Genomic DNA, 144,179 nt, shown 5'->3' on the forward strand with positions numbered 1-144,179 from the left:
CTTCTCCTTCCCCCTCCTTTCTCCCTCTCTCCCTCCCTCCCCCCTCTCTCAAACAAACACAAACACAGAAGTTGGATTGGATATATTTTCCAATGGCTTGAAAGCAGCTCCTCTGCCATACCCCTCCACCCCATTCCCCTGCTGCCTTCCGATCCGAGCCTTTGATTGCAGGTAGAGCCACATTGCCTTTTCAAACTTGTAATCAGTGAAGCTGGGCTTATATTCTTTTATCCAGGTGTGTGTGTGTGTGTGTGTGTGCTTGAAAAGGCAATGTGGCTCTGCATGCAATCAAACTTTTTGAATTCCTCCCCCTCCCTCCGACTCACACACGTATCTTTTCCAGCTGTTTCAGAGATGATTTCAACTCTGCTCTTGGCTGCCATCATGAAAAGGAAAAAAAATGTAAAAGGAAAAAAGCAAGAGTTGAGATCAGGCTGAGCTAGTTGCTCCCAGAGCCTCTAAAGAGCCTCTAAAAAAATGCCCTCTACAGGAGGCAGGAGAATGACCTGCCTCATCTACGTCAAGAATTTTTCGGCTTTTAACCCTGGCTTAGCTCTGCTCGTGTGATCATAAAGTCAGACTAGATGAGGCACCTCGTTCTCCTGCCACCTCCTGTAGAGGGCATTTTTTTAGAGGCTTTTTTAAACAGTTAAGCACTAAGCAGAATCATCCACTGTGACTCTGGCAGCAACTAGTTCAGCCTTTTTCCTTTTACATTTTTTTTTCTTTTCATGATGACAGTGGTGAGGCTCTGCCTTCTCTGCCTCCCCTAACTGCACGTCCCTGGCTTGAAACATAGCTGCAAGGACAGGTAGGTTTTGGAAGCAATGTATTAGGGATGTTTGTTAGTTTTCACCTGAAATTAACTAGGAAAGCCAAAACACAGGTTTTTACCATATCCTGTCTCAAAAAACAAGACGACAAATATTTTAAGGTGAGGACAATAAAAGCATTGTTGGATGTTTCTGAAAAAGTTAAGATAGGAAACAAAATTCTATTTAAATAATGTGGGTAGATCTTTCAAAGCAAGTTCACATATCTAAAGATATGGATATAGAAAACCTCCTGTCATGTTGTCCTTGATAGTAGGATACCCAACAAAGGTTACTTATTGGCACATCAGGTTGACTAAGACAGGGCTTTCCTACCTCTCCTGGTCCTATCCCACTCAAAATAATGCACCGGGATCAAGTTAGACATGCCATGGCTCTGAGACTATACATACATTTGTGTTCTGACCCCCTCCTCCATCCAGTAACGAATGCCGAGACAAGCTTAACTGGAATGTACTTTATTAACAAGCATCCAAAACCTCGGTGGCTGAAAGCCAAGCATAACAAACAGATAAGGACCTTGGCAGCAACTCAGACAATCCTTGGCAGCAATCCAGCCTGCCAAGCTAGTTACAAAAGTTCTCCAACTTTTAGTCAATGCGTTGACTTCTGCAAGAGGGGCGTGTGCACAAGCAGTCTTTTTATAGTCTGGAGAGGAGCCTAAAGACCACCAGCTGAGTGCAATTACCTCCTGTACTTCCACAACGGTTCCTGACGCCTATTAGCTCTTCGGTGCCGTGCATCCAGGAACAACTCACTACTGGCGTCCGGATCACTCTCCCTTGTCTCCTCCCCACTGGTCCAAGGCTCAGGCGCCTCCTGGTGGCCAACCAGCCTCTTTGCGCCCTGCTCGGAGTTTATTTTTATCTAAAAAAACAGGCAAACATAGGAGACAGGAATCAGATGGGGTCAGCTTGTAGGAAGGACATGGCCAAAGACAAAACTATCATGTGCCATTACAATGGAAGGTCTCTACATGTGTCCAAAAGGGGCAATACTAGCGCCACATGCTAATGATGGTTGTTTTGTCATTTAAGTCCTTGGAATAGGAGATTAATACACTTCACTCACAAATGGTATGTACTTTGGCTATATGCTGTTTGTTTTGGAAGCTCCAGCCCTTTGCTGTCTCACTAACACCTTTATACATTTCATGTCATATTCTATATAGTATAACCAAGAATTTAAGAAGGTAAAAGAGGCAGAGAACAGAATGTGAGAGAGATAATGTCAGAAAACAAGAAGCGGATTTTATTTAAGTTCAAACACCCCATAAATAAGCTGTGCCTTGCATTCTCGGGTGCTGCTTTGATTTGAAAGAGAGATAAAATGTTATAATATTCAGCATGCTGTCTCAACTGCTTATAAATTGCCAAAGTGGCATAGCAAGGAGAAAAAAACAAGTCAGGATGATCAACAGTTCTGAAGCTAATACCACCTTATCAGATCAGTTCAGAGGAATGAGGTTATGTTTTTCATTACTTCTTTATGAAATTCCTTCTTTAGATAACTGAAGTCGTTATAACTTCCAAAGTACTGTCTAACATTTAAAAGGAAGCTGGATTTTTTTAAAGTAATGGGCAAGATGAATGAAATAAAGAGAGTATTACATGTGCTAATTATAGTTTGTTATTGTATCTGTACCACTTATGATATAAAGATCTGTAACCTCAATAAATTCAGTATAAATTTGTCAGTGTTTTCAGGGATGGGACAAAAGCTTGTTAGAGAAAAGTTACATTTTCTGTTTTCTTAAGAATTTCCTGCCAAATATACATATATTATAAGCATTCTCCTTCTCCAAGTTAGGAAAAAGGTGCTAAAGGTTATTTAAAATGGATACCTATTTAGAATGGAATGTGTAGAAGAGACAGAAGGACAAGCAGGGAGGGTCTCATTTTTTACTTTTGCCATAAACATGAAAAAATTCATGTTAGATAATAAGGATCTATACCGCTGAACTATGTATCACACCCAAGTGTTGTGGCCCAGCAGGAGCCATTGGAGCTGCCATCAGACTCCAACAGCGAGGGGCCCTACGAGTCAGCTCGGGAAGATGTGGAGGACCCTGGACAGGGTTCTGACTTCGAGCAGGGCGCAGAGAGGCTGGTTGGCCATCAGGAGGCACCTGAGGCATGGAGCAGCGGTGAGCGCCAAAGGGAACGGGCTCCTGAAGTCAAGCCTGGGAGTAGTGGGGAGGAGACAAGGGAGTGTGATCCTGATGTCATGCATTGGAGCAGTGGGGAGGAGACAAGGGAGTTGATCCTGGATGCCCGGCAACGGAGGGCTAATAGGCGTAAAGAACAGTTACGCAGTTACAGGAGATAATTGAACTCAGCTGGTGGTAATTAGGCTCCTCTCAAGACTATAAAAGGAATGACTTTCCACACGCTTGTTGCAGGAATCAACGTATTTACTAGAGCTGGAGAAGTTATTGTGGCTCTCTTGGCAGGCTGGATTGCTGCCAAGGCCTTGTCTGTGTGTTAATAAATCCTTGAAGTATCTTTGTCTCGGCGTGCTTTGGTGTAGGAAGAGGGGGGTCAGAACACCCAACCTAGTATGACCAGTGGTGAGGAAGTCTTGGAACTGGTCAGCAATAACCTGTTGTGGCCCGCCAGCTGCCAGCAGAGCTGGCCGCAGGCTTGGACAATGAGAAGTTTGAGGAGGAACTTGGGCCAGCTCTGGAGTCTGGAGAAGGCTCTGATGGATGGTCTGCATTGGACACAGAGATAGAGCCAGGGCTGTCCGACATTTCCCAGCCAGCAAAGAGGCAGCTGCCTTTGGAGGCTGAGATAAGTGGGGAGGAAGAACAGCTGGGGCCTGTTCCAGATGTGCATATGCACAGAGCTGTTAGAAGAGGAGAACAACTGAGAACAAGGAGTTGATTTGGGAAGCAGGGCACACATTGACACTGAATGGCCTCTCCCTGGCTGGAGAATAAATAGAAGCGAAGGGGAGTGGTGGTCATAGGAGACAACAGTTTGGATTTCTGAAGATTTGGCTCATCGGGGCTGGGAGCTCATGGCCTGGCAATTATCGCAAGGAACTAATGAGGTCTGTTACTGCAGTTAACTCTTTGAAAGACTATTGCTGGACTTTTTGGTGTGTAAATGCCATTAATTCCCAGGAGATAAATAAAGAGGGTTTTTTTTGTGATAAGGAGTCTGTTTCTTGTTTCTGCTAAGACTGGGTCAGAACATAACCAGAAGACCTACTGTCTCTTTTGCTACAATTTCAGAAAAGGTTCAAAGGTCTTTGAAAATGGGAAAGGAGTTTATACTCTTGAAAAATCAAAACCCTCAGCTTTAATTGATCGAATCATAAGGCTACAATATTGTAAACTTTAATCCTATTGGTAGCAGAATACAATTTCTTATGAGTATATTGCAAAGGGACTAATGCTACCCTGGTCTCAAATGAACAAATTGTGTGGTCACATAGCATTTTTAAAGAGCATTGGATACAATTATGCATGATAGCTGCAAACATACAATAAATCAAAATAATATCTGTACATATGGAAATCAAGATTTGCACTCAAATCAAGAATGCAATTTTTCGCACTAGCATCTTTCTGTGGCCACCAGATATATTTAAGTGATAACATTTACATATTCAAAATATGCAACCAAAATATTCAATTCCAGAAAATCACATGCACCATTAGAGTAAGTATACCACAGCAAATAGGCATATTTAGCCCTTCTTGGTTAATCTTGGAAGTTAAGCATGTTTGAACCTAATTAAGTGCATGGAATTTCCGGGCTGCTGGCTAAATTGAGAAAATGAAAGCAAGAAAGAAATTTCAGAAGGTGATTGGAAATTATTCCCATAAAAAAATGTGCATTGAGACATTAAAATATGTCTTAGCCTCAATAGCAATAGCAATAGCAGTTAGACTTATATACCGCTTCATAGGGCTTTCAGCCCTCTCTAAGCGGTTTACAGAGTCAGCATATTGCCCCCACAGTCTGGGTCCTCATTTCACCCACCTCGGAGGGAGGGAAGGCTGAGTCAACCTTGAGCCGGTGAGATTAGAACCGCTGAACTGCAGATAACAGTCAGCTGAAGTGGCCTGCAGTACTGCACCCTAACCACTGTGCCATCTCGGCTCCTCAAAAAGAAAGCGCAAGCACAAAGATCAGATTCTTGTCTTGAGAACCTTTGGAAAAATGTTTTAGGTGCGGGATGTAACAGACAAATATTTTTTCTGTTTATTATTGTTTTTATTGTTAGAGACACGGAGTCACATGTTAGCTGGGTGACCATATAACATGGGGCAGTTATTTGGCTTGGTTAGGCCACATTGAGTGAAGAGAAACTGTATGTATGTATGTATGTATGTATGTATGTATGTATGTATGTATGTATGTATGTATGTATCAGTGGTAGGTTTCAAAATTTTTTAGAACCTCTTCTGTAGGTGTGGCCTGCTTTATGGGAGTGGCTTGTCAGCCATGTGACTGAGTGGGAGTGGCTTGGCAATCACGTGACTGGGTGGGCATGGCCAACTTGTAAAATGTGCTGAAACTCATTTAACAACGCTCTTGCATAGCAACCAAAATGTTGGCTCAGAAACTAGCATTTGAAGCACGCAAGTCTCAAAGTTGTCAAGTTACAAGACCCTTGCACCCCTAACCCTTTAGAAAAAAAATGCCCAGGGCTGTTCAAACTTGACAGCTTTAAGACTTGTGGACTTCAACTCCCAGAATTCCTCTTCTTGCTCTTCATCTTTATTATGTGCGGATGGGCGGGGGGAGGGAGCTGGAACCGGTTCTAAACGGCACTGTAGATTTGTGGAACCTCTTCAGTAGAAGAGGTTAGAACTGGCAGGAACCCACCCCTGGTATGTATGTATGTATGTATGTATGTATGTATGTATGTATGTATGTATCAGTGGTGGGATACAACTGGTATGCCCTGGTATGGGCATACCGGTGCCTGCTGGGAGCACAGGTACCGTACAAGTATGGTGCTCCTGAGGCCACACCCTCCTGCCTGCCCACCCTCCTTACCTGTATTTGAGCTGATCCGGGCCTACGCGCATGGAGCATATGGTGCCTGCGCGGCACTCAGCTGAGCAGCTGGAGCATTACAGGCAGTAAGTATGCATGCTCACGCTGCGCATGTGTTGTGTGCGTGCACGTGGTGGACGCCCGGCCCCATTGCACTGTACCAATTGCAACGGGATCTGGAACCCACCACTGGTATGTATGTATGTACCGTATGTATGTGTATACACAAACACACACACAAACACACACACACCATTTGTTATATATAAGTCACACAATAATGTTAAATAATGTCATAATGTTATAATGTGTGGGCCAGAGGTGGGTTCCTACCAGTTCACACCTATTCGGTAGAACCGGTTCGTCAAATCTACCGAACCGGTTAGAAGAGGTTCTACCAGTGGACCTGGAAAGCAGGCCACACCTACAGAAGAGGTTCCAAAAGTTTTTGAAACCCACCACTGGTCCTTGGATATGATTATTCTACACTATCATGCTCATATTTATAAAACTCAGTGCCTCTGTGAAAGGTAAGGATGACGACTGCGTTTGTGGTGCAATCGGAACATTGCGTGTGTTGAAGTTGTTTTAACGCAAACCAAAGATGCCTTTTAAAAAACAAGTTTACATCATATTCTTATGCATGCCAGTGCTGTGTGTGAGGTAATTTAAGGTGGTTCTGACAAGTGTCGTCGGCATCTTCATATCCGGTCACATGGGCGGCAAGCCACTCCCACAAAGGAGGCCACACCCACAGAGTAGGTTCGAACAATTTTTGAAACCCACCACTGGTGTGGGCCTATATTATTAGCTGTCCAAAACCATACCTACCCATGGACCACAGGTTGGACATGCGTGGTGTAGACCATAAATCATAAATATCAGCAAACATAATAAACAAAAAATATATAGCGAATAGAGATTTATATAAAGGCAAGGATAATTCTCCACAAGAATAGTTTCCTTAATGTCTTACTTTACAGCCATCCTAATTATTTCATTCTATTGCTTTGCTCAGTCTTAAATATTGAGAATGATCTTATGTGTCTTAAATGGGAGGAAGAAGAAGCATTTGATTATCAAATTAAAATTGGTAATCTGATAGTTAATGGATGCTGGGATATAAAACTCCACAGAATGAAGCATTGCTGACATTAATTAACGAGATGCTTCCTAGCTATTCCTGCCATCATAAAACATCCCATCCATTCTAATATATATAAAAGGGCTATAATCTGGCTAAAGAAATTAAAATTTGCCATATTGAAGTTTTTTTAAAACATTTGTTAACATTTAACAAATAATATTAATAATTAATGCTAAATTAATCATGCTAAATTATTCATTTAGTATTCAAGGTTATTCTGTAACATCTTGAGTTTTGGCTCAATATAGCACACTTAACACATGTTAAGTCTCTTAAGGAAATTGTATAGAAAGAAGTGTTTGGTTACAGAAGCAGCTAACAATAGTCTAAACTTGTTGACTAAGTGGCATGTTCTATTCCAGGAAAGTAATCTGTGTCTTGCCAGCACGAGAGATTGAGTGCATGTTTTAACACACTGCAGGCAACCATAATTAGCAAGTGATCACTTTCTGTATTTGTCGGATATCGACTTTGAAAAACCATCAAGAGTGTGGCATAGAATGCTTGACCTGGTTTCCTGTTGGTCTCCTGCCAGTGTGCATAGCAGAGGAGATACTAGCAAATTAGATTCTCCTAATTCCATGAGCAAAGTGAACAGGGGCAATGATATAATGATACAAAGGCATGCAGAAAAATATAACAAATCCTGCTAATGGGCATATATTTGAAGAGATTAGCGATGGAGTTCCTTTTCCCTGTCCATATCTTTTAAAACACGAACATAGTTTACAGACAGTGGTTTTAAACATTTGAATTTGTAGAAAGGAACTCACAATGAAAGGTTTTTTAACAGATGGGTTTAAGTTACCTTCAATATTTAATTTGCATGAAATGATGTCTGTTGTGGCCCAGTAGGAGCCATTGGAGCTGCCACCAGACTCCAACAGCGAGGGGCCCTATGAGTCGGCTCTGGAGGATGTGGAGGACCCTGGACAGGGTTCCGACACCGAGCAGGGCGCAGAGAGATTGGTTGGCCACCAGGAGGCGCCTGAGCCTGGGACCAGTGGGGAGGAGACAAGGGAGTGTGATCCGGACGCCAGCAGTGAGTTGTTCCTGGATGCTCGGCACCGAAGAGCTAATAGGCGTCAGGAACAGTTGCGTAAGTACAGGAGGTAATTGCACTCAGCTGGTGGTCATTAGGTTCCTCTCCAGACTATAAAAGGACTGCTTGTGCACACGCCCTTTTGCAGAAGTCAACGCAGGAACTAATGTTGGAGAACATTATTGTGAGCTTGGCAGGCTGGATTGCTGCCACGGCTTATCTGTGCTGGATTGCTGCCCAAGCTTCTCTGTGCCGGTTTGCTGCCAAGGACCTGTCTGTCTGTTAATTAAATGCCATAACTTATCTTTGGCTCGGAGTGTGTTGGTGTGGGACGAGGGGGGTCAGAACAGATGTCTATGCCATAATATATAGGGCCTGTTCTTGTACCACTAATTCCAATGAAATTTCCCCTGGCATAAGTGATAAAAAGTTCCATCTGCCAATTCTCTGGGTATCCTGCTACAATTAAATACTTAGGAACAGGCCAGCAGAAAAAGCTGGCAATTTTACTTGGATAGAATTCTCCAGAAATGCTTCTAACTCATTTGAGTAAAATGGTGGTTATCAATAATATGCATGCTCCTAAAATTGGATTTGCATTCTTCTTAGAATGTGTTAAGATTTCTCCCTATTCTGCTTTACAGACGTCATTCTCATTCACCATAACACTATTTCTGTATCCTGTCATGTCTTTCAACCAGAACAGAAACCGTTGCTTAGCAATATCTGTTGCTTAGATCCCACTCAAGTCTACTACCACAAATCAGTGGAATTTACAACAATAAGCTGCTGTTAATGGCTCAACTCCATATTAGAAAGTCTCTGAAAACCCACAGTTCCAAATATTTTTACTGTAGGAAGAGTGCATTCTTTCAAATAAAAAGGGCAGGACTGGAAACATAGCTTGTTTTTTGTTTTTTTTTAAAGAAAATGATGCCATCTCTCAAAAAAGTTGCTTTGTTTTCTGGAGGAACCTGTGTCTGTTGGATTGTTGCTGAAAACATGGGAAAAATTATGTAGAAGTTAACAATTGACTCTCATCATGAATAATTAAGTGTTATTTATTTCTAACAAGAGTGAAGCAGAAGAACAAAACAGCATTTGTCAACCTTTTCTTTAAATATTCTTTTTGAGTTAGCAAATAACCAGTTGAGGTAGGAAATGGGGATTTTACCTATCTATATCCATACTACTAAAACGCTATAGTCATGACCTTTGGTTCCACCACAAAACCGTGGTCAACTAAAGCGCGCTCGACGAAACTGCGTACCTGACGTCATCACAGCACAACGAAAAAAGCACGCTGTGAGCGCTAAAGCTAAAATTAACCCCTAAACCTAACCCCCCGAAACCTAACCCTAAACCTAACCCTAAACCTAACCCTAAACCTAACCCTTAACCTAACGCTAAACCTAACCCTTAACCTAACGCTAAACCTAACGCTAACCCTTAACCTAACCCTAAACCTAACCCTAACGCTTAACCTAACCCTAAACCTAACCCTAACCCTTAACCTAATCCTAACCCTTAACCTAACCCTAACCCTAACCCTAACCCTAACCCTAACCCTAACCCTAACCCTAACTCTTACCTTAACTTGAATCGGCTTGCTTTCAAAGCGCTTTTTAAAGCGCCCTTTTTTCTCCGTGGTCGCTGTTGTTGCGCTGCTGATGACGTCAGCGACGCGCTTTAATCGGGCGCGCTTTAGTGGACCGCAGTTTTGTCGTGCCACGATGACCTTTAACTGCTTGAAATGGTGCATCACAGGGCAATCATTTTTGAACTAGTATACTTTAAATGGGCTTCCAGAATGTGTCCAAAATCTGGATCTCATGACTCCAGAAGAAAAGAAAGTTAGGAAAGAAATGCTTTAGTGCTTCTGAAGCTGTTATGGTCACATCAGGCCAACTGATTTCTAAGAAGATGAGGTTAGAATGATGTGTTTAGGGTGAGTTAAAATGTTTTATCGTTGGCATTTACTACCAACGAGATTGGCTAAAATGTACCCAAACATGAATCCGACCTGCTAGAAGTGTAAAAAAATACAACGGACTTTCTATCACATATGGTGGACCTGTCCGGAAAGTTAAAAATATTGGACAAAAATTTGAAAATGGGTGCAAGAAATTACAGGAGAACAAATAAAATACAAACCCGAACTCTTTCTGCTGGGAATAATCAAAGGGAAATAAATATACAAAGAAAATTAAGTACATATTAACACATCTGCTGACCACAGCTAGAATAGCATTGTGCCCAATGCTGGAAACAAAATAATATCCCCTCGGATTAATTAGTGATACAAAATTTTTTTGGATTGTGCAGAGATGGACAAATTAACACTAAAATTAAAAGACAAGGAAGAGTCGGAATATTATGAAATTTGGAACAATTGGTACAAATGGCTGCAAAACAAGAATAAAATTAATTAAGCCAAACACACACACACGTTTTTGACTCAATCAATTATATATATATATATATATATATATATATATATATATATATATATATATATATATATATATGTATGTATATATGTATATGTATATGTGTATGTATGTATATATGTGTATATATATAAAGTCTGCCTTTATTTATTTATCAACACAAATACAACTATATATATATATATATATATATATATATATATATATATATATATATATATGTTTATGTATATGCATATGTATATGTGTGTGTGTGTGTGTGTGTTTGTGTTTTATTTGTGCTGATAAATAAATAAAGGGAGACTAGTATAGATCTATTTCAAGCTATTTAGCTCTCATCAGCTAGCCATACCCTTACTGGGATTCGAACCTGGGCTAAAAACTTATATATATGTTTTTGGCTTAATTAACTTTATTCCTGCTTTGCAGCCATTTGTACCAATTGTTCCAAATTTCATAATATATAATTAATATAATATAATATAATATAATATAATATAATATAATATAATATAATATATATAATATAATATATAATATAATATATAATATAATATATATATGTGGTATTTGTGCTGATAAATAAATAAATATAATATATATTATATATATTTATTTATTTATCAGCACAAATACCACACACACACACACACACACACACATATATATGTTTTTGGTTTTTGGCTTAATTAATTTTATTCTTGTTTTGCAGCCATTTATACCAATTGTTCCAAATTTCATAATATCCCGACTCTTCTTTGTCTTTTAATTTTTAGTGTTAATTTGTCCATCTCTGCACAATCCAAAAGAGAGAGATAGAGAAAGAGAGAGAGAGAGAGAACTGTGTATAAAGGTGTATAAACATAGAAGCGAAATAACATTTACATGTACAGGTATGATGACATAATAATGATGATATAATGACTGTAAGGTGCTGTAGAACGAAATAATAATAATAATAAAAAATTCACTCACACACACCAACCCGTTTTTTTAAACCTATTGCCAGATTTTATCCTAGTGTTTCCCAACCTTGGCAACTTGGAAGATGCCCGGACTTCAACTCCCAGAATCCTCCAGCCAGCATGAATTCTGGGAGTTGAAGTCCGGGCATCGTCAAGTTACCAAGGTTGGGAAACTACTGGTCTCATCGCTTCCGCTTTACTGACGAGCCTTTCGACGGCGGCCGCTTGGAGTCAACTTCATTGGAACGCGCGGGGGAAAATGGCAGCCTCCTTAGAAGTGTGCCATGTCGCTTGCTCCGCTAACCGCGCCGGCCCCGGAGTGATCTCTTGGGGGAGAGGAACTCTATTGGCGTTCGGGTCTTGTCGCTCCGTCATTCTCTATGACCCACAGGTGAGGCGCGAGCGGAGGCCGAGGATTTTAGTGCAGAGGGGCTTCTTCGTGTTTAGCTAGCGAGCTCCCTGGGGTAGAGGCGCGGGGTGGGTGGGTGGGTGGGTGGGGCGCTTTGATTCCTGCTTCTTCTTGGGGCGTCTTGATGCAACTTAGTCGGTTGTCTTCCCAGTAATGGGGAAAAGTGAATCGCTTTGTTTCTGCGCCTGGTGTTCTTATAGGTACAGAAAGTGGATTTGTGGACTTCAACTCCCAGAGTTCCTCAGTCAGCTTTGCTAGCTGAGGAATTCTGGGAATTGAAGTCCACAGGTCTTAAACTTGCCAAGGTTGGAGAGATGAAACCGTGGAAGAGATCTGGGACAACTTCTGAAGTTTATGAAACAGAGGGATATAATAAAAAAAAACATAAAAAAAACGATTGCAGAATTTTCTTGGGATATGCATAAATGCCATAAATGTAGCAGAACATTGCCTTTATTGTGGCCAATGACACTCCCATAACATTTTGATGCATAAAATTAATCCTCTTTTATTTATTTATTACATTACATTCATATAAGCTGCCAATCTCACAGCCAAGTCACTCTTAGCGGCATACAGCAAAGCGAACAACAAATAATTGTTAAAAAAAAAATTAAAACTATTGATGAAATAAATGTCCTTCTGGGTTCGTCTCCAAGTGGGGAAGAAGACACAGGAGACATGGAGGCTGCTTGGAAAGATGGTTTATTGGTGGACAGGGCCACATGGCTTGAGCCCTGGACAGAAAAGGGGATCACATCCTTCAATGTTGGTGGAGAAGAGAACAGAAGGGAAAGCAAGGGAGGAAGAGAAGCTGAGTCCCTGGTTTTATGCCTCCTCTGGCCTTTGATCTTGAGCTTGAGCTTGTATTCTGATTGGTTGTCAGACTCCCTTGGGCCATGCAGGGGCAACTCTCTAGGGTGTGTTTTGAATCCAGGTTTGGTTGAGTTCTCAGATGCCGTGTGGTCAGTTGGGGCCAATATTATCATGCTTTAATCCCATCTCCCTGGAGCTGAAGTGGAGAAGCCTTTATTATGTAAAGTGGACGAGCTTGGCCTTCTTAATGGCCCATTGACAGTGGGGATGGGCAGGAAGCTACAGACAGCTATTATGTCTTTTAAAACATGTTTCTTTCTTTTCACATCCAGAGAAATATTCTGCCTTTTCAATATTTCCTAGGATATTTCATTTTTCTGGGAGAGGGCTGGGTGATAACTTCCTACAATGGCATACAGCAAAGCGAACAACAAATAATTATTTTAAAAAATTAAAACGATAAAAAGCCCAAGAAAGTCATTGCCCAGAATTTCATTGCCTTCCTGCTCTGAAGTTTATAGGCTGATCAAGTTCACAAACTGATTAAAAACAGAAGAGATTATTTCTATGGCAAGCGGCTTCTAGAAAAAAGAGGTTAAAACATGTACGGTGTTTAATAACTTCAGTTGTCCTTAACATCAGCATTTGATGAAGAGCGGCAGTAGGGGTAATAAGCTAAATATACACTTTCTTGTGAAAAGGCAGAATTTCTCTGCGTGTGAAAAGAAAGAAACATGTTTTAAAAGACAGAATAGCTGCCTGTAGCTTCCTGCCCATCCCCACTTTGTCAATGGACCATTAAGAAGGCCAAGCTAGTCCCTTTACGTAATAAAGGCTTCACCACTTCAGCTGCAGGGGGGATGGGATTAAAGCATGATAATATTGGCCCTTTACTCAACTGACCACATGGCATCTGAGAACCCAACCAAACCTGGATTCAAAACACAGCCCAGAGAGTTGCCCCTGCATGGCCCCATGGGAGTCTGACAACCAATCAGAATACATTTCTTACACAGGAACAGGAAACAGAGAGGTGGAACTGAACAGGTTATAAAAAGCCTAGCAAGCCCCTCCTTCAGCCCTTCTCTTCTTCTCCACCAACATTGAAGCATGTGATCACCTTTTCTGTTCAGGGCTCAAGCCACATGGCCCTGTCCACCAATAAACCATCTTTCCAAACATCCTCCATGTCTCCAGTGTCTTTTTCCCCACTTGGAGCTGAACCCAGAAGGACATTTCTTCCAACAGTACTACACTGTATACACAGATGAAAAAGATCTGTTTCCAATACATTTTCATGCTATTCGTTGGTTAACTGAACACAATTGTCAGTCATCATGCTGCATAGCACTGTAGCGTAGGTACTGGATCAGAAAAAGCAAAATTGTTCTGCTGCTGATTTTTGCTTGTATTCAGTGTCCGATGCATTTCGCTGCAATGTCCATCAATAGTCACCTAGCACCAGGGCTGGGTTCCTGCCAGTTCTAAGCTCTTCTATAGAAGAGGTTCCACAAATCTACAGTGTCGTTTAGAACCGGTTCCAGCTCCCTCCCCCCGCCCGTCCGCACATCATCAAGATGAAGAACGAGAGGAGGAATTCTGGGAGTTGAAGTCCACAAGTCTTAAAGCTGTCAAGTTTGAACACCTCTGGGTTTTTTTTTTCTAAAGGGTTAGGGGTGCAAGGGTCTTGTAACTTGACAGCTTTAAGACTTGCGTGCTTCAAATGCCAGAGTTTCTGAGCCAACATTTTGGTTGCTAAGCAAGAGCGTTGTCAAGTGAGTTTCACCACAATTTACAAGTTGGCCACGCCCACCAGGTCACATGGCTAGCAAGCCACTCCCACCCGGTCACATGGCCAGCAAGCCACTCCCACAAAGGCCACACCTACAGAAGAGGTTCTAAAAAAATTTGAAACCCACCACTGCCTAGCACTGATGGATTCCAGTTGCCCTGATACTGGTTTTGCATTGTGACAGTGTCCTAGTGAAATCTTTCTCCATGTTTGTTCACTGACTGCACCTAGATTTTTCAGGAAAGAAAGTCCATGTGTGAATGCAGGAAAGGAATCTTCAAGGATATGTTGCACTTCATGGCCCCGTCTGCTGTAAGTTTGTCAAAACAGCCGAATGTAGTTTGGTGCTATGTAGATGTCAAGAAAATTCTCAATAATATCCTTGAATGTTTTCCAGGCAATTTTGTCTAGCCCATGGGCCATCAACCTGGTCCCTACCACCCACTAGTGGGCGTTTCGGGATTCCAGGTGGGCGCTAGGGACTTCGGAGGTTAAAACCTCCTTTTGAGCGAGTGGGAATGCGCCAGCGCACACATCTATAAACCAAAGTGCGCGTGCACACAAACACGTGGGAAGAGGAAGGGGAGGAGTGGAAACTGATAGCAGGGACAGGCAGAAGCTACCACATATCTTGTAGAATCAGGCTTTAGTGCGGTTAATCATATTATGAGCAAACAGAGAAACCGTCTGAATATCACCGAAAGAGGAGACCTTCGTTTGTTCCTTACGAAAATCGAGCCAGATCTCAAATATTTAGTCTCGCAGCATCAGCCTCAAAGATGTCATTAATCACTAGTAAAGCTAATTTCAATTTACTTTATTGTTTTCTAATTAAACGTTATAAAGTTAAAAAACATTATAAACGTGCATAAAGTAGAAATAAAAAGATAAATGTTATATTTATGCTGATAAATAAATAAAGGGAGACTAGTATAGATCTATTTCAAGCTATTTAGCTCTCATCAGCTAGCCATACCCATGTTGGGAATCGAACCCAACATGGGTATGACTAGCTGATGAGAGCTAAATAGCTTGAAATAGATCTATACTAGTCTCCCTTTATTTATTTATCAGCATAAATATAACAAATATAACAAAAAGGCAACAGTAAAAAAAAAATAAAAAAAAATATTGGGTTTCTGTCTGGATGGTCTCTTGTGACAAGCCGAAGACAGAGAGTGGAAGTGTGACCTTCCTCCCATATTTGGGCATACCAGGGGTTGTGACTTTAAAAAAAAAGATAAATGTACGTACATTTCTTTTTTTTAAAAAAACACTCCTTTCTAAAAAATATTCAGTACTTGCGCAAAAACTGGTGGGCGGTAAGGAAATTTTTCCATCAAGAAAGATCCATTTAGTGGCCGGTAGGTAGAAAAAGGTTGACTACCACTGGTTTAGCCCCACTAACAGATCTTCAAGCCACTTGTCATTGATGACGTGTCTGATCTGTGCACCAATAAAAATACCTCCCCTTAATCTTGTCATCAGTTATTCTTGAAAACATCGATCTCAAATAAGATACTATTTCAGCGTCTCTGCAGTTAACTTTTTTTTTTGAAGAACAATATTTTCCTAATTCCTTTTTATGATTGGCTTGTATGTGTTTTTTTTCCCCCTCTAGAAAAGAAAAGTAGTTGGAACACTGAATGGTCATACTGGGAGAATTAATTGTGTTAAGTGGATTCACAGAAATGATGGATGTAAGTACAGTGCACAGAATTTGCCTGTTTATAATGCCGTGACCCGTCAAAACCGCGCTTGACTAAGCTGCGCCCGATTAAACCACGTCGCTGACGTCCTCAACAGGGCGACAACAGCCAGCGCAGAGAAAGAAGGGTGCTTTAAATAGCGCTTTGAAAGCAAGCCGATTCAACTTAAGGTAAGGGTTAGCTTTAGGGTTAGCTTTAGGGTTAGCTTTAGGGTTAGGTTAAAGGTTAGGATTAGGTTTAGGGTTAGGTTAAGGGTTAGGGTTAGGTTTAGGGTTAGGTTAAGGGTTAGGATTAGGGTTAGGTTAAGGGTTAGATTAAGGGTTAGGTTTAGGGTTAGGTTTAGGATTAGGTTTAGGGGGGTTAGGTTTAGGGGTTAATTTTAGGTTTAGCGTTTACAGTGTGCTTCTGTCTCCGCACTGTTGTTGCCCTCTTGATGATGTCAGCTACGCGGTTTCGTCGAGCGCGGTTTAGTCGAACGCGGTTTTGTGGTGGAACCTATGATGCCTCTACTTTGTACCTAGAATAATAGAAAATGCTGATGTAGAATTTAAAATTTGTGTTCATTTATAAAGTGAAGGCACTGTAAATAGGAACACTGAAAAAAAAACACCGTGATAGCCTCGATACATTGCAATTAGCCAAATTTCCATTGATTTAAAAGCCATTCCAAGCTTTGGATTTTTCGGGTAAATGCTACACTCCAAAAAGAACAAAGACAGGTATATATATATATGTATGTATGTATGTATGTATGTATGTATGTATGTATATATGCATATTTTATTTTATTGATTTTCGATATTTTATTATTTCATTTCAAAATTTAAGTTTATTACTTTGGCAGGATATGTGATAATAAAAAAAGAAAAAAATGTATTTTTCTTATCAGTAGAGGGAGCTATGATACAGAGACTGTCGTAGCCTTCTCTGCTAATGTAAGTGGCATTTTTGCTCATTTTGTCCCAGCGTAGTAGAAAATGTGGTGCATTTTGCCCCATAAGCCAACAAGATCTTGTTTTTAAAGGATCGAAAGAGCTGTATGTAGCCTTTTAGCAAGTGAAAGACTGGGTAAGGGTGGAAAAACAGCACATGGAAATTAGAAGAACGTCAAAGCTTGGGGAAAGCAGTGGGAAATTCTAGAAAGATTTATTTCATGTTATTTTATTCAGACAATTTCTATGAGTGCTCAATTCACAGACTGCAATTCTGAGAGGCTAACATACAATTTAAATATAGAAGAAAATATGTAATAAACATGAAGAGCTGAAAGACCCAGAGCAGAGACAGATCATCATGGAGAAAATCTGTTTGAGGTTTGAGACAAACCCCAACTTGATGGTCCATAGTGAAAATTAGCAATAGCAATAGCAGTTAGACTTCTATACCGCTTCATAGGGCTTTCAGCCCTCTCTAAGCAGTTTACAGAGTCAGCATATCGCCCCCACAGTCTGGGTCCTCATTTCACCCACCTCGGAAGGATGGAAGGCTGAGTCAACCTTGAGCCGGTGAGATTTGAACCGCTGAACTGCAGATAACAGTCAGCTGAAGTGGCCTGCAGTACTGCACCCTAACCACTGCGCCACCTTGGCTCATTAACAAGTAACAACAGACTGGGTTATCCAATGTCCTGGTCCAACATATTATGGGATTTATGTAACTCTCAATATTTTAAACATGCATAAGTTTGGGGTACAGAGTGGAGATCCCCCCCTCCCCCCCCGTTCTGCAAGTTCTCTGAAGTACTATTTGGGTTATAATAACAAGAAAGCCTTAATTCGACCATGGACTGCCACATCATGCACGTTGAATACACCCTGAAATAATAGTCAAAGTTTATTTTTCCCCCCTAAAACGTTTATTTATCAGTTAATCTAAAATTTACATTAACTGCTTTAACTGATCTCTTTCCACTCCCTTGGTCCATAAAAATCAGTGTTATTTTATTGTTGTGTGAGTGCCCTCTGGTGGACATTTGTACATTCAAAATGCATCTCTGAAGGGTATTTCTAGGCCAATCATGCTTGAAACATTTTAGGAATTTAGAAGTTGGAATGATACTTTTCTATATGTGAAGTGGCTTCTCTACTATGTCCAGTGGCTTCATTAATAAATCAAATTGATGACCTGGCATGATTCTAGATCACTGTTTCTCCACCTTGGCAACTTGAAGATGTCCTGACTTCAACTCCCAGAATTCCCCAGCCAGCGAATGCTGGCTGGGGAATTCTGGGAGTTGAAGTCCGGACATCTTCAAGTTGCCAAGGTGGAGAAGCACTGTTCTAGATGAATTAAACACGAACCCCATATTTCTATTTTAGTGCTTTTAATCAAGCTACTTGGTAATCCTCCTGTTTTATGTTGAGGAAGTCTGGAATCTGCATTGTGACCTACCAAGGTTCCTGCCCACATGATTTTTTTTCATTAAAAAAGAGTGATGAAATATGGGTAAACAAACTGCCAGTGATATTTTTATTTCTAGTAGTGCGTCTTGACCTCAACATGGTCTTTTGATCATTCAAGTTAATTGAACCCCAAATACTTCAACTGGAAATGTATAGACCTTCCTGGAAATATGGCAAAATAACCAGAAATTAGAAAATAATCTCTAGTTAACCAGTTTGGTCTAGTGGATAAGGCAAGAAAGTGCGCTAGGCAGGAATTTGAAGTTGAATAGATTTGTATGCCGCTCAATCCTGAAGGACTCCGGGCGGCTTACGTAAAAGCAATTAAAATATTAAAAAGATTAAAAACACAAAACAATAAAGTTTAAAACAGAAAAAAAAAACCACAACATGCACTCAGTTATAATGGGGCTGAAGTTGAATCAAGCTCAACAGCCCCAGGCCTGCCGGAACAGCCAGGTCTTAACAGACTTACGGAAAGCCAAGAGAGTGGGGAGGGTCCGGATCTCAGGGGGTAGCTCGTTCCAGAGGGCCGGGGCAGCAACAGAGAAGGCTCTCCCCCGGGGAACCGCCAGGCAGCATTGTGTGGCTGACGGCACCCGGAGAAGGCCCGCCCCGTGCGATCTTATTGGACGCCGGGAGGTATGTTGCAGGAGGCGGTCACGGAGATATCCAGGTCCTAGGCCATGTAGGGCTTTATCGCTAATGACCAGCACCTTGAAGCGTGTCCGGAGACAGATGGGAAGCCAGTGCAGCTCACGGAGGATAGGTGTAACATGGGTGTACCTAGATACATCCAGTATCGCTCGCGCGGCTGCATTCTGGACCAGAGATCATGAATTCTTAGGCATGAAAGCTGGCTGGGTGACTTTGGGTCAATCATTCTCCCTTAGCTCAACTCATCTTGCAGGGTTATTGTTACAGGGAAAATAGGAGAATGAAGAAGTATTAAGTATGTTCATTGCATTGAGTTATTTATAGTAAATAAATACACGTTTCTTTAAAAAATAGGAAATGTACATTATATGGAAGCAATGTTCTGGTAAAATAGTGCTTTGTAACTTGCTAAATTGTCCACAGCAGCCATTTTACGAATGTACGAGGTATAAGACCGCCACAAATTTTGCAAGAATTCCCCAAGTATACTCTCAATATTCTGTCAGGTAAAAAATATTAAGGAAATAGCTTAATATGCAGAGGAAATAGCTCTCAATTCACACGAATTCATACTCCACAATGGGTTAAAATGCTACACTTAATAACTTAATACTGAAGACTTATTTTGTGATTCTTGGGGTGCCAGGATGCTAGGAGTTAGGAATCTCTTAACCAATAGAACTAAGAATTTGTTCCTATTAATAGAATTCCTATGAATGGAAAATGAGGAAAAGATATAAGTTTGATTTGATTTAATGAATATAAATCTAATACATAATAAATAAATATCTGCTGAGAAGACTATATTCAATACGAAAATGCAGCCACACAAACACCCCCCACCCACACCTTAAATGAAAAGTAATGCCTCTACTGTTATAAATGACCAACAGGTGGCAGTATTGGTGCTGTAAAACGGGGCCCTATGAGCCTTGAGTCCTGTAAGCGAGTATGTAAAACTCCATTTGCACAAATGGATGCACAAGCCTGCCACTTGTGCAAATGGAGTTGCATCCATGCATACACATATGCTCCTACAACTAGAACCTTCCTCTCGCCCTCCCTCCGCCCCATGCCGATGTGGCGCAGTGGTTAGGGTGCAGTACTGCAGGCCACTTCAGCTGACTGTTATCTGCAGTTCAGCGGTTCAAATCTCACCGGCTCAAGGTTGACTCAGCCTTCCATCCTTCCGAGGTGGGTGAAATGAGGACCCAGACTGTGGGGGCGATATGCTGACTCTGTAAACCGCTTAGAGAGGGCTGAAAGCCCTATGAAGCGGTATATAGGTCTAACTGCTATTGCTATTGCTATGCCACCTCCCATGCAACCAGTCCACAGAACTGGAATGGTTGAGGCCAGCTGCTCTAGAAGCTCTGATGGGGTATTTGGTATCTCTTCTTTCACTTCATTTGGTAGGTTGCTGCTGTGAGAAAACAGCAACTTTTGTGTTGCTGTAGTTCATGAAAGGGAAGTCTGCCGTGAGTAATCACTGCACTTTAAGCAAAGCACTGTCAAAAAGTATGTAATAAACCTCTACATATTTTTCTGGATAAAGGAATGAAATCATCTGTTTAGTGAAAAGCAGAATGAATAAATTTTATTCTAGTAAATTTGTGAGATTCTGTTCAGGATTTACTGTCTTTTTCAATCTGTTAGACTCCAGATGTGTTGGAATCATTTTAAAATTACCAGGGAGCATGACTATAAAATATACTGGCTGTTTGCTATAGTCTTTTCAGAATTAATTTTCTGCAGAGAGTAAAGCTGGAGAATGTTGATTTATTATCCTTAGAGTGCAAGACTCCTATTTTTTTCCCCCCTTTGGAAGTGATAAGACAAAATAAAGTGAAAACTAACTCTGTTCTACCATTATGTACAAATACATTTTATTCTTAAAAAGAGCAGCTTGGATAAGTACATGAAAAACAATTTTGACCTGGATTATTCAATCTTTTTATATCCCTCTGTGTAATAGCTTATGAAACTGAATTAATATCTGGTGCTTCAGACAAAGTTCTTATTATTTGGGAAATTCAAAATGAGAAGGTATGTAGAAATATCATGGTAAGTGAAGACATAACCTTGTATATATGACTTTTTAAAAATAAGTTGAGCGAGAGAAGAAACCAGACCAGGATTTCTTAAATCATCAGTTGTTGACGTTATCTCCTTGTAGTATTATGAAAGATACAGCTCCAATTGTGTTGTGTTAAAACAGTGTATACACACAAAAATCTATTGCTATCATCCAAGTTCAAACTTTATTTAATCGTGAGAAACATTATGAAATGAAAAATAGTTATACAAGTTGTCCTCATTTAATTCCACAATGGGGACTGGCAACTTGGTTGTTAAGCGAAGAGGTCACGAAGTAAAACTACAGCTATACTGTATGACCTTACTTAAGCCTTACTTTGCTTTAAGGGCCTGCAAAAATCATAAACTGGAGGATTGGTTCTAAAGTTACTTTTTCATCACTGTTGTAACTGTGGGCAGTTGCTAAACGAGGCAGTCACTAAAATGAGGACCGCCTATGTATAAGAGTCTGAGCTATGACGAAGATGGCAAATTTTGTCCTTAATGTAAAAGGAAAAAAAAAAAAAATCTAATCAGAGCTCCTTAAAAGCCTGTGTTTACAGTACAAAGAACTTGAAACTTTTCTAAAATGATGCTCGAGATTCTTTGATATCTGAACTCTATAATTAGTGCCACATGCTGTGCTTACAAGAAATCTCAAAATATAGTTTGCCTAAGCTATAGTACAGAAATATGCTCATTCTTTGAAAAAGAATCATCCTCTGTAATCAGCCTTAATACTGCAGCCTTATTTACTTTGGAACCTGCTACAATGCTGTGTGTGTGTGTGTGTGTGTGTGTGTGTGTGTGAGAGAGGTTTTTTTACTGGGGTCTTTTTTTGGGCAACCTTAAATACTGCCAGCTGCTATAGCAGCAAGAGGAGATATAACTGTGTTGTGTAAGAGAACAACTTCCATCTCTTCCACAATAACAGGAATACTACTGTTGGATTATGAAATGTGACACGGCTTATTATGCTGAATAGAAGATAATATTTGTAGTTCAGGATTGAACTGTGAGCTTGATCGTCTTCTTGGAGACGTTTAATTACTAAACTAGGTAACATCGTGCTATAGGGAGTAGGGTTTACTATATTCTAATAGCTTGCGTGTCAGTGTTGATGGGAGTGGTCTTGGTGGTTCCTTGATTTGGGCCAGTGGTGGGTTCCTACCAGTTCGCACCTATTCGGTAGAACCGGTTCGTCAAATCTACGGAACCGGTTAGAAGAGGTTCCACCAGTGGACCCGGAAAGCAGGCCACACCTACAGAAGAGGTTCCAACATTTTTTTGAAACCCACCACTGGTCCTTGGATATGATTATTCTACACTATCATGCTCCTATTTATAACACTCAGTGCCTCTGTGAAAGGTAAGGATGACTACTGTGTTTGTGGTGCAATCAGAACATGTGTTTGGAAAAATATTATGCAATTGCAAAAATTTTTACATACATCGCTCATCTAAAAAAACCAATCCTGTTCATCATTAACTGATGAGCACTTAGTTTTTTTAAAAAAATAAGGTTTTATAAAAGGCATATTTTATCTAAATGTCACCTGGAAGCTCTTTGAAGATACATTAAATGACTGGTTCCACCACAAAACCGCGTTTGACTAAAGCGCGCTCGACGAAACCGCGTAGCTGACGTCATCAGCAGCGCGACAACAGCACGGAGACAGAAGCACGCTGTAAACGCTAAACCTAAAATTAACCCCTAAACCTAAACCTAACCCCCCTAAGCCTAACCCTAACCCTAAACCTAACCCTTAACCTAACCCTAAACCCAACCCTTAACCTAACCCTAACCCTAAACCTAATCCTAACCCTTAACCTAACCCTAAAGCTAACCCTAAAGCTAACCCTAAAGCTAACCCTTACTTTAAGTTGAATCGGCTTGCTTTCAAAGTGCTATTTAAAGCGCCCTTCTTTCTCCGCGCTCGCTGTTGTCGCCCTGTTGATGAAGTCAGCGACGCGGTTTAATCGTGCGCGGCTTAGTCGAGCGCGGTTTTGTCGTGCCACGAAATGACTTAGCCAACATTTAGCATGAGATTATTGTATTTAGGAAATCTGTGCTACTTTTCTCCTTTGCCTTAAAACTTTTTCTCAAATACGTTTTTGTTCAATTTATCTGAACCTTTTAGAATACTTGCAGAAAGGCATTGAAGCAAATGCTATATCTTTTTGTTTTTTTGAGCACTATAAAATTTTAGTTTTTACCCTGGCAAAGTCTAATGTAAAATCCAATATAAATTGCAAATAAAAGCTCTGTAGAGTGCATGACTTCTAATTGAGTGGGGAAAAAAATTGAACACAAAGTTCTAGAGGTACTTATTTTTCTCTGTTCAAACTCTATTGTTACGCTTGTATTACATTCCAGTTATTTCCATGGCTGCACAAAGTTGAAAATTGTACAATCGTATGACACTGTCATTTGAATTTCAGGGCTAGTCTTCTTTGTGATTTTATAATTTTCAATTTAGCTTGTGAAGGATGTGCACCTCGAAGGTCACACCGAAGCAATCTGCGCATTAGATGCTGTTTACATGAGAAATGAAAACGCCGTAGCATCAAGCCTACTAATAGCATCTGCAGCTTCAGATTCAACCGTCAAAATTTGGTCCAGACAAGGAACAGAAGGTAAAAATTCCCTTTCCTTTGCTCTGTGAAGGTACCATGTATCAAAGAATACCTTAAGTACCCCCCGCCCACCACCATATTCCAGATTGCTTCATTTCTTGTGTATGAGGGAAATGTATTCTACACAATGTACCTACACTGTTGTGGCCCAGCAGGAGCCGTTGGAGCTGCCACCAGACTCCGATAGCGAGGGGCCCTATGAGTCGGCTCTGGAGGATGTGGAGGACCCTGGACAGGGTTCTGACTCTGAGCAGGGCGCAGAGAGGCTGGTTGTCCACCAGGAGGCGCCGGAGTCTTAGACCAGTGGGGAGGAGACAAGGGAAAGTGAGCCAGACGACAGCAGTGAGTTGTTCCTGGATGCCCGGCACCGAAGAGCTCATAGGCGTCAGGAACAGTTGCGCAGTTACAGGAGTTAATTGCACTCAGCTGGTGGTCATTAGGCTCCTTTCCAGACTATAAAAGGACTGCTTGTGCACACGCCCCTTTTGTAGAAGTCAACGCAGGAACTAATGTTGGAGAACATTATTGTGAGCTTGGCAGGCTGGATTGCTGCCAGGGCTTATCTGTGCTGGATTGCTGCCAAGGACCTGTCTGTCTGTTAACAAATTGCGTAAAGTATCTTTGACTCGGAGTGTGCCTTGGTGTGGAACGAGGGGGGTCAGAACACTACACTAACCTTATTAGGCTAAGAGAAGGCTGTGGCACAGGGGTCCCCAACCTCTGGGCTGCAGCCCACCTCCACGCCTTGAGCCATTTGGAACCAGACCATGGAAATGGCGGGTGAGCATGTGCGCATCCCCACTCGCGTGAACAGGTGAGTGTGTGCGTGCGCTCTATTTGTGCAAACTGCTGGTGTTTGCCGCAAATGGAACTGCTCGTGTGCATGTTTGTGTGTCGCGCCAAGCCATCCCCTCTCTCCTCCCCCCCCCCCCCGGTCCACAAAGCCAAAAAGGCTGGGGAATTCTTGTCTACCCCAAAGACTTCCAATGCTTGTTTCACTTTGTGTGGACTTGAAGCAAGACAGCAGCTGGCAATTAATTATGGAGAGAAGAAAAGGTAAAATCCTTCCTTTCGCGCAATGACTCTCTCTGCATTGCTTCGCTATCAAGCCCCATCTCCAACCAGTTAGAAATGCATGAATATACGAGGTTAGCATTTTTAAATTGTGTTCCTTGCAAAAAAAAAAATAGAGATCATGTCTCGCAGAGATACTCCCTATTTTTTTGCAATAATCTTCGTTTTTACTGGTTGTAGCAGCTGGAATAGAACAGATGCTAGTGCTGCATCATACTTCATATTTTGACTGTATTTCAGAGTTGCTGACATGCATTCCATGTTTGTTTTATTCCTTTTTGTTGCTGACGTGGAACTGCAGCTTAATTATTACACAAAGAATAAACAAGTAGAGTTCATATGAACCAGTTTCAGATCTTGTTGTCTGGAAAGCTGTTTGCTATAGATGACTGAAAGAGCGACACACTTTTAATCTTTGTCATTATAAGACGGATAAATCATGGTGCATGAGAGTTGCAGGCATCTGTGGAAAATAAACTAGCAATTGCTGAAGATAGTCCAGTTGTTGCTCAAGAGCATTGCATCCCTTAAACATCAGGTACTGTGGATAAATAATGAAATATAATAATATAATCAATTGTTCTGACCCCCTTCGTTCCACACCAAAGCACACTCCGAGTCAAAGATACTTTCCAGAATTTATTAAAAGATAGACAGGTCCTTGGCAGCAAGCCGGCACAGATAAGTCGTGGCAGCAATCCAGCCTGCCAAGCTAGTTACAAAAGTTCTCCAACTTTTAGTCAATGCGTTGACTTCTGCAAGAGGGGCATGTGCACAAGCAGTCTTTTTATAGTCTGGAAAGGAGCCTAATGACCACCAGCTGAGTGCAATTACCTCTTGTACTTGCGCAACTGTTCCTGACGCCTATTAGCTCTTTGGTGCCGGGCATCCAGGAACAACTCACTGCTGGCTTCCGGATCAATCTCCCTTGTCTCCTCCCCACTGGTCCAAGGCTCAGGCGCCTACTGGTGGCCAACCAGTCTCTCTCCTCCAGAGCTGACTCATAGGGCCCCTCGCTGTCGGAGTCTGGTGGCAGCTCCAACGGCTCTTGCTGGGCCACAACATAAATATATTTGTATTATGATATTTATAGTAAGAATTATGACCACCGCTGTCATAAAGTCCTATGTTGCCTTCTGACTATCATCTTTCCTTGACTAAAACCAACTTCTCTGTTGTTGATTTTCTCTGGGCTTTATCACCGTTTACGTTACTCTTGGGTAAATTTTAAATTTCTTTATGACTACAGTTAGCCAAGCTGAGCAATACTTTGGATTCAAAGGCAAAGAGGTGCTTCAAAGCACAGGAAGACAGTTAAATGGGATCTGCCTGCAATTTCTGAAATCAAATGCATTTTTTTGAAGGATCAATATGGCAGCTTCGCAACCAGGAGTGGGTTTCAGGCGGTTCGCGGCAGTCCCCGCGAACTGGTTGGTTGGCGAACCCGTAAGTAAGTAACTTCCAGGAACGCCGAAGGGCCCACCCGCCCGCCTGCGTTTCTTACCCGATTTTGACGAGTTCTGCGCTTCCACGCATGCGCAGGACGCATACAGCGCCTGCGCGATCCTCCAGGAGCAGCTGGAGCATCGCACAGACGCTAGTACGCATCTGCGCGCGTGCACGAGGACGCTGCCGGCCCCGTTCCAACCGAACTGGTTGGAACGGGGCGAGAAACCCACCCCTGTTTGCAACCATGGGTTAAATCTGAACTGCTTTAAGGAGATGGAGGCAGGGTGTTACTTCTATGCTTTGAAGCTCATTTTTTGCCTTTGAAATGTAATAACTAATACATGATTTCTATATTTTTATTAAATATCTTAAGTGTTCCCTGTGAATAATAAACTTTATTTTTTTCTCTCTCTCCTTAGTTAAATGCCTTCAGACACTGATGTTTGGAAATGGATTTGTTATGGATGTTTCGTTGTCCTTCTTGCCTGGCAATGACAGTAAGAGTGGCTGTGTAATTTTTTTTTTAATCATTTCAAGAAATGCCTAGTGGTGCCACTGCATATACATGTTGTCCTATTAAGAGCTAGTTTTCTACTATCTGATCCTAGAACTTGCTAAGTGAGAAATCACTGATCATCACCAGTGGTGGGATTCAGCCAGTTCGCACCTATTCGGGAGAACCAGTTCAGAAGTGGGTTCCTACCAGTTCGCACCTATTCGGTAGAACCGGTTCGTCAAATCTACCGAACCGGTTAGAAGAGGTTCCACCAGTGGACCCGGAAAGCAGGCCACACCGACAGAAGAGGTTCCAAAATTTTTTGAAACCCACCACTGGTCCTTGGATATGATTATTCTACACTATCATGCTCATATTTATAAAACTCAGTGCCTCCGTGAAAGGTAAGGATGACTACTGTGTTTGTGGTGCAATCAGAACATTGCGTGTGTTGAAGTTGTTTTAACGCAAACCAAAGATGCCTTTTAAAAAACAAGTTTACATCATATTCTTATGCATGCCAGTGCTGTGTGTGAGGTAATTTAAGGTGGTTCTGACAAGTGTTGTCGGCATCTTCATATCCGGTCACGTGGGCGGCAAGCCACTCCCATCTGGTCACATGGGCGGCAAGACACTCCCACAAAGGAGGCCACACCCACAGAGCAGGTTCGAACAATTTTTGAAGCCCACCACTGAACCAGTTCTTAACTTTCTAAACAGTTTGGAGACCCGGTTGTTGGAAGAAATCTCATTTTGTGCCCCCCCCCCCCCCCGGCTTTACAGAGCTAATCCTGTAAAGAAGGCAGGAAGGAAACATTCTGGTGTTGTTTCTAGCCTAATCTTTATTACCCTGCTTACAGAAACTGCCTCTCTGGTTAACCCTTATGACATTGTAACAGCTAAGGCGAAGCGCTCATCGACCTGAGTGACGTTGAGTTGGCCACGCCCACCCAGTCACATGACCACCGAGCCCCGCCTACCCAGCTGATCATCAGGGCAGAGAACCGGTTGTTAAATTATTTGAATCCCACCACTGATCATCACATATTCTGATTTACTGGATAAGTAACCTGTCATCTCCTTTTTAAAAAGCCCGTTAAAAGTCCCACTAAAATCTTTAGAGCAAGATATTTTGATCTATTGTTGTTGCTGGGAGGGGTGGGGGGGATTCCTAAGAATTTGATTTTTAGTTTGTTAAGTTTATTATACCTTTTCTGTGAGTTGATTCTTATTTTTAAAGAGTGAGTTCCTTGAATCTGTTTAATAACAGTTTAATTTTTACTTTTTATTGGATTTGCATCTTGCCTGCCAAGATGTCAAAGCAGCATGCAGCATTTTCTGCCTCCCTATTATTATTCCATAGTTATTATTTCTATTAGTGTTGTGTAGTAGGAAAGAGAATGAGAGAGAATGATGGACCCAGAGTCACTCAGTAAGCTTTTCTACTTCATGGTGGAGTAGAACCAGTGGTGGGATTCAAATAATTTAACAACCGGTTCTCTGCCCTAATGACTATCTGGGTAGGCAGGGATCAGTGGTCATGTGACTGGGTGGGCTTGGCCAACTCAAGGTCACTCATGTCGATGGGTGCTTCGCCTTAGCTGTTACACTGTAATAAGGGTTAATCAGAGAGGCAGTTTCTGAAAGCAAGGCAATAAAGATTAGACTAGAAACAACACCAGAATGTTTCCTTCCTGCCTTCCTTACAGGATTAGCCCTGTAAAGTGGGGAAAAACAAAAGGAGATTTCTTCCAACAACCGGTTCTCTGAACTATTTAGAAAGTTACCAACCGGTTCTCCAGAATAGGTGCGAACTGGCTGAATCCCACCACTGATTTACTCCTAGCCAAGTGTGACAATGATTTCCTCTTCCATAAATGCTTTCTTTTGCTTCTATTTTCTTTTGCTTCATTAAATTTAATGAAGGCAACTTTTCAATGATCTTTTTATTTCAGTACCTGTACTCGCTTGTGGTGGTGATGACTGCAGAATTCACTTGTATGTGCAACAGGCTGGAGAGGTAGCTATCATTCCTGCTTCTTAGTCTATAGGATTTCCCTTGTGGTGTTTTGTTTCTTAACTTTTAACTTTTCAAGATATATACCCTGTTTAATTCCTGAAATATTAAGTTCAAAGTTTAAAATCCCTAGTTTGGAGACAATATTTCTGGAGGGTAACTGTCTTCGGTTCACTGACAAGTGCGCGCTCGACAAAACCGCGCCGACAAAACCGCGGCGAGAAAAGAGTGAAGTCGAAATCGTGCCCACAGAAGCGCGCTGATAAATGTGCGCCGCCGAAAGCGCGCTATCAACAAACCACGCGAAAACAAGGTAATAACCCTAACCCTAACCCTTAGGGTTATTACCTTGTTTTCGCGTGGTTTGTTGATAGCGGGCTTTCGTCGGCGTGCATTTATCGATGTGCTTCTGTGGGCGTGATTTCGACTTCGCTCTTTTCTCGCCGCGCTTTTGTCGGCGCGCTTTTGTCGGACGCGCATTTGACGGGTCACGACTGTCTTCAGCTGATTGAAGGTGTCATTTTGATAACCGACTAGCCATGTTCAAAGAAAGTTGTTTCAAAGCAGGCTCATTTATCAATGTCAGGTTAATCTATTGGGATTTCAGTGCTAAATAGTTAATTTGTTCTTCTCTAGCTGGGAAAAAGAAGGAAATTGGTCTAAAGGCCTTGTTAGATGTAATGAAACTAGAAAATGAAATTTATAGCCCTCTACTTCAGCCAAAGATTGTCCTGAGGAAATTGGGCAATTTTGATGCTTAAAATACTTCACAGCCTCCCTGCACTGGTTCAGGACTTTGATAGCAAACCTGGTGGAGCCCAGAGTGGCTGTGTGTACAGCAGGGTATCATCAGTACATTGATGATATATTACTTTACCTCAAATAATGTGTGATCTCCCTTAGAAATTTGATGTAAATATTAAATTGCATTCAAAGCCCGAGACTTTTATCACAAGATTTTAAAGGCGGGACTTCCTGAATTACCCGGACTTGGACAAATACAAGGAGAAGTACAAGAGAAATAACCAATCACACAACTACAAGGCGGGAGCTATTGTTTTTCCCCTTCGGAAGGGCAGCAGAGCGGAGAACAAGGATTTAGTTATGCTTTCAAAACATTTGCTTAATCTTAACTTGAATAACACTCGGTGACTATGTCTTGTAGAAAATGGCATAGCGCTATACCGATCAAGAGACATTAAGGCTGTAAGAAATGATGCTGATCGCCTCGGAAATTATATTGTATGGGACTTAAAAAAAAAAAAGACTTGATGGACAACTTGGAACTTTTACATAAACTGCTTATGTTTTATTCTCTAGGGTGAGGAAGGCGGAGATTGTGACGCTTTCGGATTGTGGTTTAGGTTGAATCGAGTTGGGAAGGGTGGCGCAGATGGGAGGGTAGTGAAGGTTTAATTAGAGATTATTTTGAGCCAGAAAGTAAGCTGACTTTTATAGTAATTTTTATTTGAACATAAGTTTGGAAGAATATATTCAGGGAGCTTGAAGGAAGGCGGAGCAAATAGGAGAGGTATACGGATGATAATAAAATATATATATGGACACGGGTAGAGGCAGGATGAGTGGAGTTGGAACAGAAACCGAGAGAAATATTTGAGGTGTTTAAGTTGCTTTATAGAGAAAGAGGTAAAAGGGATATATTAAAGGTTTGGAAATGGATACATATTTAGATAAAGAGATAAGGTCCCTAGCTCCCTTAGAAATTTGATGTAAATATTAAATTGCATTCAAAAGGGAGCTGAGCCCTCGGCGCCCCACATAGAAACAACCATGGGCGCAACTGTTTTCTCATGCACATTGACTGGAATTGCCTGCTCAATAAGGAACAGAACCAGTCATCTCTACTTTGCAGGGAAAGCACAAGGGCGTTGCAAAATTCCCCTGTGACCTCAGGAAATTCTTTGAAAGCTTTGGACATCTGAATTTGCCTTCACCTGGCAGAAGTCAATTGTGCCAATATGCTCCTTCCTTCACCTGATTTCTGTTCTTTAGTATTTTAAAATACTAAATTTCTGTTATTGTATTTTCATTTTGAATTGAGCTTGGATGCCTGTTCTGACCCCCCCTCGTTCCACACCAAAGCACGCCAAGCCAAAGATACTTTACGGAATTTATTAACAGACAGATAGGTCCTTGGCAGCAAACCAGCACAGACAAGCCTTGGCAGCAGTCCAGCACAGACAAGCCTTGGCAGCAATCCAGCACAGGCAAGCCTTGGCAGAAATCCAGCCTGCCAAGCTAACACTACAGTTCTCCAACATTAGTTAATGCGTTGACTCCTGCAAAAGGGGCGTGTGCACAAGCATTCCTTTTATAGTCTGGAGAGGAGCCTAATTACCACCAGCTGAGTGCAATTACCTCATGTAACTGCGTAATTGTTCCTTACGCCTAATAGCTCTCTGGTGCCGGGCATCTAGGAACAACTCCCTTGGCTCTACCCCACTGCTGACATCCGGATCGCACTCCCTTGTCTCCTCCCCACTGGTCCAAGGCTCAGGCGCCTCCTAGTGGCCAACCAGGCTCTCTGCGCCCTGCTCGGAGTCGGAACCCTGTCCAGGGTCCTCCACATCCTCCAGAGCTGACTCATAGGGCCCCTCGCTGTTGGAGTCTGGTGGCAGCTCCAATGGCTCCTGCTGGGCCCCAACAGATGCCTATGGGCAATTTTCCAAAAATTTAACAACACAAGATAGAAGTGAGTGCTAGTCAGAATTCAAGGCAGTTGCATTGGGTTCCAAAGGAAGCTTGCGCAAAACACATTGTGGTGGTTCCCAGCTTGATACCCTATATGAAGCTGGGCAGAATATATAGTAATGCTTTGAGTTCCAATCCTTACGAGGAATAAAAATCTTGGAGTTGTACTTGCAAAACATTTGAGAGACACTGAGATTGAAGAATCTTCAATGTTATAGTAACGAGTTTACTATGATAGAGATATCTATGGTCATAAACCAGGAAAGCAGCAAAAAGCACCAAAATTGCATGTTAGGGAACCGCCAAACTGCACAATGGAAATTTGCAATATAAGTTTAGACTGGGTTCACCGACAAAAGGGCGACTGACAAAAGCGCGCCCGACAAAACCGCGGTGACAAAACCGCGAGTTCTAAACCGCGCCGATGAATGAGCACTGAAGTGCGCTGACAACAGCGTGCCGACAGAAGCGCGCTCTAATCCTAAACCTAACCCTAACCCTAACCCTGACCCTAACCCTAACCCTAACCCTAAACCTGACCCTAAACCTAACCCTGACCCTAACCCTTACCTTAACTTAAATCGCGTTTGTGTCGGCGCGCTGTTGTTGGTGTGCTGTTGTCGGCACGTTGATGACATCGCGGTTTTAGCGCCGTAACCCAAATTGTCAGCACGCTTTTGTTGTGCGCGCATTTGTCGGGTCACGTTTATGCTGCATATTGAGGGTCCTTTTTCGTTTGTTTCAGTTTCAGAAATCTTTACTACTACATGGACATGAAGACTGGATTAGAGGAGTTGAATGGGCATTTTGTGGTAAATCTCATTGAATTTGGCTTTCGGGGGGATTTCTCATTTTTTGCAGTCATAGAAGCTCGGCACTGTTTTGTTTATTTAAATAACCATTGTAAATATTGTTTTTTGCGGGGCACTGAATTTCCCTTTTAAACTCTTTCTTTAATGACTGTTTTAAGCTTGTTTTTTCTTTTTTTTAAGATGGAGATCTTTATTTGGCAAGCTGTGCTCAGGATTGTCTGATAAGGATCTGGAAGATGCATGCAACTTCATTGTTTGGGGAAATCCAAGATGAGAACACTATTACGTTGAAAGAGAATGTTTTCACCATAAAAAATAGCAATGGTAAATCTGTTCTTTTATATTGGATTTTTTAAAAAAAATAAAAATGTTTCCAGGATGGTTTAATAAAATATAAAATATCACTTTTCTAATGCATTGTGAAAGAATGTGCTATTACTGTATATACTCGAGTATAAGCCTAGTTTTTCAGCCCACTTTTTGGGCTGAAAAAAGCCGCCTCGGCTTATACTCGAGTCAGTGAAAAATTTGCCCAAAATGGAGGAGAAAAAGGGGCGGGGCCATGCCGCTGGGTGACACTCGTGAATGGCCCAGTGCCCCTGTGAGTTTCCCCTCCCTCTGTGTCAGTTTGCCGCGCAGCGCGCACCGCACCATCCCCCCTCCTCACGTTCTAATGTAATGCAGGGCTGTCTTACGATTCCCCTTCCTCCCCCTCCTGCCGCTCTGCAACGATGTCCCACCTCCTCCTTGTTATGGCAAGCAGCCACATAGCGATGTCCCACCTCCTCTGGTACAGTGATCCAATGATAGGAATCACTGTGCCGTGTGTCATAGGAGGCGGGACATCGCTCCCGCGGCTGCACGGGACATCATCATCACAGCGGGACATCAGCATCATGAGGTGAGTGAAGTATTTCATTGAATACACCGCTAGTTTACTGTTTTTCTTTGAAATAAATATTCAAAAACATTATTGGTATCTATTTTTATTTTTGAAATTTACCGGTAGCTGCTGCATTTCCCACCCTAGGCTTATACTCGAGTCAATAACTTTTCCAGTTTTTTTGTGGTAAAATTAGGTGCCTCGGCTTATATTCGGGTCGGCCTATACTCGAGTATATACGGTAATTAGCTGAAACACAGGCTTCACTTTATTTTCTTTCAATTAATTTGATTGATGCCCCCATGACATCATAGATATCTGTTCTTGCGCATGAATTTAATGTTGTCTGTGCTGTATTATTAATATACATCTACATTCTTTACATTAATATATTCCATAAAGGGAATAGAAATTATTACATCCAACTGAATATAGTGAATGAATGTACAGTTTTTCCTTCCCATGTCATCTGTGTATTACGTTTTATCTATCTGTGAAATATGTATTTGCATCCTTGAATATACAGAAGTCTTCTGTTCTCTTCATATCTTTTTGCCACAGATGAATTCACAGACCCAGGATCATAAATTTTGTCATTGGGTTATTTGCAAGGCTGAGTCATTTATACAATGGCTAGATAAGTCTTGACAATTAATTTACTCTTTGACGTTTTGCTTTCAATTCTGATTGATTTCAACATGTGTAACAGAATTCACAGAGTTTTACTTGGTACATGTAGTTTCAAATGCAAAGAAGGTGAGCTTGGCTGTTGTAAAAACAGGCTGAAATATTATCATTATTTTTGCTCTCTTTTTCGCTTGTTTGTTTTGTGATAGGTGTAGATAAATCCTTTGCAGTTACCTTGGATTCAGTGCTAGCTGGCCATGAAAATTGGGTCTATGGAGTTCATTGGCAGCCACCATATTTCAAAGGTAAGAAGTATGTAATTCCCAATTTGGGTTACTGGTAGAGATTACAAGGACTGTGGACTTTGATGCCATGTTGAGCTATTCCTTCTATCTCAAAGAATAGAAAATTGAAAATATGTGACACAACAAATTATGGCTTTTCTCACCGTGAAGAGTCACAGTATCCAAGATTCAATTTACAAGATTTTAGTCCATGCACACCTTTGAGGACATTGTAAATTCCGACCTTCTGCCCAACACCTGCCATGTATAGTTTTTCCGTGTGGCATTCTTGTAGACTTCCTATTTAAGTTTTTCTTCAGGTGTGATTAAAAAAAAAACGGTGTATTTGACAAAAATGAATGAAAACATGTGGATATTTTTTCCCCCCGATACTGTAGATGGCAGGATGGAACAGCCAATGAGGTTACTATCTGCTTCAATGGACAAAACAGTGATCCTGTGGTCTCCAGATGATGAATCTGGAATGTGGTTGGAACAGGTAGATATGGTTTTTCATTTTCTCTGCTTGTGTCATCAGAGTAAAAGAAATATAGAGCTAAATACGCAGGCTTCATTTACTTTATTGTCATTGTACGTATATACACATTTTACACATACAGCGGAATTCATGTAACACCCAGAGACCAGACCCAACACACATAACAATCTGGATGTTGACATTCTGGAAAGCTTGTTTCACATCTGAGATCTGCAGTAGAAGTGTGTTCTGACCCCCTCCTCCGTCCAGTAACGAATGCCGAGACAAGCTTAACTGGAATGTCACGTCACTTTATTAGCAAGAAACCAAAACCTCGGTGGCTGAAAGCCAAGCATAACAAACAGATAAGAACCTTGGCAGCAACTCAGACTTTGACAGATAACAGCTTCTCCAGCGTTAGGAATGACGTTGACTCCTGCAAAAGGGGCAGGTGCACAAGCATTCCTTTTATAGTCTTGAGAGGAGCCTAATTACCACCAGCTGAGTGCAATTACCTCCTGTAACTGCGCAACTGTTCCTGACGCCTATTAGCTCTCCGGTGCTGGGCATCCAGGAACAACTCCCTTGTCTCCTCCCCACTGCTGACGTCCGGATCACACACCCTTGTCTCCTCCCCACTGGTCCAAGTCTCAGGCGCCTCCTGGTGGCCAACCAGCCTCTCTGCGCCCTGCTCGGAGTCGGAACCCTGTCCAAGGTCCCTCCACATCCTCCAAAGCCGACTCATAGGGCCCCTCGCTGTCAGTGGTAGATGCGGGAATGATGGGCGTTCCTGTTTCCACCTCAAAACGGCTAAAGAATTGATTTAGCTGTTCCGCCAAAGAGTCATTACTGCTGGACAAACTATTTTTATTGCTCTGCCCCGTGATTTGTCGCAGACCTTTCTTGGGATACCCGACGAGAGTTTGAGTTCTCAAAAATTTGCTTCCTTTCTAAAGTGATTTCTCTTTCGCCCGGCATTAGCCACAGGGTTGAGTTGCATGTTCCCATGTACAAATTAAGATACTTTTAAATTGGAGATTGGAACTTTCGTTGAAACTGGATTCGTCAAACCTCGTCACAAGGAAATCTGGCATGGTTTAAACATGGAAGCAGAGCCTACACTGGATAGTGGAAGGGTGAAACGGTCTTAGCACTTAACAACTATTTTGTAGGAAATCAGTTTTGGTTGACTAGGCGGTTGGAAAAAGCACTGGTTACGTTGCTCCTGCCTTTGAGTTTGGCAAATTAACCAAGCCTTTAAAAACAACTGCCTTCATACAAGAATATGTGAAATAATTTCTAGAGATTGATTATATTACTTTTTACATTGTAGCATTTAATCCCAGCCCCCAGGGAAATATCCCTCTATCAAGATAATTATTCATTTCATATAAACTGTCTTGCAAACCTGTTTTCAAAAGGCTTGATTTGATGTTTTTTTTTAAATTGTTCATGGTCTTTGAATACATCTAGAATGACATTGTTTTAACTTAATTTTTAATGCACTTCTAAATCATTTGTCTTTTACTCACCGTCCTTAATTAGCAGGAGGGAGGCACACGCGTTCATGCATATTGTATCTTACTTTTTCAAAAGGTCCGAATAGGAGAAGTGGGAGGAAATACGCTGGGATTCTTTGACTGTCAGTTCAGCCCAGACGGATCGATGATTCTTGCCCATGCTTTCCACGGAGCCCTTCATCTTTGGAAACAGACTTCTGCAAACAAGGCAAAAGAGAATTGATTTCTATCACCAAAGCATAGATGAAATATCTTTATATAGAAAGAAATGGCTCTTTGCTCATTCCATATAACCACACTGTATATCTTTAAACATCTTTTATAAATTGAGGCCCGTTGAGGAGGGTTCCCCTGCCCTCTTTCTGGTCTAATGAATTGAATAAGTTTAGATAATTAGGATGGACTTGTTGGCCTTTGTAGGAAAAAACAAATGGCTCTGTGAAGTAACTTTTGGATCCATTAGCTTTTATTTATTCAGCCCAGGATGATCTCTTCTTATATGATCTCTTCTATTCTCCTTATGAGCCATGGTGGTGCAGTGGTTAGAGTACTGTAGGCCGTGACAAATACACGCATGCCAAAAGCGCACCGACAAAACCGCAGTGCGAAAACCACAGCGTCATCAATGCGCTGACAACAGCGCAGTGACAGAAGCGCGATTTAAGTTAAGGGTTAGGGTCAGGGCTAGGGTTAGGGTTAGGGTTAGGGTTAAGTTAGGTTTAGAGCACGCTTCTGTTGGCGCGCTGTTGTTGGCGTGTTTCAGTGCTCATTTGTCGGCGCGGTTTAGAACTCGCGGTTTTGTCACCGCGGTTTTGTCGGGCGCCCTTTTGTCGGGCACCCTTTTGTCGGGCGCCCTTTTGTCGGGCGCCCTTTTGTCGGTGAACCCTGTAGGCTACTTCTGCTGACTACAATTTGGCAGTTCAAATCTCACCCGGCTCAAGGTTCTTAGTGGAGAGGATTACTGTACCCAACTTTTACCTCATTCATGGATTACAATATAAATGTTTTTGATTTAGAGCGAATGGACTCCAGAAGTGATGATTTCAGGACATTTTAATTGCGTCCAAGATGTGACGTGGGATCCAGAGGGAGACTTTATAATTTCTGTTGGTTCTGACCAAACCACAAGGATATTCGCTCCGTGGAAAAGAGAGAACAACCCAGAGGTATGTTTTTTCGAGCTTGTGAAATTGTGTGGATGGAATAGCTAGTTTCGGATCATCCATTTCCAGACAGAAATATGAGCATTTATTCTGGGCATGGAGTCAGTGTGTGGAGAGAATAAGGGAGGTGACGTTCTCAAAATAAGTAAGAACAATTACTGTACTTAGACATAAAAAAAGAGAGTAAAATGTTCTTTAAGCCTGGGAAGCAAGATAATAATCAGAAGCAGCTCAGGGAAACAGCTCCCTGATTCTCTGGAGGAAGGAATGGAAGGATAATGTAATCCGCCTTCCAGGATTCTTTTTTTTATAGCCTATCTCAATATACAGGTAGTCCTCAACTTACAACAGTTAATTTAGTGACTGTTCAAAGTTAAAATGGTATTGAAAAAAGTGAGTTATGACTGTTTTTCACACTTAATGACCACTGCAGCAGCCCCATGCTCATTGGATTAAAATTTAGGTGCTTGGCAACTGACTTGTACTTATGACAGTTGCAGGGTCCTGGGGTAATGTAACATGCAACCTTCTAACAAGCAAAGTCCATGAGAAAGCCAGATTTACTTAAGAACCATGCTACTAACTTAACGATTGTGGTGATTTGCTTAACAACGGTGGGAAGAAAGGTCATAAAATGGGGCAAAGTTCACTTAACTGCCTTGCTTAGCAACAGACATTTTGGGCTCAATTGTGGTTGTAAGTCGATATAGTTCTGTGACCCGATAAATGCGCGCACGTCAAAAGCGCGCCGACGAAACCGCGGCGACAAAAACTGCGATGTCATACACGCGCCCACAACAACGCGCCGACAAAACCACGCCCACAAAAGCGCAATTTCAGTTAAGGTAAGGGTTAGGTTCAAGGTTCTGTTTACGGTTAGGTTTAGGGTTAGGGTTAGGGTTATTCGGTTGTTATTACTTGTTCGTTGAAGGCGCGCTTTTGTTGGCGCGCTGTTGTCGGCGCGCTTCTGCGCTCATTCGTCGGCGTGATTTCAAAGTTGCAGTTTTTGTCGCCGCGGTTTCGTCGCCGCGGTTTCGTCGAGCGCGCATTTGTCGGTGAACCATATAGTTCTACTCTGACTGTGAAGTTGATTTTCTGCTCTGGTCTGCCTATTGAGACCAACAACATGTATATTTGATCTGAATGTTGACCTGAAATTCGACTTTTCAGGTAGAATGGGAAAAAGGCAAAGATAAGGAAAGATGGACTTTGGGAAAATTGGAGGAGGGGAGGGCACATGGCCAGTTGGCTATTCTATCTACTGTCACCATAAAGCAGGGGTGGGTTTCAACCGGTTCGCGGCGGTCCCTGCGAACCGGTTGGTCGGCGAACCCGGAAGTAAGTAACTTCCGGGAACGGCGAAGGGCCCACCCGCCCACCCGCGCTCCTTACCTGATTTTGACGAATTCTGTGCTTCCACGCATGCGCAGGACGCACACAGCGCCTGCGCGATCCTCCAGGAGCAGCTGGAGCATTGCACAGACGCTAGTACGCATATGTGCGCCGCGCGCGTGCACGAGGACGCCGCCAGCCCCGTTCCAACTGAACCGGTTGGAACGGGGCGAGAAACCCACCCCTGCCATAAAGTATTATGAGTAGTTCACTAGTTCAAATACAATATATCAGATTTGCTCCTCTGATCATTGCAGGGTCTTCCTTTTCCAGTTCTGCTTAGATTTATAGCTAAGATTGATATTAGAGAAGGAGTAGGTGGACTGTTTAGATATGTTGGACTTGAATTGAAGATTGGTAGGAAGCAAAAAAGGATTAAAGGCAGCTCAGCAAAAGGAAATGCCACGAAGTTTGGTGGCCAAACTGATGCATGGACCCCGCAGAAGAAGATGGGAGAGCTACTCTAAGCTTGCCCGACTTGTTCCATAAGAATCCTATCGAATTGGGCTGTGCCAAAACTCAGAACAATCAAGATGTTATTATTCCAAACTTACTAGCCGCAATGTTCTTGTTTTGGGTACAACTCCTGTATATGGATTAGAGCTAGCATATCTGAACTGCAAAACTCTGGATGACCCCTGAATGGCAGCAAACAGATAAACACGTTTTAAATTCTGAAAGCTGTTTGGATTTTTTACAACCAAGTTTTAAAACAAATATCTTTTTCCAACAGAATATGTCATCTGAACAATAGCTCTTCTTAACATTTCTTAAACTCTCCTAAAAATTTATGTGTATCTTATTTTTATTGTTTAGTAGTTAGCTACTATGGTATTATGACATCACATGAGTATAAACATTTGGAAGTTTATATTAAAATTAGTTGTTTAAAAATAAGACCTATAATTATACTTAATTATATCATACATGCAGCATAGTGTTGCTCATCTTTTTCGAGTGAGGAATAAAGTTAGTTAAAATAAAATTCAGAGGGAGGACAAACTGGGGCACAAAATTGTATTTTGAACCAGGATAGGATTTTGGTCCTTTTCTGTCAGATATTAGACAAGTCATCACTGTTTGTCAATTATTTGTTAAAGAAAGAAAATTCTTGGCATTTCGAATGAGATCTGAATAGAGGGGAGAATGCATTTTTGTGGGAAATGAACGGAATGTATTTTTTTTCAGCAAACTGGAATTCTAAAATCGATCATAGATTGCTAGAACTTAAAATGTTAAATTTTCCTATAGATTCTAAGATTGGTGCTTGTATAAATGCAATGGTCCTTTTTACTAGGTGTCATGGCATGAAATAGCGAGACCCCAAGTCCATGGGTACGACATGCAGTGTGTAGCATTGACAGCACGATTTCAGTTTATATCTGGAGCAGATGAGAAAGTGCTTCGCGTGTTTACCGCACCTAGAAATTTCATTGAGAACTTCAGCAGTATTTCTGGAACATCTCTGGAGAAATTATATTCCGGTGTAAGTTATCTATTCAGTTGCTTTAAAAGAATTTAAAATACTATTAGCTACTTTTTATGTTTGCATCTCCTCCTTTGAATTTGAGCACATTTTAAAACATATTACAGAAATGTAGAACGAACTCAGATATTCTTTACTTCAAGGGCGGGTTGAGGTTTGAATGGTCAGGCCCTTTAAGGAAGCCTCTTGACCTTCTGTAGGCCATTTGAGAATGTTATAATAAAATTGGAGAGGATAGGATTAACATTTTCCTGATTGCATTTTGGGGGGAACGGCCAGGGGAGTGGGGTACCTCCACTGTTTAGCCTATGGTAACCATTTCGGTGAACAATTCAGGTCTGATTGAAGGGTTATTGTCCATTTGTAAAAATAGTTTGCCTCCAAGTTCTCACTCCTAAAAACTAAAATTTCCCAGAATGACAAAAATGGAACAAAATCAGGCTGAAAACTACAGTTTTAGGTAATGGGGGGGGGGGGGGACTTGGAGATAAGAGTTTAAAGATAAGGAAGCAAAGAAGTAGCTCGTAGAGGCCTTTGACTCTTTCCCACTTTTAATTTTAACAGGAGACCAAAAAATGGGCTGGAGAGAATTAATGGCATTGCTAGTCTTTGTGAAATAGACCTCATCAAGAAACTAACTTCACAAGAAGGACTAGAATTATATTCTGGTCTTACTCTATGCTCTAGAAGTATATCCTAGTTCTAGTCTTCCTGTAGAGTCAGTTTCTTGATGTGTCTATTTTGTGGACATTAGTCTGCGAACTGTGGTTTCCCGAACACTAGTGATGCTGACGATTGAGTTTGAGTTAGTACGTAGTATTAAACTTGTTTTTTGTGGAGTTCTGAATATAATTTTAAATTTGAACATCTGCTTAGTTACAATCCAAAATTCTTAGAAAATGCTCGTAATCTGTGCTGTATGGTATAATTGTTACTTCTGAAGATGTTTTGTATTTGTGACTTAAAACCATGATTTTATTACTTATTACCTAATATGGGATATAGATAATTGTATTTTATTCATTGAACGTGGTTGAACAGTTAGCATGACGTATGAACTCAATAATACTTTGTCAAGCCAAATATACATCCCTCCCTCCCAAAATGAAAAATAAATAATACTTCGGAGTGACCTAGAAAATTAAAATCAAAGGAAAGATTTTAAATTAAGTTGAGATTTTTCTAGGAATTCCTTAGTATCATACACACTGCATTTTAGATTTGTGACTCATGGAAAGAAATGAGCAGATTCGGATAATCTTGAATAATATTTTCTTCTTCATAGCAAATGGTGGATCTTCCAGAAGGGGCTACTGTACCAGCCTTAGGGTTATCCAATAAGGCTGTCTTTGAAGGTAATATCTGCCTTTGTGTGTACTTAACTGTGTATTTGTGTATGTGAGTGTTTCTTTGATCATATTTGTGCTATGCAGGCTGATGAGAGAAATTAGCTGAGAGATGAGTGAGCCTTAGTTAATGTGGGGAGTTCTTAGTGCTATCCAGATGTTTGGGATGATAAATTTAGTAATGCAAATAAGCATCTCCAATAATTAAGAGATTTTGAAAATTGCAGCCTGAATATATATGCCTGGTAAAAAGTTTCTGTCACCTGGAAATTTAACCTTTTACTTTGCATGGGCAAATATCTGTAAATTTCTGTCTCCATTTTGTTGTTAAATTGGCAACAGATGGCTTTACATATCAATTTAAACCATAAGATTGTTTGATATATTGCTTATCAGTGCACAGGTACTCAGTCACTGAGAATTGTTCAATGGATGGTGGTTAAAGCACACTGTGCTTTAAATATAATATGTGAACACCGATTCAATGCAGTTACAGAACTATTCGACTTACCACCAGCCATTAAGTGACTGTTCAGAGTTATGGCAACCTCGTAAAAGGTGCTTTTATGGCTTGTAAAGCATTTCCAGCCATATTAAACATTACACTGCCCCTCCACAGTCACATCACTGCAATTTGGGGCGCTTGGCAATTAGCTCACATTTATAACTGGTTGCAGTCCTCCACAGTCACATGACTTCTATTATTTATGACCTTTTTTGCCATTTTCTAGAAAAAAATGCCCATTTGAGAGAACAAATTAGGACTTAAATGTTATATATGTTATGTTATTTTATGTTGATGTTTATTTCTTGATGCTTGGATAAAGTCAGATCGACTTATTTCATGAAATCATAGTTTAAAGTGACATAGTTTAGGCTCTGAGTGAAATGCTCATTTGGAATTGGTCAAACAAAGGAAGATTTGGTTCCTGTTCTTGAGGCTTCTCTCAAAAAAGAGAAAATCAGGAGGAAGGTATGAGCTAAGATTACTGGTGCTTGTTCCCATTATGTTAAACCATGGTTTATTGCAGCATTTAATCCCTTCCTTCCTTCCTTTTTTCCTTCCTTTTTTCCTTCCTTCCTTCCTTCCTTCCTTCCTTCCTTCCTTCCTTAGCAATAGCAATAGCAGTTAGACTTATATACCGCTTCATAGGGCTTTCAGCCCTCTCTAAGTGGTTTACAGAGTCAGCATATCGCCCCCACAGTCTGGGTCCTCATTTCACCCACCTCGGAAGGATGGAAGGCTGAGTCAACCCTGAGCCGGTGAGATTAGAACCGCTGAACTGCAGATAGCAGTCAGCTGAAGTGGCCTGCAGTACTGCACCCTAACCACTGCGCCACCTTGGCTCCTTCCTTCCTTCCTTCCTTCCTTCCTTCCTTCCTTCCTTCCTTCCTTCCTTCCTTCCTTCCTTCCTTCCTTCCTTCCTGTTAGATGTGTGTAGTTTGAAAATGATTTGAGAAATGTTTCTCATACGTAGTACTATTTATTAAAGTCACCTACCTTTTCCAAGCTTCTACCAAGCTTGGGGAAAAAAAATGAAGTTACTTTTGAGGAGTTGATTCATTGCACCTCCTAATGCAGCTGGGTCTGTTTTTTAAGCTTGCTCCCAAATTGAAAAATGTTGGTATGCTTTAATGAATAGTATAGGCTTATCCCAAGCATTTCTCCAAATCAATTTTGAAGCTTGTGCAACGCTATTATGGATATCCCAATTCATCATTTAGTTAGTTATTATGATTTTATATATGATTGGTTTTGTATATTTATCATCGTTATGTTCTAGTGATGGAATACCTTGTAAAAAATACAAAGTAATCGAAAAAATGAAGTAGCTTTTGCTTTTGCTGGTTACCATCTGGAGCAGGGAGGTCACTGAATGCAAAACATTTTGAATTTAGACCATATTAAATTTGAAATCCTTTCTTTTAAGCCCCAAGCACCTCATTTTGTCCACAAAACAGCTACCTCGTTAAATGGGTTGTCTTGACAGTTTTGGAGGCCTTTTGAGCTCAAAGCAGCTCTGTTTCAAACATAAGAAATACTTTCAAAATGATCAAAACAGAACCTTTCAGTTTCAAAATGGTCGGAATTCAAAATGTTTTGCATACTCCTACTGAACATCCATCACCAAAGTCTTAAGAAGAAAGGGTCGGTAGCCTTTCTCTAACACCGTAAGAGAAGCCATGTATTTGAATTGATGGAACAGAGCTTAGTAAGCAAAGATCCAACAAATGTTTCTGCCTCAAAACCTCTTGGTAATGCATATCTTTTCAGAACTAAACCTTACTGAGTTTAGTGGAAGTTACTCTCAGATTAGTATGAATGGGATCTTCTGCTGTGCCATATAGTGCTTGATTTTGTGAGTGTGTCAATCTGTCAGCAAATCTAGCAGAAAGAAATTCAAACTAGCCACAGAGGATCTCTTTTAATATATTCACTAATATCTTACAATATTCGTCATGCAGGTCCTAGTAGGTTATCATATTTTAATTTCTTTTGAGCAACTTATCTTGTTTAGTGGAGTTACTATAATTACACTGCATTGACTGAGCAAATGATGGCAGGTTAGACATGGGCCTTGAATTCTTGGTTTCCACATGTTGGTATATTGTTTGAGTTCAGTAATAATAGCCTATGTACTTTCAGAAAACTCTGATTCTTGAATAGAAGCAATTCATCATAATTCATGACTCACAATCTGGATCAAATTATTCTCTTCTGTATATTTTTAAGTGTTTCCTTTTTTGAATGGGCTTCCTTTTATTAATAATGTTAGCATAATTGTTATGAAACTGCAAGCTTTAACTGCTTCAGAAATAGGCCTGGACAGCTTAAATGCTTCTAAGTAATGGTAGTAGAGGGATAGAAATATTGATTCTCTTTGATTGCCCATTTCTGGATCAATGGGACAGTTAAAGATGGAGGCAGTTGACTCTACAGTCTTATAGTAACATAACAGAAGTTAGAAAGTTTCAGTCTTGAATAAAATAATGAATGAATATTTGAACATTACTTGAGGGAAAAGTAACCAAATAAATTGCAAAGCAATTTGTCCTAGGATTTTGACCAGATTGTAAAAATTACGTCATTTGGAATTTCAAAGGGGAATTTCAAAGAAAGAAATGTACGTCATAGCAGCCCAAGAAATTTAAGAATTTACATAAGTTCAGGAAAGTGTTTATTATTACAGGTGGGGGTGTACAGGAAAAAGCATGATTAGCAGAAAAATTTCCTCAAAGTGTAGCATTTCCCTCCCAAGAAAGAGTATATTGGGGGCATCAAATGCACATCAGCTAAACATCCTGTCTGTATTATCCTGTTGAAAACAGAGCTTGTATTTTCGGCATAGGAATATGCCATTATAATCCATTCCGGAATTCTTCGGCATTCTACTGTACAGGATACTACTACTACAGTTAGGTTGCGAGCGTCAAAGCGCTTCCGGGTTGAAGGACTTAACTAGTGGCATCACTATTGCCCAGGAGATGCTCTCTTGGGGACTACTTCCATGTCCCCATTAAGTTGCCCACTGAAGTGGTACCCATTTATCTACTCACGGTTAAGCTGCTGGATCGCCACAGTTGGGTCTTGAATGCAAGCCTGCCGATTATCGGCCTTGATTGTCCACTGTACAGGATAATGAAGCAATGCTACTTATAGGAGTACAATAGTTGCATTGTTTTCTGACATGAAAGGGCAGGCTGTCCTTTGGGCTTGCTTTAGGGATGCTCACATGGAAGTTGTTTGCAACTCTTTAAATGAAACCTTTTCCTGGATCAGCTTGCATTAGAAGAGGGTACCTGGGCGATCCTGTAAAAAGATATAGTTACTTTGAGGGGTAGAACAGAGCTGCATTGTGAGTGTGACACAGTGGTGGGTTTCAAAAATTGTTCGAACCTACTTGGTGGGTGTGGCCTCCTTTGTGGGAGTGGCTTGCCGCCCATGTGACCAGATGGGAGTGGCTTGCCGCCCATGTGACCAGATATGAAGATGCCGACGACACTTGTCAGAACCATCTTAAATTACCTCACACACAGCACTGGCATGCATAAGAATATGATGTAAACTTGTTTTTTAAAAGGCATCTTTGGTTTGCGTTAAAACAACTTCAACACACGCAATGTTCTGATTGCACCACAAACGCAGAAGTCATCCTCACCTTTCACAGAGGCATTGAGTTTTATAAATATGAGCATGATAGTGTAGAATAATCATATCCAAGGACCAGTGGTGGGTTTCAAAAATTTTTGGAACCTCTTCTGTAGGTGTGGCCTGCTTTCCGGGTCCACTGGTGGGACCTCTTCTAACCGGTTCGGTAGATTTGACAAACCGGTTCTACTGAATAGGTGCGAACTGATAGGAACCCACCTCTGGTGTGACACTTTCATCTTTGAATCCAAAGTGCTGCACAGGCCTAATATGTACTAATTAGATCTGTGTTTTTCATACAGCTTTACATATGCAGAAATGATATAGCAATTAGTATTATTATTTGGTACGTACCTATATTTAAGTATAAGTTCTATTATTCCACTCAACAACAGTTTTATATGTGTAGGGTGTATTTAGAAAAAGTGAATAACTCAGCATCACCTAGTAAACTTCTGCGCATGATGTAAAACTAAAATCTGGATTCCTCTCAGTTCAATGCCACGGTTTTGAAAAGTCCTTTTGAGTTCTGTGGATCATACTTTTGGACATTGGGATTTGATTCAGTTCAGTGGTGGGTTTCAAAAATTGTTGGAACCTACTCTGTGGGTGTGGCCTCCTTTGTGGGAGTGGCTTGCCACCCATGTGACCAGATGGGAGTGGCTTGCCGCCCATATGACCGGATATGAAATTATGAATTAGTACTTAGGTCGGTCCAAGTAGCTATTCAGAAACTCTGGCATTGAAGCATGCAAGTCTTAAAGCTGTCAAGTTACAAGATCCTTGCCAGTGGTGGGTTTCAAAAAATTTTGGAACCTCTTCTGTAGGTGTGGCCTGCTTTCCGGGTCCACTGGTGGAACCTCTTCTAACCGGTTCGGTAGATTTGACGAACCGGTTCTACCGAATAGGTGCGAACTGGTAAGAACCCATCTCTGATTCAGTTCCAAAAGGTGCTTGGGAATATGTGGGAGCATGACATGGTACCTAGCATCATATAGCTCTTTAAAGCAGCTCTGTCTTTTCCAAGAATTGAATGGCAGTCCTTCACAGAGGTTCTATGTCCCAGCCCCAAAGCACCTTTTTTGGAATTGAATTCAAACTCCTGCTTAACCCTGTAAGATATAGAATTACTGTCTTGTAGTGTAAACCTATATATGCCCATTGAAGAGTAAATAGTTGATTATCGTAATTCTGGATGACTGGCATTCCTCTTCTACAAATGATTTATCTCACCTCTTTTTTCTTTTGGTTCATTTTTCTTTTGCTGTCCCTGTTTCTAATCCAACAGTTTGAAGAACACATTATTAATGAATGAATGGTTCTAATTTATCTTATCTTTTCATACTGCATTTCCCCCGTCATGATCCCTTTTAAGAGCATAAGGAAGTCTGAATGCATTGTTATACCAGCTTCTTTCTTTCATCTTGTTATGAAAGTTTAACTTATTCTAGCTCCTGTCATGGTTTGCATCATGAGGCCTAATTATTTTACCACGCAGTGTAATATCTTCTGACTTTCCTCCTCATGCTGTGTAGATTATGGCTTAACTTGTCTTTAGATTCTTTTTATCTTCAAGCTGGAGTTGTCTCTTTCTGTTTAGTGCTTGGTAACAGATGCCATCTTTTTTGCAGATTCCATACTTGATGACTTTTAAAGCAATAACATTTGTACATTTACAGCTGCAGATACAACAGCTCAAACAATTGAAGAAGGAAATCTCAGCAATGCTTCCAGACAGTACCGTGAAAATTACTTTCAGCCGTGTAGTCTTTCAGGTATGCTATTATGTTAAATTCAGTACCTAATTCTGGAGCAAAGCTGGTTTTTCAAACAGCTGACAAGGTGACCAGTTCAAGATAAGGACAACAGTACTGAATTGAATTATTTTTTTCAGAACCTCCCACGGAAGATCACCTCTTGCAGAATACACTGTGGCCCGAAACTCAAAAGTTGTAAGTTACTTTGTTTATAGATGTAAAAACATACCTCCAAAATGGAAACCATTTAAAGTCCTCGGGTTTTGAGTAATTTCAATTTTGTAGGTAGTTCGCAACTTATGAATGCAATGGAAGTAATGGTGGGAAATGGCAAAACCCACCAAAAATCATGACTCACATGACTGTGGCATTGCAAACAGCTGTAAATGCACACTGGTTGTCAGCATCCAGAATGTGGAGGTGTGTATGGCTGTCAGAACTTCAAAATCACAACTACCATATTTTTCGGATTATAAGACGCATCTTTTTCCCTCAAAAAAGAGGCTGAAAATCTGGGTGCGTCTTACACTGAATACAGCACTTTTGGCCTCCCGAAACCCACTCACTTCACCAAAATGGCCGTGCATAGCCTTTAGGAGGCTTTCAGAGAGTTCCTAGAGGCTGGGGAGGTCTGTTTTTTGCTCAATTTTGCCCCCCCCCCCAGCGCCCAGGAGCATTCTATAAGCTTCCTAAAAGCTAGAAGAGCCGAGGTGGTGCAGTGGTTAAATGCAGCACTGCAGGCTACTTCAGCTGACTGCAGTTCTGCAGTTCGGCTGTTCAAATCTCACCGGCTCAAGGTTGACCCAGCCGACATGTGAATAGACCACCTCAGTGGTGGGTTGCAGGCGGTACACCCCAGTACGAGCGTACCGGAGCCTGCCCAGAGCACTGGGTACCATTCCAGTACAGTGCTCCGGAGGGCCAGCCCGAGCTCCGTATCTGTCCTTTAAAGCCTTCAGGGCTTCTGCGCACACGCATGGCACGTACAGTGCCTGCATGGCGTGTACAGCGCCTGCGCGACGCTCCGCCAAGCAGCTGGAGTGTTGCGGAGGCTTGTGGAGGCGTTGCTGGCAGGTACGACGCATGCGCTGCACACGTCCATGTGGACGACCCCAGGCCCGTTCCAACCGTACCGGTTGGAATGGGATCCGGAACCCACCACTAGACCACATGGATATCACACAACAGCTCACTGATATAAAACCCCTGAAATTGTCATACTTGGTTGTACTTGAATGATTGTGTTGTTATGCCTCATTTGGTACTTTTCTTGTACTAAGACCTTCAGCAAAGTGGCAGACCTTATCTTGCAGGAATTTAAGTTAGAAAATAATTCATTTCACCGGCATAGATAGGCCTTCCACATGCCATCTTCCTGCTGTTATCGGGAAACTGCAAGCGGTTATCTGCAAACAAGGCAATGAATACCGCTGCAGAGATTTATTTGTATAGCATCACTCCATTCAGAGAGTCTGTAGAAGAAAATCTCTCTTCCCAGGTAACACCACTTGTATCCAGCATAGGTTTCTGACAGTAAGAGAAATTGTTATTTGATTTTGGATTGATTTTTTTAAACACTAAGAAACATGGGGGCTGAGCATCAAGAGAGATTACCTCATGAATGTTGGTTATGTGAATAGACCACCTCAGCGTACTGAGGTGCGTACTGGAGCCTGCCCAGAGCACCGGGTACCGGTACGGTACGGTGCTCCGGGGGGGCCACCCCCCCCGCCCGAGATCTGTACCTGTCCTTTAAAGCCTCTTTTCTTTGCTAAGAAAATCATGAATTTAAAATTGTGCTTTTAAAGTGTGGATTTAAAATTGTGCCTTTTCCTGACCCACTTGTTTCAGAACAAATTCTGGAATCTGGTTAGCTAAAAGCAATTGAGAATTTCTGTTGGCACTATTGGTTTTTTTTAAAAAAAACTTTATTTAAAATTAACTCTTCCGTTTGAACTTTAATAAGAATATTGCAAACTAATTAGAAGTATCTGATATAGTATAAATCAGAAGAATCCATCCTGCTGATATTATAAAATTAGTAAAGAGAGGGAGTGAGTAGTGGTGACCAAAACTCCCTATGTAAGTTAGTATTTACTAAACCTTTTATCCTCTTGGATAGTTGTAACAATGGTACCCATTTCTCAACAATTTACAGTCCTTTGAATTGTTTTGTAAGCAATAGAAACCTCTCAGCTAATTCCTTGCAAGTGACGTTTGATGGGAGGGAGTTTAATTATTACCCTTAATTAGTCTACTTTCTATAACAACTCAAATGATTTTTAAAACTCAAGAGTTCTACTGCTCATGTTTGAAGTCACAAAGGTATTTTGACAAGCAAAAGGAAAATATTTTTTGTTCCTCATTGTATTCGTATCTTGAAAGAATCTTGAAAGCAGCTATGTGCAGTCATGTAAAAATGTAGGTTGAAAGTTGCCATAGCAGCAGAGAAATAGATAAGTTTGGAATAATTGTCCAAAAATAGACCATTTAGCAATTGCATGTCTGTAAGAGAATATTGAAGCCTCAGCATCAAGAGTTTAAAATCAATTTTTAATTTTGATAAGTATTTAAATATTTATTTATTTATTTATTTATTTATTTGGTTTATTTGTATGCCGCCCTTCTCCAGGGGGGACTCAGGGCGGTGAACAACTCAAAGGGGAAAGGGAACATAAACAACAGTACACATAATTAAAATACACGAAAATCACACAGCCATACCAGTCGAGAGGGGAGGGGAACTCATCAACCCCAGGCCTGCCGGCACAGCCAGGTTTTGACGGCTTTCCGGAAGGCCTGGAGAGAGGTGAGGGTCCGGATCTCCGCGGGGAGTTCATTCCAAAGGGCCGGAGCTGCTACAGAGAAGGCCCTCCCCCGGGTAGTAGCCAGATGGCATTGGGTGGTGGACGGAACCTGGAGGAGGCCAACCCTGTGCGATCTAATGGGTCTTTGGGAGGTTAAGAATATACTGAAAGATTGAAAAGATCAAATTGTAAAAATATGAATTTAGAAATACTTACAATAGAATACACATACACAGAACACACACACACAAACACACATGTGTATGTATTATATATATATTATATATTATATATTATATTCAATTGTATTGTTTATGCAGTAGTGTTTAACACTTATAATTAGATCGTCTTTATAGATTTTGGAGTTTTGTTTCGGGTATTCGCCATGTACACTTCCAGATATTTGATTACCATTGGTTACCTTAGCACAGTGTTTCCCAAACTTTTGACATATGTGTACCCCTTCTATAATTTTCGTAACGCTGAGTACCCCTCATAAAAAACGCTGAGTACCCCTCATAACTACGTAAAAAAATGTAGTTAAGGATTTTCACGCTTTCATCCAGAACTTTCTGTAGATCAGCGGGCATCTTACGTGTTGCCAAAGCCTCTCTGTGTATGCAACAATGTGTGGATATGACATTTGGAGCAACATTTTGAATTCTTGCAACGAGTCCTTTATTAATTCCATACTTTTTGCTCCATCTGTGCTTATTCCAACACATCTATTCCAATCAATTTTGTTCTCTTGCATAAATGTATTCATAACATTAAAGATATCTTCTCCTGTTGTGATATTCCCACGTGATCCCCACCAAACTCTGGTGCAACGCGTACCCCCACCAAACTCTTCCCGTACCCCTGGGGGTACGCGTACCCCACTTTGGGAAACACTGCCTTAGCACAGTGGTAGTCAACTTGGTCCCTACTGCCCACTAGTGGACGTTCCAGCTTTCATGGTGGGCAGTGGGGGGTTTGCTGTAACTCTGCTTTGTAAATTTTATAAAGTAAAGTTACTTTCCTACTTTATAAATCACCATTACTGTGGAACCGCTGGTCGGTTAGAAAATTTTACTACTAACAGAGATACAAAAGTGGGCGGTAGGTATAAAAAGGTTGACTACCCCTGCCTTAGCATGAATTAGGAGTAGTTCACACATCTATACTTTCTTATATCACTTGGTCACAACTCCTAGCTGCATGCATAATTGGTTGCTATTAAAAGATGTTATTTTGACATTAAGTGATTATGAAAGTACTGTTCCAGGTACTGTACATACAAATAAGTAATTCATTGTCATTTAGAGGCCCAATTAGTCTTACTGAGCAGCAGAGAATCTTGTATCAGTTCTGATTAATGTACCAACTGCACAGTTACACCAGAACAGAGAGAGTTTTGCTTCAGTTATTTTTGCCCTAGTAAATACTAGTTTGAATCATTAATGTAATATCTAATGCTGACTTTGAAAATGATTTTAAAAATTCATCGAGTGAAAAGAAGGCAATAAGATTCCTCAGTGGTCAGTAATCATACTATAACAATGCTTTATGAATCTGTTTTGAATTGCAGATCGAAGTCCAAGTTCTTTCCAGAAATCTCTAGAGGTCAAGTCCTTCGGAGTCCTTTGGGATTGGGTGGCCTATAAATTTATTAAATCAAATCAAATCAAATCAAGTCTTCTGAAGAGTATCTCCTTTTACATATTAAGCCAGTTGACCAATATTCATTGGTAGATTTCAAATCTTATTAATATATTTACTAATTTTTCTGTGGTTTGTGGCAGAGAGAAAAAACTCTGGGATAGTCATAGGTGACCAAATTACAATATAAAAAATGAGTGGTAGCTTATGCTCTTTGTAAATAGATGTTGAATCCCATAAATCCAGAAATCCAAACGGACTTCCATCTTTGGTTATCAAGGTGTTGCAGTTTAGTTACTGAATTGTTCTATGATGGAGATATGAGTTGTTAATATCATTAGTATGGGAAGTGTTCTTTTTCTACTTTTGAGTTTTGTATATAATAATATAGATGGTTAAGAATGTGGATGTTTTATTTCTTCCTCTTTTTTTTTTTTTTACAAGAGGTTGAATTACTTTTATATGAAAAATTCTTTGTTTATTTAAAGATACAAAGTTAATGTTTTATTTTAGGGTCATTTTTATAGAATCATGTGGTTGGAAGCCATTCAGGCCACTAAGTCCGACCCCTGTCAGTATATTTGTCACACTACAGTTGAATTGTAAAGAAAATGCAAAATGAAAATTTCAAAATAATGGTATTACATTCCTAAAAACTAACACTAATCTCTCTCTCTCTCTCTCCCTCTCTCTCTCTCCCTCTCTCTCTCTCTCTCTCTCCCTCTCTCTCTCTCTCTCTCTCTCACACACACACACACACACACACACACACACACACGATCCTTCATCTGAAATGCACAAAATTATGACTTCAGAAATGTATGGCCCTCACAATAAAACAAAAACTTAAATATTACAAAATTTGAAATACATAAACAGCCATGTACATTTTGGAAAGAAATCTTGACATAATATTTGAATTTTCTCCCCCAGGAGTTGAAATGCAATATAGTTAATCCATTTTTTTCCCCTCAGAACAATAACTCTCAGAAGTAATCTGAAAGAAAGTGAGTGTCTAAAGTTATTCCTGGTCAAAGTGGGCATGAACATATTCCTAGTCCTACTCCAACTCATCACTGTGTCCCCAAATGTGAAATCAGTAGTTTGGGAAGAATACTTCATGCTGCATCATTTACAAAACAAGGCTCTCAACATTGAACATATAAGAATTTTTCTAGAGATGCAGAAGATTCTGCATCAGATTCTATATCAAGGGCACCTTTCCATCATGAAGAATTTTACCATTGTCTTATGCGTGACCCGTCAAAACCGCGGTCCACAAAAGCGCGATCGACGAAAGTGCGCATTTGACGTCATCACAGCGCGATGAAAAAAATTAAAAATTCAAATAAAAATTAAATTAAAGCAAGCCGATTCACATAAAGGTAAGGGTTAGGTTTAGGTTTAGGGTTAGGGTTAGGTTAAGGGTTAGGGTTAGGTTTAGAGCGTTAGGGTTACATTTAGCGTTAGGTTAAGGGTTAGCGTTAGGTTTAGCATTACGTTAACGGTTAGGTTTAGGGTTAGATTTAGGGTTAGGTTAAGGGTTAGGTTTAGGGTTAGGTTTAGGGTTAGGTTTGGGGGGGTTAGGGTAAGGTTTTCGCTTTATTTTTACATTTTTCGATCACAGCGTGATGTTTTCGTCGCACTGTGATGACGTTAAATGCGCGCTTTCGTCGACCGCGATTTTGTCGTCCGCGGTTTTGTGGTGGAACCTGTTTTATGACCATTCTGTTTTTAGAATGTAACTTGACCATGGCTTATAACAACACGAAGCTTTCCCCCACAATGTTCATAAACTCTGGAACATAGATTTGTTTCATTTTTTTTCCAAATAATCTTTATTGGTTATACATTTTTTTTTTTAAAAAGACATACAAATACAAATACAACTTTAAACATACCCCCCCCCCCCCGGTGACAGTCATTCACAGCCCAACTTTTTTTTTCTTCCTCGTTTCGTCTCTAACCAGCATCTTCTCAATACAAAGTTCTCATTACAAAGGGATCTATTACAATACCCATGTTCACTTTTAGTTCCCATTGTTAACAACTGCTATTTAACATTCCCCATTTTAAGTCCCTGCTGTTCTCCTTGTCACCCACATATACCATAGGTTCCAGCTAAGATAATGTTCCGTTTCCCCTTTGTCCCTCAGCCAACCCGTCATTCTGTCCATTTCTGCACACTCATAAATCTTTTTAATTATGGCATCTTCCGATGGTATGGTAGTAGATTTCCAAAATTGCACATAGGTTATTCTTGTGGCCACAATTATATGTAGGCTCAAATGCCGTATAGAGGTGGTGCAGTGGCTAAATGCAGCACTGCAGGCTACTTCAGCTGACTGCAGTTCTGCAGTTCGGCTGTTCAAATCTCACCGGCTCAGGGTTGACTCAGCCTTCCATCCTTCCGTGGTGGGTAAAATGAGGACCCGGATTGTTGGGGGCAATATGCTGACTCTGTAAACCGCTTAGAGAGGGCTGAAAGCCCTATGAAGCGGTATACAAGTCTAACTGCTATTGCTATTTACTCATGTTTTCTGGTTTTATGCTTAGTAAAAAAGTCTCGGATTTCCATTCCATGCTTGCCCCGGTAACCTCTTTTAGCCAGTTTTGAATCCTTCTCCAGTATTTCGTGGCCTCAGTACAGGACCACCAAATATGGTAGAATGTGCCATCCCTTCTTCCACATTTCCAACACAGTGGAGATAACCCAGGAAACATTTTGGGTAACCTCGTTGGGGGAAGTGCCACCTATAAACCATCTTGTATATGTTTTCTTTAAATGCTGTAGATATTGTAAGTTTAATAGTCTTACTCCATAGATCCCACCATTTGCCCATTTCAATCTCATAGCCAGAATTTCTCTCCCATGCTATTAGAAGGCTTTTATTTTTATCCTCTTACTAGTCGATCAAATATATTTTGAGTCAATCAAAACTGGACAGGGAAACCTTTAAACTTTTAAGCTTTTCTCCCAATATTCTGCTTCCTTCCTGACATCACTAAAGAATCTTCAGTGTGTAACGCTGAGTGCTGTCATAGTTAGCTCCCAAAAATTAACAATGATTGTTAGCTTTTAGGCAAGAATCTATTTGTAACTATTCTTTCTTGTTGGCTTTTACAGCATCTTGGCTATTTTTATGATTAGTTTTTAATTTCTTTTTTGCCCAAACTACCTATCAAGAAAAAAAAAAGACAGCATGTAACAGTGGCTAGAAAATAAAAGATATCTAAGATTGAACTTTTTCTTTTGTGATAGAAAATTTCTTGAGGAGAGGGAGCACAAATTAAAAGAATAAGTAGCAGTAGTTCTATACCAGGGTTTCTCAACCTTGTCAACTTGAAGATGTCTGGACTTCAACTCCCAGAATTCCCCAGCCAGCGAATGCTGGGAGTTGAAGTCCAGACATCTTCAAGTTGACAAGGTTGAGAAACGCTGTTCTGTACTGTTCAGACATCAGACAGCTGAACTTATTAATTAGTTGAAATACATGTTTATATGCCTTTTATTTCAAGTGGTAGATCAAGAACTCTACCATTCTTTGGAGGGTTGTTAGCACTTGCTCAAAGATATGATCTGAGAAAGCAAATACATATTTCTGAAATATGGTTAATATATTCCACAATGCAACACTATAGAGTAATGCAAGATGTACTCTGGAGTATGTCTTCAATTCATGAATGATGTTAGTGATGCAATTAACAAACCTAACAAAATGATGCAACAACAGATATGCAAGAAATGAGGGTAAAAGGAGATGACCTTAACAGAGCTAGACCAGATTTGAAGAGAAAAACATGGCTTAAGTTCAAAACAATGAGAAACTATGAGTTAAATGGCTTAAACACCTCCCTAGTTCACATGTATATAAAAAGGGAAGGAGAGACAGCATAGTCACACTTGCAAGTTTCTATTATACATAATCCAAATAATAGTAGATTTGGCCTTCCTGTCGAGTGAATGTTACTTTGTAGGGCTGACAATGTGCATTCTAAGTTATGTCTAGGCTTCTTCTGGAATATGCAGGGTTTATGGTCTGGGATATTGTTTCACTGAATATTAGCAAGTTTCAAAACATTTGAATTGATTAATAATATATATGAATCTTGCACTTAAGATTACTTTTCCTTTTACAATCTCATTTTCTTTATTATTTTAGATATGGACATGGTTATGAAATATTTTGTGTTGCCTGCAATAATGCAGGCACTGTGATAGCCTCTGCGTGTAAGGTAAGGAAATACTTTCAAACAATAGCTTTGAAATTCACATGCAAAGTGATAAATATCTGAATGTTCACTGTATTGGATGGTTTTAGGAACAACAGAAGAATCATATCATTTTCAGCAGTCTAATTCTGCATCACACATGTTATATATTGTATAATATGTGACACACACACACACACAACATACACAATATTATATATGTGTGTGTGTGTGTGTGTGTGTGTGTGTGTGTGTCTGTGTGTGTCTGTGTGTGTGTCTGTGTGTCTGTGTGTGTCACATTTGTGCTGATAAATAAAGGGAGACTAGTATAGATCTATTTCAAGCTACTTAGGTCTCATCAGCTAGCCATACCCTTACTGGGATTCGAACCTGGGCTGTATTACATATTGAGCAGTTGTATTAGCCACTAGGCCACAGATTCTCCTCCTTTATCAGCTATCAGTGTATGTCTATGTATGTATGTATGTATGTATGTGTATATATATTATTAAAATATATTGGGTTTCTGTCTGGATGGACTCTTGTAAGACGAGCCTAATGACAGAGAGTGGAAGTGTGACCTTCCTCCCATACTTGGGCATACCAGGGGTTGTGACTTTAAGTATATACCTCCCACCCTGGCTGGCTGATAAATGAGTCGTTCTCTGTAGCTCAAATGGTTAACTCCCTGCCTGGGAGGCAATAGAGCACAGGTTCGATTCCCAAAAACTTGGGTATGGCTAGCTGATGAGAGCTAAATAGCTTGAAATAGATCTATACTAGTCTCCCTTTATTTATTTATCAGCAGAAATAAACCATATATATATATATATATATATATATATATATATATATATATATATATATATATATATATATATATATATATATATATATATATATAGTTATGTTTGTGCTGATAAATAAATGGAATGGAAGTGTGACCTTCCTCCCATATTTGGGCATACTAGGGGTTGTGACTTTAAATATATATATATATAATATATAATACATACATACATACATACATACATACATACATACATATTTAAAGCCACAACCCCTGGTATGCCCCAATTATGGGAGGAAGCTAACTGCTTCCATTCTCTGTCCATCGGCTCGTCACAAGAGACCATCCAGACAGAAAGCCCAATATTTTACTGTTGCCTTTTGTTACATTTGTGTAGTATTTGTGCTGATGAATAAATAAAGGGAGACTAGTGTAGATCTATTTCAAGCTATTTAGCTCTCATCAGCTAGCCATACCCTTATTGGGATTCGAACCTGGGCTGTATTGCATATTAGGCAGATGTATTAACCACTTGAGCCACAGACTGTCCTCCATTATCAGCTGAGCCAGGGAGAAAGGTATATCTAGACAGCCTGTGGCTCAAGTGGTTAATACATCTGCCTAATATGCAATACAGCCCAGGTTCGAATCCCAATAAGGGTATGGCTAGCTGATGAGAGCTAAATAGCTTGAAATAGATCTATACTAGTCTCCCTTTATTTATTTATCAGCACAAATACTACACACACACACACACACACACATATATATATACACACACACATACACACACACACATATCTATATCTATCTATCTATCTATCTATCTTATTTAATATTTAATATTAAGAATCCCTCCAGTCTTAAAGCAGTAGCCGCTGGATGCTAATGTTCTCAGCAGTTAAGAATGGGCTGCCCTGGATAATTGATTTCATGTTGAGACATTATTCATTTAAAAAAAACCCAGTGAAAATAAGAAACCACAGCTGTGATACATTTTTTAAAAAAAAATGTGATAAAAATGCCTAAATAAAAATGTTTCACAGAGGATTTCAGTTATTCCTCGTGAGTTGGAACAAGAGAGGATTGGGAAATGAGCATTCTTTGTAGGAACTCCTATAGATGTAAGAATCCCATACTCATTTTTTTTTTAATATTCAGAAAGCTTTTTAAAACATGTCCCTTTCGATGTGTTTTTTGAGGACAGGAATGAGAGTGGGTAGAAATACTTGAGTATGTGATGAATTTCTGTTATTTGATGACACACAATACTTTGATTTTATTTTTAGGTATGAGTGCCATTTCCCCCCCCCCCCCCCGATAATTATGTTTTTGGGTAACCTTATATGTTCTTGCTTATAAACTACTTAGAGTCAAATGTTTGAAGAGGCATAGAACATTTATAATAATAAACAAACATGCATTCACTTCCATAAAAATAGTTTAAAATAAACAAAAAAGTGTAGGTAGGATTCTTGCTAATAGACTGTTTTTTAGACAGAAGAAAATGGGTTATCCTTCTTTAACCTTTATCCATTGTAGTAACCTCCCATAACCTTTTTCAGGATTGTGTCTGCTTATTTTCAGTACTGCCTTTTTTGGTTTTACAGGCTTCTAAAAAAGAATATGCTGCCATTATTTTGTGGAGCACCACAACTTGGAAACAATTCCAGAGCTTACCTTTCCACAATCTGACCGTGACACAGATGTCTTTTTCCCCAAATGATAAATTCTTGCTAGCAGTGTCAAGAGACAGGAATTGGTCACTTTGGAAATCGAATCGTATCACTCCAACAGAATCAGGTAAGGTTGCTGGTTGAAAATTGATGCGGCTTTTGAAACTGTTTAAAGAAAAGGGGTCTAGATCTTTTTTTAAGAATGCCTTTTAATTCCTTCCAAAGGTTTTTTTTTTTTTTGGTGAGTGGTATTCCTAAAAAATTGGGGACCAAGATGTATCAAATGTGGAAGGGTTGTTTTAATTTGGTTTCAAAGCTTTGAAGTAATTCTGTTCTTCCATTTCTAAAAGTGAAACAATGCCATTTCTTTGGTTTGACAGCTCATCCCAGGAAAAGCTTTCTGTGTAATGTAGTAGCTGCGATAATTCACTGCCATATCTGGGGTTTTTTATAGTGTTTGCTCTCATTGATATTAATGCATGGGGAAAAATATATTGGCTTTAGGCTAATGTACTTTTTAAAAGCAGAAATATTAATTTGAATTCTGCAAATCCAAAGCTTTCCTTAATATGTTGGAAACCGCATCAGAAACTAGGCTTCATACGAAAAAGTGTGTTCGATCCAGGGAAGGTTGAGAGTTTTGTTTAACACATTGCATTTGTGTCTGTCAAAAAAAGGTGTAATTGTGAGGGAGTGGGTAAGGTTTTTGTGCAAATCTCTGGCCGTATCACGACATCCATTCTGCAGAGGGAATTAAGTGAAGGAACGGCAATGGCTTGCAACAAGGAAGAAATTGCAAGAATGGAAGGAAGATTTACCAGCACTGAGCATCCAGCTGAAAGTGGGGAGCAGGGAGGGAGGGGCTGTGATTGTTATCTCACCATAGCTGCATTGGGGAAAAATTGCCTGAAGCATCTTTCTTGCTAGTGCTTTGTAAGTAGTTTAAAAGAAGCTCTGTTAAGGCAAGAAAATTGTCTTTTTTTTTCTTGAAGTTGATGAATGAGAGAGGCTGTCTCATTTGAACGGTCCACTCCAGGCACCTGATGGAACCAATTACCTCCACTAGACCAATAAGATCCCACAGACTAGGCCTCCTCCGAATTCCATCAGTCGCCCAGTGTCGACTGGCGACTACCCGGAGGAGAGCCTTCTCTGTGGCTGCTCCGACCCTCTGGAACGAACTCCCCGTGGAGATTCGTACCCTCACCACCCTCCAGGCCTTCCGCATAGCCCTTAAAACCTGGCTGTTCTGACAGGCCTGGGGCTAAAGACTTGCAGCCCCATCTCGAATGGTATGATTGTTGTGTTTTTTAACTGTGTATGGTCTTTATATTTTGTAACTTTGTTTGTTTCCCCCTCCCTTGAATTGTGAGCCGCCCTGAGTCCCTTTCAGGGAAAAGGGCGGCATACAAATAAAGTAAATTCAATTCAATTCTGTTGGGTTCCAGAGGGAGCTTGGGGTTGTTCCTGGAGCTCTGGTGCAGATTTACTCATCACTTAAAATGAGAGGGTGACCTTTTCCCCCTAGTGTTTAGAGGTTATGGGAGTCTGAGTAGGGAAGAATAGGATTCAGCTTAACACCGACAAGACACAGTGACTGTGGGTTACTCCTCCCCACCCCCAGCTCTTGAGATTTTCCATCTTAACTCTGACTGGGAATCAGTGGTGGGTTTCAAAAATCGTTTGAACCTACTCTGTGGGTGTGGCCTCCTTTGTGGGAGTGGCTTGCTGCCCATGTGACCGGATATGAAGATGCCGACGACACTTGTCAGAACCACCTTAAATTACCTCACACACAGCACTGGCATGCATAAGAATATGATGTAAACTTGTTTTTTAAAAGGCATCTTTGGTTTGCGTTAAAACAACTTCAACACACGCAATGTTCTGATTGCGCCACAAATGCAGTAGTCATCCTTACCTTCCACAGAGGGACTGAGTTTTATAAATATGAGCATGATAGTGTAGAATAATCATATCCAAGGACCAGTGATGGGTTTCAAAAAATTTTGGAACCTCTTCTGTAGGTGTGGCCTGCTTTCCGGGTCCACTGGTGGAACCTCTTCTAACCGGTTCGGTAGATTTGACGAACCGGTTCTACCGAATAGGTGCGAACTGGTAGGAACCCACCTCTGCTGGGAATGCACTTCCCTAGATAGACCCGGTGTGTAATTTGGGACTTCTCCTGGACATATAATGCCTGCTTGAAGAGCAGGTGGCAGCTGTAGCGGGTGGGGGCATTTGTGTAGGTTTCTCTTGTGCACCACTTGAACCCATTCTTGGACCAGGACAATTTTCTTATGGTGATTTAGTGACCTCCTGTTTGAATGACTGTTATGCGCTCTGCATGGCTACTCCTGAAGAGCTGCGGCTGGTCCAGACTGGCCCTTTTGGTCTCTTTTGATATGCTTCTATAGCACCATGGTTCCCCAAGCTGCACTAGCTCTCAGTAGGCTTCTACGCCCAATTCAGAATATTGGTTATTGTTGTGGCCTGACAGGAGCCATTGGAGCTGCCGACAGCGAGGGGTCTTATGAGTCGGCCTTGGAGGAGGTGGAGGACCCTGGACAGGGTGTCGACTCCGAGCAGGGCGAGGAGAGACTGGTTGGCCACCAGGTGGCAGCAGAGCATTGGATCAAAGGGAATGTTCAGGAAAACATTTGGGAGTTGTTTCAGGATGCATGCAGGCGAAGGGCTACCCGACGGAAGGAACAACGGTGTAATTGTAGATGATTGTGATTAGCTGATGCTGATTAATATCCTCTCCTGATTATAAAAAAGACTGTGTCACGCCCTGTTTGCAGGAGTCAACGTTCTCGTTCACATTCATGATTCAGAGAAACCATCTTGGAGAAGTAGGTTTGCTATGAGAAGCTTGTTTGCATTGTCTAGGTTTGTAGTAATTGCTGTCAGAAAGCTTATCTCTTTGTTTATTTTGGGCTTGCAGCCAACAAGAGTCTGGACTGATTAAAACATTCTTTTGTGCGTCTGTTTTGGCTTTCGTTCCTGGACGGAGAAGGGGGGGGGTCAGAACAGCTTATGGTGCCTATAATACCTTATAGGCTTAAGACCAGGCTATTTGCAGGACCACTTGTCCCTCATTCCTTTTGCCCACCCCACCAGTTCTAACAAGGAGGGTATGCTGTGAGTCCCTTCTATCTAATACAGTACTGAAGTACCACCTTGTTGGACCCTTGAATTGTGCCTTCTCTGTTTGTGGCATCTCATAAAATGCTCCCTCTTCTATTTTTTTCTTGAAACCTCCATTTTGTGAAGGAGGTTGGGTCGAGAGAGAGAGTGCATGGCTCAAAGTTAGCCAATGAACTTCTGTGATGATGAGTCTCCCTCTTTCTTGACTCCTAGACCATTTTGTAGAGTATTAGTGTCACTGGATTTGGGAATTTCTGCCTTAAAATATTGCATTTTGCGTTAGGTGGCGAGATCAGTTCTGGCAATAGTTTGACTCTTAAGTGACACCACTGGAAACCTGGAATATTTTTATGCTAATGATGTCATTATGATGATGAGCGATTGCTAAACATAACGACAACTTTATTGATCCCCATTAGTGACACAGCTGCCACTTCATCCAGGTGTTTGATACTTGCTACTGTACATACATAATGAATTTCTTGGTTTCTGAGTAGAATGTCTATAAAAGAAGTATAACCACGAAACTTTGACTTCTTTAAAGGGAAGACAGAAATTGTAGACAAATGTGCTGAAAGGACAGAATATATATTGAGTGCTAGTGATTCTTTCATTGATCTGTAGGGTGTTTTCAAAAACAATAGCCCTTCTAAAGAAGACTGTCTGATTTTGAGACAAGCAGAGATGAGGACAAGCAGAGAAAGAGTACAAAGCAAAAGGACACACTGGCAAGTAAAGCAGAATACAAAGCCTGGCCTATCCACCAAACTCAAAGGAATAGTGAAGGATAAAATAGCATCTCTAGTCTGAAAGTAGGGTCAGAGTTGGTAGCGGGGGTCAAAAGCCAGAGTGTGAGAGTATGGCTGTATCAGAATGGATATAAGAACACTGGTTGTTCTGAGTTGTGGGTTCATAAATCTTCTTAAGACCACACTGATGCACTCGATAGGCTCCCAAACAGGAGGTCCTCCCATAAAATTTGGAATATAGTCCTGTGTTGTGGCCGAGCAGGAGCCGCTGGAGCTGCCCCCAGACTCCGACAGCGAGGGGCCCTATGAGTTGGCTCTGGAGGATGTGGAGGACCCTGGACAGGGTTCTGACTCCGAGCAGGGCGCAGAGAGGCTGGTTGGCCACTAGGAGGCGCCTGAGCCTTGGACCAATGGGGAGGAGACAAGGGAGAGTGATCCGGACGCCAACAGTGAGTTGTTCCTGGATGCCTGGCACCGAAGAGCTAATAGGCATCAGGAACAGTTGCGCAGTTACAGGAGGTAATTGCACTCAGCTGGTGGTCATTAGGCTCCTCTCCAGACTATAAAAGGACGGCTTGTGCGCACGCCCCTCTTGCAGAAGTCAACTCAGTAACTAATGTCGGAGAACATTATTGTGAGCTTGGCAGGCTCTTGTCTTGGTTTTTAAGTTTTGTCTGGCATGTCTCACAGTTTATCCTTATCTTCTCACTAGAATTCCTTAGAGGAGATATGAGAAAAACAGAGGTGGGTTCCTACCGGTTCGCACCTATTCGGTAGAACCAGTTCGTCAAATCCACCGAACCGGTTAGAAGAGGTTCCACCAGTGGACCCGGAAAGCAGGCCACACCTACAGAAGAAGTTCCAAAATTTTTGAAACTCACCACTGGAGAACAACCTGAACTAAATATATCAGCAGTGTCCAGTTGGCCGTAAATATTTTTCTGCTGCTGGCAAGCTTTGCTTTCCTTGGGTACATAATCTGCCTCAACACCTGGAAGCCTCTGCATCGTTGAAAAAGGAGGTGTCATCCATCCGAAGGGGAAGATGGGAGGGCACTCCAAGTTTAGATTTCTGATAACCTCTCATTATTTTTGAGGCGATCTTATTTTTTTTGGAAAGCTGCCTGCTTGCTGTGACAAGAAAGCTTATTCTATGTTGATGTGTCATTACAGAACCAGCTTTCAGCCTCTTTGCAGCCACAGGAAAGAACATTGCTGTGCATAGTCGTATCATTTGGACCTGTGATTGGACTCCAGATAGCAATTATTTTATTACTGGAAGCAGGGACAAAAAGGTAATGCATTTCAAAGGCTGCCTTTGGGGGTGGCTTTTTCTTCTAGTTTTATTTTGAAATTCTCATCGTGTAAGAAGAGCTGAGAGTGAACAGCTCAGAATGCATTTTATTTTCTCCTAACCTGAGTTCCCCAGGAAATCAAATCATTTTTTATAAGGCAAAAATGGATAATATGTAAATCAGCGCTCGGGCTGTAAATAGTTTAAAAGCTTATAGATACAACTGTTGTTTTTGAACATGTTCAAAATTATAGTATCATTTTGAAGAGCACACCCTAATTTTAAATATATTGTAAATGAAGAAACTGTGGTCAGACACTGCTTGCTTTCTGTGACTATGTCCTTTGGCTATCTTTCATTCCTTTTAACTATTTGAACAAATATCCACAGGTAATTGTGTTAAGCAGTGGTTGGTTTCAAAAATTGTTTGAACCTACTCTGTGGGTGTGGCCTCCTTTGTGGGAGTGGCTTGCCACCCATGTGACCGGATGGGAGTGGCTTGCAGCCCATGTGACCGGATATGAAGATGCCAACGACACTTGTCAGAACCACCTTAAATTACCTCACACACAGCACTGGCATGCATAAGAATATGATGTAAACTTGTTTTTTAAAAGGCATCTTTGGTTTGCGTTAAAACAACTTCAACACACGCAATGTTCTGATTGCACCACAAACGCAGTAGTCATCCTTACCTTTCACAGAGGCACTGAGTTTTATAAATAGGAGCATGATAGTGTAGAATAATCATATCCAAGGACCAGTGGTGGGTTTCAAAAATTTTGGAACCTCTTCTGTAGGTGTGGCCTGTTTTCCGGGTCCACTGGTGGAACCTCTTCTAACCGGTTCGGTAGATTTGACGAACCGGTTCTACCGAATAGGTGCGAACTGGTAGGAACTCACCTCTGGTGTTAAGCTGTAACAACAGTTTTTTAGAAAGACCTAAGGTTTAGGATTGGCTGAGATGTCTTCTTAGATATGATTGACTTTTCTTTGATTTTCAATTAATGGTTACACCTATTTTAGGGTTTATGCTGACAAATAGTAGGCTAGTGCTCCTCTGAATTTGTTCCCAGTCAGAAAAGGCCCAGACCATACTGGGTGTAAGCCCTCCGTATCTGATATTCTTGCCAATGAAAAGCTATGCTCTTTAGTTTCTTTTTTTTAATTGAAAATTTTTGAAAATAAAGGCTTTTACAAATATTTACCTCCCCTCCCCCACCCTCCCCACCCGGACCCCCCCCCCAATCTCCCCCCCCGACTTCCCAGAACTAATACAGGGTATAAATCTTTAACAAAGATGTTCTAAAATAAACTTTTAAAAAAGTTAGTATCATCTTTCATTTGAGCTTTAACTCCTCTTTGCTAGGCTAGCTCTAAACAGATTATATCATTCCTTGTTTCTTCAGTCATAAGTTATTTGGAATTTCTTAGTCTCATATTTATTTTGAATATAGTCAATCCATCTTCTCCACTCCAGTTTATATTTCTCATTGGAGTGGTCCTTGAGATATGCTGATATTTTAGCCATCTCTGCTAAGTTTGTTACTTTTAATGTCCATTCTTGAACAGTAGGCACATCTTCCTTCTTCCAGTATTGCTCCACCAGCAGTCTTGCTGCCGTTATTAAATACAAAATCAAGTTAGTCTCTATGAGACCAGTCAAGGTTAGCAGTGGGGTGGAACTTAGAAGGGTTAGTGAAACGAACAGTAATAATTTCTGGTAACCCACTACTTTCGGACCAGCGACTTTCTTGATACCACTGGACAATGTTAACCAACGTGACCGGACAAATGCGCGCACGACAAAAGCGCACTGACAAAAGCGCGGCGTTAAAACTGCGATGTCATCAATGCGGCGACAACAGCGAGCTGACAGAAGCACGATTTAAGTTAAAGTAAGGATTAGGTTTAGGGTTAGGGTTAGGTTTAGGGTTAGGGTTAGGTTTAGGTTTACAGAGCGCTTCTGTCACCGCACTGTTGTTGCCGCGCTTCAGCGCTCATTCGTTGGCGCGCTATAGAACTCTCGGTTTTGTCACCATGGTTTAGTCGGGCGCGCTTTTGTCGTTCGCCCTTTTGTCGGTGAACTGTTAACCAAAACTATTAATGCAGCATATTTTTCTTTCCAAGTGGTGATTCAGATGTAGATGTATTGACAAATTCTGACTTAGTTTGCTAAAAGACTGTTAATAGTAGTTACTATTGATTCCCCTTTCTTCTTTTCCTCTGCCCCCCCCCAAAATAGAGGAGGGTTAGCAGAAAGGTAGTGAAAAAAATTTCTAAGTGCAGGAAGAGAAGTTGTGCTTGAGGTGTGCAAGTGGATTTATGAAGTTCAGCATTGCATAGCTAAATAGAAAGACATTTGTTCAACATTTGCTCTCGATATTGAATTATACCAATGACTCATGTGTGATGTTTTTGTATAACCCGATGATGTACTTATATGTGAATTTTTAGTTTATTATAACTGTGATCATTGTTGCTTTTTATATAGAATCACCCAATTTAATCTAAAGACCTGGTTGAGTAACAGCACTGAACATGTACTTCATGTACTTCGAGGATTCATCATTAGTGGGCTCATGGAAACCACTCTTTTTAGGAGAACACTTAATTCCTCTCAATTTGCTTTATGATGGTAGTGCTGGTGTTTGAGTGTGTATGTATCAGAGGTGGGTTCCTACCAGTTCGCACCTATTTGGTAGAACCAGTTCGTCAAATCTACCAAACCAGTTAGAAGGGGTTCCACCAGTGGACCCGGAAAGCAGGCCACACCTACAGAAGAGCTTCCAAAATTTTTTGAAACCCACCACTGGCAAGGATCTTGTAACTTGACAGTTTTAAGACTTGCATGCTTCAATGCCAGAGTTTCTGAATAGCTACTTGGACCGACCTAAGTACTAATTCATAATTTCATATCCGGTCACATGGGCGGCAAGCCACTCCTACCCAGTCACATGGGTGGCAAGCCACTCCCACAAAGGAGGCCACACCCACAGAGTAGGTTCCAACAATTTTTGAGACCCACCACTGGTATGTATGTATGCATGTGCTTTATAACATCCCATTTTTAATGTGACTGGTTTTTGTATTTCAATCAGGCCGTCATCTGGGGTAAATGTTCAGCAGAGGAGAATAGAGATCAGGATTTGGCCCTGATCCAGCCTTGTTCAACAGTTCTGGATGTTGGTGATTCGGTCACTGCAATTGGTGCTAGTTACACACTAGCTTCTGATGGGAGGTATGTATATTTTGTATTCTTGAGATTTCCTTACACATTAAGTCAGAATATTCCATAGTGGTCAGCTTCCTAAAATAAAGCTAGAAATCTTCACCAATGTGCACTATGCACTATGAGTTTTATTAGCTTATTGTGCTTTTTTTTGAGTCCATAACGATTAAATGGCATATAATCTCTTGTTATCATAAGCCTTATAGGAAGAGGGAGGGGCTAGCATACGTTGAGAGGGGGGAAGTTTAATGCTACTTAGATGTAATACGACGTATATATCATTATGATGATAACTTTGTGCAAGTATTTATGTATGTACTTCTATAAGGTTTGAGGATTTTTTTCCCTATCACTAAAAATAATCCATAAATAGATGCAGACTTTTCTTTAGAATAGGCTGGATGACAGTCATGTTTCTCTCAATTTAATTACATGAGGCCTTTGATCTTATGTTAAAATCTTTGGAGACAAATCCAAACTTCTGTCACAGCTTTGTGTCTTGACAACTAATGGCTGAGAAATAACAATAGAGGATAGCAAAAAGAGACAGAAAAAAAAAAGGAAAAATGTCTGGAAAAAAATGGGTGGTGTCTCCCCCCCCCCATTCCCCCCTTATCCCTGAGATAATATAGACTTTGACATAAAAAGATTGCCCACACCTGTCTTGGGGTGACTGATGAATAATTTGATTAACTATATAATAAATTATGCATCAACTGCCATTTTTCTAGGTTAAGGTTTAACACAGGGGTATCCAACTGGCGGCCGACGTTCTGAATACGTCATACGCAGGTCACGCCCACTCCTGCTCCACGAAGGGAAAAACATCACAATATGTGACATGACGGCAGCCTGACACCACGGGTTTGATACCCATGGTTTAACAAAACATCATTTTTGGGCGGGGGCTCATAAGTGCAGCCAAACTGTGTCTTCCTCAATATTTATTAAGGATGATGCATGATCAAAGATGATGTCATATTTGGCAAGCAATACACTGGAAATGACTGAAGACTCAACGTGATCATGATACATAACACATTTTGTTGTCTGAGTTGGTTCACCAACAAATGCGCGCTCGACAAAAGCACGCCGACGAAACCGCGGCAAGAAAACCGCAAGTTCGAAATCACGCCGACCAATGAGCGCAGAAGCGCGCCAACAACAGCGCGCCGATAAAAGCGCGCCGACAAAAGCGCGCTCTAAACCTAACCCTAAACCTAACCCTAAACCTAACCCTGAACCTAACCCTAAACCTAACCCTAAACCTAATCCTTACCTTAACTTAAATCGTGCTTTTGTGGGCTCGGTTTTGTCGGCGCATTGTGGGCGTGTTTATGATGTCACGGTTGTCTCACTGCGGTTTTGTTGGCGCGCTTTTGTCATGCGCGCATTTGTCAGGTCACGGTCTGAGTTATGCCAAGGAAACAGTGATCATCCTTCTTATAACCATAACCCTATCTTTTTCTCCTAGCTTTTTTTTTTTATTTGCAGATTCTCAGGGAATGCTTTACCTAATTATATAGTCATATAAAAATTGATACCTCAGCAAAATGTATCTGTGTTTAATCAGATATACCTGCAGTATTTGCATTACGATGTACATACTTTGAATCAATAGACCCGGGGGTCCCAACCCCTGGTCTGTGGACTGATACCAATCCGCGGACACTGCCAGAAACTGGGGCACTCCAACAAACAAAACCCCATTCATGGGATGCAGGCAGCCCACAAAACCATCTCTTCTGATCCGCCGAAAAACCTCTCTCCACGGAACCAGTCCCTGGTGCCTGAAAGATTGGGGGCTGCTGTGATAGACCATTCCTCCTTTGCAAACCATGACAAGGAAGCTGTCAGATTCTGCTTCACTTAATAACCAAGAAAGAAACCACTCAACTCCATTTTGCAGAATTAAGAGTACTTTTACTGATTATAAGTAAATAGAAGCTAAGCAAAGCTGGATCTGAGCAAAAGCGCGCGAAAGCATTAGATATCAATACATGCCCCATTCCCCTCCCCTTGGTAACCCCAGTCCATAGTCCAATCGTATATCTCCACAGCTGTCAGGTGGGAGACATCTTCAAAAATCATCATCAGGTTGGTATGCCGGACAGTTGGCCTTGGCGGGAAACTCCCCTCCTTGCCACATGCGCAGTCGATGGTGAGAACGACTCCCAATTAACAGTCCTCCTGTACAGAATATTTCCCTCACCCAAATGCCGTGCCCTCCCTCCCCGTTTCAATGGCAGACGAAAAGCAAGCAGCAAAACAGAGGCTGACAGAAGCCATATACTGTCTATTCGTACAAGTCCAGTTTGAATCTCTGTAGGATTTGAAAATTCATCAAGAACAAATAACCTGCTTCCTTTGGGGATACTAATGTGCCACCGGAAGCCTTCCTTGACCCCCATCAAGTTCCGTGCTCCCCCTGACACAAAGAGCTCCGACTTAATCTCTTTTCCCCAGCATGCCTAAAATTGGATAGATATTCATAGAGAAGAATAGACATTGTGGCTGACTGCAGCCAGAATTTTGCTTAAAAGCTGTTCCCCTGCACAGATAATAAAAGATCATTTGAGGTGAGCGTTTCAGGAGACACAAATGTTTCAATAGAAAACAGGTTTTGCCTTTGATCAATGGTTTTCTTCTTTGGCTGACTATAACAGTTGTCTGTGGAAGTGTAAGCCAAAATCATAGGGGTTTCCTAGAGCAAAGTTGACTAATGCATAGGAGCAAGAAGTTTCTTGGGTAATTTCTGTTATGTCTCATGCTTCCTTGAGAAGCGTGACCCGTCAAAAGCACGGAGGACAAAATCGCGCTCGACGAAAGCGCGCATGTGATGTCATCACAGCGCGACAAAAAAAATTAAAAATTGAAATAAAATTAAAATTAAAGCAAGCCGATTCACATAAAGGTAAGGGTTAGGTTAAGGGTTAGGGTCAGGTTTAGAGCGTTAGCGTTAGGTTTAGCGTTAGGCTAAGGGTTAGCGTTAGGTTTTTCGTTACGTTAACGGTTAGGTTTAGGGTTAGATTTAGGGTTAGGTTAAGGGTTAGGTTTAGGGTTAGGTTTAGGGTTAGGTTTGGGGGGGTTAGGGGAAGGTTTTAGCTTTATTTTTACATTTTTCGATCACAGCGCGATGTTTTTGTCGCGCTGTGATGACGTCAAATGCGCGCTTTCGTCGAGCGCGATTTTGTCCTCCGCGATTTTGTGGTGGAACCCTTGAGAAGAAGTGGTGATTAAAACATCGGAGATCTTTCAAAATTTAAGCATGCTATATATGACAGAAGCAAAAAACAACAACTGACACACCTATTTCTTTCCTGTAGCTTCATAATTGCCATCGGGACAGAAAGTGGGAAGATTCATTTGTACAAATGGAAGCCAGGCAATAAAAAGTTGCTACTTTCCGATTGGTGCAAGTGTGTTGAGACGGATTACAGGTGAGCTACTACATTTGTCTTACGTTTATAAGTAGTATAAACAGACTCTATCGGTTTCACAGGAGGTAGAATAAATTAGGACAGGTAAGCACCCTGAAATCTTCTGGAAATTGTATTTCAGTTACCATAATCGCTTGGCACTGTCCGTGTTAACTACGAGTGATGGCGTGACCTGACAAATGCGCACCCGACAAATGCGCACTGACAAAACCGCGGTGGCAAAACCACGACGTCAAAAGCGCGCCAACAAAATTGCGCCCACAAAAGCGCGATTAGGGTTTTTAGGTTAGGGTTAGGGTTAGGGTTAGGGTTAGGGTTAGGGTTAGGGTTAGGGTTAGGGTTAGGGTTAGGGTTAGGGTTAGGTTAGGGTTGCTAACATTGTTTTCGCGTCCCACTGTTGTTTGCTAATGGCGCGCTTTTGTGGGCGTGCATTTGTCAACGCGCTTTAGTGGGTGCGCTTTTGACGTCACGATTTTGTCGCCGCGGTTTTGTCGCCGCGCATTTGTCAGGCGCGCATTTGTCGGTGAACCAAGTGATGGGATTTGGGCCAGAATATTCAAAGGGCTTTCTTATTTTTCAATGAGAAAGTTAGTGCATGTTCAAAAAGATACAAATATATAACAAATATTCAGAATGCTCTTAGTGCCATGCAATTGATAAACAGAGTATCGACTGAATTGTTATTTTGTATTGAAATATTGTGTGTCTGCATAAGATGAATTCTCCACCCACTGCAGCCCTTCCGTGCTCTCCTAAAGCCTCTCTGAGAAATTAGGGGTCTACAAGAAGGCTTTGAGGAAGGGTAAGGACTCCGAACAGGGCGCAGAGAGGCTGGTTGGCCACCAGGAGGTGCCTGAGCCTTGGACCAGTGGGAAGGAGACAAGGGAGTGTGATCCTGAAGTCATGCATTGGAGCAATTGGGAGGAGCCAAGGGAGTTGTTCCTGGACACCTGGCACCGGAGAGCTAATAGGCGTAAGAAACAGTTACGCAGTTACAGGAGATAATTGCACTCAGCTGGTGGTAATTAGGCTCCTCTCAAGACTATAAAAAGAATGCTTGTGCACACGCCCCTTTTGCAGGAGTCAACGCATTCACTAATGTTGGAGAACTAACTTGGCAGGCTGGATTGCTGCCAAGGCTTGTCTGTCTGTTAATAAATTCCGTAAAGTATCTTTGGCTCGGTGTGCTTTGGTGTGGGACGAGGGGGGTCACAACAGTATCCATGATTCTTGTATTACAGATGATGGGCAGAGAGGGAAGAAGAAGAGCAAAAAAACTAATTTTTATATTGCCCAACAGAAGATGGCAGAGATGAGATCTTAATTGAATCTAGAGGCTTCTTGAATTGTGACCCATTCTCTGAGTTAACTTCATTAGTCTGCGCCAAATACAAGAAATTCTGCTACAACTTGCCTTTATATATTCACAATTCTTTCAATCAGGTTTTTTTTTGAAAGCCTTACCTTTCTTTGAATAATCAGGATTTCTGTTCAGATTCTTGAAACTTTAAATTAAAAATAGAACTAGATTTGGTTCGGCTCTTACGCTGATTTTAAGTTATGTGCCTTTTGAGCTCTGGGCTGTAACTGGAGCTGTATAGCAGGGCTGTAAAAGCCTAATGGGACTTTAAATGTTTGAATTTCTCAGTATGCCATTAACATTTTCATTCATTTAAGTAGGCCAAATGGCTTACTTGGTGTACCAGAACAACTGTTCCCCCTTGTTCCTCCTTCAAGTTGTTTGCCTAGTTTCACGTACATACCATATCACAGTGAGTCCATTTGGGCATCTTCAAGATGAACAGCGATATAAAATAATAAAAATCCCAATAATTATTATTATAAAAATACAATAATAAACACTCCATACTGTAATAGCTCGGTTTTATATAGTTCTGTTGTCACAATGTAAATTCTCTCCATAAATACCAAGTCTCATTTACTGAATCAGCACTGCATTCTATAATAGTGCAAAGTTACAGGTTTTTTTTAAATTCTAGCCACCTAATTTTGGGGATACATTTAGCTACCCTAGAAGAGACTGAACTAAATTTAATACTTATTTTTTAGTTGTTTTTCTTCGAGAGAGTTCGTATGGGCGAGGAATTTGTGAATAAAATTATTGGTTATGTTTTTCATACAGGTTTCTGGTTACTGTTAATTTTATTTGTTCAAATTTTGTCTCCTGATCTGTGAGCCATTGGAAGAATTCCTAGAAAGTTGTGTGTAGAGTCCAGTGGTGGGATTCAAATAATTTACCAACCAGTTCTCTGCCCTAATAACCAGCTGGGTAGGCGGGGCTCGGTGGTCATGTGATCATGTGGGCGTGGCCAAGTCGATGTCACTCAGGTCGATGGGCGCCTCGCCTTAGTTGTTACAATGGTAATAAGGGTTAACCGGAGGGGCAATTTCTGTAAGCAGGTCAATAAAGATTAGGCTAGAAACAACACCAGAATATTTCCTTCCTGCCTTCCTTACAGGATTATCCCTGTAAAGTGGGAAAAAACAAAAGGAGATTTCTTCCAACATTCGGTTCTCCGAACTGCTTAGAAAGTTACCAACCAGTTCTCCCGAATAGGTGCGAACTGGCTGAATCCCACCACTGGTAGAGTCCCTCCTGATTTTTATCATTATTTGTAGTGGCATTTGGATGTGAAGCATGGGGCCAGCTTTCCTTCAGGACACAATTTGGAACTATGTTTTTAAAACACATTTAAAAGCAGTGGTTTAAAAGCAAGATAAAGTCTCCAGGCTTTTACAGCCATAAAAATCTATAGACCTAATGGCAAATTTGATCAATGAAAGCCATGGGGGAATGGGAAAGATAACCTTTGAATCGAGTCATAAAGAGCACGCACGCCTGCAAGGGAATTCCTGGCCATAATTTAGCATTGCATCTAAATCAGGCACTTACTTCAAGCTGCTTAAAGTCTGACTCCCTTTTCCTTTTTTTTTTTTAAATTTTCCGTATGATTCTTAGCTTCCTGGGTAGCAGCATCTTTCTTAATATTGATGCTTGACCTGAAATTGCAGTGAAAATAAGTAGATTGCTGCTTGAATTATTAATGGGATGAAGTGAAGAAATGTCACTTGCGCTGATAATAGCTCTGGCATCTTTAATACCTACAGGCAGTGACAGGTTTAGTTTTTTTCCATTCTGGCAGTGCGGCAAAGGAACACACTAATTAGATAAATGCTGAGGTTTTGAATTGACAAAGTCCAGCTGAGTTTGACATTTGGTGATTATGAGAGATGTGTTGAGTTTCCTTCTACTAATAGCTTCTGTCTTTGTTGCAGCCAAAGCCATACCCTTGCTGTCAAACGACTGCAGTGGAGAAAGCGTGTGGGCCGAGCGGGGCAGGACACAGCCGAGAGCAGCGAGTGGCTGCAGCTGGTGAGCTGCGGGGCGGATCACTGTGTGAAGATCTTCAATATCAACCGGCACAGCCTTTAAAGGATGACTTTGAGCCAGACATTCTCTACTTGCCTACCAGCCATTTCCAGAACTGATTTTCTTAAAAAGAAGCAAAAATTGGACTTCCAGCTCTTTGGGCAATGCAATCTTGACACAAGTGTAACCTGAACTTACATACTGAAGCAGTTTGAGAAGTGATATATCAGCATATTGGTTCTGTACAAACAAGTTTTTATTGCGTGCTTAGCAGTGGCTATTTGTCGTAGAAGGTCCCTCTGTAATCCATATACACCTAGAACGGAGGTCAAACTGGGAGAAAGAGAATTATGTCTCTGGCTTCCCTCTCGTTTGTAAAAACACAATGTGCATTTCTACTAAAAGAGCCGAGGTGGCACAGTGGTTAGGGTGCAGTACTGCAGGCCACTTCAGCTGACTGTTATCTGCAGTTCAGCGGTTCTAATCTCACCGGCTCAAGGTTGACTCAGCCTTCCACCCTTCCGAGGTGGGTGAAATGAGGATCCAGACTGTGGGGGCGATATGCTGACTCTGTAAACCGCTTAGAGAGGGCTGAAAGCCCTATGAAGCGGTATATAAGTCTAACTGCTATTGCTATTGCTATTACTTAAACGTGCAGAATGGTTGTTTTCACAATAGAGTGCAGGGACTCCATGTTGAAGTCCATTTTTGTATCTTCCAGAACGATTGATGGGTGGTTGCAATAAAGATCCTTGTTTTTGCAGCGTGCAGACTAGGGAAATTTGGGGATGGCGGTTAGGGAGAATTGGGGAGTGGATGCTAGCAGATTGCAACGTTTGTTTCCTTGGGTTGAAATGGGAGGGAGAAGAAGTGGGAGAATAAACACTTGATTCCTCCAAAGAAATCAGAAATGATACAAATGTGCAAGAATGTGCAAGCGGTATAGTTAGCGGCATAAATTTCTGATACCGTAAATGTCCTGAAAAACATTTTGTCCACAAAGAAGAATAAATGGTGGAATAAACAAAAGGAAGAAATGAGAGAGCCAGGTAAAACTGATGGGCCTGGAACAGTGGTGGGATTCAAATAATTTAACAACCGGTTCTCTGCCCTAATGACCAGCAGGGTAGGTGGGGCTCGGTGATCATGTGACCGTGTGGGCGTGGCCAACTCAACATCACTCACGTCAATGGGCGCTTTGCTTTAGCTGTTACAATGTAACAAGGGTTAACCGGAGAGGCAGTTTCTGTAAGCAGGGCAATAAAGATTAGGCTAGAAACAACACCAGAATGTTTCCTTCCTGCCTTCCTTACAGGATTAGCCCTGTAAAGTGGGGAAAAAAAGGAGATTTCTTCCAACAACCAATTCTCTGAGCTGCTTAGAAAGTTACCAACGGGTTCTCCCGAATAGGTGCGAACTGGCTGAATCCCACCACTGGCCTGGAATGAAGAGACTAGAGGATAGACATGACTGGAATTGGTACAGCAGGAACTTGAAACTGAAAGCCATCTATGGCTGCTCTAAAGGACCAGCTGAAGAGGGCAACATGAGGAAATGTGCAACTCTCTGTGGAAGAGGCGGAGAGGGCAGGAATAAGGCCTTGCCTTAAATCAGAATATATGTCTTCCTTCATCAAAGGGCCTTAGTGGGAGTAGGGTACTGAAGGGGGAAATCTCCAGGGTATACATTGGATAAAATGATAGAGGGCTGTTAAATAAATGTAATAGCCATTGGTTAACACAAAGAGTATATTGAATGGAAGCTTATTTGAGACAACATGGGAGGTTCTGGGAAGCCTCTGGGTATGTGGATGCTGTGGAGCAAATTCCCACAGTGCCAGAAGGATGTAAGATGGGTGGGGGATATTCTGGTTGTTCCAGAAGGGAAATCGGCAGTCTTTGATTCTAGCTGCTCTGCTTATGTAGGTCCAAAACATAAGAGGCCTATCCCAAAGTATTGTGGCCAAAACCTGGCTCACTTTAAACAACCAAATATTTGTATATTGTATTTGTATTTAATAGATTTATAGGCCACCCAATCCCGGGGGACTCCGGGCGGCTTACAGAAAGAAACAAATCTTAAAAAAATATAAAGAATGAAAAAAAGAACAGAGAAAATAGATTAAAACCACATCATACACCCAATCTGGTTGGGGCTGGACCTCAGTCATGAGGTCAACAGCCCCAGGCCTGCTGGAATAGCCAGGTTTTAATAGCGTTTCGGAAGGCCATGACAGTGGGTAGGGTCCGGATCTCAGGGGGTAGTTCGTTCCATAGGGTCGGAGCAGCTACAGAGAAGGCCCTCTTCTGGGGAGCCGCCAGCCAACATTGCCTGGCTGACGGCACCTGAAGAAGGCCCACCCTGTGCGATCTTATCGGCCGTTGGGAGGTATGCGGCAGTAGGTGGTCTCGCAGGTATCGAGGTCCTAAGCCATGTAGGGCTTTAAAGGTAATGACCAGCACCTTGAATTGTGTTCGGAGACCAATAGGAAGCCAGTGCAGCTCGCGGAGGATAGGTGTAACGTGGGTGTATCTTGGTACCCCCAGTATCGCTTGCGTGGCTGCATTCTGGACTAGTTGTAGTCTCTGAACACTTTTCAAATCCCTCTGGAGACAATTATTTTACTGAAGATGAATGTATGATGGGTTTTTTTTTAAATAGAAATTTTTATCAAACTAATACAATGAAAAAAAGCTGATGCAAACTAAAAACGGTGCAAACCAGAAAGTAGAAGAAAAACATTAAGAATATAGTGTATAAAGAGAAAAGACGTGTAAAAGAAACATTTTCCCTCTTCGTATTTGCTTTTTTTTAAAAAAAAAGCAGCCATTTGATTCAGATAAAAATCCCAGGGGTCTGGAGGAAAGGATTCAGATGTTTTGACATTTCTCTTGCTGTGGTAGAAGCCAGCGGTGTTCACTTTTTAAATGCTTGAGTCATTTTTACTTTTAAAAAAATAGCCTGCAGTCGTCGTCATCATCATCAGTAGTTATGGGTGGTGGCTGATGCTAGACTGCCTTAGTATCCCATGTACATGAGTTTAGTCTCAAATCATGGAAGAAATCAGCTAGTAATGTCTGTCTTGCCGACACTTGATCGCATGATTTTGGAGTCAGAGGATTTAGATTCAGATTCAGATTCAGATTTAGTTTATTTGTATGCCGCCCTTCTCCGGGAGGGACTCAGGACGGCGAACAACTCAAAGGGGGGAAAAGGGAACATAGAACACAATACACATAGCTAAAATAGCCAACAATCATACAACCACACAGGTCGAGCGGGGAGGGGAACTCATCAACCCCAGGCCTGCCAGCAAAGCCAGGTTTTGACGGCTTTTCGGAAGGCCTGGAGAGCGGTGAGGGTCCGAATCTCTGCGGGGAGTTCGTTCCAAAGGGCCGGAGCTGCCACAGAGAAGGCCCTCCCCCGGGTAGTAACTAGGTGGCATTAGCTGGTAGATGGAACCCGGAGGAGGCCGACCCTGTGTGATCTAATGGGTCTATGGGAGGTAATTGGCAGCAGGCAGTCTCTCAAGTACCCAGGTCCAATACCATGAAGGGCTTTATAAGTTACAACTAGCACTTTGAAGCGTATCCGGAGACTGATCAGTAGCCAGTGCAGCTCGCGGAGGATAGGTGAAACGTGGGTGTACCGAGGTGCACCCACAATCGCTCACGCGGCTGCGTTCTGGACGAGTTGAAGTTTGAAGTTTTAGTTGCCTTTCTATTGTGCTGGGACACTTCGTCCTTCTTAAAGAGAGTGTTTATGTGTCTATGTTTATTTGGAAAACGATGTTGAAATTGTTAAATTTGTTAATCGTAGAAAGGATACCTAATTTGATATCAATGTACAGTGTAGAATAAGTACTGCAGTAGGAATTCAGTCTAAATTATCATTATTTAGACCGCAGCAAACATATTTGGCTCCATGCTGGGTTTTTTCTGTGTAGAGGTGAAAATTTGATCAGCTTCAAGTACTTTTGGCATAGCTTTTTCAGTCTTATTTCTATTGCAAGCAAAGGTATGTTTTAAGAATGTTATCATATCAAACCAGAGGAATAAACTACTCCCTGAGAGAATATATATATATATATATATATATATATATATATATATATATATATATATATATATATATATATATATATATATATATATATATATATATATTTCTGTTCAAACCTCAGGGTCTCTAGTTAAATCTCTTCATGCAGACACCTTCGAGGTTCACAGTCAATCAAATAGGTTGCACCTGGCCAGAATTTATTAAGGTGTCATTCTCTGCCAGGTCCTTTATTAAACTGATTATAAAACAACAGACTCCATTTTTATGTGTTTGTGTTTGAAAAAAGAATAGAAGCCGGGGTGGAATATCATAGCCAATATGTCAGACAATTAATTAATTAGTATGTTTCAAGGCCTTTGATTTTTGTTCAGTACCTGTTATAAATTATTGACTTGTTCAGATTGTATTTAGGATCAGCATTCCTATTTATTCAATCTTTCTAGTTACCAATTATAATAAGTGATTAAGCAAACGACTCTTTCCAGTCTAGGACTAGCAAGTGCTAATTATTAAATCCATAAAATGCTGAAGGAGATTGGATAATACATACTTTTTATGTCAGTACTGGGGAAAATGATCAGTTGCCCTTTCCAAGAATCAATTCTGTTGTAAACATGCACTGGTACAGAAGTATTCTGTACTCTAGATATAATTTAAGAGTCCATTTGTGTATAATTTGACTTTATTCCCCCCGCCCCCCAGAGATTGACTCAATTCTCAACTAGACACTAAAGCTCAGATTAAATCTTCCCCAATAATGACTTAATATTGCATTAACCAAACAAAAAACATGTCTTTCAAATCCCAGCACCATTCCTCTCCAAGATCTCTTAATTTCTCTTGTTCAAAAGGCAAAGATAAAGAGAGTCCCTGGAGATTTTCCTTTGCTAGTCATTGTCGACTTAAGGGGGCAGTAGTCATCTGTGTTTCTTGTTCAAAGTGATGATCTAAATATGAATAGTGTTTATATCAAGTTCATTGCTTAGTGAGATTAGAGTTTCTTATATGAACAAACATATTTCAAAAAGCCATGTTCAAGGAAGCAGTAAAAATCTATTTATGAAATGGAGATGGATTGGATATTGAAGCAACGATTGCGAAAAGCTTTGAAAGGAAGCATTTTTAGAGGCTTCACTGATGTCACAGCTAACGTCTGAAATCCTATATGAGTGTTCTTTAAATAGTCCTTCCTTTCATCTTATATTGGAAATTTGAAATGTTGAATACGTAGCAGTGAATGTTGTTAGAGCTTCATGTGAACCTTACTGATATAGAAAGGGAATGTGACTGAACAAGTAATGCCAAAGCTTGCTATTTCTTTTATATATATATATATATATATATATATAAAAGCATTCAATATCTGAAAAAGTAATTGTCCCTCTGTCCAATCAAGTTAACTGAAGTGACAAGCAGGACCCGTTGTTTGAGTATTTTACTAAAAAGTGTAGATTTGCACATGCATCATCACTCTCGTGGGAGCTACATTTATTTCCAATCAGGTTTCAGGTCCAATTTGAGGTAATGGTTACTATCTTTAAACCCTATGCGGTTTGGATCCACATTATTTGAAGGACTGCCTTTTCAGTTACACCTACCCAACCCACCAGAGACGGGAGGTAGGATATATTATCACTACCCCCATTAAGTAACTCTAACTACCGGTAATGCTGTGATGCAGTGGTGGGATTCAGCCACTTCGCACCTATCCGGGAGAACTGGTTGTTAACTTTCTAAGCAGTTCGGAGAACCGGTTGTTGGAAGAAATCTCATTTTGTGTTTTTTTTACACTTTACAGGGCTAATCCTGTAAGGAAGGCAGGAAGGAAACATTCTGGTGTTGTTTCTAGCCTCATCGTTATTGACCTGCTTACAGAAACTGCCTCTCCAGTTAATCCTTATTACATTGTAACAGCTAAGGCGAAGCGCTCATTGACGTGAGTGACATTGAGTTGGCCCACCCAGTCACATGACCATTGAGCCACGCCTACCCAACTGGTCATTAGGAAGGCAGAGAACCGGTTGTTAAATTATTTGAATCCCACCACTGCTGTGATGGCAAGCCTTTTGGAGTTTGGAGGTCAAAATTTCAGAAAACACCTTGACTCTGATGGCTTATGAAATCCAGACAAGAGGTATCTCTGTATTTTCACTCCAGACTCTCGTGGAAGTCTTGTGTGAGACCCTGCTCTCATGAGGCCTGTGGAGCCTTTGAAAATCAACCAAGAATGCTTGTGTGAGTTTTGGATGCCTTGCAGGCTGCACAAGAGTAAGGCCGCCTTGTCCAGAGGCCTGGCGTGTCACCAAAAATGACATAGCAATAGCAATAATAGTTAGACTTATATACCGCTTCATAGGGCTTTCAGCCCTCTCTAAGCGGTTTACAGAGTCAGCATATCGCCCCCACAGTCTGGGTCCTCATTTCACCCATCTCGGAAGGATGGAAGGCTGAGTCAACCTTGAGCCGGTGAGATTTGAACCGCTGAACTGCAGATAACAGTCAGCTGAAGTGGCCTGCAGTACTGCACCCTAAGCACTGCTAAGCACATTGTCACCTGTCATAGGTTTGCCATCATCAATCTAATGGGACCAAGAAGGGATTTCTCAGTGGTGATTCCTTTCCTGGGAAACATTCCCACAGAGATAAAGACTGGCCCTCCCCTTGATATCCCTTTGAAAGGCCCTGAGTATAGTTTTGTCATTGGGCCTGGGGATGCAAAAGTGATACAGAATACATCAAGTGGCTTGTCTTGTCCCTGAGGAATAGAGGGTTTATTGGGTTTTTTATTTGGGGTTTTATTTCTGTAAGCTACCTGGAATCGCTATGAGTTGAGTGACCTTTTGTGGCCCAGCAGGAGCCGTTGGAGCTGCCACCAGACTCCGACAGCGAGGGGCCCTATGAGTTGGCTCTGGAGGATGTGGAGGACCCTGGACAGGGTTCCGACTCTGAACAGGGCACAGACAGGCTGGTTGGCCACCAGGAGGCGCCTGAGCCTTGGACCAGTGGGGTGGAGACAAGGGAGTGTGATCCAGATGTCATGAATTGGAGCAGTGGGGAGGAGCCAAGGGAGTTGTTCCTGGATGCTTGGCATCGAAGAGCTAATAGGTGTAAGGAGCAGTTACGCAGTTACAGGAGATAATTGTACTCAGCTGGTGGTCAGTAGGCTCCTCTCAAGACTATAAAAGGAATGCTTGTGCACACGCTCCTTTTGCAGGAGTCAACGCATTCACTAAAGTTGAAGAACAGTATTGTGAGCTTGGCAGGCTGGATTGCTGTCAATGCTTGTCTCTGCTGGATTGCTGCCAAGGACCTGTCTGTCTGTTAATAAATTCCTTGAAGTATCCTTGGCTCAGCGTGCTTTGGTGTGGGACGAGGGGGGGGGGGTCAGAACAGTGACCATATGCATTTTCTTAATAAACTAATTTGGGCTAGCCCTGCCTTGCATAAATCTCACAGATTTTTATCTCCCTTCATCATCAAACTAAGTCTACAGGTATGTTATGTCCCTCCTTAAATTTTTGACATCACTGTTGCCTAGCAGGGTGGAAAAAGATTACAAAGCCATTTCTAATTTGAAATGAAGATCTGGGGCAATACATGTAGTGCTGGCTTAAAGCCTGCCCTGTTTAGAACCATCCAAAGTTCCATTTGGATTGAAAAAGTAACATTGCGAGCAATCCTCACGCTTAAGACTATTTGCAGCATCCCTATGGCCACAGGATTAAAATCTGGGCATTTTGCAATCAACAGGTGTTTATAACTATTGCTGTGTCCCAGTCATATGATCACCATTTAAACACTTCATCGTCGGCTTACAACAGAGTCAATGGAGACATTGGCCAATCATGGTCATGGAACAACGGCAGTAGAATGGATGTAGTTAAGTTTGGCGTGGTCATGCGATGTTTCATGAGATCGGTGGAAACAAAACACTGCTTTTCACAGTAAGAACTTCATGTCATCTGTCAAGTACAGCTCGTCTCATGGTTTTGATGGTGCTTTGTTGAATCAGGATCAGTGGTGGGATTCAGCCGGTTCGCACCTATTCAGGAGAACCGGTTCTTAACTTTCTAAGAGGTTCGGAGAACCGGTTGTTGGAAGAAATCTCATTTTGTTTTTCCCCACTTTCCAGGGCTAATCCTGTAAGGAAGGCAGGAAGGAAACATTCTGGTGTTGTTTCTAGCTTAATCTTTATTGCCCTGCTTATAGAAACTGCCTCTCTGGTTAACCCTTATTACATTGTAACAGCTAAGGTGAAGCGCCCATCAACGTGAGTAATGTTGAGTTGGCCACGCCCACATGGTCACATGACCACTAAGCCCCACCTACCCACCTGGTCAGTAGGACAGAGAACCGGTTGTTAAATTATTTGAATCCCACCACTGATCAGGATCTGCCTCACTTGCCATTATTGGTCTAGGCAAGGAGTTGATTTTTCATCTACAGCAGAAACTGGGGCACAACTGAGTCATGCAACAAGAAATAATTTTACAGATATAAGCAAGTCCCTAAGAGAATGATGAACAAGATAATTGTTTTAGAATGGCCAAGTCAAAGATATAGAATATGGAACAAGCAATTCAAGTTAGAAACCTGTCAAAGTATTCTTGGATTGAAACAATTCACCATGAAAGGAATGAACCAAGATTCCTATAAAGGGATAGGAGAGAGTAATAGTTAGTTGCAGATATTTGCAGCTAAACATGATAAAAGTTGAATCTTGCATACAGGTAGCCCTCTTTCAGCAACTGCTTAATTTAGGGTTCACCGACAAATGTGCGCATGTCAAAACCGCGGCGACAAAACCGCGGCGAGAAAACAGCGAGGTCGAAATCACGCACACAGAAGCGCGTCGATAAAAGCGCGCCGATGAAAGCGCGCCATCAACAAACAAGGTGAAAACAAGGTAATAACCCTAACCCTAACCCTTACCTTAACCCTAATCGCACTTTTGTGGGCGCGCTTTCGACCTCGCTGTTTTCTCGCTGCGGTTTTGTCGGCGCCCTTTTGACGTGCGCGCATTTGACGGGTCCCGTAATTTAGACACTATTTGCGATTATGATGGTGGTGAAAAAAAATAACTTTATGACCAAGCCTTGAATTTATTGTGCAGATCTTTAAAGCAAAGGCAAGCAGAAATCCATAATCACAGTTGCAGTTCAGTTTCACTTAATGACTTGAGTTGCTGGTCATTGTTGTTGCTAAATGAAGACTACCTGATGTTCATATTTGTTCCATTTTTTTTTCAACTGATAACTAGTGCAAAGTTTAATCCAGGATTTTAAAGTTCACATACAACAAGGTTGAGCCGTGAGTATACACATAGGTGCATGCACATACACACGAGAATATGTATCTCCATATAGTATATGGAAGGTGAAAATATCAAGTCTTTTCTTCATTCTAGAGAGAAGATTCTGTTCCTTCGCTATAAAAGAAACTTATTTAGTGATTAGAATACACAATAAATCTGAGATTAGGATTAATCCCAGAGAGTTATAGTGCTTTTTGCCTTCTCCCAATGATTTCATTATCTTCCAATGCTGTTTTCTATTGTCTCAGGAACTCTGAGATTGGATGAGAATTTAATCCCTCAACAATAGCTTGATTGTGCTGTCTTTTAGTAGCAATGTTGGAGCAATGAGAATTTCCCCCTAATCTAGCTATAATTAACTAAACTGGACTCCTGAGAACTCTTGCAAGCAAATCCTTGAATATCTATAATACCTGTGTCGTCCATGTGGTACGTCATTTTAACAGGGATAAAAATACAGGGACACCAATGGATCTCTTCTTGCATATTAGTCATCACAATGTACGTCATAATTTTAACAAGGATGAAGACAAGTATAAATCTTCTCGTCAAAATACATAAATGAATTTTTTTTTTCATATTCCTAAAACTGAATTATCTGAAAACCCTAAAACTGAATTATCTGAAAACATAAAAGGTAATGTTTTATATTTTTGACTATCTTCAAGGAATGCCTATAGATATGTACACAAAAAAATGTCCAGTATTTCATAAAGATTTCCAATACAGTAGTTGGTTTATATTTCTTGTGTTTGTTCCTGTGCTCAGTTGTTATATATTGAATTTATCACTCTAGAAATTCAGCTATAGGAAGATAAACAAGTAGAAACTGATATACGTTCGATAACGTCTGGCACAAATCCAATTTGGAAATATACAAAGTTTCCTGTGTAGTATATTATGTATATTAAAACAGAACAGAGCATAAAGCTGTATATTGAAAGTCAGAAAAATAAATCACCAAATTATGTTTTCGCTATTTTATTAATAAAACAGATTTTTTTTGCAACAATTTATTAAAAATTTATTTTCATGCAGTATAAGGGGTATACAAGAAATTATCCAAGTTCTCTCACTCTTCCTCTCTGTTGCTTCTTAAAAAATAATTCTTACTGGTCCAGTCTGGGTTGAAGCATTTGTGCACTGTCGTTGTTGGAAAATGCCATTGGGACATAGCCTCATCGTAATTTTTTTACAGGACATTTTTTGCTGCAGGATATTTAAAAAAAAAAAAACAAATCCCAGAAACATTGAATAGCTATAGTCATTTTATGGGTCTTATTTTCTGCAGGAAATTAGAAAAGAAAAGAAAACCTGTGGGAGAAACTACAGTTGCGTTTTAGACAAAGAATGTACTTGTGTGATTTAAACCTAAGAAACAGCACACAGTCAGTAGTCACAAAGTTACAGACACACACACACTCACCGCCAAGAGTCCAATACTTTTGATTTTTTTTTTTCGTTTTGTTTCCTGCTATGTTGGAATAATATCTTCTACAGAAATGTTTTGTGTATACATTATATACAGTATTATTGTCCTTTTTTGAAAAGTAATATTTATTTGTATTAAATAAAGTCCTGATGAAGTTTATTCATACATTAAGAGAATACTGTTAACATACATGCATGCACGCGCAGAAGTGCGTGCACGCATGTGCACACCCACACCAGACAACACCTTCAGTGGTTAGTGCTCAAACGGAGTAATGTGTTCTACTTCCTTTGTGGTAAATTTACTCACTGTGGTTCTAAACCCTTCCAGATCCCCACCTGACCTCTCCATGACGTGTGTTCAGGGAGCATTTCTGTTGTACCTTCAAGGGATTAAGATTCATGGGATATATAATCAGGCAGGTAGGATCAGTGGCATCAGCAATGACTGGGTTGGCATATCTCTTTCTTGTACAGGTACTAAACGCTATTCTGGGGAACATTTCTGGAACAGGGTCATTCCTGTGTAGGGACATTAAGTGCAATAGAAATAAAACTACCTCTTCTTCACCATACCTTCTTACCTACAATTAATGTATGATTTTCAAAAAAAAGATCTCCAGCTCCAATGGTGAGCAGTCAGTGGTGGGATTCAACTAATTTACCAACCGGTTCTCTGCCCTAATGACCAGCTGGGTAGGCGGGGCTCGGTGGTCATGTGATCATGTGGGCGTGGCCAAGTCAATGTCACTCAGGTCGGTGGGCGCTTCGCCTTAGTTGTTACAGTGGTAATAAGGGTTAACTGGAGAGGCAGTTTCTGTAAGCAGGGCAATCAAGATGAGGCTAGAAACAACACCAGAATGTTTCCTTCCTTCCTTACAGGATTAGTCCTGTAAAGTGGGAAAAAAACAAAAGATTTCTTCCCAAAACCAGTTCTCTGAGCTGCTTAAAAATGACCAACCAGTTCTCCCGAATAGGTGCGAACCGGCTGAATCCCACCACTGTGAGCAGTGCTTTTTGGCAAAGTGGTATCCGTTATCGTGTGAGAATGGCCTTTAAGGAAAATGAAAGTGATATCACAGGCTTTTCTTGCTTTTCTTGTCTGGCTAATAGTTTAGATCTAGTGCCAGATTTTATTTTCACTTTTTTGCCGTTTTAACAGCAATACAAAATAGTCTGAATCAATACATTACTGGGACGCAGGAAGAATATTGTGTGTGTGTGTGTGTGTGTGTGTGTGTGTGTGTGTGTGTGTGTGTGAAGATATTTTGCCTGTCTTCTGCAACAATCAGGCTCTGAAGTGTGCGTCCGTGCCTTTCACATGGTAGGCACATCTTTATCGCCACATGCATTGGGATTTAAGCTTGCTCAACATCCTGGCAGACTGTGTGATTGATGCCTTTCCAAACAATACAGATATTTCAACTGGTGGAACTATACAACGTGTCACAAGCAGCTCCGCTAGTTAAAAACAAAATCAACAAACCTAGAGGCATGAAAAAGCTTAGACTTAAGCTTTCACTCAAAACATCCTAGGATGCAGTTAAGACAAGGGCGAATCTTAACCCTTGTAGTTAAGCCCCTCCCATATTGAATGTACAACCTGCAGCAGTTGATAGTATTGCGGCCCAGAATTACATAGCAATTGGAAGTTCGTCCAATGTAGCCTTTCTCAGGGGTTTGGTCAGGAAAGAAATACATCAGCTGAAGTTCTTCATGCCATGCAATTGCAAAAGGACCCAGGTGCCTCTCTTTGGATTATACATGCCCAGTAATCTTAATCCTAGCAAGGTGTCCTAGAACCACTAGGATACAAGCAGCATATGTGTGGATCAAATCTTAACAGTAGGTTTATGGAAGCCCATTTCATTTGAGTTCTCTCGTGTTGCTTTCTAATTCATAGCAGATTCAGTTGCTCCCAGGAAGGAGATAGATTAAGTCTATTCTCTTAGGTGAAATTTACAAGAGAGAAAAACCATTTTGCTTCAAATTACTGTACACCATATTTGTGATTTTGTCTTTTTTTTTTTAAAAAAAAAACCTCAAATCCCAAAGGGTAGGTTTTAGCCAGCACTGGCAAACTTGGTTCAGCCTATCTTATTCTCAACGACCACTGTTTTTCTCTCTCTCACACACGCACGGATGTGAAGCAAAGGTGGTGTCTGTATGATCTCTGTTTCTGCAGATTTCAACTGCGGCAGAAAAGTGTGTTGCCTAAGGACCCTACTCTTCTTGTTCCTGTGCTCAATTACCTGTACTATTAATTATGCTGTGGTTTAAATCAAGCAAACTCGGGGAGAAAAATCCACCTTAGGATATGAAGATTTCAGTAGCAATCCTCAGCCTTAAGCACTTTCAGACCTAGCTTCCTGCTATTTGCAGAAAGTCACCCCAGGATTCAACCAAGCACAATGTCTTCACGGGAGAAAGAGTATCACTCCCCAAAACCTGGGATGCCTGCCGTAGCCACTCTAAAATCTTGGCCTTGGATTTGCTTTTCCCCCTCCCCAAAAGCATTTTCTGCTCCAAGCGCATCTTTAGTTGAATGACTTGGACTGCGTGCAAATCTCAGCGACGTTGGAACTGCTTCCTAAAAATCTCCTCTTCCTCACTGAGTTTAGTTCCAGGAATTAAGGTCAGCCCAATTAACTAGGGTCTCCAGAAGCTGAACGCAATCCCTTCTCATGGTATACATCTCGGTAACTTCAGCACTCTTTCCGATGAGATTTTCCTTTTCTTCTTGTGTTTCACATTTTCAGTAGAAGTATAAAGCTTAGTGATGCTGCAGTGGGGGGTCTGTTGTATTATTATTATTATTATTTTTGGTCAAGTTTAGGTTTCTTAGCCACCTTGCCTCCTATAGAAATTTGGGAAGAAACATGGTTTTGGTGACTGTCTTTGCAAAGAAATAGAAACGTCCACCAGTAAGGCTACAGATCAACCTCTGCCTAACCTCTCCACTTTAAATGCTTTATCCCAGCAGCAGAGCTGGCCCTCCCTTGATAATGGCTTTATAGCACTAGTTTCTCTGTGGTAAGAGTAAGGATATGTAGAAGGCAAGAGTTCGACACAAGACGTTCAGTCCAGCCATTGAGTACCAAAAGCAGTTCAGGGAGCTCTGATGTCCTCCTACAGGCCAGAGACCATCACGCGAAAAGATGGTGGCACATGTCTGTGCCGTGGACTGGCACTGGGGCTGACGCATGGGCTGGCACAGCTGGCATCAACTCCTCCAATGGATGGCAAATAAGCGTGATGAAGAATGGGTAGCTGTAAGGAGAGTCGCCGCTGTATGCTGTGAAGAAAGAACGCAGAAAGATAAGGACATTTAGCCAGATATTCAGGACTCTCAAGGGCTGCTAGCAAAGGAACCCCCCCATTTTAGGATGCATCCACTGGGAACTGTTGTGGCCCAGCAGGGGCCGTTAGAGCTGCCACCAGACTCCAACAGCGAGGGGCCCTATGAGTCGGCTCTGGAGGACCCTGGACAGGGTTCCAACTCCAAGCAGGGCGCAGAGAGACTGGTTGGCCACCAGGTGGCGCCTGAGCCTTGGACTAGTGGGGAGGAGACAAGGGAGAGTGATCCAGAAGCCAACAGTGAGTTGTTCCTGGATGCACGCCATCAAAGAGCTACTAGGCATCAGGAACAATTACGCAATTACAGGAGGTAATTGCGCTCAGCTGGTGGTCGTTAGGCTTCTCTCCAGACTATAAAAAAGACTGCTTGTGCACATGGCCTCTTGCAGAAGTCAACACATTGACTAAAGAGAACTATTGTAACTAACCTGGCAGGCTGGATTGCTGCCAAGGTTTGTCTGAATTGCTGCCAAGGTTTGTCTGAGTTGCTGCCAAGGTCCTTATCTGTTTGTTTGCTTGGCTTTCAGCCACCGAGATTTTGGTCTTGCTATTAAAGTACATTCTAGTTAAGCTTGTCTCGGCTTTCGTTACTGGACGGAGGAGGGGGTCAGAACAGGGAACTATACTAGAACCTCAAATGATTTGTAGCTGGTTTGGCAAACTGAGGACACTGAGCAGAACATCCGTGGTGGATGAAGAGTTGTGGAAGTGCAGTGGTTAGAATGCAGTACTGCAGGCTACTTCTGCTGCCTGCCTGCAATTTTACTTATAACATTTTTATTTATTTTTTATTATATAAAATGCAAAGAAAAAAAGGAAATAGGAAATGAAGGGAGGGAAAGGGAATGGAGGAAAGGCGGTCGTGGCATTCAGCCGATTTGGACAGGTTCAGGCGAACTGGTAGTTCCAGTGAGCAATTGGCGCACCCGCCCCTGCTCTTTCCTGTCCTACAGTTCCCTGGTTTTTAGCTCAACTGCTTCGCGCAGCACAGCGGATTGCCGCGCATCAGCGGTTTTACTCACCTGCACTGACATAAAAGGTACATTTTAAAGCTTAAAATGGGCGGTTTTTGAACGCTGCACGTGCGTTCAAAGTGCGTGCAAGGCACACACACTCACCAAACTGGTTGTTAAACTGGTTGCATCCCACCACTAGGGAAAGGGGGTGTGAGATACAAGGGGGAAAGAGAAAGAAAGGGGGAGTTGACTTCCAACTCTTCCCAGCACCGTACAAGATAAACACACTCAAACCTCAACTTTTTGCTTTTACACATTAATATATAACTAACCATTTCTATAACACCAAATCTTTCTAATCAACAAAACCAAGATCAAAGTTTCATTTTTTTTCTTCACAAGCACAAATTCCAGAAGTGATATCCAAATAAGAACATATTTTCCTCTTTAAATAAGGTAATCAAGCTAACCATTCTTGCTTTATTTTCCTTGCTGTGGAAATAATGTGTATTTCTATTTCCACTTAGTAATCTTTGTGAGCTGTCACCAATTTTATTTACAAAATGTATTGTATTCTTTCAAGTTCTTTGGCCTTACTGAAAAAATAGAGGGGGAAAAACCTTTCTTCTCTTTTCACCCTCATCTTTCCTTCAAAGTACTAAACTTTTTAAAAACACACAGAAAAAATCACTTTAAAAAAATCAAAACTTTCTAATATGTCTTATTCTTTGACTTCCTAACATACAGGCATTAAACTTCAATATTGCATTTAGCGACCTCCCTCCAAATTACCCTTACAGAGTATTTTTTTAAATAAAAATCCTTTTTAACATGCAGAGTTTTTCTTTAAACTAATACATCATTTTCTTTAACCTTCTCTTAATACAGGTACTCTCAAATACATTTTCAATAGCTTTTGCCTAGTTTAAGAGTTATGTAAGCATTATATATATATGTAAAAAACAGATTTTCAAATTCTGGGTTAAAACTTTCTGTTCCACATATCAAGCAGAGAAAAATGCACCCTGATTCTAATTAACTCATAGTTTAAGTCACTCCTTCCAGCTTATTTTCATGGAGTAAAATCTTTTTCTTCTCTGGAAGTATCAAAGACTTGTAGGCCTTTCTTTTTATCTTTGTCTCAAAGAATTTTTGAGGCACATGTTTTGCATAATCGCTGTACAGATTTAAAATTAAGATACTTTTAATTCTTGCGAACATCTAGCAAGAAAGAATTACTTTACTTACTGTTCTGGGGAGTTGATATCTTCTATAAAATCTTTGCTTGCTCTGGATGACTCTGTAGTATTCCATTGTGCTTGTGGGTTTTGATCAAGGTGATTTTTCAACACTGTTTTCTCACCATCTGGACAAAAAAAATATTTTCAGACTTTTATTTAAGGAGTATTATGACGCATTTTTCTACACAGTACATTATTTGCAAAACAATTTTGTAATTATTTCACAAACTACAATATTGTTTCTCAAAATGATTCATTTGATCTAAAATCTATCTCCAATTGGACAACAATAATTTTGGAGGTATTACAAAATACTAATATTTCTTATTCAGATTGAAACAAATTATATAAGAAAGAAGAAATTTGTTCCCCAACACTAGCATTTATAACACACACACACACACACGCACACACAACCATGCACGCACTTAGCAGTCTAAAATTAGAATTATAAATAAACTCAGTTGATTGAACTGAAGAAACTTCTTGGATGAGAAGCGAAATATTTAAAAACCAAGAAAGTATATTTCCCTTTTGGGGAAACCATCTTTTGGACAACCATGATCTGGATGATTGAGAATCTCCATAAACGAAAACATCGAATCTCATTGCCCCAGTAATCAAGTTAGGTTTATTAAAGTTCTCCTTATTTTAATTCATAAATTCATTCCTTTGTGTTATATAGGAAAGGAATGAAGTGTTTGGTCTCATTCCTTTCTCCTTTTCATATTAGATCAGGAACAGGATTAGGGAGCAATGTATGGTCACTTTAGAATGGTGACTAATAAAATAGAAGATTAGAACCGAGTTATGCAGATCGATGCGGATTATGTTCCAAGAATAGGAAAGAGATCAAGATTTAAAAAAATCTCTGTACTATTGCCTTTCTAGGCTGCCTGGGTAAAACTGTATTAATACGGTTACCCACAAAATTTCACTGACATTTATTATGCAAAATAATGCCATCATAGCATAGTACTGGCTCTTGTTCTCTTTTACCACAAGGGACACATGGGACCAATGCCTTTTATATAACCAAATCTTTATTGGGCTTTATACATTCCATACCTTTGCTTTCTGTAAAATTGCGTATACTGAGAATATCATTGAGCTCCTGATAGTGGTTTTGTTTAATATATGTTGTTTTTTCAGGTGTGTCCTGAAGCTGCATTGTGACTTCTTCTAAAGATTTGTCCAACTATTTAAAAAGAAAAACATGTTATAAAAATATGGAAACATTTTTTAATCCTCCATTCTCCATTTTCTGTCCTACTTTTTATGGACACCAGCTTTTTGTTATATTTTTATTTTCACTATGCGTAAAGATACACATATAAAGAACAAATTACAGTACTATTATTCATCTGTGGAGACATCTATAGATAATGGATCATAAAATATCCTTTCTTGATTGCTAGAGTGTGTGTATGTGTGTGTGTGTGTCTTTCTGTATGTGTGTACAAAATCTCCTTCCTATTTCAGTGCTGCTCATTTGAAGAGGTTTCCTGTGAATATGATAGAATGTACCCAACATTTTTTAACACACCAGTTTTGTTCTATAAATGAATATCTTGTTATCTGATCATACATTTGTCTAACCATAAATACTAAGCTTCTTACATATATCAAACCAGTTCTCAGTTTGGTGAATAACGAAGTAGAAATGGTAATGTAAGGTGAAATAGTCAAGGTAAGGTGTTGTGGCCCAGCAGGAGCCGTTGGAGCTGCCACCAGACTCCGACAGCGAGGGGCCCTATGAGTCAGCTTTGGAGGATGTGGAGGACCCTGGACAGGGTTCCGACTCCGAGCAGGGTGCAGAGAGGCTGGTTGGCCACCAGGAGCCGCCTGAGCCTTGGACCAGTGGGGAGGAGACAAGGGAGTGTGATCTGGACGCCAGCAGTGGGGAGGAGCCAAGGGAGTTGTTCCTAGATGCCTGGCATCGGAGAGCTAATAGGCGTAAGGAACAATTTACGCAATTACAGGAGGTAATTGCACTCAGCTGGTGGTCATTAGGCTCCTCTCCAGACTATAAAAGGACTGCTTGTGCATAAGCCCCTTTTGCAGAAGTCAACACAGGAACTAATGTTGGAGAACATTATTGTGAGCTTGGCAGGCTGGATTGCTGCCAAGCCTTATCTGTGCTGGATTGCTGCCCAAGCTTGTCTGTGCCGGTTTGCTGCCAAGGACCTGTCTGTCTGTTAATTAAATGCCGTAACTTATCTTTGGCTCGGAGTGTGTGTTGGTGTGGGACGAGGGGGGTCAAAACAGTAAGGACTACTTGTTTTAATTTCATTTCTCATGTGTCATTCCATATTACATGTTTAAGACCTTGTTAAATTGTTATAGATGGGATGGGTGCTTAATTTAGGGTCTATGAATTTTGACAGCTGCTACAGGCACCTTTGGGAAACCTCTTTCCTCTAATTCTTCTCATCCTCCCAAAGGTAGACAGCAGCGCAAAGAATCTAACAAGTCCCTAAGGTGTTGGTAGATATATAATGGCATTGTGAAAAATCTGGAAAAAACATTCTTTCTTGGTACCTAGATGATGGCTGTTATCAAATGGGTAGTTAAGGAGATCATTCTATTTTAAAAAGTGTCCTGGAATCAATTAAAAGGAGAACTTTGTACTAACATCTCTCCATCTTAACATTCCATTTGTTTCCCCAAGTACCATAGATTGTTTAATGCAGAAAATATAGAATAAAATTTATAAGGATAAATGCTAATATTTTGTTCATTGGAAAACCTTCTCAGATATATCCTTGATCATTAAAGATAGCTGACGAGGTATTTCCTACTACTTCTCAAGTCATCCAGCTGATTCACAGCCCTAAGCCTCCTAATGTTTGTATACCCGAAGAGTGAAGTGGTCCTTGCTTCAATTAACTTTGTAATGTGATTGTAAACCTAAATTAGCTGAGATGTTCAACCTCTGAATGCTTGTCCTCATCTTTCTGTTATAAATGAATTAATAAATAACAAGAGCCATCATATTAATTTAAGCAATGCAAAAGAAACAGAAATGCATTGAAACCTGTCATGCAAAATCACTTTAAGATTTGAATTTTCGAGCATGACTGAATCTCATCACTCTCCACCTTGATATCAAGTATGCAGTAGGAGTTCTTGCTTCATAATTTTAGTAACTTGGCCTAAAAAGAAAACTGAAAACTCATAAATGAATGGATAAATAAAGGATGAACAGTAGATTTTTAAGAATGACCAAAGCAAAAAAAAATAAAAATAAAAAATCCCATCAGCCCTACAAGATAGACAGGAGCAGGAAACTTACTCCAAGGGAAAATTACAACTGTACATTTTAGCGACAAAATTTTGTAAATCTATTTGTTGTTGACCTAATGACTTCTGGATTTGTTATCCAAAGCCATCGCCATGGCTTCCTGCATATACTTTTAAAAATGTTATCTTTAGAATGGGATATATAGTCCAGCGCCTTCCTTTATTTCAGCTGTCACACTAGACAGATATGAATATTATATTATAAATTGCTCTCATTTACAAAGTTTTACATGATTTACTGTCTCATTTGAACTTCTTATGTACCGTATTTTTGGAGTATAAGATGCACCGGAGTATAAAATGCACCAAGGTTTTGAGGAGGAAAATTTTAAAAAAATAGGTAGGTAAATAGAGAGAGAGAGAGGGAGAGAAAGAAAGAGAAATATAGTAGGTAGGTAGGTAGAGAGAGTAGTTAGGTAGTTAGGTAGGTAGATAAAGGGATAGAGAGAGATAGAGAGAGAAATAGATAGATAGAGAAATACAGTAGGTAGGTAGGTAGATAGAGGGATAGAGAGAGAGAAATACAGCAAGTAGGTAGGGAGAGAGAGTGTGTGTGTAGGTAGGTAAGTAGAGGGATAGAGAGAGAAATAGAAAGAGAGATAAATACAGTAGATAGGTAGGATTACAGAGAGTAGGTAGGTAGGTAGATAGAGGGATAAGAGAGAGAGAAATACAGTAGGTAGTTAGGGAAAGAGAGTGTGTAGATAGGTAGGTCGGTAAGTACAGGGATAGAGAGAGAAATAGAAAGATATAAAGCGAGAAATACAATAGATAGGTAGGGAGAGAGAGAGTAGGTAGGTATGTAGGTAGTGGGATACACACACAGAGAGAAATACAGCAAGTAGGTAGGGAGAGAGAGAGCGTGTGTAGGTAGGAAAGTAGAAGGATAGAGAGAGAGAAATAGAGAGATAAATATAATAGATAGGTAGGAGGAGAGAGAGTGTGTAGGTAGGTAAAAAGAGAGAAATAGAGAGAGAGAGAGAGAGAGAGAGAGAGAGAAATACAGTAGGTAGTTAGGGAGAGAGAGTGTGTAGATAGGTTGGGAGGGAGAGAGAGCGAGAGAGAGAGAGTAGGTAGGTAGGTAGATGTTTCCAGGTATATTTATCCATGCGCTGGAGAAGGAAATCACTGACAAACCTTAAGACTTTGTTTCTGGCACAGCACTTGATCAATGTAATTCTCATCAGTTAAAGAGCTTTCCAAAAGGAAAAAAAAAGTTTGTGCACTCTGCAAACCTCCGAAAAACCTCCGGCCTGTTTTTCGTGAAAATGGGCCCGTTTTTTCCAAATAAAACACATGAATAACCTTGGGGGAGGGGGCTTGCAGAGTACTCCTGGGGGGGGGGGGAAATGAGGGGGCCAAAAAAAGAGCAAAAAAGGGCCTGTTTTTGTCAAAAAAATTGCATGCATAGCCTTAAGGAGGCTTATAGAGTGCTGCTGGGGGGGAGGCATTTTTTGCTCATTTCTGCCCTCCCCAGCCCCCAGGAGTTCTCTGAAAGCCTTCATAAGACTATGCATGGCCATTTTGGTGAAGAGGGCGGGGCTTCAGGAGGCAAAAAAAATGCTGTATTCGATGTATAAGACGCACCCAGATATTCAGCCTCTTTTTTTGAGAAAAAAAGGTGCGTCTTGTACTCTGAAAAATATGGTATGTTTTACATAGTGTATATGTTTTTTGTGTGCATATGTGTAAAAATATATAAAATGATAGGTCAAATTAAAACGAATACATTTTAAATTTAAAACGAAAGCCAAAGCAAATTCAAGTAATCATATTTTTTCCTAAGAATGCTCCTCCATGAAGCCACAGATCTAGCAGATGGTCAGTAGCAAACTCCATATAATAAATAGCCCAGTCATTATCATCAATGCAATTAAACCTCATTGCAATCCAGCTAAATTTTGGAACATTATGTTTCATTTGAGTTTGGTGAGATAGATTTGGGAAGAGTATGTAAATTTCTGCTCCTTTCCATTCCATTATTACCATTTATTTTTTTAAAAAATGGCAGTGTTCCAGTGTTTCAGCTATGGTGCAGTATTAACTGGGGAACAGGAGAATGTAATCAGTAAAATCTCATTTCATTATGGAGATTGGTTAGTGTAAGAATCATTGAGACATGTGTATAAACTCATTGTAGTGCAGTTGGGAATTATTTTTTCTGCTGGATTTAAATTAAGGAAGCTCTTTTTAACATTTTTGAGGAAACTGTATTCCATTTCCTCCCCTCTCTCCCATTTTGTTATAGGAGAAAAGGGTAGTATTATACTCTGAGTTGGCTAGCTAGTATTAGACATCAACTTGATGGTACATAATCTATCATCTATTTTTTCTCCCATGGGAATTTTTGCACTGAGTTAAAATGGCTGAGGGATAAATGAACCTTTATCTTTTTCTATATAATCAACTCTCCAGTGATATACCCAGATTTACCATCCCACCACCAGTTGGCTGCAAAATGGATAATGGTCATAGTCAAAGTGTTTGGAAAACCTGACCTCTACATCGGAAAATCTCTAATTCTTTCATAAAATCAATAGATGGATTTTGGAAAGCCAATACCTTCTCACTATGCTCCTTATCTGATACTTGGGGAAGTTAATTATGTCCAGCTATCTTAGAATGTATCATAAGAAGTCAGAGGTGGGTTCCTACCAGTTAGCACCTATTCGGTAGAACCGGTTCGTCAAATCTACCGAACCGGTTAGAAGAGGTTCCACCAGTGGACCCAGAAAGCAGGCCACACCTACAGAAGAGGTTCCAAAAATTTTTGAAACCCACCACTGGTCCTTGAATATGATTATTCTACACTATCATGCTCATATTTATAAAACTCAGTGCCTCTGTGAAATGTGAGGATGACTACTGCATTTGTGGTGCAATCAGAACATTGCGTGTGTTGAAGTTGTTTTAACGCAAACCAAAGATGCCTTTTAAAAAACAAGTTTACATCATATTCTTATGCATGCCAGTGCTGTGTGTGAGGTAATTTAAGGTGGTTCTGACAAGTGTCGTCGGCATCTTCATATCTGGTCACATGGTGGAAAGCCACTCCCATCCGGTCACATGGGTGGCAAGCCACTCCCACAAAGGAGGCCACGCCCACAGAGTAGGTTCGAACAATTTTTGAAAGCCACCACTGTAAGAAGTACTGTGATTATCGTATGTCAAGAATTTGCATTATGCTCAGGACCAGCAAGAGTAGAGCGGCAGCTCACTCAAGAAGCAGACTGAGAAGGAAAAAGATCAAGGGCCAACCTCCCAACTTTGCTCTGACGGCTCAGAAGAAGACTACTCACTCTAGTACTTCACTTTGAGAAAGGCAACCACATACCCATGAAATTTTCTGGACTAGGAATTAAATCCAAATCCTTGCTGTCAGGAACTAGCAATAGCAATAGCAGTTAGACTTATATACTGCTTCATAGGGCTTTCAGCCCTCTCTAAGCGGTTTACAGAGTCAGCATATCGCCCCCACAGTCTGGGTCCTCATTTCACCCACCTCGGAAGGATGGAAGGCTGAGTCAACCTTGAGCCGGTGAGATTTGAACAGTCGAACTGCAGAACTGCAGTCAGCTGAAGTAGCCTGCAGTGCTGCATTTAACCACTGCGTCACCTCGACTCTTCAGAATTTGGCATTGCCTGGGAGGGGTCTTGTGATAGCAGGCGCATAAAGGCAGCAAAATATATAACAGCAGCTCTCTATCTTAGGATCTGTTTCGGCTGCCATTACTCTACTCTCCTTGACCTAAAAATTGGATTTGAAGCAAGTTTCCCCCTTCCTGTTTTCCAGGCTTTCAACAGTTTCCTGAAATCTCAGGGGGAAGGGGAATTATTCCAGAGAGCAGGAATTGCGAGAGAAAGAGGGGTGCTTCCTGGATCCTGCAAAATTACATTCTTTAATCGGTGGGGTACAGAATGCAATCTTCCCTATTGGACTGTATTGGACAGGTGCAGATAACTGGAGATGTTTGTTTTCTCATTACCTTCTGACTAGGCATGTCTTTGGTGCTGGTGAGAAGAGCCAAATGGAGATGAATGATAAATCAGAATTTTCAGCAATTCCACTAATCATTTCATTTAAGCACAGCCACAGTCATTTTAGCAGTATGTTGGATTTTGTCACTGCCCATTAAACAGCTTTAAAAAAGAATAATTGTAATAGTCCCACTAGAGTACATATGGATTAGGATCAGTGGTGGGATTCAGCCGGTTCGCGCCTATTCGGGAGAACCGGTTGGTAACTTTCCAGGCAGTTCGGAGAACCGGTTGTTGGAAGAAATCTCCTTTTGTTTTCCCCACTTTACAGGGCTAATCCTGTAAGGAAGGCAGGAAGGAAACATTCTGGTGTTGTTTCTAGCCTCATCTTTGTTGACCAGCTTACAGAAACTGTCTCTCCGGTTAACCCTGATTACATTGTAAGAACTAAGGCAAAGCACCCATCGACGGGAATGACATTGAGTTGGCCACACCCACCCAGTCACGTGACCACTGAGCCCCGCCTACCCAGCTGGCCATTAGGGCAGAGAAACCAGTTGTTAAATTGTTTGAATCCCTCCACTGATTAGGATGTTAGAAATTCGGCATGGTGGGTTGTGAAATCTGTCTTTATTGTACTAAAAATGAGTCAAAGTTCAATAGCATGGCTTCATTTTTGAAATGCCTTACTTCTTGAAGTGTAGAAAATCAATTGCAAGTAATACTAGCAATAAATAGTATCAGCAGAATAATGGATGATTGTTCTGTTCTAATAATAATGACTTAAAAAATCCTAGCTGAAAGCACTATCAGTTCACAGCTAAAAATACATTCTACATTTGATAGGGCAACAGCAGTATTAGGAAATAGAAATGAAATGACAATTATTTTAGGGGGGAAAAAAAGGATAAATTCTCTACATTTATGAGGCTAATGGCTAGTATGGAGGCTGGGGGTTACATACAAGGTAAACATGGCCAATCTAAATACCTCTGTTATTTTCATTCTAAGCTGGTGGTTCTCTGACTGCAGTGCTTCCAATCGAGATGTGCTGGCTTGGTTGACACTGGTGACAGATGTTGATGTTTTTGAATCATCTTTCTTCTGATTTTGGGTGAACTGAAGCCCCCTGTTCCGAGTGGCAGCATCTGGATTTGTTCTCAGAGTAATCAACTGAAAAATTTTAACAGCAATGAGAAATGAAATTCCTCCCAGGAAAATTATTGAGTCATTGGTTATCTTTGCCCCTCTTGTCCCTTAACAGACTGTAACAACAAAGGTTATAGAGCACATAGGTAATTCAAGTATCAAGTTTATAATTTGCAGCGGTAACCAGCTCATTTTCCACATGTACATGACTTAAAATTATTCAGCTACATATAATCCCAACTGGCAAAAAATTCTTATTGCACCACTGAGTTTCCATGCAAGTAACCTCAGCACTGCTATGATTCCTTTTCTCCTCAGTGCATCTACTCTATGCATCAGTGGTGGGATTCAAATGATTTAACAACCGGTTCTCTGCCCTAATGATTCCTTCCAACAACCAGTTCACCAAACTGCTCAGAAAGTTAACAACCGGTTCTCCCCGAACTGGTGCGAACTGGCTGAATCCCACCACTGCTATGCATCTGATGAAGTGAGATGCAGCTCAGAAAAAAATGTATGTCTTTCAATAAAAATTTGTTTAACTGAAAAAGGTGCCATTAGATTCTTAATTTTTACCATCACAGATTAATACAAGTCTCTCCTTCCTATGTCTAGGTAATTGTGAAATAACGTTCAAACCTAATACAGGCCATCTTGATTATGATTTCCAGCCTTTTTATATATACAACTCGAGACAGGAAACATCCTGTGATGGGCTAACCATAACATTCTATTGGCTCTCACCAAGTTGAGCCAAGTCTTCCCTTTTGTATAATTCTTCCTCATTCCAAAGCAACTTCATGGTGGAGACAGCTACCTCATTGCTGTACAAAATCAGGTGCAAATGAAACCATTCATTACCAATCAGGTTACTTACCTTAGGTACAAAGACTAAGCAGAGGGTAATGGTGCTACAGAATATAATGACTAGTGCCACAATGCAGAACTGTACATTGGGCTGGTCTCGTGTAAGAAAGGAAACCGCGGCTCCAATGATGCACATGATGCCCACATTATAAACACTCATGCCGATGTATTTACTGTCATTCAGAGCAGGAATGCTCACATTCCGAGTCTCCCAAGCTAAAAAACAGCCAAATAGCTGAAACCAGGAAAAAAAAAGGAAGGCATATTGTAATAAAATACATATTGTTCCTTTTTGAAAACAAAATTGCATCCATATATTGAAATAGGGAGGAAGAGATCCCCCCCCTCCAAACAAACAAGTAAAACAGAAAGGATCATACCCATTATACACATAGAATGCAGCTCTTTAAATGCAATATTAAATCTAGATCAGAAGGAAGCAGTTTTACTGTTTCTATTCTTGTGCATTAGACAATGTAATTCCTGCACTAAATTTTAGGTCCTTAGTTTGACAAATGCAAGTATATTTAATTTCCACCGATGAATCTGATAACTAACTCTTCTTTTCAAATGAGTAGGATTTTAAAGAGTTTAACATTGGTTTGATAACACTTTATGGTATTTAATTTCAAACCAGGAAGGGTGGGTGGGTGGAGTTACTGCCATAATGGTGCCTACTTACATATTCCTATATATATGATATTTCATATACATGATAAATATATGTAGTAAGTAACTACATTATTTACCAGAGGGCACTAAGTACAGCCTAAACAAGAAACATAAGGAAGCTAACATAGAGTAGCAATTCCCTTATCTCTGCTGATCATTGGCTAGAAAGAGTTGTTAAAGTGTTGGCCTAGGAATTGGGAGTCCCAGGTTGAAGCATACTCACAACCATCAAGTTTACAAATAAGTGACCCAGTTATTTTATTTTAGCTCAACAATCCTGTGTGGTAAGGGGGAAAAATTCCATCTGCCGGTCAATGTCGGCTGGCGACTCCCCGGGGGAGGGCCTTCTCTGTAGCTGCTCTGGCCCTATGGAACGATCTCCCCGTTGAGATCCGGACCCTTACTACCCTTCCGGCCTTCTGCACAGCGACCAAGACCTGGCTATTCCGGCAGGCCTGGGGCTGTTGATTTATCCAGCCCCCATTCTAAGCTATGAATGTTGTGGAATTTTAATGTTGTTTTTTAATTTTTTGTATGTTCCCCCCTTCCTTTTTATCTGTAAGCTGCCCTGAGTCTCTCGAGAGTGGGCGGCATACAAACACCAATAAATAAATAAAATAAATAAATAAAAAATGGAGGAGAATATTATGTGTGCACCCAAAGCTCCTGAAGGAAAGGCAGGATAGAAATCTAACAAACAGCGCATGAGATGAACATATTATTTATAGTTCTGTAATTGAAACATTAAATTATAAAAACAGGTTCATTGCTAAGGAGCCATTAAAGGTATTTCCAATAGACTGGGTACAATTATGTTAAGCTACAATTACTGATTTTTTTAAATCAAGTTCTGTATTTTAAGGTGCAGGTATTTTGAAATCACAAGATAATCAATACTATTTGCTTTCATTTGTTGTATTTAAAGGGCAGGAAACCCATGATTACATTGGACAGTGAGAATACTAGATGTAAAAGTGCTGACTCAAGTCATTATATTCTTAGTAGTCAAGCTTTTAATATGCAGCTTTCATGTCTCCACACCACATTCTCCATCTTTCAACTTGCCCCCCAAATTCATCCTCTGTTAGGCAGAAGAAAAATATATTAGAATAAAAAATTGGAATCTTATAACTTTGCCTTGGGAGGAACGGAAGCTTTCTGAAATTAATCTCACTGCTATCACAAGATAATTTATTTTGATTTCTGTTTTTATGATAAACTCAAATGCATGTCTACATTTTATTGATTAGCTTTTTTTATCCCACTTTTATTATTCATTAAAAAATAATTTAAGATAGCAAACATACATAATACCCCTTCCCATTGGTCTCCGGACTCGCTTCAAGGTGCTAGTTGTTACTTATAAAGCCCTACATGGCATTGGACCTGGGTACCTGAGAGACTGCCTCCTGCCAATTACCTCCCAAAGACCTATTAGATCCCACAGACTAGGCCTCCTCCGGGTTCCATCTGCCAGCCAATCTTGGCTGGCGACCCCCCGGGGGAGAGCCTTCTCTGTTGCTGCTCCGGCCCTCTGGAACGAGCTCCCCGTGGAGATCCGGACCCTTACTACCCTCCCAGCCTTCCGTAAAGCTACTAAGTCCTGGCTGTTCCGACAGGCTGGGGGCTGTTAAAGCACCCAGCCCCGTCTTAATTGTGACTGTTGTGGATTTTAAAATTGATTGTATTGTCTTATTTATTCCCTCCCCTGTTTATTGTGAGCCACCTGGAGTCCTTCGGGAGTGGGCGGCATACAAAACCAATAAACCTCAACCCCAAACCTCTTTCCTTTTGCTCCAACAACTCTGTAAGATGAGTTAGGCTGAATGAGAATGACTGGCCTAAGGTCACCAACTGGTTTTCATGCCCAAGGCAGGACTGGAACTGGGTCAGAACCAGTGGTGAGATTCAAATAAATTACCAAACAGTTCTCTGCCCTAATGACCAGCTGGGTAGGCGGGTCTCAGTGGTCATGTGATCATGTGGGCATGGCCAAGTCAATGTCACTCAGGTCGATGGGCATTTCACCTTAGTTGTTACAATGGTAAGAAGGGTTAACTGGAGAGACAGTTTCTGTAAGCAGGGCAATAAAAATTAGGTTAGAAACAACACCGGAATGTTTCCCTCCTGCCTTCCTTACAGGATTAGCCCTGTAAAGTGGGAAAAAAACAAAAGATTTCTTCCAACAACCAGTTCTCCGAACTGCTTAGAAAGTTACCAACCAGTTCTCCCGAATAGGTGCGAACCGGCTGAATCCCACCACTAGTCAGAACCCTAAGTCCACACCAAACTAGCTCTCATTTTAAGAGCGTGTTAATATATCAATAATAAATATATTCTATTTACTTATAATTAGAACATATATACATTTCACTGAAATAAACCTCTCTAATATACTGTAGATGTTTAGAAAAGTATAGCACAAACAAGAAAGCCACGGTATATGTTTTTATTTCATATATTTTTCTCCTATCATTCCTTCAGGGTTTTCAGGGGAAGTACTCAATTTTCTCCCATCATCCTTTTTATCCAGAAAACATCCTAAAAGGTAAGCTAGGCAGAGCAACAATGACGAATATAAAGTGACCCCAGTCAGTTTTATGGCTAAACAAAACTGTGAATTAAAGTTTCCTGAATTCCTGAGCCAAGATACTAAACATTACACTACCACCCTAAGCTCTGAGCTGCACTTACCATTCAACTTACCATGAGTAGGCCTTTATAGGCATAAACGATGCCAAGCCAGATAGTCATATGTGTGTTTTCACAATGCTCCAAAATGGGAAGAATGGAAATATCTCGTCCGGCAGGGTCGGGCTACAAGGGGATACAACAGAATAAAAGAAAGGCTGTTGATATTTATTTCTTTAGACCTATAGGGGAAGAAGAAGACCCGTGGCTACTCTGAAGAGCAAAATCCTGCAAGAAATGGAATTAAAGTAGAAGAAGGTTATCAGATTGTCTCACTACAATATTCAAAAATGTACACCTGTCAGATCATTTTGGGGCATTTTTTATTGCAATTTCATATAGATGAACTACACATATTCTTTTCTATTGGAAGTCATTTTCTTTTTTCATACTCATGTGGGCAGGAGGATAGAGACAGAGAGAAAATGGTTCACCTAAGAGATTGTAGTCTGATTGTTGGGGTGGGTGGCTAGGAACCATCACACTGGCTATATATACAATGTGACTTTTATTTCTACCAATCTGTTTGCTTGGCCATGGGTCTTCATTCATTCAATATTACAAAAACAGACAGTTTGTCCACAAAAATGTATGCAAATTCCAGCAAGAATCACCTACAAAGGAAATGATGAAAACTTCTTCTAAAGTGTTGAAGAAAAGAAAAAAAAAATTAGAAATGAGAGCATCAGTCTAGGAAGCAGAGAACGGGAGCTGATGGCTGAGGACCAAGAATGTGGATGTTTTTATTTACCTCTGAGATACATAGCTCTGGGATTGTATTGTATTCCTATGGAAAGATTTCATACTACAGATTAAAGAAACTGTAGAGAACATGGTTGTGAAGACAAAGATGTTATTTAAACAAATAAGACAAGAGCCAGTTGCCTTGCTCTTACTATATTATTATATTATATTATATTATATTATATTATATTATATTATATTATATTATATTATATTATATTATATTATTATAATATTATATTATATAGTACGCATGCGTACTAGCGTCTGCGCGACGCTCCAGCTGCTCCTGGACGATCGCGCAGGTGCTGTATGCGTCCTGCGCATGCGTGGAAGCGCAGAACTCGTCAAAACCGGGTAAGGACCGTGGGCGGGCGGGCGCGCCCTTCGCCGTTCCCGGAAGTTACTTACTTCCGGGTTTGGCAAGCAACCAGTTTGCAGGGACCGCCGCGAACCGGTTGAAACCCACCCCTGATTATATTATATTATTATATTATATTATATTATATTATATTATATTATATTATATTATATTAATGTATGCATGTATGTATGAAGTACACACACATATTACTATAGACATTTAGACATTTTTAGACATTTTTTTAGACATTTTATTAGGATTTATAGGCCGCCCTTTTCCCTGAGGGGACTCAGGGCGGCTTACAATCACAGGGAGGGGGGTGCAATACCAAAAGACAAACAATATGTGAATAGAATAAAATAATAAAACACAACTTGCATTCAACAGTCAACATTCGGGCGGGTAAATTGGAAACCTATCCCCAGGCCTGATGGGAGAGCCAGGTCTTAAGGGCTGTGCGGAAGGTCTGGATGGTGGTGAGGGTACGGATCTCGACGGGGAGGTCGTTCCACAGGGTCGGAGCTGCAACAGAAAAGGCTCTCCTCCGTGTAGTCGCCAGTCGACATTGACTGGCAGATGGAATTTGGAGGAGGCCCAGTCTGTGCGATCTAATCGGTCGGAGGGAGGTAATCGGCAGAAGGCGGTCTCTCAAGTATAGTAAGGACAGAGATGTTATTTAAACAAATAAGGCAACAGCCAGTTGCCTTGCTCTTACAGTATTATTATATTATATTATATTATATTATATTATATTATATTATATTATATTATATTTATGTATGCATGCATGCATGTAGTACACAGACACATATTACTATAGTATTAAATTAACGAAGTACACATTGGATATAAAAAAAAGCTTAATAACCTCCAATTACTTTTGCCATTTGATTTTGGCTTTTTTATTTTTATTTTTACAAGCAACAATATTCTATGTACCTGCAGAGGTAGCTGGAATAAAACAAATCCTTGTCTTGATCTTAAATGTGTATCTGGTCAATTTTAACGGACAAACACCGCATTTCGTATTAAAAATCATTAGCAGCTTGCATGTTGCACACCATCAATACTTTTCTGCATTGTGCTTGTGTTACCTACCATTAATGTCCAGCTAAAAGGCTATGGATTGATTTTGATAAGGCCACACTTAGAACAGATCAATCTAAATGAATGGGAATTAAGCCAGGCTGCAGCTTTTTTTGAAGTAAAACTTTATTTCAATAAATTAAGTTTGGCTGTGGCTTTTTTTGAAATTTAACATTATTTCTGACCATAAAAGCAAAGATTTATTTATTTATTCAATATGAATGATACCCAACTCCAAATGGATGGCTCACCGCATGAAAATAAACCACAAATACAGGTAGACCTCAATCTGCAATCAGTTGAATTTAAACAGACACCCCCCCCCCCCAGTACTTATGACCCCATTTCAAAGTTATGGTCATTGCAGAACCCTTAACACTCATTTCCCTTCTGACCAATTGTAGAGATGCTGCAGGGGTTCCTCCACCCATCTCTCTCAAATCTTGAACCTGCTTTCCCCCACACACTGAGTCCATGCAGGTTTGGGCTTCCTCTCCTACCCTCATCATACAGCTACCTTTTGAAGATCTCCAAGATCCAGACCTCACATTGAGGAAGGAGGGTAGACTATTCCAACCTTCAGGATTCCTGCCATGGCAGCCCAGGTATGCTGAGGGAGAGAGTTGCTTGACCTCCTTCCTCAATGTGGTCCAGAACTCCAGAGATCTTCAAAAGTCAAGTGCTTGATCAGTGATGAGGGTGGGAAGGAGGTGTAAGCCTTATGGGAATTTGGTGTTGTGGGGGAAAGGCCTGTAGGGACGCAGTGGGGAGAAACAGACCTCCAGAGATCTAGTGGGAAGGAAAGGCCTGTGGGAACCAATGGGGGAGTGAGAAAGCTGTGGAGATCACAAAGAGTGAGAACCAGAACACAAGGTGTCTCAGGGGGAAATGGAGGATTTAGGAAGCCTACCGCAGGCAGGCCTCCGTCTACACTAGGTCTCCTGGGTCTCTCCTATCCCTGAGGTATCCCATGTTCTGTTTTACAACTGCATCGGGGAGAGCAAGTGGCCTTTCTTAACGACCATCACTGCATGTGATTGTAATGGGCAGGTTCCATTATGGTTCTATGTTGAGCACTACCAGTGTACAAAAAGCATTTGAAATTGAAATTTAATGAATTTCTATGCCACCCAATCCCGAAGGACTCCGGGAGGCTTACAGCATACAACTTTAAAAAGATAAAAATTTAAAAATAGGGAAGAGAAACAGATTAAAAAAGAAACACATCATGCACTCGATCTAGGTGGGGCTGGACCTCATTCATGGGTCAACAGCCCCAGGCCTGCTGGAATAGCCAGGTTTTAGTAGCTTTTCGGAAGGCAGAGAGAGTGGGAAGGATCCGGATCTCTGGGGGTAGGTCGTTCCATAGGGTCGGAGCAGCTACAGAGAAGGCCCTTCCCCGAGGAGTCGCCAGCCGGCATTGTCAGGTCGATGGCACCTGGAGAAGGCCCATCCTGTGAGATCTTATCGGCCGTAGGGAGGTATGTGGCAGAAGACGGTCTCACAGATATCCGGGTCCTAGGCAATGTAGGGCTTTAAAGGTGATAACCAGCACCTTGAAGTGCGTTCGGAGACCGATAGGGAGCCAGTGCAGCTCGCGGAGGATGGGTGTAACATGGGTGTATCTAGGTACACCCGATATCACTCACGTGGCTGCATTCTGGACCAGTTGTAGTCTCTGAACACTTTTCAGGGGCAGCCCCATTTGTCAACAAGATGCCAGAAGTGGTAAAAACAAACAAACATATCATTTGCTCACAAGGGTTCAAACCCTTCTAGCCCAATGCCTGAGAGAACAGTCAGTCTTTGAGGTCCTCCAGAATGCCATCAATGTGGGAGCTACCCAGCTCTTAAAAGACCCTCTTTCCATAGAGTAGGCGCTTTGCCAGAGAAGAAATGCTTCTGAGTTCCCGAAAGGTGGAGCTGCTTGGTTGAAAGAACCTGGAATTCATCATTTCTGTTGAGTTGAACTGGTCAAGCTGATGCCGAGGAAGATGAGTGATCGCTAAAGTAAACAGGGCCGAAGTGGCACAGTGGTTAGAGTGCAGTACTGCAACCACTTCAGCTGACTGCTGTCTGCAGTTTGGCGGTTCAAATCTCACCGGCTCAAAGTTGAATCAGCCTTCCATCTTTCCGAGGTGGGTAAAATGAGGACCCAGACTGTGGGGGCAATATGCTGACTCTGTAAACCGCTTAGAGAGGGCTGAAAGCCCTATGAAGCAGTATATAAGTCTAACTGCTATTGCTATTGCTATTGCTAACAGGCCCTATGTCATGTGGGGCTTTATAGATTAAACCAGCACCTTGAAGATGATTTGTTTTCAGCAGCACAACATGAGAATGGATTTACATTCGACTATTAAAATTCCTATTTTTCAGTTTTCTACAAATATGCTGAGACATGCACATCATCAAGTAACTATGCAGGTTTCTTGGGTGTGTTATGTATTGTAAATGATCTGTCATTGCTTTTTTCACATGATACTTTTCAGTTTTCCACTTTCGCTTACAATCATCGCGTTGTCTCCCATCCAAACATGTTACTACATCAAATCCAGATTAACTGCAAGTGTGAACAAAGGCAGCACAGTGTGCCATCTGGTTTAGGTTAGCGGAATGCAGGAATATCCATCCACATTCAAGAACATGATTGTTTCCAGGCTTTTCTTTCTTTTTTGGATTGTGCATTTCAAAGTTTTAATAGTTATAAATATGATTAAAATGATATATAATAACCAATCGGCAAAGGTAATGGTAAATGGTGATATGACAGGAAAGATAGCGATTATTAAGGGAACTAGACAAGGATGTCCGCTATCGCCATTATTATTCATACTGACACTAGAGATTTTGAATAGAGAAATACGACAAAATAAAGAGGTTAAAGGTATGAGGGTTAAGAAAGAAGAATATAAATTACAAATGTTTGTGGATGATTTGGTGTTTATTATGGAGGATCTAATAGAAACAGCGCCAAAACTAGTTAAAATAATAGAAGAATATGGAGAAGTAGCAGGCTTGAAGATTAATAAAGATAAAACAAAAATTCTAGTGAAAAATATGACAAAAAACCAGAAAAGAGATGGGTGAAAAAATGAAATATTTGGGTATTCAATTGACATCAAGGTGTGTAACACTAAAGCAGGATAACAATTATAAGGTGAAAAAACAAATAGAAATAGATCTGGAAAGATGGAAAAACCTACCATTGTCATTGATGGGAAGAATAGCAGTAGTAAAGATGAATATATTACCAAGATTGCTATACCTATTCCAAACAATACCGATAAAGCTAGAGAAAAAAATCTTTGAAAGTATGAATAAAATAGCGGGGGAATATATATGGTAGGGGAAAAAAGCAAGAATTAATATAAAAATGTTGCAAGATGTAAGGATTCGAGGTGGATTTGGATTACCAAATTGGGAATTGTACTATCAAGCAGTGGGACTAGCTTGGATGAAAAAAATGGATTTTATTGAGAAATACAAGATTACTGACATTGGAGGGTCATGATTTGCAACTGGGTTGGCATGCTTTTTTGTGGTATGATAAAAGTAGGGCACGTGGCTATTTCCAAAGACATTATGTAAGGAATGGATTACTAACAATATGGGAAAGAGTGAAAGGGAAACATTATTTAGAAATACCAATGTGGCTTTCAACAATGGAAGCATTGACACATCCAAATATTAGTAGTATGAAAACTATTATTAGATACAAAGATACCGTAACAGAAAGGGGGGAATTAAAACAAAAACAAGAATTAGAAAAACAAGGGATTGACATAGGGTGGTTTTCACAATTGCAAATACAATCAAGGTGTGAAAAAGATAAAAGGGAGTATGGTTTTAACTTAGGAAGTTTGGAGTTGGATAAGATACTTATGGGAATGGAAGAAAGAATAATCAAGGAGCTATATAGCTACCTATTAAGAAGTATGTTAGAAGAAGAAGTGGTTAAAGAAACAATGTTAACTTGGGCAAAGAATTTTGGCCACACGATTGAACTAGAAAAGTGGCAACAATTATGGGAAAAGAATGATAAATTAACCATGTCAACAGCTTACAAAGAAAACGTATTGAAAATGTTTTATAGATGGCACATGTCACCAGGAAAATTAGCAAAGATATTTAAAGACAAGTCAGCAAAATGTTGGAAATGTCAACAAGCAATAGGTTCATACCATCATATGTGGTGGAGATGTGCAGAAGTAAGGGAATATTGGACTAAAATAAGAGTATGGTTAAAAAAATGTTACAACAAGAAATAGAATTTAGACTAGAGATATTTCTACTAGATATTATCCCAGAGAAATTCAAGAAATAGAGTACTTATACATGTAACTACAGCAGCGAGAATTGTATTTGCCCAAAATTAGAAATTAAATAAGCTACCAACAGACATAGAGATAATTTAAAAAAATTAGATTGTACAGAGATGAATAGGTTGTCAATGAAAACAAAGGATAAAGAGGAATCAGAGTACTTCAAGACATGGGGAAGATTTTATGATTGGCTAGGGAAAGCAAGCTAGAAAAGAAAATAGAGAGAAGATAAAGTACCCAGGCAATGCACTATTAAATGGAAAAGGTGGGGGAAGGAAGAAGGGGAAAACAGAAAAGAAAATATTAAATATATAAGTATATATTCAAGAGAGAGATATAAAGGAGGGAAAAATATAACTAGGGTAGACTAGCGAAGATAAGGGAATAAGAAATGATACTAAATTATATTTGGGTTGGCAGAAATATCATCCCAAGGAAACATAAACGGAGTTTTGAAATATACACCAACAAGAATAGAAAAAGAAAGGGAGCAAGGAGGAGAGAATGAAAGGGAGATGGGGGAAAGAAGAAAGAGGTAAGGAGAGGAGGATGGAAGGGAGAGAAAGAGAAGGAGAGAGGGTAGGAAGGGGAAGAGAAAGAGTAGGAATAGGAGAAAGATAAGGGAAGAAGGAAGGGGAAGGAGAGGAGGAAGGAAGAAAGTAGAGAAGGGAGGGAGGGCGAAAAGAAAGGGAAAACAAGGTGGTGATACAATGGGTGGAAGGGATGGTAAATAAAGCAAACCAAACTGTATATTATAACCTATTAAATGAAATAATAAATGTATAAGAATGATAAATGTAAAGAAGAATAACCATTATGTGAAGGTGTACTTAAAATGATATGTAAGAGAATAAAAAAATTCTTTGAAAAAAAAAAGTTTTAACACCCTGCACAGAAACCAAACAAACAAATTGGGTGAATATTTCCTCCCATCAAAAACAGCACTGACACTTTTATTATGGTCTTTTTTCAAGTTATGTAGGGGGAAATTAAGTTAGAAAAATGGAACCTTTGCAAAAGTCAAGGAAAAAAAATGCACGAAGGGTGCTGATATAGGACCAGAGGTGGGTTCCTAATAGTTCGCACCTATTCGGTAGAACCGGTTCGTCAAATCTACCGAACTGGTTAGAAGAGGTTCCACCAGTGGACCCGGAAAGCAGGCCACACCTACAGAAGAAGTTCCAAAAATTTTTGAAACCCACCACTGCCACACACACACACACACACACAAACAAACACAAACACACACACACACAGACAGACAGACAGACAGACAGACACAGAGAGAGAGAGAGAAAGAGAAAGAAAGGAAGAAATAAATAAAGAAAAAAGAAAAAAGAAAGAAAAAGAGTGAGAGATGAAAGAAAAAAGAAAAAAGGGACAGAGAGACAAAAGGAAGGAAGGAAAGAGACAGAGAGAGAGAGAGGAAGAGAAAGAAAACACATGGCCGGCAAGCCACTCCCACCAGATCACAGGGCTGGCAAGCCACTCCCACAAAGGAGGCCACACCCACAGAGTAGGTTCGAACAATTTTTTGAAACCCACTACTGTATAGGACCTACCTACCTATATGTGGTAGGGGAAAAAAAAACACAGAATGGGAAGAGAAGATTATAGTTGCCACCTTTACTGACCCTATATGTGTCTTTAAAGGTAGAAACTTCACTTTCTTAAATTTTTAAATACTATACTGCCATTGAAAGAATGGATGGAGGACAATGGAAAACCATTCAATCCTAGGCTGGACAAAGCAAAGGTTTTTCTGTGGTTTCTCACATATCCATAGGAACAGCTGGACCCCTGTTTATATCTCTGATAATGTAAAATAATATTATGCATTGGTTATAAAGAAATTAAGAGGAAGTATTTAACAACATACATTTTAGCAAAGTAATTAAATTTTTTCTCTGTCTCTCTGAATCAGTGGTGGGTTTCAAAAATTGTTCGAACCTACTTTGTGGGTGTGGCCTCCTTTATGGGAGTGGCTTGCCACCCATGTGACCAGATGGGAGTGGCTTGTCGCCCATGTGACCGGATGGGAGTGGCTTGCTGCCCATGTGACCGGATGGGAGTGGCTTTCCGCCCATGTGACCGGATATGAAGATGCCGACGACACTTGTCAGAACCATCTTAAGTTACCTCACACACAGCACTGGCATGCATAAGAATATAATGTAAACTTGTTTTTTAAAAGGCATCTTTGGTTTGCATTAAAACAACTTCAATACACGCAATGTTCTGATTGCGCCACAAACGCAGTAGTCATCCTTACAGAGGCACTGAGGTTTATAAATATGAGCATGATAGTGTAGAATAATCATATCCAAGAACCAGTGGTGGGTTTCAAAATTTTTTGGAACCTCTTCTGTAGGTGTGGCCTGCTTTCCGGGTCCACTGGTGGAACCTCTTCTAACCGGTTCGGTAGAATTGACGAACCGGTTCTACCGAATAGGAGCGAACTGGTAGGAACCCACCTCTGCTCTGAACATACATGTAATTTCAGAGACATTGGGCAGCATTACAGAATTCCCCCACAATTAATTTTTCCAAATAAAGCTGCCAAACCACAAACTTTGTCTTTTAAAATTTATCATGCTCAACTAGTCTTTAATCATTTAATACTTAATTACTTAATCCAGTAGTGAGATTGCTACATGAAATCCACTTTGCTTAGAACTTTGAAATCCTCACTTGTAGGAATTATTTTTAAACATTGATATTCTACCACATCTGCTTCTATTCCATCCAGTAATATTCAGTTATCTGAAATGATCCTGTGTGATACTTGATAGAAAAAAAAATTGAATGTTTTTATATCAAGGTATAGTTCGACATTGGTGGTGGTGACTTTTTGGTTCAGCATTTGGCAATTTGCAAATACTGTAAGAAATTTAACCTATTATTTTTAAAATAACACAGTTTTCAACCTGATATCATTTTCAGCCTACCTGACCTAGTTTATCTTGCACCGTTGAAGCTGTCAAAAAATATACAATGTAACCTCATTGTTCATGAAGGTGGATTGTCATCTCTAAGTATTTTGGAAAGTGTTTTAGAAATAATGTTCTGAATTAACATGTTTAGATCAACAATATCCACACATTTTCTATTTTTGAAACACGATGTTTCCTTGCATTTGTCTATGCATTCAAATTACCTTTTAGTAAGCAATTTAGGGTGATTTAGAGATGGAACAATTCTCTTAGAATTGCCAATGGACATTTATTCTGTCATCATGAGTCAAGAACATTTCTCAACAGAATATAGCCATCATTTAGCACTTTTGGAGGAAGAAATGGTAGCCTGAAGACAGGTCTGCTAGAAGTACAGCAGATGACCACAACGTGATGAAAAGATAGCAAGTAGACTGGTTTTCTGATAACTCCACTCTGACAAGAAGAGGGCTTGAGATTGCCCACAAATGCTCTGGACAACTGCTTTTCATGAAGAAACCACAAGATAATGGGCTCTGGAAAGTTTAGAGTTCTGGAAAGGAGGGAATAACTATCTTGAAAATTTCTCAATAGAATGTGACCACCATTTAGCATTTTCTCCCACGTGGTCTTTTTTATTTATAGGAACTTGGTTTTTATATGCATGCTATGTTTCAAGACAAATGATTATTTGATGCTGTATTGGTGTCACAGCCTAATTTAACCATACAATTTTGCTTTAACTAGAGAGTATTGGGGTGGGGAAAATAAATTAAAAAGCCATCGGATCGATTATATTTACATTGAATAAAATAGATAGCAGCAGTCTCTAGAATTCTGTAAGATTATAGAATTATTTATTCTTGCCTGTGAAACAGCATAAAGTTCAATGGCAAAATAGACATTTATAGCAATGTTTGAACACTGTACATATAAAATCAAAATGAAGAAAACTGTAATTAATTCACCTTTGAATGATCTTACCTATTTCAACCTTTCTAAAAATTCTAAGTGATAATTGGGAAATCAATTCAATTCAATTCAATTTATTAGATTTATAGGCCGCCCAATCCCGGAGGATCCAAAAATCGGAGTGGAAAGTTAGATGTTTTAATAGGCTTGACTAGTAAAACCCCCATGATTGTGCATTGCACATGGAAGTAAATGGGAGGATTGCATTACAGCACCCTTTGGAGGGGAGTGGGGCCGCATAATCTATGCTGTTCATAGAGACATTATATCAGAGGTGGTATTAAGCGAGTTCTCTCTGGTTCGGGTGAATCTGTAGCAGCGACTGCAGGAGACTCCGTCCCAGGGCTGGGTTCCTGCCAGTTCTCTATAGAAGAGGTCCCACAAATCTACAGTGCCATTTAGAACCGGTTCCAGCTCCCTCCCCACACCCGTCCGGACATCATCAAGATGAAGAGTGAGAGGAGGAATTCTGGGAGTTGAAGTCCACAAGTCTTAAAGCTATCAAGTTTGAACACCCCTGGGTTCTTTCTTTCCAAAGGGTTAGGGGTGCAAGGATCTTGTAAATTGACAGCTTTCAGACTTGCATGCTTCAAATGCCAGAGTTTCTGAGCCAACATTTTGATTGCTAAGCAAGAGCGTTGTTAAGTGAGTTTCACCACATTTTACAAGTTGGCCATGCCCACCCAGTCATGCCACTCCCACAAAGCAGGCCACACCTACAGAAGAGGTTCTAAAAATGTTGAAACCCACCACTGCTCCATCCCCCACCCCAACATAATGTGTGACCTTCTGCACAACCACAGAAGGAAGTGCACATGTGCAGAAGGTGGCATATACGAGCAAAGTGTGTGTGTGTGTGTGTGCGCACACCAGAGGTGGGGTCCTACCAGTTCGCACCTATTTGGTAGAACCGGTTTGTCAAATCTACCGAACCGGTTAGAAGAGGTTCCACCAGTGGACCCGGAAAGCAGGACACACCTACAGAAGAGGCTCCAAAAATTTTTGAAACCCACCACTGGTCCTTGGATATGATTATTCTACACTCTCATGCTCATATTTATAAAACTCAGTGCCTCTGTGAAAGGTAAGGATGACTACTGTGTTTGTGGTGCAATCAGAACATTGTGTGTGTTGAAGTTGTTTTAACGCAAACCAAAGATGCCTTTTAAAAAACAAGTTTACCTCATATTCTTATGCATGCCAGTGCTGTGTGTGAGTAATTTAAGGTGGTTCTGACAAGTGTCGTCAGCATCTTCATATCCGGTCACATGGGCAGCAAGCCACTCCCATCCGGTCACATGGGCAGCAAGCCACTCCCACAAAGGAGGCCACACCCACAGAGTAGGTTCAAACAATTTTTGAAACCCACCACTGGCACACACACTCACATTTGCAAACCAGTAGGGAAGGTAAGTGAATCCCACCACTGCATTGTATATTTCTGCGAGTTCCCCCAGAGATGGTAGTGATTGTGATGAAAAAGCAGAATATAAGGAAAACACTGGAGCAGAACACAAGCTCCTCTCTATCCAGCTATTAAGTCTGCTGTCTTGCAACACCCAATCAAAAAAGGTTCAGGCAATGGCCCAAAAAGTTATAGCGGATTATACATTTCTTAGTGTCAATGAATGGCATTGGTGGACATCAGCCAAGTCTCACACTTCAGCAAAGGTCCATTGCTGACTTTCCCCACACCCAAATTATTATTTTCTTTCCTTTTCTTTTTAGTTGCCTGAAGCCTGACCACAAATAGATAAGATCATGGAGAAATAGCTCATCTTTGCTTGCCTTGTATTCTCTTTTGGACAGACCTCACAGGAAAAGACAAGCTAGGAACTGTGACTATGACAAAGATCTCAGCCAATGGAGAAGGGGCATGGAGAGTATATCTTCACCAGTGGTGGGATTCAGCCAGTTCGCACCTATTCGGGAGAACTGGCTGGTAACTTTCTAAGTAGATCAGAGAACTGATTGTTGGAAGAAATCTCCTTTTGTTTTTTTCCACTTTATAGGACTAATCCTGTAAGGAAGGCAGGAAGGAAACATTCTGGTGTTGTTTCTAGCCTCATCTTTATTGCCCTGCTTACAGAAACTGCCTCTCCGGTTAACCTTTATTACATTGTAACAGCTAAGGTGAAGCGTCCATCGACCTGAGTGACCTTGAGTTGGCCACGCCTACCCAGTCACATGATCACCGAGCCCCACCTACCCAGATGGGCATTAGGGCAGAGAACCGGTTGTTAAATTATTTGAATTCCTCCACTGATCTTCACCAGACCCTACCTTCAATTTACATCAGTTGTTCAAGTGCATAGTGTGTCATTGGAAGATTATAGATTTGTAAACTCTCTCTTAATACTATGTATAGATATCAGGCTGGTCTAAATGTATGACACTTCAATAAAAAGTCAACCTGTGAAGCATCAGCAGAGGTTGTTACTGAAGAAGACACTATGATGGAAATGCAACTGATTAACTTAAACTTGCATTATCTGCCAATGTATAGACATTTCAAGCAAATAAGTGCGGTTGGCATAATACTTAGAAACATCCTCTTGCCAGCCTTATAGTGAATCATTGATGAGCAAAAAGTGGGATTTGACTTTTTAACAATTTGCGCAACCCCCCCTTTCCATCATCGATTCTGTCTTCCGGCCTAATCTTCCAGCCTCCATCAAATGTCTCGTGAAATCAAGACACAATTACACAGGCTTTGTCTTTCAATCTACTGCATTAGCTACGTTATTAAAGAATTGATATGCTTCTCTCTAGGTGTTTACAAATTGATTTGTAAGTTGTTCTAACTCCTTGAAGAGTGCTGACAAATAGCTATCTAGTCTTTAATGCTCTGAGTTTATCTGATTAACAGTCTTGAAATATAATTCTGTTTTCCTCTTTCCAACCCCCAGAGCTCTAAAACATTCCCAGAGGATTTGAAGATTTTTTTTTTTTAAAAAAAATCAAACTTCATTTGGTTAAAACTTTTCAATTAAAAAAAAAGCAATTAAGGTCTCCCAACTATTCTATTCTTATTCTGATGGGTGACCCCCTGCTTAGATGTTTATTAATATTACATATGCTCATCATCAAGTCTCAGTTTATCTTCTCCAAAGAAGAAAATAGTCACAAAGTACAGAGCTTCTTTATTAAAGATCAAAATATCATTCTTTATGCAAGCACTGTATATTTGGAGTAGAATTTGCACTGGCCTTCCTAATGAAAATATATTTTCTTACATGTGGTTTGTTGTAATGGCTTCTAATTTGTTTTTAAATCGCTATTTTTTCCATGATTTTTAATTGGAGATACACTAAGTGAGAACTAGTTTTGTCTAGTGCTTAAGATGTTGGCCTAGGTCTCAGGAGACCATGAGTTCCAGTCTCACCTGGGGCATGAAAAACTTTGGCATGATTTCAGATTTCAGATTTAATTTATTTGTATGCCGCCCTTCTCCGGGAGGGACTCAGGGCAGCGAACAACTCAAAAGGGGAAAGGGGATACAAACACAATACATATAATTAAAATACACAAGAGTCATACGGCCATACCAGTCGAGAGGGGAGGGGAACTCATCAACCCCAGGCCTGCCGGCACAGCCAGGTTTTGACGGCTTTCCGGAAGGCCTGGAGAGAGGTGAGGGTCCGAATCTCCGCGGGGAGTTCATTCCAAAGGGCCGGAGCTGCAACAGAGAAGGCCCTCCCCCGGGTAGTAGCCAGATGGCATTGTCTGGTAGACGGAACCCGGAGGAGGCCGACCCTGTGCGATCTAACGGGTCTGTGGGAGGTAATTGGCAGAAGGCGGTCTCTCAAGTATCCAGGTCCAATACCATGAAGGGCTTTATAAGTTACGACTAGCACTTTGAAGCGTATCCGGAGACCGATCGGTAACCAGTGCAGCTCGTGGAGGATAGGTGTAACGTGGGTGTACCGAGGTGCACCCACAATCGTTCGCGCGGCTGCATTCTGGACGAGTTGTAGTCTCCGAATACTCTTCAAAGTCTGCCCCATGTAGAGTGCATTGCAGTAGTCCAGTCTTGAGGTCACGAGGGCATGAGTGACTGTCGCGAGTGCCTCCCGGTTCAGGTAGGGGCTTTGGGCCAGTCATTCCCTCTCAGCCAACTCATTTCAGAGGGCCAATGTAGGGAAAATAGTATGAGGAAGCCTTAGATATGTTCACTGCCTTGAGTTATTCATAAACAATAATAAAAGGAGGATATTTTTAAAAAAATAAATAAATAAACAATAGCAATAGCAATAGCAGTTAGACTTATATACCGCTTCATAGGGCTTTCAGCCCTCTCTAAGCAGTTTTACAGAGTCAGCATATCGCCCCCACAGTCTGGGTCCTCATTTCACCCACCTCGGAAGGATGGAAGGCTGAGTCAACCTTGAGCCGGTGAGATTTGAACCGCCGAACTGCAGATAGCAGTCAGCTGAAGTGGCCTGCAGTACTGCACTCTAACCACTGCGCCACCTCGGCTCCTTTATAATGCACTACTTTGATTTTTTTTGAAGTATATTGTCCAATGTGCAACTTAAGTAGAAGTTTAAAAACATCTCAAAAATAGAGTAAATGCACAATCTATACAAATCTACCTAAAAGTAAATTTTCTTGATTTCAATAGGTCAAGAATTAATAGAAGAGATTTGAATAAATTTGTAGAAGATTGCTGTGCATTGTTCTATTTAGATCAGTGGACATTTTATCCAGCATTTTCCTTACATAAACTAGCTTTTTTTCCCCCACAGCAGATGTCATACCAGGTTCCATTTAGCACGGTTCTTCCAGACAGATTTTCTACTAATAACTGACATATAAAAGAGACTATTGCTAAACTATTACCAGCTTTTTGGCCTCTTAAATAAGAAAAAAGACAGATGTATTTGAAGTTGCTTTTAACAAACAGTAAAATAAAAGGAAATTGTTAGTCTGGGAGACAAGTTTAATGTGAAGGTTTTCAATCCATAGGTTTTCTTTTTGACTCCAGCAACTATCAGGAATAAATAATTAGGGCTGTTTATGTCCCACAAGGGAATGGCTGAGAAAAAAAAACACTTTTACTTCAATTAATTTTGTTTTACACATGAACGAGGGAGCCTGTTCTACAGCCTCCGTAGAGGCATAAATGTCTCCATTACTGAGCTTGCAAAAATGGGACAACATTTATCTCCTGCCATTGGAATTCTCACCATTGGAAAGAAACTTCATGTTTGTAGTCTTATATTTGATATTATCCTGCTTTTAGTCTCCAATCTCAAAACTATTAAGGCAAAGATAGAGCAGAATAAATATTCCCTCATTTATTTACATAATAGGAAAAGAAGGACTTCCCCCTCATCCATTGTCTGTCAATTGACTGGTCTCATAAAGGTGGTAGAAAAACAGGAGAAACTCTTAACAACAAAAGAATAAGCAGATATGGCTGTGTTCAAAAGGTATTGTTTTCTTAATAATGCTAAACATAAACGCTCCCCCCCCCCACACCCCGTCACCAGTTACATCTTCCCTTTGCATAAAAATTTCCCATTTGGCTCTTAATATTCCTTTCTTTCTTAGAACAGCTAAAACTTTCCCTCAGTCCAACTTCTCCCTGCTTTTCATCAGGGGTATTAAAAAAAAAATCAAAATGGCAGTTGTGGGATTTTCCCCTTACACACACAAAACAAAGGGATTGCTTCAAGCATATGGTCCTAAATTTTTGACCCTTCCTGTAGACATCTCAACTGAAGGGACATCCGGAGACAACTCAGCTGCCTCATAGGTCCTGTATTTGCTATTTAGGGAATGACGTTTGCCTGAATCATATGTGATTTCAACACTTTTGTGCTTTCTGCCTAGCAATAGCAATAGCAGTTAGACTTATATACCGCTTCATAGGGCTTTCAGCCCTCTCTAAGCGGTTTACAGAGTCAGCATATTGCCCCCACAGTCTGGGTCCTCATTTCACCCACCTCGGAAGGATGGAAGGCTGAGTCAACCTTGAGCCGGTAAGATTTGAACCGCTGAGCTGCAGATAACAGTCAGCTGAAGTGGCCTGCAGTACTGCACCCTAACCACTGCGCCACCTCGACTACTTTAGTGTGACTCATTTTTATCTTGGGCAAAGAACCCGTGGTTCTTTACCCTTTTCAAGCATTTTGCCATGTCTTTGATCCACAACAATTTCTTTGAAACTTAATTACTCCAAAAAAAAAAAAAAAGAGATAACAAAAGCAACTTACACAGCATCATTGGCTAATGTACCTCTTTGGAATATCCTTAATTAGCACTGATATTGCTAGCCGACAAGATTTTTCAAGAGTGGGCTATAAGGACTACTGAGATAATACCAGTACTAAATAGGTGCTAATTATGCTTCAAATTGTTTTAGCACTGTGATCATGCAATATTTTTGTTTTTGCAATATGAAATTCTGTTAATATTTGTTTATGTAATGATACTGCTTATGTTTTTACATATGTTTATCTTCTCTAAAAACTATTATATTTCATTATATTGATAGTCTCATGCATCACTTCCAGCAAAAATAATTAGAATAAGATTTTAAAAATGTTTTAAAATGCTTTTTTAGTATTAGTTTTAATAAAACTTTTCAACTTGTTAGTAATTTATTTGATCTAACATGAATAATGCTCATTTGTATCCTTTTTTTCCCCATTGCAAATATTGCAGACAAATGACAAGTTTTCTGATTTATATAGTCTTCATGTAACAACACTATATTCTTGAGGCTGAATTTAAAGAAGCAGATTTAATTTTAAAAGCAAATTTAATCAAAATGGCTTTGCTGCTATCAATACAAATTCTATCATTCTTGTTCCAAAGGATACAAATTACAATAATGAACAAACTTTGCTTTTCTCTTACGGTAACTTTATAAGGACGGTAACATTGGAATCTCAATCTGAAGCAGAATGTAATAAAGCCACCTGGACTTTCAAAACACACTGGTTGAGCAAGGCACCACTTTTTTTTTTTTGGAAGAGTAGAATAAACAGTCAAAACATTCAAAGTTGACTTTAAAATAAAACTTATATAATAAACCTTGATTATGCTAACATCTTTTTGAATTCCTCCAGAACAATTTTCAGCTGCTTCTGAAAGATAATCAAAGAAAGAACTAACCTATTTTTCTTTTACTGGGTAACCATTCCAGAGGACCAGCACTGCTTTTGAAAAGCAGATTCTCCAAACTTCCCCCTCCCCTCCAAAAATGTGGGGAACAACACGCTGTTTTCCCCAGCAATTATGTCAGCTTGAATAAAAATAGTCACACCAGTAATTTCTCTAGGTCTGAGCCAGTGGTGGGTTCTGGATTCCATTCCAACTGGTACGGTTGGAATGGCCCTGGGATCACCCACATGGACGTGCTCTGCGACTTGCCTGCGACACTTCCGTAAGCTTCCATGACGCTCCAGCTGCAGGCGCTGTACGAACTATGCACGTGCACGGAAGCGCCAAAAGCTTAAAGCACAGGTAGCGTGGGTGGGCGGGCGGGCAGGCCCTCTGGAGCACCGTACTGAAACGGTACCTGGTGCTCCAGGCAGGATCCGGTACACCCGTATCGGGGCGTACCGCCTGCAATCCAGCACTGGTCTTGAGCTTTGGAGACTTGCTGAAAGCCCTATGAAGCAGTACTGCACCCTAACCACTGCGCCACCGGTACACCCGTATCGGGGCGTACCGCCTGCAATCCAGCACTGGTCTTGAGCTTTGGAGACTTGCTGGTCCTATCTACCCAGAAGCTTCTAACTGGCCATGTCTGAGAACCCATTCAGACTTCATTTGCATCAAGCCAGTCTAATCAATGTAAATAAAAATAAATAAATAAATAAATAAATTTACATTGATTAGACTGGCTTGATGCAAATGAAGTCTGAATGGGTTCTCAGACATGGCCAGTTAGAAGCTTCTGGGTAGATAGGACCAGCAAGTCTCCAAAGCTCAAGACCAGTGCTGGATTGCAGGCGGTACGCCCCGATACGGGTGTACCGGTGGCGCAGTGGTTAGGGTGCAGTACTGCTTCATAGGGCTTTCAGCCTTCTCTAAGCGGTTTACAGATTTTTTAGCAAATTGAGTCAGCAGCTTGCCCCCACAGTCTGGGTCCTCATTTCACCCACCTCGGGAGGATGGAAGGCTGTGTCGACCTTGAGCCGGTGAGATTTGAACCGCTGAACTGCAGATCACAGTCAGCTGAAGTGGCCTGCAGTACTGCACCCTAACCACTGCGCCACCTCGGCTCTTCCTTAAATCTTGCTTTCCTACTTTTAGTGGATTATGAAAGCATCACTTGAAAGTATGTATTTGCTGGTTGGTAAAACACACACAACGCACGCACGCACGCACACACACCACTTTGTCAGGCACACTGGAAAGGCAATTAAGACAACAATATAGGATCTTGCTAGCAGTGATTCCTTCAGGAATGCTATTGTCGTTTGTTACCCCATTAGAATTTGCAAAATGTTTTCAAAAAGGTCACATTGCCATGTACATTAAATAGCAGCACATTACACTCACATAAGAAAAAATAAGAACCAATGCTCAACATTGCAATCCTATTTATTAAAGTGATTGGTTTGAAATCCTGAGGCTGGAATGACAGTAAAATTGATGCAAAAAGTCCCACAGAGAATCTTCAATTTTGGCAACACTGTAGAAAAATCTGAGATCAGGACACAGCTGTTTTTAGACCTCTGTGGCCCTTCAGCATTTTAGGAACTGAAGAACATACAAGCTTATCACCATTGTTAAAAGGGAGAGAAAGGGGAGAATATAAAGATTATGGGGAGACAAGAATATTATGCAGCTTCAAGTAGCTTCCTTGAGTTTGAATCTAGCCTAGGATTTGGGGATGTCCAGCAAAACTATTTAAAAACTTTTTAAAAAATTATCTAAGAAAGGTTAAGATTAAATCCTTTGTGCAGAGAGCAGGAATGGAGATATTCACTTTTGCCAGCTCAGCCAAGTTTATTACTTTTTATAATCAGAGGTGGGTTCCTACCAGTTCGCACCTATTCGGTAGAACCGGTTCGTCAAATCTACCAAACCGATTAGAAGAGGTTCCACCAGTGGACCCGGAAAGCAGGCCACACCTACAGAAGAGGTTCCAAATTTTTTGAAACCCACCACTGGTCCTTGGATATGATTATTCTACACTCTCATGCTCATATTTAAAAAACTCAGTGCCTCTGTGAAAGGTGAGGATGACTTCTGCGTTTGTGGTGCAATCAGAACATTGCGTGTGTTGAAGTTGTTTTAAGGCAAACCAAAGATGCCTTTTAAAAAACAAGTTTACATCATATTTTTATGCATGCCAGTGCTGTATGTGAAGTAATTGAAGGTGGTTCTGACAAGTGTCGTCGGCATCTTCATATCCGGTCACATGGGCGGCAAGCCACTCCCATCCGGTCACATGGGTGGCAAGCCACTCCCACAAAGGAGGCCACACCCACAGAGTAGGTTCAAACAAATTTTGAAACCCACCACTGCCACATATATTTGCTGTACAGTATATACTGATAGCTTTGAAAATATCCCATTCCCCTAAACCTCTTATATGGATACTCTGACATGGATTCATCTTGTTTTCACCCCACACAAGATGCTGTATATGTGAACTAGTGTATTGGGTTATTTGTTGTTCCAGTGTATAAATAATGTGCTGTTGTTTGTATAAGAAACCATCAGAAATGTATTTACCATTCTCTAATGAACTTACACACTTAAACTAAGAGGCTGAAGCAATTGTGGCTAAGTAAGGAGAATTAATTTTGAAAATAGGTAGAAACATGAAGGTAAAGGCATCCCAGGCCACAGCAGAGTTACAAACAGCGCTGTAATTAATTTAAAGCAAGCCATTCAATTCTAGCAATAGAACTCAATTGGATACGTCAGTGGAATTTGAGTGTGCCTTCATACAGCTTCTATTATATCATTTAAAAAAAGAAGTGCTATCTTTATGAAAATATTAAATAACCCTCAATTTGTACAAAATAATTTTGTTTTCTGAAAGGAACTCATCTTTTCCACTGTAGTATTAAGCAAGCAAATGCTTTTAGGTGCATCAGACATCAACATAATTAAAAATGACATACTATTTGTATGTAGGATACAACTGAATTGTTGCTAATAAGCCAACTTGATTTTTTTTTGTGAAAAACTTCCATATTTTCTTAAAAGGAGACTATAGCATATTGGATTCAGGAAAGAACGCTCCTTCTTAAGTATTTATACTGCACATTTAAAACTCCAAGAGGCAATGAGCCACAGAGAGGACAATCTGTTCCAAACAAATCTGCATGTGGCTATATCTCAATGTCAAACCATTGCTGTATTGTTGCCAGGAAATTCAAATTGAGCTTAACTCAGATGAGATTTTACTTTTATCTTTTCAAGGCTGGTAGTGGCATATAGGGTTTTTTTTAGACAGGGCCCTGAAAAGGTGATACCTTTAATAAAAATATTTATGGTCCAAATACATGAATAGAATCTGACCGGTGTCATTCCAGCATATTGATACTTCTAAAATGTATTTTATTGCTTTATTTTTTTTTTCCTTGTGAAGTGGTGCCTTCCTGTCTGATTTAATTTAGGTTTTCAGCATAAATGTTCGTAAGTAAAAAATTAATAAGATGCAATGCTGCAATCTTCTTCAGCCTGAAAATGACAAAGAGCTGGGGATGATGGCAGAGACTTAAAAAGGATCTGCTGTAGATATAACACCCTATATATGGAGTGTGGGAAGGAGTGTAGCATATAGTCAATAACATCAAATATTATATATGCACTGGAGAAGGTGCTAGTGGCTGTGCCTATCTTATTTCCTTCATATGTGTTAAGGACTATAACTCTGAGCCAGAATAAAACATTGGCTGTGAAAATACTGTAAGTGTAGCTTGCAAAAATAGAAGGAACTACAAACTAGGGAATGGATCTGAATTCAGTCACACTTTGTACCAGCCCACTAAATTAAACAAGCAGCTTTGATTCAAACTTAGGTGTATCTGCAAAATTCACAAAATATACAGTCTTAGATCAAAACAATCACGTTTAAATATTATTCTTTTTTCAATGGTCAATCTGCTGGTTTTTTTTTTTTTTTAGTAGCATGCATTAATAACTGGGTTTTACTTGATGAAATATGGATTTTCTCCCCTTTGGGCATTGCATCAAAGCAATTTCCGCACTTAATTATAGAAAAGTTTTTGCCCCTTCACATTTCGTGCAGCACTTCTGTATATATAGATATACTCGGTAGCCCCTTTGTTTTAAGATTTATGCACAAGATGTTATGTTAGCAGCACAGAATACATGGAATGAAAGGAAGTGACATATTTTCCTCTGCCTGAAGCAGAAAACTGAAATGGTGTGGTTCTAAGCACTAAGCTCCAATCTAAAATAATAATGTTCTAGATGCTTTTTTGTCTTCTAAAAAAAACACCATCTTCTCATTACCAATCATCTCCCAAGATCTGTCAATCCCTTTCAATTCTAGATGGATTGGAAGGTGGTGAACTGGATTCCTGGCTGTACCATTTCTTGATTCTTAATGCAGATTGAAAATGTTTCTACACTATCCATTATGTTATGTGTTGTGGCCCAGCAGGAGCCGTTGGAGCTGCCACCAGACTCCGACAGCGAGAGGCCCTATGAGTTGGCTTTGGAGGATGTGGAGGACCCTGGACAGGGTTCCGACTCAGAGCAGGGCGCAGAGATGCTGGTTGGCCACCAGGAGGCGCCTGAGCCTTGGACCAGTGGGGAGGAGCCAAGGGAGTGTGATCCGGATGTCAGCAGTGGGGAGGAGCCAAGGGAGTTGTTCCTAGATGCCCGGCACCGGAGAGCTAATAGGTGTAAGGAACAATTACGCAGTTACAGGAGGTAATTGCACTCAGCTGGTGGTACTTATGCTCCTCTCAAGACTATAAAAGGAATGCTTGTGCACACGGCCCTTTTGCAGAAGTCAACACATTAACTAATGTTGGAGAACAGTATTGTGAGCTTGGCAGGCTGGATTGCTGCCAAGGCTTATCTGTGCCAGTTTGCTGCCAAGGACCTGTCTGTCTATTAATAAATTCCGTAAAGTATCTTTGGCTTGGAGTGCTTTGGTGTGGAACGAGGGGGGGTCAGAACAGCTATGTATTTCCCATTGGTGTACCATATTAAAACCCTTTTTCCATAACTTAAAAGAAAACCTATGGAGTCAGAATGGGATACATTCATTTGAAAATACAGAATGTAAGTAGTAGGGAATCTAGATATTAAAAACTATTGATTTCAATAATTATGCAATAAAGGAAATTTCTGAAGCCCAGAAATAACTGGCCATCCTTTGTGCCACCAATTATTTTTAAGGTTTTTTAAAAAGTCCATTGTCCATCTGTTCTGGAAAAAAAACAAAACAGAATTTTATTACGAAAAAGATGGAGTTAAAGTAATTGTGTATTAAGAAATAAAAAAAATCTAGATGGGTACCAGGGGTGGGTTCCTGCCAGTTCTAACCTCTTCTATAGAAGAGGTTCCACAAATCTACTGTGCCATTTAGAACCAGTTCCAGCTCCCTCCCCCGCCCGTCCACACCACGATTGCCCCGCCTGCCTCTAAGAGTCCTATCTAAACCTTAAAGTCTTAAAGCTGTCAAGTTTGAACACCCCTGGGGGTCTTTTTCTAAAGGGTTAGGGATGCAAGGATCTTGTAACTTGAAAGCTTTAAGACTTGCATGCGTCAAATGCCAGAGTTTCTGAGCCAACATGACAGGAGGAGGAATTCTGGGAGTTGAAGTCCACAAGTCTTAAAGCTGTCAAGTTTGAACACCCCTGGGGGTCTTTTTCTAAAGGGTTAGGGATGCAAGGATCTTGTAACTTGAAAGCTTTAAGACTTGCATGCTTCAAATGCCAGAGTTTCTGAGCCAACATTTTGGTTGCTAAGCAAGAGCTTTGTTAAGTGAGTTTCACCACATTTTAAAAGTTGGCCATGCCCACCCAGTCATATGACTGCCAAGCCACTCCCTGGGTGGGATGGCATGATTTGTGGGTGGAGCTAGAGAAATCATTTCCCCAAACTCATCAGGAAAGAAATTATGAAAAAGAAAAAAGATGCTGCAAAGAGAAAACAGTGGGTAGAATTACCGCTGGCCAGTGGTGGGTTTCAAAAATTGTTCAAACCTACTCTGTGGGTGTAGCCTCCTTTGTGGGAGTGGCTTGCTGCCCATGTGACTGGATGGGAGTGGCTTGCCGCCCATGTGACCGGATATGAAGATGCCGACGACACTTGTCAGAACCACCTTAAATTACCTCACACACAGCACTGGCATGCATAAGAATATGATGTAAACTTGTTTTTTAAAAGGCATCTTTGGTTTGCGTTAAAACAACTTCAACACACGCAATGTTCTGATTGCACCACAAACGCAGTAGTCATCCTTACCTTTCACAGAGGCACTGAGTTTTATAAATATGAGCATGATAGTGTAGAATAATCATATCCAAGGACCAGTGGTGGGTTTCAAAGAATTTCGGAACCTCTTCTGTAGGTGTGGCCTGCTTTCCGGGTCCACTGGTGGGACCTCTTCTAACCGGTTCGGTAGATTTGATGAACCGGTTCTACCGAATAGGTGCGAACTGGTAGGAACCCACCTCTGGGGCTGGCCTTTATCTCTCCCCTTTCTCCCTTCCCACACTGTATGTATAGTGCAAGTTGAGTCATACCATTCAATGCAACATCAAATATTGAATCCTTATATAGATTCTGTAAGTTGTTCTTCCCTCCATTGTTCTAATATATAGATATAGCCCTATCTTTGGAACAAAATCACTCTAATGGGAAATCTTCATCAATAGCCAATGGATTTCTGCTTGAGAACCAAGGCAATAAATATCAGCTACTGTCTTCTATTATATTCTCTGAGGAAAGTTCAGATTGCAGCTACATTGGTGACTGATTAATCATTAAATTCTGGTTTTGCTAGAATGCCCGCTGAATGAGTTTTTAGCAGACTATAATCATAAACCAGTCACTAGCTATATTCATGTTATTCCATTAAGAAAAGTGACCAATGCAGTGAGATAATAAACTAAACTAATCTGATAAAAAGGACTTCAGATATGACTCACGGTTTTCCATTAAAACCACTAGATGGCATCACAATGTAACTGAAGAACTTGGAATTAAAAATATGTTTCTTATTGGGAGCAAAATGCCTGCCATAATTACTAACACAAAGTGAATGAAAGATGGTCTGTATATTAGAAGAAACTCTGGATTTAGTTAATAAAGAACATAGCAAAATATCATTGCCCAGTAAATCCAAGTCCTTAACAGAAATACAATTGCCAGAGTGGTTCTCAAATTCAATTAAGAATAAATGTGAATATTAAAAAATCATATTACAGTTTATAACATCAGATGTCTGCATTCCTTCACTAATTTTGTGCACCTTCTTTAATGTAATTCTTCCAGATTAATGGGTTTACAACAAATTACAATTATCTATGTTGAAAAATTAGCAATGCTGTTGCTAGTTCCCCTGTACCACTTATCAACATTCTGATATTACCTACATTTAATTTTCTGTTTCATCATTTTGCATTTGGGAATATAGAATACATGCATATGTATAATGAACAGAATCAAAGTCAGAATGTATGTATAATCTGATTAGTGTTTCTTTGAAATATTCAGAATTGCAAACTGAGTAGGTTCTCAATAAGGAATGAATTAATTTCCCACTTGTGAGCATTCTAAAGAGAAACAACAATTTCCCTTAACGTCTGGCCTCTGGATTTCAGAAAGACTGTATTTTTATGAATGCATCTTTTTCCAAATCTCAGATAACAGTGCAAAGAACATATCTCTTGGATATCCTTTGCACTGTTATCTGAGATTCGAAGCAGATGCATTAGCATTTATCTCCAGCATATCATCGGTAGCTTCAAATGGCATAGAATTTAACTGTCTGTCTGATTAACTGACTATATGCTGCTCTTCTTCCCAATGGAGTGACATTATTTAGCGGCTTCACAAATTCAGGCATTAATCCAAAATAATAGAATAACAGAAGGGACCTAGTCTTCTAGTCTACAAAGCTTTCAAACAGAAAACCCATACCATTTCAGATAAATGGGTGTCCAATCACCTCCAGTGTTGGAGCATCTACAGATTCTGGAGGGAAGTTGTTAGATATTACCCCCTTCCCATGACCCAACAAATGCGCGCACGACAAAAGCGTGCCGACAAAACTGCGGCGAGAAAACCGTGAGGTCAAAATCGTGCCCACAACAGCGTGCCGACAACAGCGTGCCGACAAAGGGTTGGGTTAGGGTTAAGGTTAGGGTTAGGGTTAGGTTTAGGGTTAGGGTTAGGGTTAGGTTTAGGGTTAGGGTTGGGGTTAGGGTTATTACCTTGTTTTTGCATTGTTTGTTGATGGCGCACTTTTGTCGGCGAGCTGTTGTCGGCGTGCTGTTGTGGGCGTGATTTCAACCTCACTGTTTTTTCTCCGCGCTTTTGTTGGCGCGCTTTTGTTGGTGAACCTTCCCCCCCCACTGACAGAGGTTTCCACCAAGGTCCTCTGTTCCGGTGGGAACAGAGGTTTAATCCCATTGGTCAAAAGGTCTGACAGATCCCTTTAAAAGGGGATGCTGCCAGAAACTTCTTCAGCCAGATGTTTACCTGACTTGCAATAAAGAGCTGTTGTTACTGGAGCCTTTGCGTGCCTTCCTTTACCCGATCCAGCAGAAGTCATTCCACTGATCAGTTGTTCTAATTCTGAAGAAATTTCTCTTTAGTTCTAGGTTGGTTGTCTCCTTTATTAGTTCCCAGCCATTGCTTCTTGTCATACCTTCAGATGCTTTAGCTCTAAGAGAGTATTACCTGCAGGTATCTGAAGGAACAAATACATTTTAAGCTGTCATCTGAAACTAGATGGCAGAGGGTGGGGATAGGGATATAGCTGAGCATCTCCCTGAACAGAATCCTATAACTGAGACACCATCACTTCTAATCGCATCATAGCTAAGGTCAGTGACGTGCGGTGAGGTTTATGGCTCGTGAGGCAGCAATTTTTTTAGACTTGTGGACTTCAACTCCCAGAATTCAACAGCCAGGCATGCTCAGTTCTGATTTAAAGCGACAGCATTTGTTTTTCTCCTTTGCTAAATAAGTTTCCTTCTTTCTTTTTCTTTTTCTTCTCCCTTCCCCTCCTTCCTCCCTCTCTCCATCCCTCCCCCCTCTCTCAAACACATGCACACACACACACAAAGTTGCACCAGGAGGATGAAGTTTGAATTCCTTCCCCTCCCTCCGACCCACGCGTGCCTTTTCCAGCTGTTTCAGAGAGGATTTCAACTCTGCTCTTGCCTGCCATCATGAAAAGAAAAAAAATGTAAAAGGAAAAAGGCAAGAGCTGAGGTCAGGCTGAGCTAGTTGCTGCCAGAGTCACCATGATGACTTTGCTTAACTGTTTAAAAAAGCCTCTAAAAAACGCCCTCTACAGGAAGAGGCAGGAGAACCACGTGCCTCACCTACGTCAGGAATTTTTCGGCTTTTAACCCTTGCTTAACCCAGCTCAAGTGATCATAAAAAGTCAGACTAGATGAGGCATGTCATTCTCCTGCTGCCTCCTGTAGAGGATGCTTTTTTAGAGGCTTTTTTAAACAGTTAAGCATTAAGCAGAGTCATCCATGGTGACTCTGGCAGCAACTAGCTCAGCCTTTTTCCTTTTACATTTTTCTTTTCTTTTCATGATGACAGTGGTGAGGCTCTGCCTCCCCTGCCTCCCCTGACTGCACGTCCCTGGCTAAGATCCAGTGATGAGACTAAAAGCAAGGCTTCTCTAGCCAATTTTAGCACAGATGTTGGTTGGTGTGGAAGAGAGATTCAGATGAATAAATGTTTATTCCCAATCTTATTAAAAGGAGGCAAAACGGTTCCTGTACGTTATGAATGTTTGTAGGATACCTTCAGGGTCTTTTGAAAAAAGTTTAGTTCAACCCAAAAGCAGAATTCTGATGTCATACATGGGTAATAACTATCCTAATTGATTTAATCCTGACCTTACAGTTGAGCATGAATGTTTTTGGTATGAATATATGTGCGCTTAACGTTTAATCCTGTTTATAATTTTGATTATAAATGTTCAGCTCAAAGTTGCCTTTGTTTAATATCTCTTCTTGCCCACACTTTGTACTTCAATTTTAAAAAGCCTGTGTTTTTTTTAACCTATCAACAGAAGTCTGAATTTTGGCGGGGAGACGGGGAAACAATGATAATGCTCTGATGATTCAAAATGCTTTAGCAGTGTATTCATTCAGACATCCAGCTAATTATATTAGCTTTGACTTACTTTGCTCTTATTTTCATTTGCATTCATGGCTTGCTTTGATATACAAAAGAACGCTGCTTCAAAGAGCTTGCAACATCTCATGGTCTGTTCTCATGTAGGGGAAGGTGGAGGGATTGAATTTTCTGACAGCGTAGCTTGGCCAAAGCATTCTTATTCCTCTCCCACCCACGTTGCCTTGCTACTAATGGGCTCAGGACAGTGGTGGGTTTCAAAAATTGTTCGAACCTACTCTGTGGGTGTGGCCTACTTTGTGGGAGTGGCTTGCCGCCCATGTGACCGGATGGGAGTGGTTTGATGCCCATGTGACCGGATATGAAGATGCCGACGACACTTGTCAGAACCACCTTAAATTACCTCACACACAGCACTGGCATGCATAAGAATATGATGTAAACTTGTTTTTTAAAAGGCATCTTTGGTTTGCGTTAAAACAACTTCAACACACGCAATGTTCTGATTGCACCACAAACGCAGTAGTCATCCTTACCTTTCACAGAGGCACTGAGTTTTATAAACAGGAGCATGATAGTGTAGAATAATCATATCCAAGGACCAGTGGTGGGTTTCAAAAAAATTTGGAACCTCTTCTGTAGGTGTGGCCTGCTTTCCGGGTCCACTGGTGGAACCTCTTCTAACCGGTTCGGTAGATTTGACGAACCGGTTCTACCGAATAGGTGCGAACTGGTAGGAACCCACCTCTGGCTCAGGAACAGAGATGGCTCCTAGCCCATGAGTATAGCTGCTGTCTAACTGGAGAGAGTAAACTATAGCATGAAGAAAATTGTATTTTTGATTTCACAGGGAAATCCCTGCTTACCCGCAGTAATGTTTAGATATTAAAACATTTAAAGGACCAGGCAGAAGAAATCTCCTGATATCCTACATCTCCTTTCTTACCAATAGCTCAAATTCCTCTCCCCACAAACAGATGTCTTCAATGTGCCTTACTTCATCTGCCCTCAATCAAGTTAATATTGGCACCTGGCACCATCAAGGTTAGCTAAAATTTCAACAAATACCACCCCAAAATGCTGGAAATGCGAATCAATACACGGAACATATTATCATTTATGGTGGACCTGTGAGGAGGCAATTTTTTTTTGGAAAAGGATCAAAAATTGGCTGGATGCAATAACAGAAGTTAAAATAGAATGGAAACCTGAAGGTTTCTTTTATTAGGAATTATGTTGGTGAAATACAAAAAAGAAATCCAGTATTTGATACTACATATACTTACAGGGGCAAGGATTGCCTTTGCCCAGAAATGGAAAAAACAAATTAATCCCAAGTAAAGATGAAATAATAAGAAAGATTATGGACTGTGCCGAAATGGATAAACTAACTAAAGAAATCCAGGGAAAGGAAGAATCAGAATTCTACCAGATATGGGATAAATGGTATAGGTGGATGGAGGAAAGAAACAAAAATCAATGAAAGAATATAACAAAACTCAAAAATAATAGTTATGAGTAAAATAAGAGGGTTAAGAATGGTGAAATCTAAATGAAATACAATAGAAGGGGAAATAATATAAGGTGAGCGGTATCGATTGATGATTGCTATTATAAAAAAAACAGGAAGTTCCTGTTCGCACTGTATTGTATAAATGTGGTGTATGTCTAATTTTTGTTTGTGTGTATTTTACATGTTTGTTAATAAAAATCTTTATTAAAAAACAAAAAAGTTAATATTGTTAGATGCATTTACATAAGACTTCAATTTTCTTAAGTCTTTTCTCCCAAGTTATTATTGATTTCTCTCAATGGACAACAATGAAGCTCAGCCACAGGGAAGGGTATCATCTCTAACACAAATTTGTATGCTCCCTCCCCAGTAAATGCAGAAGACAAGAGATTTTGGTATTTCATACTACCATGCTTATTTTCACAAGTAAATTTAGCAGTTATTTTTTTAGTTTGCAAAATCATATGTTGGCCCCTTTTATCAATAAACCTATATCTACATTTTCTGTTACAGCCTTGTGATACACAGTCTTATATCAACTCCCCCCCCAAAAAAACCTTCCTGTTTTAAACACTCTGACATTTCACACTTCAAAAATCCGTGGCACGACATAACCGCGAACGTCAAAAGCGTGCCGACAAAACCGCGGCGCTAAAACCGCGATGTCAAAAGCGCGCCGACAACAGCGCGCCAACAACAGCGTGCCGACAGAAGCGCGATTTAAGTTAAGGTAAGGTTTAGGGTTAGGTTTAGGGTTAGGTTTAGGGTTAGGTTTAGGGTTAGGTTTAGGGTTAGGTTTAGGGTTAGGTTTAGGGTTAGGTTTAGGGTTAGGTTTAGGGTTAGGTTTAGGGTTAGGTTTAGGGTTAGGTTTAGGGTTAGGTTTAGGGTTAGGTTTAGGGTTATGTTACAGCGCGCTTCTGTCGGCGCGCTGTTGTCGGCGCGCTTCAGCGCTCATTCGTCTCCGCGGTTTTGACGGCGCGGTTTTGTCACCGCGGTTTAGTCACACGCGCTTTTGTCATACGCGCATTTGTGGTGGAACCCAAAAATCAGGCTATATTTATATACTAGAAAATTATGCCAAGGCTAAATACTGATTATAGTCATATCCTGTATTTATTATCCCCGCAATTGACTATTTTGCAATATAGTATTGACTGTTACAGATAACTTTGAAAAGATTGTTTAATGTACTATTGTTCTCATATCTGGTTGTATTTGAAAGTAGTAGATTCTACTGCATGCTGGAATTGTGCCTGGAATATTGGGACAGTCTGCATGTGTGATTCAACTCTCTATTTTTAGTTTCCAGAAATGTGAAGCTTTAGTAATTCACTCTAGCATAATAGTGACTCTACTAATGGCCAGTACAATTATTTCTGGTAGTCTTCAAATGATTTGAGAAAGAGGAAAAATCAATTTAAAAATAAAGCACAAAAGAGATAGGGCAAGCACGTAGACACACATATACTCTCCCCATACTAGGCTGATAATACTTAATAAAGCTCAGTTTCCAGAGCATAGAATTCTTTAAGGGATGTAATCTCATATAAAATCAAACTAGAAAGCCACAAAGTACCTCACTTTGGGCAGTTCAAAAGTGTGAATAACAAACAAGCAAATAATGATTGCTTTTTTATGCAAAAGACCATGATATGTAGGTTTCTTAATGTCTATTGAAGCAAACAGGTGACTTCATATTGATAAAATCTACTCAAGAATTTAAAACTGAATTGCGTCATTCTCATGACTGTCATATCATAACTACTTCATTTTTTTTGATAACAGCACCTTATTTGTGGCTACGAATTCTATCTCTAGTACATTTGTTTTGCTTACATCTTTCAAATTCATACTGCTATAAATAATTGAAATAAGGCTGTACAGCATACAGTACATGTCCTCTAAAGACACACAAAAAAATATTGAAGCATTTTAAAGTCACCTGTCAGCTGTGCTACGTCTCATGCAATTTAATGAGAGCAAAGAGCAATTGTAGAAAAGCATACTACTACATTTCCAGAGAATTATGGTGTTCATTTTAAAAATAAATTCTTCTTTAATTATAAAATAAATATATTTGAAAGTATGTGTGGATAGAGTCTTGTGATATCACTAGAATGAGAAGGAGATTCATAGTTTTTTTCAGTGCCTTGAACAACTGTTTTTCCAGATTAGCAATATTAGAGTAAATTATTCAAACAATTTATATAAATCATAGTAGTTAGGTTTTTTTAAAGCATAGAATAGGCATGCTTGATGTAAACTCTATTTTTAGCATAAGATACATAAATTCTCGCTCACTGAAATATTAAAGTAATTCCCTTAAAGTGAGAAAATTTGGGCTGAGAAAATAAGCAGGAAATCTACATTTCATAGTTATCCTTAAACTCCATTTCTCAGGCATGATGGAACTGAACAATAATTTCTGGTGCTTGGATGAAGCACTTGTGACCTCCATGTGATATACAAGTTCAGTTTTTTCTTAATATACATTTGGCTGGGGGTATAAAAGTAAATAGTACAAAAATGTCTATCCATATTTGTGTCAGTGTTAAAACCTGTTTTGTTTTGTATGTAGAATGTCCTGACTTTAATCTCAAATGGAGGCTAAAAACACTTTTGACTAAATTCCTAGACAACAGTTCAGAAAAAAAGGACAAATATATTAATAACAATACATTAATCATTGACTCATTGGCTCAGTAGAGATGTATATGCTTGCCTATAAATGACTTCTGAAAGAGCATAGTGGTTTTTTTTAAAAAAGATTAATTCTTCTAAGGGTGATGAGCAGAAACCGGGAAGGGCAATTACTGTACTTTCAGGCGTGACCCGACAAAAGCGCGAACGTCATAAGCGCACCGACAACACCGCGGCGCTAAAACCGCGATGTCAAAAGCGCGCTGACAACAGCGCGCCGACAACAGCGCGCCGACAGAAGTGCGATTTAATTTAAGGTAAGGTTTACGGTTAGGGTTAGGTTTAGGGTTAGGTTTAGGGTTAGGGTTAGGGTTAGGGTTAGGGTTAGGTTTAGGGTTAGGTTTAGGGTTAGGTTTAGGGTTAGGGTTAGGGTTAGGGTTAGGTTTAGGTTTAGGTTTAGGGTTAGGTTTAGGGTTAGGTTTAGGGTTAGGCTTAGGGTTCCGTTACAGCGCGCTTCTGTCGGTGCGCTTTTGTCAGCACGCTTTAGGGCTAATTAGTCGCTCATTTGTCACGCGGTTTTGTCACCGTGCTTTAGTCACCATGGTTTAGTCAGGCGCGCTTTTGTTGTGCGCAGATTTGTGGTGGAACCCTTTCAGGTAGTCCTTGAATTATGAAGACAACTGAGCTTGAAAGTTGTTCTGTTCAGTAAGTGGCTCATCATGCGATGTGACAACATTTTATGATTGTATAAATAATAAAAGCTGTAAAGTGAGTTTCTACAGTCCCTAAATGAAACACTTGGTTGTTAAGCAAACCACATAGTTAAGCAAATCCAGAATATTCAATGGATCTTTTTTTTGCCCTTTTCTTCTGTAAAACATAGATAAAAACAACAAATTGCACTCATATGACTGTGGGATGGACTAACCTGTTGTAAATGTGAGGTGGTGCCCAAAATGCAATTATATGTTTGCTGGGGGAGTCACTGCCTGATTCTTGAAAGCAAGTAGAACAAACTTGATTGATAGGAAATAGGAAAATCAGTTTGTCTGATTTTATGACTGCTACTTTACATTACTTTCTGAAGTAATATCCTGCTATATGCAACACAGATAAAAGAAATCAAGTCAATACTACAGCAATTTCTATCCCTACAGTGAATATATAGGCATGCATCTGTTTGTCCGTCCGTCCATCCATCCATCCATCCATCCACCTCAGAGGTGGGTTCCTACCAGTTCGCACCTATTCGGTAGAACCGGTTCATCAAATCTACCGAACCGGTTAGAAGAGGTTCCACCAGTGGACCCGGAAAGCAGGCCACACCTACAGAAGAGGTTCCAAAAATCTTTGAAACCCACCACTGGTCCTTGGATACGATTATTCTACACTATCATGCTCATATTTATAAAACTCAGTGCCTCTGTGAAAGGTAAGGATGACTACTGCGTTTGTGGTGCAATCGGAACATTGTGCATGTTGAAGTTGTTTTAATGCAAACCAAAGAAGCCTTTTAAAAAGCAAGTTGACATCATATTCTTATGCATGCCAGTGCTGTGTGTGAGGTAATTTAAGGTGGTTCTGACAAGTGTTGTCGGCATCTTCATATCCGGTCACATGGGCGGCAAGCCACACCCATCCGGTGACATGGGTGGCAAGCCACTCCCACAAAGGAGGCCACACCCACAGAGTAGGTTTGAACAATTTTTGAAACCCACCACTCCATCCATCCATCCATCCATCCATCCATCCATCCATCCATCCATGGTATAAACAAAAGGGAATCATTATCATAAATATTATGGGGGACCATAATATTGTTATGTGTTAGTGAAAATGCCTAAGATATAAATCCCGTCTAGACTGCTTTAAGAATAAATAAATTAACCTTCCCCAGAATATACCTTGAAACACTGCCAATGCAAACCTTAACAGTGATCCTGAAAATGTCCTGCAATTGATAGTGAGATTTTGTAACCAAGATAAATCATGCAGTATTTTTATGGGAAGAGAAATATTTGATCTAAGCAACTCCATGCTATGAAACAGACCAAGAGACATTTAGAGTGAAACTGGGTGTGTTAATGCATTTCTGCATTATGGAATGGCTTCGCCAGTTTTAAAGGAGGAAGCTAGTCTGACAGTTCCTGAAAAATGTCCTATTTCTGTTGAAGAAGTACTAATGAGGCTTGCTCGGTGTACAGCATTCTTCTTTTTATGTAATGAACATGATGGAATAGAAATATATTTTAGCAAGCGTGCAAGAGTTAAACCAAAGAAGGGTCACACGAAGCATTAGAAATAAAGCATCCAGCTTCCTAGATAAGCAAAAGAAGAGCAATCTGTCATTCAGGAAGCCTTGGCCATCACCCTACCTTATTTAAATGGGCCCTTAAAACCTGGCTCTTGCCACAAGCCTTGAAGTAGTGGGTCTGGCACATGTTTTGTCAGAAGGAGTGGCTTGTTGGATTCTGTTGCTTTTTAATCCCCAAATGTTCCTTTTTAGATTATTGGTATTTCATAATTTTACACTGTGTACCATCCAGAGTTGTGATGCTGAGGAGCTTATAAATCTAATCACAAATTTTAAAAAAAATACATTTAAATTGAGCAATAGATAAGGTACGCTTGTAATATTATTGTAATAATATTAATTATTACAGTTGATCTCACAGTCAGCCAGATATTTAGACTGGATTTGGCATTTTTGCCCACCTACTGAGACCCTCCATAGGCAGATATAGTTGTTTAATAATATTAAATATATTGTTGCAGGATGTAAGGTATTTGATGTAAAGCTGCCTTTTTTAATTGACTGGTGATGATTTTATTAATGCCAATGGTGTTCAAGTAGAGTACCAGAAGTTTTGGAATTGTATCCAAGCTGCCCATTGGGACTAAAAGTTTAAAGTTTAATAACATTTAACATTTAATAACATTTATATGCCACCCAATCCCGAAGGACTCCGGGCAGCTTACAATACAAAGTAAATTAAAAAAGAATAGATATATTTGCTTTCTTTTGCCACGGTCATTCTATTTCTCTTTGCAGGCCTTCATATTTCATGGTTTTCTCTTGTCCTTTCCCTTCTCTTCTGCTGTCTCCAGAAATTACAATGTCCACTATCCATATTTTTTTGGTCTTTCTTATCAACAAGTTGAGGGTTTTTTGTGGCATGTGCCTGTCTGTTTGAATTCTAAAGTCTCTGAGCACTTTAGCTTCTTCATTTTCTATTATTTTATCTATTTTGTGATCCCACCAGTTCTTGCTTATAAGATAAAGCTTTCCGCGCACATCTGTGCTAGTCATTTCTGGCTCTAGGGGTGGTGGGCATCTCCATTTATAAGCTGAAGAGCCAGATGTTTCCATGGTCATGTGGCTGGCATAACTCAATGCCAAAAGTACGTGAAGTGCTGTTACCTTCCCACCAAAGTGGTCCCTATTTTTCTACTTGCATTTTTTACATGCTTTCAAACTGCTAAGTTGGCAGAAGCTGGGACAAGTAATGGGAGCTCATCCGTTACGCAGCACTAGGGATTCAAACTGCTGAACTGCCGACCTTCTGATTGACAAGCTCAGTGTCTTAGCCACTGAGCCACCTTGCGTATAGGCAAGTGACATTTCTTCTAGATATTTCAATGCATCTTTCTTGCTATTTTGTGATGCTCTTGTTTGTAATCAGTTTGTGTAATGTTCTTGCAGCAGCTAACAAAATGGATCATTTCTTCTTCAGCATTTTTGCAGAGACAGTATCTGCTGTCTAATACTGTTGTCTCAATTCCAGCTTTATTTTTTTGTTTATTTGTATCCCATCTTTATTATTTTTACAATAAATTCAAAGCAGCAAACATATCCAACATGCTTTCCTCCTCCTATCTTCCTCACAACAACCACTCTGTGAGGTGAGTTAAGCTGAGAGAGAATTACGGGGCTGAAGTCACCAAGCTGGCTTTCATGGCCAAGGAAGGACAATCATATGACAGTAACCCATGCTCTCCTGCCTTCTATACAGAGGTGGGTTCCTACCAGTTCGCACCTATTCGGTAGAACCGGTTCGTCAAATCTACCGAACCGGTTAGAAGAGTTTCCACCAGTGGACCCGGAAAGCAGGCCACACCTACAGAAGAGGTTCCAAAATTTTTTGAAACCCACCACTGGTCTTTGGATATGATTATTCTATACTATCATGCTCATATTTATAAAACTCAGTGCCTCTGTGAAAGGTAAGGATGACTACTGCGTTTGTGGTGCAATCAGAACATTGCGTGTGTTGAAGTTGTTTTAACGCAAACCAAAGATGCCTTTTGAAAAACAAGTTTACATCATATTCTTATGCAGGCCAGTGCTGTGTGTAGGTAATTTAAGGTGGTTCCGACAAATGTCGTTGGCATCTTCATATCCAGTCACATGGGCGGCAAGCCACTCCCATCCGGTCACACGGGCGGCAAGCCACGCCCACAAAGGAGGCCACACCCACAGAGTAGGTTCGAACGATTTTTGAAACCCACCACTGCTTCTATAGCATGATGCCTTAACCACTATTCCAAACTGGCTCTCATATATGCATATATTCATATGCATTTGTTCTTAAGGCTTGGTCTTATGCTGCCAGAATAAGCCCCTCCATCTTTTTTTTTTCACCTTTCCTGCTCTTAGCCATCACCAAGTCTTGTTATTACCTGCTTTGCCTCATAATTTTTTTTTTAATGTACCAGCCATGTAATACTTTGCCTTGCCATAGTCTTCATGTAGCCTTTCTTATAGGTATTCAATAACTTTTCTCTTTGGTATTCAATAACTTTTCATGGCATCCCAGCTTCAGTGCATCCTCTTCATTGTACTTCAGATATTCTTTCCGTGCCTTTTTTTCCCTTTAATTGCCGGGTATATTTGCAACATTCCATGTCCATCTATGCTCCTTGATGAATAGTCTATCAACATCACCGTGAGGATAAAGCTCATGATTCATTGTTGTTATTTTTCTGTCTTCCTATCTGCTTGAGTCCAATCCACTATTTAAGCTATGTATGACTGAATTGCTCAGTTGTTAATTGACTTGATGGTATTTCCTCCCACTGAATTTGACTTTAAAATCTTCTTCACCCTCCTGATGTGTTTACTACAGTGGTGGGTTTCAAAAATTGTTCGAACCTACTCTGTGGGTGTGGCCTCCTTTGTGGGAGTGGCTTGCCGCCCCTGTGACCGGATGGGAGTGGCTTGTCACCCATGTGACCGGATATGAAAATGCTGATGACACTTGTCAGAACCACCTTAAATTACCTCACACACAGCACTGGCATGCAAAAGAATATGATGTAAACTTGTTTTTTAAAAGGCATCTTTGGTTTGCGTTAAAACAACTTCAACACACGCAATGTTCTGATTGCACCACAAACGCAGTAGTCATCCTTACCTTTCACAGAGGCACTGAGTTTTATAAATATGAGCATGATAATGTAGAATAATCATATCCAAGGACCAGGGGTGGGTTTCAAAAATTTTAGGAACCTCTTCTGTAGGTGTGGCCTGCTTTCCGGGTCCACTGGTGGAACCTCTTCTAACCGGTTCGGTAGGTTTAACGAACCGGTTCTATCGAATAGGTGCGAACTGGTAGGAACCCACCTCTGGTTTACTACTAATGCCAAGCCTGAATTTGAACGGGTTGTGGGATTGTTTGAACCTGACACTAATCTTCTTCTTTACTTCAGTGTGTTTGCTGTTATCAATCTGAGAGATGCCCTGACGTTTATAGAGATATTCATTCAGATTTTTGATATTATTTCCACAGGGCATCTTTATTCTTTCAGTTTTCAATATTTCCCTCCTGTTGATGGTGAGGGTGGCATGTTGATCCAGTCCAAACACCACTGCAATATCTTGACTGTATATTTTTACAGTATTGAATGGCAATTCCATTTCAGATGATGTGTTTCCTGTTCAGCTTCAGATCATCAATGTAAAGAAGGTGGAATAGCCTGGGAAATGTCATTTTGATGTTTGATAGCCATGGCCTGTGTTCAGTATTGTTGATAGGGAAATCACTTCAATGACAATTCCTTTCTCGATGTTAACCTTCCACAGTCTATCACCATTGACCAGAAACCACGTTTTCCATTATGCCATTGATTCTTGAAAAGCTTCTGATGTTTCTACTGACTCCTATTATTTCTAGGCACTTTATTTCCAATCATGTAACATAAGAGTCAAATGCCTTGTTGCACTGGACTACTGCAACGTGCTCTACATGGGGCAGCCCTTGAAGAGCATTCGGAGACTCCAGCTTGTCCAGAATGCAGCCGCGTGAGCGATCGTGGGTGCACCTCAGTTCACCCACGTAACACCTATCCTCCGCGAGCTGCACTGGCTGCCTATTGGTCTTCGGATACGCTTCAAGGCGCTAGTTGTCACTTCATGGTATTGGACCTGGGTACTTGAGAGACTGCCTGCTGCCAATTACCTCCAATAGACCGATCAGATCCCACAGATTAGGCCTCCTCCGAATTCCATCCACCGGCCAATGCCGACTGGAGACTACCCAGAGGAGGGCCTTCTCTGTGGCTGCTCCGACCCTCTGGAACGAGCTCCCCGTGGAGATTCGAACCCTCACCACCCTCCAGGCCTTCCGCAAAGCCCTTAAAACCTGGCTGTTCCGACAGGCCTGGGGCTAAAGAGCTTTTGCCCCCTTCCTCGAATGGTATGGTGGTTGTGTGCTTTTAAATTGTGTATTGTTTTGTTCGTCTTTTTTATCCCTTATCTGTATCCCCTTCCCTGACTTGAATTGTGAGCCGCCCTGAGTCCCCTTCGGGGAAAAGGGCGGCATATAAGTGCAATAAATTCAATTCACTCAATCCAAGCTACATGAAAGTTGGTCTTCCTTTTCTTGAAGTTTTCCTAAATCATCTTATCAATTAGGGCTGATCTTTTGTTGTTCTGTTGTTTGACAGGTTTCCTTTCTGCTCAGATAGAAAGTTTGTTTTCAACTACATGCTTCTGTGACTGCATCATCAACAATACCATCTAGCAAGTTGAAACTCATTGGTAAGCAGATAATTGGCCTGTGGTTGCCTAGTACTGCCTCTTTTGTCAGATATTTCATTATGAGGTAGGTTTTGCCAGATGTTAATCAGTCTTCAATTTCACTTACTTGCTGTATGTTGTTAAATTGCTGAGCAATGAATGAGTGTAAACAGTGTTTCAACCAAAATCCATGCAGTTCATCTTCAAATAGTGCTGACCAGGTTTTGGTCTTCCTTGTCTTTTCTCCACTATTTCTGCTGTTATTACAAATCCTTTCATTTTAGCTTCTTTTTTTCATTCTTAGCAATCTCCTTTATCCAAGCTGGATTTTGTTGTATCTTTTGGGAGGAAGGGGGGGTTTGTCCCGGAGCTGTGCCGAGAATGCAATGTGTCCTCTTTGCCAGGTGTTGACTGATTCGTAGAGTCTCTCCATTGATGGCTAAATCGATATGTTTCTTATTTGACTGAAATTGGAGATTCTGCCTATAATGTTCAAAGTGTTCTCCTAAAATACCATTATGGTTTAGTTTAGTTTAGTTTAGTTTATTTGTCTTGTATGCCGCCCACTCCCGAAGGACTCCGGGCGGCTCACAATAAACAAGGGAAGCGGGATAAATAGACAAAAACAATACTTTAAAATACGCAACATTCACAGTTTCCTTGGGGCTGGATGTTTCACAACCCCCCCCCCCCCGGCCTGCTGGAGCAGCCAGGACTTGGTGGCTTTGCGGAAGGCTGGGAGGGTAGTAAGGGTCCAGATCTCCATGGGGAGGTCGTTCCAAAGGGCTGGAGCTGCAACAGAGAAGGCTCTCCCCCGGGGAGTCGCCAGCCAACATTGGCTGGCAGATGGAATCCGGAGGAGACCTAACCTGTGAGATCTAATCGGTCTATGGGAGGTAATCGGCAGGAGGCGGTCTCTCAGGTACCCAGGTCCGATGCCATGTAGGGCTTTATAGGTAACGACCAGTACCTTGAAGCGGGTCCGGAGACCAATGGGCAGCCAGTGCAGCTCGCGGAGTATAGGTGTGACATGGGTGTACCTGGGTGCACCCACAATCGCTCGCGCGGCTGCGTTCTGGACTAACTGAAGTCTTCGAACACTCTTCAAGGGCAGCCCCATGTAGAGCACGTTACAGTAATGGTTGTCATCATAAGAAACTTTTTTTAGAAGAGACATGACAGATAAATAAAAATGGCCAACATGCTGATATACTGTCTTTCCCTCAAGGAGATTTTAAGTTACAAACAAGATAAGATCTAGAATTAGAAAGTTGCATATGTCATTGTTTTTCTCATGCTGTTAATGAAAAGATTTAAATTTGATAAGGACTGTGACTTTGAAAAGGGTAAGGCTGAATTTGATATGGAACTGTGTACAAATGAAGATGATATTATTGCTAAGGTGTATAAACTTTTGTTGAAAACTGAAACAGAGGACGAGAAGTTTAAAGTTTCTTTGCAAAAAGGGCAAAACATTTTGGATGCAATACTCTGTTGGACCAATGGGAGAATACTTGGAAAAAAGGATTGAAATTTATGTTGAATTTTAATCTTAAACATTTTTATGAAATGACATATATCGGATAAATTATTTAAAAACGTATAATGGAATTTAAAATACTTGTTGGAGAAAGCAGATTTTTATTTCCGCATGCAAAAAAAAAACATTTTGCACTCCGGAAAAAAAGATGGGTCAGAAACCTCAATAAATCACGTGCTGGTGGGTATCGCACATTGGCAGTTGTGATGCATACTTTGAGTGACAGGGAGCTGCAGCAGAGGGCTCAAAGAGCCACATGAGGCTCCAGAGCCGCAGATTGCAGACCCCTGTTCTAGTCCAATCCCTTCCCTAATGCAGTAACTCTTATACTATCTGGGACAAAAGGTTGACCATTTTTGGGGGGTAAAACTGCAGTGATGGAACAGCCACAACTGTCCCTAAATTGTGCCCAAAACCAAAAGGGATAGAAAAGGTGTTTTTGGGGGGCATGGTATAATTCAAAAATATAATTTCAAAATCAAAACAGAAGCTATTTTTATCTCTTGTGACACCCAATTTACAGAGTGGGATCATAGCATGTGTTTGGGAGAGAACTGTAATGTAAGTCTGTAACAAGCCTCAATAACAGGGCTAAAGGCTTACATACCGCGTTGCCTGTGGGTACCGCTCACGGCCGAACCCGGCCAGGAGAACGGCAGCGTCCGGAAAGATGGCATTGCAGTAGAGCCACTCAGAAGGGAGCCACTGGGAGAGAGGAGGAGAGAGTGAAAGAAAGACGGGGGAAAAAAAGAAAGAG

At 40.7% G+C, this 144,179-nt stretch overlaps 2 protein-coding genes across 2 annotated transcripts in view; one reads left to right on the forward strand and one right to left on the reverse strand.

Annotated features, from left to right (window-relative positions):
* Positions 1-11,668: 11,668 nt before the first annotated feature.
* On the forward strand, positions 11,669-74,449 carry ELP2 (elongator acetyltransferase complex subunit 2). The gene is made up of 22 exons (XM_032220106.1): positions 11,669-11,843; positions 16,091-16,169; positions 21,213-21,283; positions 23,794-23,950; positions 26,893-26,970; positions 28,925-28,989; positions 32,444-32,510; positions 32,691-32,834; positions 34,230-34,325; positions 34,703-34,803; positions 36,379-36,510; positions 37,319-37,468; positions 40,155-40,343; positions 41,629-41,698; positions 47,519-47,614; positions 47,734-47,791; positions 56,208-56,280; positions 58,657-58,849; positions 63,794-63,915; positions 67,016-67,155; positions 70,473-70,586; positions 73,884-74,449. Exons 1-22 carry the CDS (start codon positions 11,712-11,714, stop codon positions 74,038-74,040), a joined length of 2,484 nt encoding a protein of 827 aa, XP_032075997.1. The 5' UTR covers positions 11,669-11,711; the 3' UTR covers positions 74,041-74,449.
* An 11,205-nt stretch (positions 74,450-85,654) lies between these two features.
* GABBR2 (gamma-aminobutyric acid type B receptor subunit 2) overlaps positions 85,655-144,179 on the reverse strand; it is a 426,007-nt gene continuing 367,482 nt past the window's right edge. The window contains 6 exon segments of the mRNA XM_032220456.1: positions 85,655-88,079; positions 90,346-90,463; positions 91,407-91,536; positions 98,610-98,792; positions 99,646-99,870; positions 103,014-103,124. Coding sequence (XP_032076347.1) covers positions 87,914-88,079; positions 90,346-90,463; positions 91,407-91,536; positions 98,610-98,792; positions 99,646-99,870; positions 103,014-103,124 — 933 coding nt within the window. The 3' untranslated portion in view covers positions 85,655-87,913.

This window comes from Thamnophis elegans, chromosome 6, assembly GCF_009769535.1.
Source record: "Thamnophis elegans isolate rThaEle1 chromosome 6, rThaEle1.pri, whole genome shotgun sequence".
Classification (NCBI taxonomy): domain Eukaryota; kingdom Metazoa; phylum Chordata; class Lepidosauria; order Squamata; family Colubridae; genus Thamnophis; species Thamnophis elegans.

Bases quoted from the DNA above. Each gene is read 5' to 3' on its own strand.
- ELP2 (XM_032220106.1), top strand. From the start codon at position 11,712: ATGGCAGCCTCCTTAGAAGTGTGCCATGTCGCTTGCTCCGCTAACCGC. The intron at 16,170-21,212 runs GTAAGTACAGTG...TCTGTGTAATAG, and splicing joins GATTCACAGAAATGATGGAT to CTTATGAAACTGAATTAATA. The intron at 58,850-63,793 runs GTAAGGTTGCTG...GTGTCATTACAG, and splicing joins TATCACTCCAACAGAATCAG to AACCAGCTTTCAGCCTCTTT.